Below are 114267 nucleotides of genomic sequence, written 5' to 3'. Positions count from 1 at the left end.
AATGAGTTTGAAGGCAGGTGGCTTATGGGTTTCATGGAGGAGTGTCTTGTAGAGGACAGTAGAATAGGGGTAGAACAGAGGATGATGATTTTTATAAATAATGATGTATTTTATAGCAATTTAATATTTAGCTCCTTAGACGATAAACTGAGTAATTAGAAAAATGACATAACAACCATTAAATCAGGAAGGAGAGAGAAATCACAGATGCAAAGATTCACTTTATTCATTTATCCCCCCAAAATTAGCATGATTAAGGCCAAAGCAGGGGTGGCATGAGGTGGAAAGAGGGGCCGGGGCACTGACATAGGGGTATCTCTTGTGAGAAAAGAGCTGAGGCCTGAGAAGGGAAGGCTGGGATTGAGGCGCAGGTGATGGGGCCTGGGAGGCCTCTCTAACAGTTTCCTCTATTGAAGCTCTTGACAAAGGCGGAAGTCAGGCTCTGGTGGGTGATCTCACAGGCATAGACATTATGACTTTTGTACTCTGAACTGGACAGTGTCAGGGTGCTGCTGAGGCTATAGGTGTTGTCCTTGCTGTCCTGCTCTGTGGCACTATTCTGGATGCCTTTGGTTTGGACGACACCATCTACTTTCCATTCGACATTGATTTCCCTGGGGTAGAAGCCATTCAGGAAGCACACAACCGAAGCGCTTCCAGTTTGTAACTGCTCTTGAGATGGTGGGAAGATGAAGGTGGATGGTTTAGCTACATCCCCTGAGGAAGGAAGCACAGAGAATGGTGTTTAAGTACCAAAGAAATCCTCCACCTGGATGCATTGTTTGTGGGAAATCCCAGAGCCCATAAGAAACAGACATACAGAGAGCAGCATGTTTATTTTGTTTAATTGTAGCAATTAGGGAGGCCAGGAAGCATATTTATAATCTCTAGGATTTTGAGTTTCTCCCCAGTTCCCCTCTACCCCTTAAGAAATTGCTTTTTTTGAACTCTTTGCAGCCATTCTTAAAGCCATTTTTTATGCTTTTCTGACCTCCTCTTTCTTTTCTTCAACTGTATTCCCAACCTCTTGAAGTAATTCAGTGCTTCAGACCAAGAAACAAAGGCCCCTTCATCTGACACCCCTCAGAATTTAGAAATGAGAATAGGTCTTGGCCCTTTTACACAGAAGGTCATTTCCTCTGTACCTCTCTTAGGACTGCATAGTGACATCTGGCTGCCTTTCCCTTCCTGGGCTTCCTTTGGGTGTGTTGGGGCCAGACTCACCCGGCAGAGTAGGTCCCAGGTTCTGTGTGCCTGGGCGAGGGTCGGCCCTTTCACCCTCTAGGCTCAGGCCAGCAACTCTCTAACCTCTAACAAAAGCCTCAAAAGGAGACCTGGACCCTGGACTGATGGCTGTCACCATATGGCGCAATGTTTAGCCAGATAAAGAGGGATCAACTGTAATTTTGGCCACCTGCCTAGGAGGAACTGGTTAGCTTTGCTTCTGACTGTGAGCAGCTGCCAGATGGCCACCTGGAAATTCCCCTTTGTGGGCATTCAAACTCTCAGGTAGTAGAGTAAGAATTAAAGTAACAAATCAAGAATCCTTTGCTGGGAGAACCCAGCAGATAAGTGAACAGGTTTTTATAAAGCTAACCTCCATGTTTACCAAGCAGTTCAACATAAGATACTGAACTTTTTGTTTCAATAATTTTTTCTCTTTTAACTTTTATTAATAATTTTTTTCAGAGAGTTTTATAAAATAGCCTTGGCAGCAAAATAATATGAAATCTAGAAAGGAAGGGAAATAGTCTACAAAGATACTCCTATCTAGATGAATCCTCAATAGCTTTAAATTTTTCATTCTCCATTAAAATATTAAATAATTAGCATATTTGATATGGAAATTCTTGTAAGACATCTTATTAGCTTTTAATGGCATTTAAAATTCATTAAAAGTTTTGCAAAGACCATCAAATAGTTTCAAAATAGCTTAAAATATTTAAGTAGCTTAGTTTTAAATAATTTTGAGTTTTAAAAGTTTTAAAACAGCCTTAAAATAGTCCTGTAAAATCCAGTTGATTGATCAAAACCTGAGAAGCCAGATGGATTAAATTTTTGCTGGTGGAAATTTTACCTTGTAAATTTTATGTATTTCTTTCCTTTGGATTAAACTTTCCAACTCCAAATAATACATCGTTTATCATTTAAATATCTTTGATGAGTAGATATTAGAATAATTACATGTCACTGAAAAAAAAAGTTTTAAATTCTTTATAGTTGTCTAATGAAACTTTTCATTGAGGATATAATAATGAACGTGAATTTTATTTCTCATATCTCTAATATATCAGTCTTCTCCCTGTTTTCCATTATCAGCTCAGTGACTGCCGCATTTCTATTCTCCTTTGTTAGTGGCATTATTCGTATCACTGTGCCAGGAAAGCAGACCATGGCGGAGTTTAACGGGTGAATGCAGCGTTGCCCGTAGCCTTTAGCGGCCAGGCTCACGGCCACAGAGCGCTGTGTCGTGGCCACGAAAGTCATTCAATCACGAAAAAAAGACCGCCACGAAGTTTAGGGACCACACTAGCTGTGCCACAGACTCCTTTGTGATATAAAAATATGACCAAGTAATAACTGAGGTAAATAAAAGAATATACTCGTGAAAATATTTACTATTTTTCTACAAGTCCACAGGCATTTCAAATGCAATTCTTTTATTTTTCTCCAATTAAACAAATTTCTTCAAAATTGAGTTTTGGGGGACAACCATCTTTCCATCATTATAACAGATTATTAGGTTAGTTTAATATTGCAATTTGATTTTTAAAAAAGAGGCATCTGTTAAGGTATAGACTCTGTAGAATTTCTGAATACTGACAGTTTATCATTCACTTTAGACTAAAAATGACATCGCTGCTGATTCTCAATTAAGCTACATCTTTTACATGGCAAACAGATATACTTTTCTAGTTTCTTATTGTTAATTAGTGCATCCTATTGATTTTTGTTGTTATAAAATAATTTATCAGAAGAGAGAAAATATACTAAGAAATAAATACATTTCACTACTTTTCTGTAATAAGTATAAGGAGCAAAAATTGATATAATATTTGTCAAAACTCAATGAAAATTAATTCGCTTTTGCTCTTTAGAGCTGTAAGGATTTCTTTTTCATCTGCACTAAAATTTTCCCCTTCAATTTAGATTAAATTAATTTGTTTTGTCTACAAATCCATTTTTGGAGTGGACTTTAACTGTTGAAACTGATGATAAATCTAAAATGCTCTCATTTACTGATCTCCACAAAACTCCTACCTAAGTCTCTAAAAGTCAGTACTGGCATTTAGACCCAATTTCAGAAGACAATAGAGAAAAATTACTTACGTTTAATCTCCAGATGTGTCCCTTGGCCAAATGTGATTCACAGTATAGCTTAATTACTTTTCCTTCAACAAAAACCTCCTTTTACTACTAACCTCATTAGACTGCCTGATGCAGATAAAATCTGGCAATTTAGATGCCATGTCAACTAACTGGCTCTTTCTTCTTTCTTGAGACAAACTTATTCTAAGCCCCTTATACATCCCATTTTTGGAAGAGTTCCATTCTTTTTGGAATTGACCTGAACTCATATTTCAAGCATGAAAACTTCCAAATTTTACCACTCTATAAGAAAAAGGATTAGAAAAATGCACTTGCATTTGCTCTCTGGGATGGTCCCCCGGCAAAGTAAGCCACAGTGAAGGCTCTAACACTACAAAAGCCATGCCTGAAGCATTCACATGAGAAAGGCTAATTCAGAGAAATATCCAGCAATTTCTTCCCTATTCTTACAAATCCTACTCTCCTCAAAAAATGGACAATTTATTTGCTCAGCTTAAAGGAGGCTATTTTCTGCTATTTACTTTTGGTCCACCAGAAATGGCTCATTTTACCAAAATGCCATGAACTTGCACAAATAATACAATGGACCAAAAGCCTCACAAATAATTAAGCAAAAATGTATTTACGTTTAATCTCCAGTTTAGTCCCTTGGCTGAAAGTGAACCTCAGTGATCCCTCCTAACTTCTGCCTCTACAAAAACTTGCCCTAAAAAGTCACTTAAGTTATTTTGATTTGGAAATCTTAAAAGTTAGTCATCAGCTAGTTTCCCCTGGAACAATTTTTCCTTCTCTGTACCTAATCTGGGAATAAAATGTGTTTTATTCTTGACAACTAACTGATATAAACACACAAAAAGGAACAAAAAGTAAGTTAATTACACAGAAAAATCAGTTGAAAAAAATACTTACGTTTGATCTCTAGTTTGGTCCCCTGGCCGAAAGTGTATACACAAAGGTTCCTCTTAACCTCCCTCCTATACAGAAACTGACACTTGAGCAAATCTCTGTTCTGAACATGTAATTTGCTCCCCAGTAAGTTTCTGAAACTGTCACTTAGACAAATTATTCTCACCCATCTTGTTCTTTGTAGAAAATGTGCAATCAACTCTCACGTTTGTTTACAGACTTTTTCTTTGCTCTGGAGGATATCAGAGTCTGGTTTTAAAGAATCAGCTTTACAGACACAGTTACCAGATACCAACAACCGAGGAAGGAAAGTTTGGCTTTTACTCACGTTTAATTTCCAGCTTGGTCCCTTGGCCGAACGTCCACCACAGTGATAGCTCTCCATTGTGTCACTGTACAAAAACCATTCTCATCGAAAGTTAACAGAGTCCTAAGTCAGCTGCTGATGCCTCACTCCCTGTTTGAGCAGGGCTGGAAGCACTGATAGAGAATGTTTGTGTTCTTAGGTGAGATCTAAAATCCTAGAAGATGATATATTTATGTGTATGGCCTGATGGTTCTTTTCTTTAGCAGTGTATCACATCTGGACTACTTATTCGTTCATTCATTCATTCATTCATTCATTTGTTCATTTATTTATGAGAGTAGGCTAAATGAAAATTACCCCCAAAAAAAGCTCATTTTTTAAGAATGCATTTCTTTATATCTGCTGGAGTGGGTGACTTTTGCAAATGATAAACCTCATTCAATGAAATTAGGGAACACTTTAGCTTCTCTCAGTTGATTATAATTAAAGAATGTCTTCATATTGGAACCTCTCCTTTGCCACAATGTCGTTTCAAAAAGGTAGATTAAACATATTAAATTAAGGCCCGTGTCTTACTTTGAAATATATTTTCGAATGAAGCTATAGATGACATGAAACAAAAACAAAGATCAGTAGAGTAGAAAAGTAGACTTTTCTTGGTTGTACTTGGTTGATCACCTATTGTCATAGGACAGGTAGAGAGCTCAAAAGGACACCTGCCACGTGGCATTGAGGTGAATCAGGTGTATGCTGTCTTCGGAGCTCCCAGGGAACCATGGCATGCTTTAGTGTTTCCATAGTAATCCCATCAAGGACACTGAAGACCTCATTTTGTTTTGAGTCCATTTTCACTTATTACAGTCTTGTTTCTCTCTTAACCTTCCATCTCCACTTCAGCAAACAGCTCTAACTATCTTAAACTCCTTATAGTTCTTCTATGGCCTCCAGCTTTTAAAATATACCCCCATTGCTTAGAAACACTTTTGCCTGCCTGCCGAGCTAGTGAACTAACTGTCTTTCAGAAATCAACTCAAGAGAAACCTTCTCTCAGATTATCCCACAGCAAGTGACCTAACTTTGCAGAGTACAAAGGCAGGTCATTGGGCCTGGAGCACCTAATTTCTCTTATCTGCTATAAGATTCTTTCTATCCTACTAGATCGTAAGCTGTTTGATGTTGTATTTGTCTTGTATTTGGAAGGCCCAGTCCAGTATCGTCACTTGGCAAAAGCTCAACAATCATTTGCAAAATCAACAGGAAAAAAAACCCAACAACGAAAAACTGAAAATCAATAATCCTGATCTATTTTTGATTTCGTTATTTGTTGTTGGGTTTTTTTTCCCATTAATTCTGCAAATGTTCATTGAGCATTGGCCAACTGAAGATACTGAACTGGGAAAGAAGTGAAGGGATTTAAAAGTACAAATTGATAGCTATAAAATAGTAATGGGAATGTAAAGTATAGCATAGGGAACGTAGTCAATAGTATAGTAATAATTATGCATAGTGCCAGGTGAGTACTAGAACAATTGGGGCGATCACTTCGTAAATTATATAAATGTCTAACCACTATACCATATACCTGAAACTATCATAAAATAATATAGAATGCCGACTATAATTGAAAAAAGGAAAAACTATATAAAACAGAACTGATAAATTATAATAGAGGACTAATACCACTGCAGTAGTAAATTTTAGAAGAAAAATTATAACTATAATTCTGAAGATTAGTGTTTCCTTAATTGTGCCACTGGGAACTTTGCTAGTTCCCTTGAATAGCAAAACCAATGGCAAATATCACCAGAGGGTGAGCAGTGGAATCCAGTTGGAGGTAAAGAGAAGAGAGAAATTGGCAAGTGGAAATTAACTGTGCAAAATAGTTGACTGAGGACATAGTCAACATGGATCCTAAAGAGGATGAAGAGTGATTTTTTTTTCTGCAGAGATACAAACAATACCAGTAATAGTTGGCATTTATCGAGCTTACAAAATGCCGGACATTATACATGGATCACCACATTTAATTATCCCCCTAAATCTAGAAACTAGAAGTTAATATTATCCCCTATTTTGTAGATGAAGAAACTTGAATGCAGAGAGGTTAAGGAACTTGCTTGTAGCAGTGACTGGCAGACCTTGAACTTGATTTAAACTTGAAGTTAATGCTTAATTGACCATGAGAGTAAAACCACCCAATGGAGGCAGCATGCATGGCAGGAAATGCTAGGGTAGTGGAAGGAAAAGGAAACTCCTCAGACTGTCCTAAGGTTAGAAATGAGTAGATGAGTGTGTTAGAATGTATATATAAGACTATTCAGTGACATTTAAAAGATAAAAAGTGTCTATGACCATGCCATCCTGAACAAACTTGATCCCATCTGATCTTGAAAACTAAGCAGAGTCAGGCCTGGTTAGTACTTGGATGAGAGACCACCTAGGAAGACCAGGTGCTGTAGGCATAATAAATAAAAAACTAAGGGATTGTAAACTGACAAGTTTCTTGCAATCTGTGAGGTCAACCAAGGGTTGCCTCACCAACAACAACAAAAAAAAGTGGAAAATAACAAATCTTTTTTGATGAGAATTTTATTAAACTAATTATGATAGAGTTTTGCAATGGAGCACCTAATAAGAGGACGAAGCAAGTTTCTATATAGTCACATGGAAAGTCTTCTAAAAATACAAGCCACTGAACAGTATGTATTGTATGACATTATGATTTCATTTTAATTGAATATGTATGGATATCAATGCAGGTTAATTCCTGAAGAAAATACAGCAAACTGTGCTCAGTAGTTATCTCCTTGGATTTCAGAGGTGTGTTGCTGTGGAAGGATTAGGAACAATGACACTTTCTCTTTCTGTATATTGTAGATTATTTGATTTTTAAAAATTCTGTGAATATATTAATTTTATGGTTTTCAGAAACAATAAAGTGATACCAATTTTGGTAAAAAGTAAATTTGAACATTTCTTTGTAGAATTTTCAATACTCATGTTCAATATATAATTTTTAAATGATATATACATGTGCATATGTTTTCTTTGCTGATTAAATACTTTTCTATAATTTTTAAATTGGGAGTGTAAAAAAGTGGTTCTGTATAGGAGGTACTCTTACAAATGCAAAAGATGTGGGGGTGATATGGAGCTGTATAGTGGGAATGAAAAGATGATATGGCTGTACAGGGATATAGGTTCCTAAGTGAATATATTTGAGATCTACTGTGAAAAGTCCAACAGAATGACTATTATAAAACAGCGTTGCTAGTAATAAAACATAATTAATATAAGAACCATTGTAGCAAAAACTATTTTATTGATTATACACAGTAGTGATTGATAAAAATTGTGATGTTAGTTGTGACATAAAAAGGATTACTAAGAAGTGGCTGTGATCCTTAATGTGTGTGTATTTTATTATCTCAAGGCAAAAGATGTCTCAGAAGCATCTGTGAGGCTCTGCCAAAAATTACCATTCTATAATGTCCATGATGGTCCTTGATAAGGTTCTTCAAACCTTGTAAAGAGCAAAATTTTGCCATTGACACAATTTTGTCCCTGATATACTGGGTAATTAACTCTATGTTACTAGTGAGGCAGACCTCTGCAAATAGGCCAATTATATCAAATAAAACATTGATAAGATAACTTATCAATAATTTCCAGGATGATTTATAGATGCATGTTCTCTGTCTCTCTGTCTCTCTGTCTCTCTGTCTCTCTCTTTCTCTCTCTCCACACCATAAGCAATTTAGAATTTCTTCTAAGAATCTAACTTTGCTGGGAGCCAAATGCAAGCAGCTTCAGTAGTGAGTTTGATGGGATGCTCCCACAAATTTTCTATTCCTATTACTCTTATACATTAAATTCAAGAACTTCTCAGACTATTTTATAGACACTGCCTTTCCTCAATAAATCAATCTTATCTTACCTGGATCTGGAATATATGTGTCTAATAATCCATCTTGAAGTCTGCGGTTCAATATTTTTCCAGCTCATCAATTATGGTAGAGTCCAAGGTGATTCTTTTTTACTTCATCTTGATTCCTCCTTAGGATTATAACATCTGTCATTTGTGCTTAAGGTGATATTCCACAAAGTGAGGAGAAAATTATTGAGCCCACATTGCTTAGAACCTTATCAATTTCTGGTCTTCTGGTACAAATGCCACAAATTGACATTTGTCCTGAATCTCCTTGCCCCATTAGCAGGGAAGGAGGAGGTCACTTGAGAAATCACTGCTTTCTTCCTGCTTTGGAACTGTGTTTCCATTCATCTATGAGGAAAGACATGTTGGGAGAAGCAAAGTCCTTTGCCCAATCATGTGCAAATGCATGTGCCATAAACACAATCCAAGATGTTAGTCTCACTCTGGAAAATGTAAACACTCAATTCGTTTTCAAGAGGAAATTAAGACTGCAAATATTTTTTGACTTCCTAGAGTGAATGAGAAAATGGCAGCAACTCTTTGAGGTAATTCATCATCTCTGGAGAGACTCAGCCCCCTGAAATGTACACATTGAGTATTGTGGTTTCTGGCTGGTTTTACACAAGTGATAAGCCCCTTCAGCTCTACCCTAGAGTTTCCTGCCCACCTTGTCTCTCTATTTAGCATCCAGCCCTGTGTCCTCTCTCATCCTACCATCATGGACAATTACTGTGATTGGGCTAGCTCTGAATCTATTTGGAAAACTGATACATTCAGGCTGGTTCTTCACAGTTTTCCCCTCTCTATTATCAAACTCCTCCGGGACACTCTAGTCTTCTCTGCTGGCCCAGCACGGAACACCTTGCCCATCACCCCTACCATCACCCTTTTCCCTTCCCTGGGCCTCGCAGTCTTACTTATCTTGAGAAAGGACTGGGCTCTAGACCTCTCCTGCCCACTGCCGATTACTGCTTCATGCGCTCAATGTGAATATCTGGATTCTATCTCAGAAGGATTTTGATCTCTCTCTGCTTTCTATTCCTACTAGCTTTTTTATTCAGCTTTATGAGTTGGTTAAGTTGGTTATCACTCAACCTAATATTTTACTGTTGTTAACTCCTGCTCTTGTGAGTTTATTTCTTTATTTTTTATTTTTTGCATTTTAAATATTTTTGTTTTTGCTTTTAAATGGGGGGTTTGTGATTGAATGGATGGATATGTTTACCCATTATCTTAACTTGGATCCTTCTTTAATTGGCTTATTTGTATTTTAAGTGGAGTTAAACGAGGCTGGTTACTGGCTCTCTCTCCCATTCTCATCTGTATACACATTAAGGAGAAAGAAGTACATATCATCCTTGTCCTTCTCAACTACCTCCCCCTACAAGTGTCCTGGCTGACATATAAAGTTCCAAATCTATGAGGGGAGAATAAGAAGAGGACAGGCCAATAGGAAAACAAGCAAACAAACAAAACTAAACAAAAACCCAATATATTGAAACAAAGAATAATTTGGACTTTTAAGCTGACTATAATAGATATATCTGCCACTTTCTTAAAATTCCCTTTGTAATGATAGAAGAAATCTAAAATGAGAATAAATTTATTTCATAGTTGGAAAATCATGAATGGTCTGATTAACAGAAAAAACTTTTTTGAGGAAAACCACCAAGGTTGGAATCGATAGAGCAACTGGAATTTGGAATCTTACCTTCCAATGCAAAAGTGGGACCTTGAAGCAGCCAGTAATGTTTTTTCCAAAATAGCCCTGGGAAAACCACACCTTAGAATTATCTGACACTGGGACCAGGAGTGAGCTGGGCAGGCAATGGAGAGTCAAATAACCCCGGGGCCACTCCACTGAGCTTGGTACTCACCCTTCAGGATATGTGAATAGTAACAGAAATAAAAAGGAATAAAGTTAACAGGCATTCACTCACCCTTCAGGATATGTGAATAGTAACAGAAATAAAAAGGGATAAAGTTAACAGGCATTCAATAAGAATGAAATAAAAATCTCCCAAGCCACTAGAAGAAATAAAAAAGGGGGGGAGAAAAATTCCACTAATCTAGCAAATTCAGGAAAAAGAAATAAAAAGTCAAGAGAAAAGTTCAATAATAGAAAGATAAAATAAGATGAAAAGACCAAGTCCAAATAGAATAGTCACAAACTATAATAAATGTTAAATTATTAAAAACTTGAAAATAGGGTGACTATTAACAAAAATAGATTCTCTCTTAGACCAAACTCTACTCAGGATCCTCTGAATTCTCTTCTTAACTAGGCCTTGACTTTTGAGCTTCTGCATTTATCTTCCATTGTCCAATTTTAGCAAGAATCTTGCTAAATTTATTTAACTGGAATTCCCCCTCCCAAATCACTGTTAATATCTAATTGGGTTTGTTATACTCCACAATCTTTCAGGTGACATCTGATCACCCTGGTCTGCCTTCAGCAAGAATCCTGTTAGGTCAGTTTAGCCAGAACCTCCCCTTAATTCTAATCTTTTGTTTTATCCATTCACTGACCACACCCTGCTCTTTGACTCTAAATCCCTTTTCCTTGTATTCAAAGTTGAGTCCAATCTCTCTTCCCCACTGAATAACCCCACTGCAGTTGTCCCCACACCTGTGGAAATGGTTCCGAATAAAGTCTGCCTTACCATTCTTTAACAAGTGTCATAAATAATCTATTCTTCAATAATATATGCCCTTTCAAGGTCGTTTGATCCACTAGAGAAATAAAGTTTGTTTGATATCTACTAAAAAATTTTTTTAAATTTATCTTACAGTTACAGTTGGCATGTAATATTGTTAGTTTTGAGTATATGATAAAGTGATTAGATATTTATATACCTTATGAAGTTGTCACTCCAATAAGTCTAGTACCCATCTGATACCATACATATTATTACAATATTATTGACTACATTCCCCATGCTATACTTTACATCTCCATACTTTTTTTTATAACTGGAAATTTGTACTTCTTAATTCCTTTCATCTTTTTTACCTATCCATTGTATCCAATTTCATTGTATATATGTACCACCACTTCTTCTTTATCAGTTTGTCTATAGATAGACACTTCGGCTGCTTTCATATTTTAGTTATTATAAATAATGCTACAATGAACACAGAGGTACATATATCTTTTTGAATTAGTGTTTTAAATTTCTTTTGATAAATACCTAGAAGTGCAATTGCTGGGTTATATGGTAATTTTGTTTTTAATTTTTTAAAAATTTATTTATGTAAATTAGTTTCAAGTATACAGTACATTGGTTAGACATCTATATAGTTCATAAAATGATTTCTCCAATTGCTCCCTCCCTCTCCTGGCCCTCTACCTAGTCATCATATTAATGCTAACTGCATTCTCTCTGCTGTACTTCCCATCCCCGTGACCAACTATCAACTATTAATTTATACTTCTTTAACCCTTCACCCCATTCTTCCAGCCCCACAAACCCCTCCTCTCTGTCCGTCACCAAATTGTCCACTATATTTGTGAGTCTGTTTTTGACTAGTTTGTTCTTTTTGTTCCTTAGATTTCTCATGTAAGTGAAATCATATGGTATTTATCTTTCTCTGACTTATTTCACTCAGCATAATAACCTCTAGGTCCATTCATGTTGTTGCAAATGGTTGGATTTCATTTTATTTTTTAATGGCTGAGTAATATTCCATTGTATATATGAACCATAATTTCTTTATCCAATCATCTGATGATGGGCATTTAGGTTGCTTCCATATCTTGGCTATTATAAATTGTACTGCCATAAATATTGGAGTGCATAGATCTTTATGAATTATTGTTTTGGTTTTCTTTGGATACATACCTAGAAGAGTAATTGCTGGGTCAAAAGGTATATCCATTTTTCATTTTTTGAGAAAACTCCATACTATTTTCCACAGTGGCTGTACCAGTTTGCAATCCCACCAACAATGTATGAGGGTTCCCTTTTCTCCGCATCTTCTCCAGCACTTGCTTTTTGATTTATCGATGATAGCCATACTAACAAGTGTGAGGTAACATCTCATTGTGGTTTTAATTTACATTTCTCTGATGATTAGCGACCTTTAGCACCTTTTCATATGTCTATTAGCCATCTGTATTCCCTCTTTAGAGAAATACCTGTTCAGGTCTTTTGCCCATTTTTTAATTGGATTGTCTGTTTTTTTGTTGTTGAGTTGTATAAGTTTTTTATATATTTTGGATATTAGCCCCTTATCAGATGTATCATTGGTGAATATCTTCTTCCAAACAGTTGGTTGTCTTTTTGTTTTGTTGTTTCCTTTGCTGTACAAAACATTTTTAGTTTGATGTAGTCCCATTTCTTTATTTTTTCTTTTGTTTCCCTTGCCTGAGGAATACATCTAAAGAGAAATTACTGTTAGTAATATTAGAGAGTTTACTACCTATGTTTTTCTTCTAGAAGTTTTATGGTTTCAGGTCTTACATTTAAGTCTTTAATCCATTTTGAGTCTATTCTTGTATACAGTGTAAGAAGGTGGTTCAGCTTCTTTTTTTTGCATACATCTGTCCAATTTTACTGACGCCATTTATTGAAGAGACTGTCTTTACCCCATTGTATATTCTTAGCCTTTGTCATATATCGAGTGTATAGATGTGGATTTATTTCTGGACTCTCTATTCTGTTTCATTGATCAATGTATCTGTTTTTATGCCAGTATCATGTTGTTTTGATTACCGTAGCCTTGTAGTATAGTTTGATATCAGGTAGTGTGATACCTCCAACTTTGTTCTTCTTTCTCAAGGTTGCTGTAGCTATTCAGGTTTTTTTATGGCTCCATATAAATTTTAGGATTATTTGTTCTAACTCTCTGAAAAATTCAATTGGTATTTTGATAGGGATTGCATTGAATCTATAGATTGCTTTGTGTAGTATGGCCATATTAATGATGTTGATTCTTCCTACCCATGAACACTGTATATGCTTCGATTTATTTATATCTTCTTCAATTCTTTTTTTCAATGACTTATAATCTTCTGAAATAGGTCTTTTATCTTCTTGATTAATTTGATTCTCAGATATTTTATAGTTTTTAATGCAATTGTAAATGAGATTGTTTTATTAATTTCTGTTTCTGAAAGTTCATCATTGGTTTATAAAAATGCCACTTTCTTCTGAATATTTATTTTGTAACCTGTTACTTTACTGAATTCATTGATCAGTTCTAACAGTTTTTTTTTTTTGGTGGAATCCTTAGGGTTATTTCTATATAGTACCGTGTCATTGGCAAATAACAAGAGTTTTACTTCTTCCTTTCCAATTCAGATGCCTTTTATTTCTCTTTCTTGTTTAATTGCTGTGGGTAAGACTTCCAATCCAATGTTAAAGAGGAGTGGTGAAATTGGCATCCTTGTCTTGTTCCTGACCTTAAGGAAAAATCTTTTAGCCTTTCCCCATTGAGTATGATGTTAGCTGTTGGTTTGTCATATATGGCCTTTGTTATGTTGAGATATGTTCCCCTTATTCCCACTTTGCTGAGAGTTTCGATCATAAATGGATGCTGGATTTTGTCAAATGCTTTTTCTGCATCTATTGATATGGTCATATGATTTTTATCTTTTGATTTGTTAATACGGTGTATCACAGTAATTGCTTTGCAGATATTGAACCAAGCTTGCATCCCAGCAATAAATCCAACTTGATCGTGGTGTATGATACTTTTAATGTATTACTGAACTCGATTTGCTAATATTTTGTTGAGGATTTTTGCATAGATGTTCATAGAGATATCAGCCTATTGTTTTCTTTTTTGTAATGTCTTTGATTGGTTTTAGAATCAAGGTAATGGTGGCCTCATAAAAGGAGTTAGAGATCTTTCCCTCTTCTTGAATTTTTTGGAATAGTTTGAGAAGAATAGGTGATAATTTTTCTTTGAATATTTGGTAAAATTTGCCTATGTACCCATCTAGTCCAGGATTTCTGGTTTTTTTGAGAGATTTTTGATTACTGATTCTGTTTCACTGGTGGTAATCAGTTGGTTCAGACTTTCTGTTTCTTTTTAACTCAGTCTTGGGAGATTGTATGTTTCTAGCAGTGTGCCCATTTCTTCCAGATTGTCCAATTTGTTGGCATATAAATGCTTGTAGTATTTTCTTATGATCCATTGTATTTCTGTGGAGTCCGTGGTTATTTCTCCTCTTTCGTTTCTGATTTTATTTATTTGAGTCTTCTCTCTTTTTTCCTTGATGAGTCTGGCTAAAGATCTGTCAGTTTTGTTTATCCTTTCAAAGAACCAGCTCTTGGTTTCATTAATTTTTTGTATCGTTTTTCTAGACTGTATTTCATTTATTTCCACTCTGACCTTTATTATTTTCTTCCTTCTATTCATTTTGTTTGGGCTTTGTTTGCTGTTCTTTTTCTAGTTCTTTTAATTGTAAGGTTATATTGTTTATTTGAGCTTTTTCTTGTTTTTTGAGGTAGGCCTGTATTGCTATAAATTTCCCTCTTAAGACCACTTTCACTTGTCTCATAAATTTTGAGTTGTTCTGTTTTCATTTTCATTTGTCTCTAGGAATCTTTTGATTTCTTCCTTTCACTAATAACCCATTTATTGTTTAGTAGCATGTTATTTTCCCTCCATGTGTTTGCATATTTTCCAGTTTTTTTCTTGTAGTTGATATCTAGTCTCATACCACTGTGATGAAAGAAGATGGTTGATGATTTCAATCTTCTTAAATTTATTGAGACTTGATTTATGGACTAACATGTGGTCTATCCTTGAAAATGTTCCATGTGCACTTGAGAAGACTGTATATTTTTCTGCTTTGGGGTAAAATGCTCTGACAATATCTATTAAATCCATCTGGTGTAGTGTGTCTTTTAGGCCCATTGTTTCTTTGATGATCTGTCCCTTGGTGTCAGTGGGATGTTACAGTATCCTGCTATGAGTATATTACTATTGATCTCTTCTTTAATGTCAGTCAATAATTGCTTTATGTATGTAGGGCTTCTATGTCAAGTGGATATATGTTTACTAGGTTTATGTCCTCTTGATATATTGATCCCTTTATCCTTATGTAATGCCCTTCTTTGTTTCTTATTATAGCCCTTGTTTTAAAGTCTATTTTATCTGATATAAGTACTGCTTTACTTTCAGTCTGTGAGTGTCATTTGATCTGAAGGGGACCTCTTGTAGACAGCATATGCATGGGTCTTGTTTTCTTATCCATTCGGTTACCCTGTGTATTTTGATTGGAGCATTTAATCTGTTTACATTTAAAGTGATTACTGATAGATACATTGTTACTGTCATTTTATTATTCATATTTGTTATTTAATTTCTTTTTTACTCCTTCTGTTTTTACAGAATCCCTTTAACATTTCTTGTAATGCTGGCTTGATGGTGATGAATTCCTTAAGCTTTTTCCTGTCTAGGAAGCTCTTTATCTCACCTTCCATTTTAGTCAAAACCCTTGCTGGGTAGAGTATTTGTGGTTGTAGATTCTTGTTTTTCATAACTTTGAATATTTCTTGCCATTTCTATTGAAAAGTTAGCAGCCATTCTTATGGAGGTATACTTATAAGTAACTTTCTCTTGCTGCTTTTAAGATTCTCTCTTTGTCTTTGACCTTTGGCATTTTGATTATGATGTGTCTTGGTGTAGGTCTGCTTGAATTCCTCTTGTTTGGGATTCTTTGTGCTTCCTGAACTCGTATGTCTAATTCCTTTGCCAAGTTAGGGATTTTTTCTATCATTATTTCTTCAAAATAGATTCTTAATCACTTGCTCTCTCTCTTCCTCTTCATGTACTCCTATGATCTAGATATTTTTTAAACTTCATGTTGTCCCAGAGGTCTCTTAAACTATCCTCATTTTTTAAATTCTTTTTTCTTTTTGTTGTTCTGATTGGGTGTATTTTGCTACTTTGTCTTCTGATTCACTGATTCGATCTTCTGCTTTGTCCAATATACTCTTGAATCCTTCTACTGTATTCTTCATTTCAGTTATTGTATTCCTCATTTCTGTCTGGTTCTCTTTTTTATGGTTTCTATGTCCTTTTTTTATGCTTACTGTCTCTCTGTTGAGGTTCTCATTGTACTCATCTATTGTCTCCATAAATTCATCGAGCATCCTTATAACCATTATTTTGAACTCTGTCTCTGGTAAGTTGCTTGCCCCCACTTCATTTAGCTTATTTTCTGGAGTTTCCCCTGTTGTTTCATTTGTGGCATATTTCTTTGTTTTCTCATTTTATTAGCCTCTCTGTGTTCATTTTTATGTGTCAAGAATATTTGTTGTGTACTTCAACCTTGGCCAGATGACCTAATGTGGAAGGTGTCCTATGTGGCCCAGTGAAACACTCTCCCTGATTCCTTATGCCAGGGGCTCCGGACATGATATTTATGTAGGTTCTGTGTGATCTTCTGTTGTTGACAAGATTTATTGTTTTTAGTAGATTAGTGGATGGGATTAATGCTCAGACTGACTAATTTTGAGAATTGGCTGCACCCATAGGGTAAGAGTTGTTGTGTGGGGGCTGATCCCACTGACTCGGATTTGCCCTAGCAGGCTTGTGTACTTGTTGCAATCACTCTTTGTGTGTATCACAAATGGTTCTAGTCGGGAGTTGCTCTGTTGTGGTCTGGTGCCAGCCTCCAGATGTATTGATTTTGTGGCCCCTTGGGAGGGACCAAGGTCAGCCACTGCCTTTGATTGCTCAGGGCTACCCAGTGTGAACTACAAAGTGATCTGCAGATGGTTGTTGCCTATGCTGGATTGGCTTCAATGTGGCTCCTTTACATTATCAGATGTAGGTGTTATGATCAGCTGGACTAAAGGTGATTCTCCATATTGATCATTTTGTAATTTGGTTGTAGTTTCAATGTGGGCTCGCGAGGAGACGAACCCTGCTTTTACCTAGTCTGCTATTTTTAATTTTTTGAGGAACCACCATACTGTTTTCTATAGTGGCTGCACCAATTTGCAGTCCCACTGATAGTGCATTTTCTCTTCTTCACGTTCTTGTCAACACTTGTTATTTATTGATTTATTGACGATAGCCATTCTGACAGGTGTGAGGTGATATCTCATTGTGGTTTTAAAATGTATTTCCATCATCCATAAGAAGAGATGAAATACTGCCATTTGCAACAACATGGATGGACCTCAAGATAATCATGCTAAGCGAAACAAGTCAGACAGAAAAAGTTGAAAATCACATGATATCACAGGACAAACAAACAGAGACTCATGGTCATAGACAATAGACTAGTGCTTACCAGAGGGTAGTGGGGAAAGGGAAGGAGGGTGGTAGATGGGGTAAAGGGGAGCAAATATGTAGCAACAGAAAGAAATCTAACAATCTAACTATAGGAGGTGAACACACAGCGTAACGGTATATATGCCTTATTATTAAAGTGTACAGCTGAAACTTATAGGATTTTGTTAACCAGTGTCACCATAAAAAATAATAAAAATAAAAAAAATAAAAATGAAATGTATTTCTGTGATGATCAGTGATGATGAGCATATTTTTACATGTCTATTGGCCACCTGTATGTTCTCTTTGAATAAATGTCTATTCGGGTGGTCTGTACATTTTTAAAGCAATTTTTTTTTTTTTTTGGTGTTTGCCGTGTCCAGCAAGTGGTAAACCCTGCCACATCCAGCACAGCCCTGGAAAATAATCCTGAGTGGGAATGGTGGGAGATTGAGAAAAGAAAGAAGACGGAAAGCTGGGATCAGGAGGCCCACTATCTACTGATGATGGTGTAGAGAGCGATTTTATTTTTGCAAGTTGTTTTTATACAAAAGCATACATTTGCTGGATAGAATAAGATTATTTCCACCCAGCCTACACATCCTGCTATAATCATTTGCATTCCCATAGATTATCCCCATTCTTAGGAGGGTTCTAGAGGTGAGTCAACCCTTGGTTGACCGCACAGATTGCAAGGACCTTGTCAGCTTGCAACCTGCTCTCCACAGGTGTTAAGTTACATGAGTTCCTAATATATTTTGAATAGTAACCTTTTATTGAATGTTCATTGAGAATATATTATCAACTGGATGTGGTAAGATTTATCACTTGCTGGACACGGCAAACGCCAAAAGAAAAAAAAAGTCTGATTTAAAAATGGACAGAGCGCCTGAATAGATATTTCTTCAAAGAGAACATACAGATGGCCAATAGACATGTAAAAATATGCTCTTTCAGTAGGATGTCTTTTTGTTTTGTTGATGGTTTCCTTTGCTGTGAAAAACTTTTTTGGTTTCATGTAATGTTATTTATTTTTTCTTTTGTTTCTCTTGCCCAAGGAGACATAACCCCCCAAAAATATTATTAAGAGCCATGCCAAAGACTTTACTGCCTATATTTTCTTCTCAGAGTTTTATGGTTTTTGGTCTTACATTTTAATCTTTAATTAATTTTGTTTATTCTCATATGTAGTGTAAGAAGGAGATTCAATTTCATTCTTTTGCATGCGTCTGTCCAGTTTTCCCAACACCATTTATTGAAGAGACTTCTTTAACGTATCGTATATTCTTTTCTCCTTCATCATAGATTAAATGACTATATAAGCATGGGTTTATTTCTGGGCCCTCTATTCTGTTCCATTGATCTATGTGTCTATTTTTTTATGCCAGTACTATGTGTTTTGATTACTATAGCCTTGTAGCGTAGTTTAATATCAGATAGTATGATACCTTCAACTTCGTTCTTCTTTCTCAAGATTGCCATGGCTATTTGGGGTCTTTTATGGTTTCATATAAATTTTAGTATTCAAGTGCTGTGGAAAATGCCATTGGTATTTTGGTAGGGATTGCATTGAATCTATAGATTGTCGTGGGTAGTATGGGCATTTTAATAATGCTAATTCTTCCTATCTGTGAGTACAGTATAGCCTTCCATTTATTTCTATCTTTTTCAGTTTCCTTCTTCAATGTCTTATAGTTTTCTGGATACAGGTCTTTTACTTCCTTGTTTAAATTATTCCTAGTTATTTTATTCTTTTGATTCAATTGCAAATGAATTGTTTTCTTAATTTCACTTTCTGATAGTTTGTTTGTTATTTGTATATAAAGATATTAAAAAATATTCAACTTATTTTAAATATTAATTTTGTACCCTGCTACTTTACTAAATTCATTTATTTGTTGCAATTGTTTTTTTGATTGAGTCTTTAGGGTTCTTTCTGTATGGTATTATGTCATCTTCAAATAATGACAGTTTTACTTCTTCTTTTCTAATTTGGATGTGTTTTATTTATTTTTCTTGTCTCATTGCTGTGGTTATGTTGTCTATTACTATGTTAAACAAAAGTGGTGAAAGTGGACATCTTTGTCTTGTTCCTGATCTTAAGGAAAAGTTTTCAGTTTTTCACCATTGAGAATGATTTTAGCTGTGGGTTTGTCATATATGGCCTTTATGATGTTGAGGAATGTTCTCTTTATACCCACTTTGCTGAGAGTTTTTATCAGAAATGGATGCTGATTTATCAAATACTTTTTTGTACATGTATATGATTATATGATTTTTATTCTTCATTTTGTTTATGTGGTGTATCACGTTAATTACTTTGCAGATAATGAACCAAGCTTGCATCAAAGGAATAAATCCCACTTGACTATGGTGTGTGATCTTTTTAATGTATTGCTGAATTCAGTTTGCTAATATTTTGTTAGGATTTTTGCATCTATATTCATCAGTGATATTGGTCTATAATTTTATTTTTTTGTAATATCTTTATCTGGCCTTGTAAAATGAGCTTGGGATCCTTCTCTTCTCTTCAGTTTTTTGCAATAGCTGGAGAAAAAGGTACTAATTTATTGAATGTTTGGTAAAACTCACCTGTGAAGCCATTTGGTCCAGAACTTTTCTTTTTGGGGAATTTTTTGATTACTAATTCAATTTTGTTAGTAGTTATTGTTTGTTCAAATTTACTGTTGCTTCCTGATTTAGTCTTGGAACATTGTATGTTTCTAGGAATTTACTCATCTTTTCTAGGTTGTCTAATTCATTGGCATATAATTGTTTCTAGTATTTTTTATATATATATATATTCCTTTGTCTTTCTGTGGTGCAGGTTGTCACTTCTCTTTCATTTCCGATTTTATTTATTTGAGCTCTCTTTTTTTCTTGATCAGTCTGGTTAAAGGTTTATTAATTTTGTATGTCTTTTATCAGTTTCATTGATCTTTTCTATTGTTTTTAGACTCAAGTTTGTTTCTTTTTGCTTATATTTTTCCTATTTATTTCCTTCTACTTAATTTGGACTTTGTTTCTTCTTATTTTTCTTATTATTTTTTAGTTCCTTTAAATGTAATGTTAGATTGCTCACATGAGATTTTTCTTGTTCCTTTAGGTAGACCTGTATTGCTATAAATTTCCCTCTTAGAACTGCCTTGGCTGTGTCCCATTGATTTTGGGTGGTTGTATTGTTCTTTTTATTTGTCTTACATCATGTTTCGATTTCTACCTGACCTCGTTATTAACCCATTCACTGTTTAGTATCATCTTATTTAGCCTCTATGTGTTTGCGAGATTTTCAATTTTCTTCTTATAATTGATTTACAGTTTTATAGCATTGTGGTTAGAGAAGATGCTTGATACGATTTAAATCTTAAGTTTATTGAGACTTGTTCTGTGGGCTCAAATATTGTCTATCCTGGAGAATGTCCCATGTTCACTTGAAAAAGTATATACTCTGCTGTTATGGAGTGAAATGACTTATAAATATAAATTAAGTCCATATGGTCTGATGTGTCATTTAAGGCCACTGTTTCCTGGTTGATTTTTTGTCTAGATGATCTATTCATTGATGTCAATAGGGTTTTTAAGTTCCCTACTGTTACTGTATTACTGTTGATCCCTCCCTTTATGTCTATTAATATTTGCTTTATATATTTGGGGCTCTTACATTGAGTGTGCAGATGTTTCCAAGAATTATACTTTCACTGAATTTGTCCCTTTATTGTTATGCTATGCCCTTCTTTGTCTCTTGTTACAGCCCTTTTTTTGAAGTCTACTTTGTTAGATTGCTACTTCAGCTTTTTTTTTTTTCTTATGGCTGAGTAATACTCCATTATTTTGGAACCTAAGCTGGATCCAACATTGTCCTTGGTTTTTCTTGGAGGTAGACATGATAGATGTGGCAAAAGACAGGGACATGATCAGGTGAATTTATTTCCACTTCAAAGTAAGGTCATTGGCAAAGCTGGTCAAAGTGATCGAAGGTTGTTATAGTCTTATCATAACAAGTATGTCAGACAGAAAATACAGAAACAGAAAAAGGAAGTGGGTATATATATGCATGGAGAAACTTTATAAATACCAGGGGTCATCCAGTTCCATATACTGAACATTTTCAGTAGCAGCTGAGATAGTTCCACTGAAGGCATTTGGGGGGTTTTGTAAAAAAGTATATCACTGTGAGTGGGAAGGCATCATCTTGTTGACAGAAATAATATGCAACATCCTCAGGTTCCATGTTATTGATTGTCAGGGTAAAATCTATTCCATACCCACTGCCACTGAACCGGGATGGAACCCCAGAATGACGAGTAGTGGCTTCTCTAATAAGGAGCTTGGGAGCTTCCGGTTTCTGTTGATACCAGTTCATGTCATCATCGATGTCTTGACTGGCTTTGCAGGTGATGGTGACTTTGTCTCCCAGAGCCACTGACAAAAGTGCTGGAGACTGTGTAACTATTATTTCTGTCCTGCTACCTGTTTGGGAAAGAAAATAGGAAAAATAAATCAAAAGCAGCAGGTTTGAAGAAAATGACAAAAAATCAATGTCTTATGAAGATCTAACATTTTTGTTGAGATTTAGAGGACTAAAATGCCTCAGAAAGTTGGAAATATTTCTCTTACCAGAAATCCAAAGAAGCAAGAAGCTGAAGAGTTGCACCTGGAAACCCATAGCCTCAAACTAACTTTCCGGTATAGTTAGTATCCTCATTAGCTGGATAACATACATTATATAGCCTCAGAGATTTTAAGGGGGTTGCATCTGGGAAAAATATGCAAATTATATGGTATGTGGCAGTGGGATGGAGAGGCAGTGTTTAAAAGGCACAGTGTGAAATTTCATGCATGAGCTGTACATGTGTTATTTTTATAGCGTTGCTTACTCTTAAAAGGATTCTAACTAAAACTTGAACACCTGGGCAACTGTCATCTTTCTCTTCCTTTGCTTTTCTGCACCCAAACTTTTTATTATTCTGTGGGATTCACATTACACCTTCCACTACTCTGTTGCTAAATAAGCTGCTCCTGTTAGATACCATGGCAATATTTCTGACATCAGCAACCATTGCCTCTTTCTGTGTTCCACATTCAGCACCCTATTCTAATTACTTCACTTGTGGTTGAATACAAGATTCAGAGAGGTGTCTCTTTAGAACTGTTTCCAACTGCACACTTGGCTTTATCAATCTTCAGCTTTATTTTCTAATATTTATACACAGTTATACTGAATTATAATTTCTTCACACTAGGACTTATTTTCACATTTGACATTTTTACTTTCCTTTATTTTGACTAAAGTGAATTCATGTTTTCTCAATGGTACAGGGTAGAATTTAAAATAATTTTCTTTGTATATCATAAATTTATATTTTTTAAAACATGCAGGATTCGAGAGTGGAAACTTGAGAATTGCAACTAATTAGTAGAGTAAAAGAGATAAAGGATGAGAAGTGGAATTGCTACAATAATTTTGAAAATAAATTAAGATAACACTCTTCCTTTTCCTTAGAAATAAAATTACGCTTACCTGATTTCATTCCCCTAGAAAGGGATGAGAATAATGGAGATGAAGTATTCCTTGTTGATGAAACAGAGCATTCACAAGTTTAGAAGATTCAATTTTATACATGTCTGGTACATATCGCTGAAAAACAGGGCAAGCTACATAATTTTGGGACCCCAGTGAAATAATTACATGACAGTAAAGAATGAAATATGGCAGAAGTAATAGAATGTCACATCAGGTATTAAGTTATCAAAGCCTATGGCTTCTGTCTTGGACATTTTCTTTCTCTGTCTTTTGGATCACTATCCCTAGGACAAGACAGCTTGCCATATGATGGGGTTGCTCTATAATAAGAGAATGAAGCTTTCCATCAACCATATAAGTGAAGATGAAGTGTGTCTTTCCCAACCAGTACAACTTGTTGATAAGACCACAGCTTTGGCCAGCAGTGATTGTAAACTCATGAAGGGGTTTGAGCCAGAGTCACTCAACTAATCTGTGCCCAGGTTCTTGCAGAATCTGTGACATATAAATGTTTGTTGCCTTAAGCGTTTAATTTTGGGTGCCTAGTTACATATCAATTGATACCTAATACAGATTTTGGTAACTGAAAATGGGCTGTTTGGATTGAGGGGGACAGAGTGATTACAGAATGAAGAGATAATTTGGAGCCTAGATTTTTACAGGTAGGGAGCAGCCTGAAAAGTACTACTCAGCTGCAAATCCTTGTTACTTTTTATAAAAAAACTAAGAGTAACCCAGAAGGCAGAACCAAAAGATGAGCCAAAATCTGCAGCAAATTATTCCTAGGACTTGAGACCTAAAATCAAGCAACTTCCAATATCTGCCCAGCTGGATTTCATTATTGCTTTGGGCCAGACAGTCCTTGGCACCACCCATTTCCCCACTTTCTGAACAGGAACAACCATAAAGTTATAATATGCCTATCTTAATTGTATGTTGAGTGTGTATAGGAAGGTATCTTTTGTCTTTTCTTTCATATGCCTATAAATTGAGAAGAAATGTACTTGGGGATCTGTGCTTCAGGAATTGCACCTGAGGAGACACATCTGCATCTAGATCTGATTTAGGTGAAGATATTCTGGACTTTGAGCTGATGCTATCATGAGATGAGACTTTTAGGGATCTTGGGAATGTGTAAGTGTGTTTTGTGTGAAAGGATGTGAATCACTAGGGGCCATAGGTCAGTTTTATATGAGTTGCAAGTGAATCACTAGCTTCATTGTATGTTCTTTAGGAAAGATTTCCCAATATTATTTTTATAGCATATTAATTTACTTTTTTATAACATTCGGGATGACAAAAGAGTATATCAATTTAGATACCACAAAGTATCTTCTTTTGATCATATAATAACTTATCTGGCTATAACAGGAAACTCTGAGTAACCCAGTACTCTGATTTGGAGTAAAGGGACCGACCTTTATACTCTTGCACTGCATAATTATTGGTTATTTCCTTTCCTGGAAAAGAAGTGTGACCTTGTGCTAGGTAGTTTTCTTCAGCCAGGGCCATCCCCTTGGAGGGCTGACAGCAAGTTCAAGACATGTTGTGCTATGCATAAAGTCACTTACTAGCAAGCAGAAACAAAAAGAACATCAAATCTGTTTCTCTCTCTCTCTCTCTCTCTCTCTCTCTCTCTCTCTCACACACACACACACACACACACACACACACACACTGATTAACTCGTCTTCAGTAAGTTGCTTGTGACACTATGCAGTGGTGAGGAGTCACTTACCCCCCAAAAAGGAGCCAATCAAGAGCCTCAAAATCTACATAGTAGTGAAGAAGAAACTCTGGTCATCCACCTACTGGGACTTCCCAGTGGTGCAGGAGATCGAGAAACATGAGAAGTGGTACCTGACCTGTGACCCAAGATGGATCTCTAAGAGTGGTATGCCACCTTTGTGCAGCACGAAACTCCGGGACCTCAGGAGTGTCCTGGGTGATACTTGAGGTCCGCCGCGGCATCATGTGATTGACCCCCCTGCCTGACAGTTAGAATGAGAGGCACTAGAAGGTGGTGCTTTTGCTGCAAAAGTCTGTTTGTCTTCTCTGCAATGTCTGAGCACAGGAACCAAGCCCTGGCTCTGGGACTCTGGTTCCTGGTATTAACCAGCAGGGGGCACATCCCGACTGCAGTATAGGTTCCCTGGCTGGGTGATGGAGGACAGTAGGATTGGCCTGGAGAAAAATCTCTCTCTACTCTATCCAGGTGCTCACTGCTCCTGTCCTCGTCTGCCCATTTCCAGGTGCACCCACACTGAACTTGTGGGGTTGAAAAGACAGGCATAAATCAGGAACTCTGGAGAACCACCATCCTTTCAAGGGCCAGAGGGCCTGGGGATCTAGCAATAAGGGAGCCCACCCACTATGCCCCATGACAAACTCCAGGACAGCAAGCAGTGGGAATACTCACCTGGGGTGGGGAGGGAGCTCTTGGGGACATTTATAAAGTAGAAATCTGAACTTGGGCATCTTCAATCCCTCTTCCTTCTGCTCTGACTGGAAGGGCCTAGGCTGCCCATGCCCCTTTCTCACTTTGGGGCTTCTTTATAATATAAATTTATTTACAGATTTTAAAAGTTTGAAATAGGAAAGATGAGAATAATATGTAAAATAAAGAATAATCATTGGAAGTTATAGGTTCTTGTTAGAAAACAAATGACTAAATTCTGCTTGGAACTATGAGCTATATGTTTTTTTTCTTTCTAAATAAATAATATGTTGCATATAAGGTCAATTAACTAAAAGGAAGGGGAATGATCAAGAGTCACGGTGTAGTCTTTTCAGATAAAACCGAGAAATTTCACAAGAATAAAGTGGAAAAAAAAAACTGTCATTAAGAGTTTGTCTCTTGTATTACAATTTTCATTGCTTTATAAAATGACCCCTATGAAATACATATATTTCAACAGACAACAACTATAAGCACTGTATCCCAGCTCAAATTTCTTCTTCTTCAATTTCTACACTGATGGTTGAGTTTTATGTCCTTCTTCTTACTCACACCCATCCCAAGACCACAGAAATAGATTGTCACAGAGTTCTAATAGCTACAATTATCCTACCTTTAAGGGTAAGGAAAGATTATTATGAGTATTAAGACACTTTCTTGTGTTGACACAAGAATATTAGGGACCAGCCTCAGTAGGCTGAAACTCTGTGTGTGATGTTGACAGAAGGAATGAGACCCTGCATTACTGACAGAGCAAAAATAGGTGAGATTCATACCTAGAGCTCAAAAATCTTTCTTTGAATCCAACTGTGGATTCAGGACAGCCAGCAGTTAAACTAGAAAAATTGGTAACTAGTGGATTTTTTTGCATACTCATGAGAAAATCTAGCTAATCGTGTAGTGATCTAAGATTCTTTATGAGAAATGCCTAGATAGAGTTCTCCTTATATCCAGGTTTTTCTAATATGCCAGAAGTTCGTGCAGTGGTATGGAACCGAGGCAGATTGCAAGAGTTCCAGACAACTAAGAGTGGTCAATAAATTACATCCACAGTTTCAAGATAACAACATGAATTTCCATTTATTAATGTCAAATATGTAAACCGACAGAGCTTGAAAATATTCAAATTTGTTTTCCTTATTGGAATTATATTTAAACAGTGAATTGATTCACATTTCTGATATAAGGCATAGATTATTTGTCGATAAAATGGAAAATGAGGAAATGAGAAACAGAAAATGAGGGAATGAGAAAAAGGAGAAAATGAGAGTTTTGAAATCAAAATTACTGGAATATATAGTTCAATGGAAAAATAATAACAAGAAAAATAATAACAAGGGTAATCTTTGATGGAGAAACTAGGACCACAAAATTGGCCTCTGTGACAAGCTTAGTGTGCCCCAGATAATATATAGCCTCTTTCCAAACTGCCTACATAGAATATGCCAAAAGAGAGGATGGACTATGTTTATATTCAAATAAGACTCAAACTCCTTCAATCACATCTTATGCTCTAATTTCTTTAAAATAGGGCACAAGAATGCTGCTCAAATCTTCTATTGTGACACATCTTTCAATATATTTTTTGTTTACTGTATTCTCATGTCACTACGATTTTCTCGGACTTGCCCTCTAAGATGGCCCTGGCTTTCAATGACCTCTTCCTTTAGAGTAGCTAGAATGGTGCAGAGGGGAGTCATCAGTTTCTCCAGTATGGTTGGCTTAGGTTGTCACTGTGCTCTAAGAAATCACTACCAGTCTTTTACAGCTGATAAGGAAGAATGAAAACCAAGAACATCTGCCTGATGACCACACAGTTTCTGCTCTAACTGAATCTGCTTTGCATTAGTCCTGCCTTAGAGAAACCTCATCTTCCAGAGTTGCTATGAATGGATCTCCAAAAGAGGAGACAGGTCGGCTGGAGTGGGTCAGATCTCAGAGAAAGATGGGATCTTTTTCTTAGCTCTTGTGCTTTCTGCTTCTCTACCTCCCTGGTGAGAAAAGTAAGGAAGGAGGGGAAATTATGCTTAGAGTATCCTTCCTGAGGAAGCTGGGGTTGGAGTCACAGAGGGTCTTGTCACATTAAATATGCATCTAAAGGGAATCTTTCTCCAAGGAAAACTGATACTTTACACAAAAATTCTTCTTTTGAAAATTCTGTATTTGTGTTGACTTTGGCATGTCTTATGAAATTGCAGGTTTGAATTTGGGCAGTGCTATGATCCAATCTCCAGCCTCTCTGATGTTCTTTCTAGGGGAGAAAACAATTATCACCTGCAAAATTAATCCCAATGCGAAAATCAAGTTTGCTTGATATCAGCAGAAACCAGGCCAGATTTATGAAGGGCTGGTCTATGATACATCCACCTGAACCTCAGGTGTACCAATGTAGTTCCATGGCAGTGGTTCAGGGACAGATTTTACTCTCATCATCAGCAATGTGGAGACAGTTGATGCTGCTGCTTACTGCTGACACACATGGTCAGGACACTGCAATGTTACAGCCTTAAACAAAAACGTTTACAGCTTCAGGATCCAGCCGTTCCCTAGATATGACTGTGATGCTTCTGAAAGCTTCGTTGTTCTTTCATCTGGGGAAACATCTCTCAGTGAGACTGATTTTCTTTTGATACATAAAGACCTCAGACTACAAGTTCAGAGAACAGATGGTAAAGCATAACAAACTTTCTAAATGATTCTAGCCATTTGATTAATCATGGAGTACAAGAATAAATATTGAGAGACCATTTACTATTTACTATTTATCATGAAAATAGGCTAATGAAATAAGCCATAGTCCACAAACAGATCTATATCTATTGGGACACTTGATTTGTGAAAAAAAAAAAAAAGTTCTTTCTAATTTAGTATGATGGATTAATTTGTTATTCATAGTTGGAAAAAATTAAATCTGGCCCTCTACTTCACATTATATCAAAAAATTCAATCCAGATAGATTAATAATCTAAAATACAGTGGTAGGCATAGGGAATGCAATTAACATGAATACTTTGGCTAGGTGGAGGATCAGGGCTAGGTGGAGGGAGCAATTGGGGGAATCATTTTAGAAACTATATAGAGATCTAACCCATGCACTGTATACTTGAAACTAAATAAAATGAAGAAATTGAAAATACATAAAATAAAATACAGTGATAAAACTTCAGGAAAATAGTAAGTAGTAATATATTTATCAACATGGAATATGAAATCACTTTTCAAAAAAGACAAGAGGACCACACATAAAAGATTGATCGTGTGGACTACATTGAAATTATCAAAAGTGTCAAAAGTATCACAAAGTTAAAGCATATAGAAGAAGATATTTGCAACACATATAATCACCAAAGGACCTCTAATAAAACTATAAAAATAATTAGTACAAATAAGTAAGAAAAAACATGACAAGCAGTCACTTCTGCAAAAATAGAAATAATCATATATAAAGGTGATAAGTCTCATTCATAATAAAGGAAATGCCAATTAAGATCTCAATGTTCTAATAAGACTGAGAGACTTAGGAACTTTGCTTAATACATAGAAACAGACACAGAAAGACAGCCAAAATGGGAAGACAAAGAAGCAGAAACCATACAGAGAATAAAACAGAGTTCCAAGAATAATGGAGTCGAGTAATCTAACAGATGAATAGTTCAAAGCACTGGTTATAAAGATGCTCAATGAACTTAGGGAAGTGCAGATGAACTCAGTGAGAACTTTGACAAAGAGATTTAAAAAAAAAACATAAAAATAGAAATGAAAATGATAAAGGAGACTAGTCAGAAATGAAGAGCGCATTATCTGAGATGAACAGTATATTAGAGGGAATCAACAGAGTAGATAAAAAAGAGGATCAAATCACCAATATAGAGGATGGGAAAGCCAAGGACACCCAATCAGAACAGCAAGAAAAAAGAAGCTAAGAGCATAATAATAATTTAAGGAGCCCATGCAACAAAATTAAATGGAAAAACATGTGGATCATAGGGGTACCTGAAGGGAAACAAGAAGTTGAAGAATTATTTGAAAAAATAGTGATAGAAAATTTCCCTAACCTGGTGAAGGAGATAGGCATACAATTGCAGGAAGCTCAGATAATCCCCCAAAAATGAACCCAAAGAAGTCCACACCAATACACATTATAATTAAAATACCAAAGGTTAAATACAAAGAGAGAATCTTAAAAGCAGCAAGAGGAAAGCAGTTAGGTACCAACAAGGGAGCCCTCATAAGACTGGCACCTGGTTTCTCAAACAAACAAACAAACAAGAAAACAAGAAAACAAAACTATGCAGGACAGAAGGGTTTGGCGCAAAATATTCGAAGTGATAAAAACCCAGAATCTTCAACCAAGAATACTTTATCCAGCAAAGCTATCTGTCGAAGGACAGATAAAGAGCTTTCCAGACAAAAATAAGCTAATGAAATTCATTAACATCAAGCCAATGTTACAGGAGATATTGGAGGGACTTCTTTAAGAAGAAAAAAAAACATGTATCAAAAATATGAATAAAGAATGGTAATAACTTCATTCCTGTCGACAAGTATCTCAAATGGAGAAGAATTAGTGCTCTGACCAAAAGATAGGGTGGCTGAATGGATAAGAAAATAAGACTCCTATCTATGCTGCCTACAAGAGACTCACTTCAGATTAAAAGACACACATAGACTAGAAGGAAGGGGACAGAAAAATATATTAACTTGATGGACCTAGAGGTATTGCACTGAATGAAGTTAGTCAGATGGAGGAAGACAAATAATCCATGATTTCACGTACCTGTGGAATCTAAAGAACAAAACAAACAATGACAATAACAAAAATGGAAACAAACCGATAGGTACAGAGAATATTTTGAAGGCTACTAAATGGAAGGAGTTTGGAGAAATGGTGAAAAATGGCAAAGGAATTAAGAAGTACAAATGGATAGATATAATATAGTCATAGAGATATAAAGCGTAGCATAAGGAAAATAGTCAACAACATTGTAATAAATATGTAAGGAAAAGAGGGGTACCAGATTTAGTAGGGTGATTTCTATGGGTTATATAGATCTCTAAGTACTACGCTGTACAACTGAAACTAATATATTATTGTATGGCAACTATAATTGAAAAAAAACTCATTGAATCTTACAATGCAAATATGAGCACATAATTATCTATTATACTTCAATAAAGCTGGGAGAAAATTTTAAAGTTAAAAAAAATGAAGAAAGTCGAAGGACTGATACAACCAAATATCAAAGTAACGGTAATAAAATAGTATGGTATTAGTAAAGAGTCAGACAAATAATTCAGTGCAGTGATTTAGGGAAACTAGAAACAGATCAACATATATACAGTCATCTGATTTACAATAATGATGCCACTATGATGTAATAGAAATCATTTTAAATGAATTAATTATACTGGATCAATTGAATATCCATATTACATCAAAACGAATCCTCATCTCTATTTACCATGTACAAATATTATTTTTAAGTGAATCATTAACCTAAATATGAAAGAAAAAATGTCTAGAAAACAGTATAAAAACATATTTTATGACCTTGGATATAGAAAAAACTTCTTAAAGAAGGTGAACAAAGTACTAAGCATAAAGGAAAATAAATTAAACCTTGCTACTTTGGTTTAAATTTTATAAAGTTTAAAACAAATCAATAAAAATGATTACTTGATGAATACATATAGAAGAAATAACTAAAATACAAAAATACAAGTTCAGAATAGTGATTAATTTGATGAGAGATGCTAGGTATTAGGGATTTTGGAGAATCTCAACCAGATATGTAATTGTCCTATCTTACATTTTCTGTGGAAGAGATACAGAAGTTATTTACATTGTTAAAATTAGCAAATAAATAAATTAGTGTGTTGAAAGGAAAGAAGGAAGGAAGGAAGGAAGGAAGGAAGGAAGGAAGGAAGGAAGGAAGGAAGGAAGGAAGGAAAGAGAGAAGGAAGGAGGGAAGGAAGGAAGGAAAGAAAGCCACACATGTACTAATAATGAAAGTGCACCATGGACACAAACTAAAAATTATAATTAAGTCATTATTGATTATTACTATTAATTGCAATCATTTAACAAACTCTCATTTAGAAAGATTAGGAAAAAGAAAGAATAAAAACAAAAAAAGAAAAATAGAGAGAAATAAAAACGAGAAAACAAAGGAATGAAACAACACAATCTTATGTAGATTACAGAAATTTTGTATAGTGTTTTGAATAATCAATAAAGAAAAAACAGATCTCAGGATGAAAATGAAAAAAAAGAAAAGAAATATAATGATCGAAATGTAAGCATAGATCCACAAATTTCACTGGCATATTAGAAAAATAATACTCTAAATGTACCATTAAAAGAAAAACCTGGTCAAGTTGGCAGAGTTGGTAAATATTGCGTTTGCCTCCTCCCACAACCACATCAAAATTACAGTTAAATTATAGAACAATCACCCTTGAGAACCACTTGAAGAATGGCTGAACAGAACTTCTATAACTAAAGATATAAAAGATAAGCTTTGTAGAGACTGGTTGGAGAGGCAGAGATATAAAATGAGCTGGTCCCACATCTACATGTGTCAGTTAAGAATTGGGAGAGATATCTCACTGAGGAGCGGGGAGTCCTAACCCCACATAGCTTGAAGCACCAGTGCCAGGAAGAGAAGTGCCCACAACATCTGGCTGTGATTATCAGTAGGAACTTAGTATGGGTGAGATGGAAGGCTGCTGTAGACCTAGTTGTCCTCTTAAGGGACCTGAGTTCAGACTTACAAGCACTTGTCCTAAGCTCCAGAGAAAGTACAGCACCTCAAAAAGTAACAGGGACATAAGAGCAAGAAGTAATTGTCTGGCTTCAGTTTGAGGGCTGGAAGGGCAGCTTTCTCTGGGACTAAGGTGCCAGCAAAAGCCATTATTCTTTTGTTGAGTACTTCCCCAAATTCGAGTCTTCATCAACCTGGCTAACACTGCTTTCACTCTACCCTGGTGATTCTCTGAGACCCTGCCCCACCCAATTATTGGGCCCTACCCAAAACTGTTTCAGAGGCTAATCTATCCAAGGGGCTACCCTGGGCCAATGCTGCTGAATTATCTAAAGTCTCTCAGCTGTCCACAAACCTCAAATAAGCAGCAACTGGCTCAGCATGCCCTGCACCTCTTGCTTAGCAACCCCAAGCACAGCACTTATGGTAGCCAACCTTGATTCACAGTGTAACCACTCACAGGTGCCTCCAAGCCCAGCACAGACAGCTACCAACTTCAGATCACTATGTAGTTTGCACCAGGTGACCCTGGGCTAGACACAGGTAGTGACTGACCTTGGCCTGCACTAGAGACCCTCCCAAGAGGCCCCAGAACCAACATACCCAGTGGCTAGCTTCAGACCACACCAGAGCACCACCCAATTAACTCCACAAATAATACACCCAAAGGTTGGACTCAACAGGCACCAGAGCCCTGTTAAAATGAATCCTGCTCTGTGGTGTCAGCCATCATATAACAGCTTGTCTACTGTAGTTACAGCCAGTCCTCAAGTCAGTCAGCTTTAGGGTTAATCCCACTTATTGATGTGCCAACATCAATCAAAGCTCAATGACAACAGGAGAGCACACACAAGACACACAAAGGACACCTATGGAGCTCTCAGCTTAGGTAAAGAGGAAGACTGTACCACTGGGCCCCACAAGACACCTACTACATAAAGCCATTTTGTCAGAACTGAGAGATGTAGCAGATTTACATAACACATAGAAAAAATATAAGGAGGCGGACAAAATAAAGTGACATATATGTTCCAAATGAAAGAACAGAACAAAACTCTGCAAAAAGAACTAAATAAAATGGAGGTAAATGATATACTAGATGCGGAGTTCAAAACAATGGTTATAAGGATGCTCAATTAATTTAGGGAAAGAATAGATCATCTCAGTGAGAATTTCAACGAAGAGACAGAAAACATAAAAAAAAAAAAAAACACCAGCCAGAAATGAAGAATACAATAACTGAAATGAAGAATACATTAGATAAAATCAATAGCAGATTATGTGAAACAGAGGACTGAATCGGAGATTTGGAAGACAAGGTAGTAGAAAACTCTCATCTGTAACAGCAAAATGAAAAAAGAATTTTTAAAATGAAGATAGTTTAAAGAACCTCTGGGACAACATCAAGCATAACAACATTCACATTATTCGAGTGCTAGAAAGTGAAGAAAGGAATTAAAAATCTATTTGAAGAAATAATTACTGAAAACTTTCCTAAACTGCCGAAGGAATTAGATATACAAATCCAGGAATAGCAGAAAGTCCCAAATGAGATAAACCCAAATAGACCCACAGCACGACACATCACAATTAAAATGCCAATGGTTAAAGACAAAGAGAAAATATTAGAAACAGCAAGAGAAAAGTAGTTAGTTATCTACAAGGGAGCTTCCATAAGATTGTCAGCTTATTTCTCAACAGAAACTTTGCTGGCCAGAAGAGATTGGTATAAAATATTCCAAGTTATGAAAAGCAAGGACCTATAATCAAGATTATTCTACCCTGCAAGGCTATTGTTTAGAACTGAAGGAAAGATTAAGAGCTTTCCAGATAAAAAAAAAGCTAAAGGAGTTCATCGCCACTAAACCCATAGTATGAGAAATGTTAAAGGGGCTCCTTTAAGAAGAAAAAGAAGAAAAGTAAAAATATGAATAAGAAAATATGGCAATTTTTTTTTATTGATAAAGGCAAACATATGATAAAAATGGTAGATCAACCAACAGTAAAGCTAGTAAAAAGATTCAAAGGCAAAAGTAAGAAAATCATGTGTAATTACAACAGTAAATTAAGTGATACACACAGACACACCGCCTTCAAAAAAGTAAAAAATAATGACAAAAACACAATTGTGGAGGGGTTGAGTTTAGAATGTGTTTGATCCTAAGCAACCATCAACTTAAAATAGACTGACATAGAAATAGTTTGGTATATAAGAAGAGCATGGTAACCACAAACCCCAAATCTACAAGAAATATACAAGAAATAAACAGAAATTCAAACACAATACTACAAAAAGTCACCAACACCCACGAGAAGAGAGTAAGAGAATAAAAAAGAAACAGAGAAGAACTACAAAAACCATAAGAAAACAATTAATAAAATTGCAATAACTACATAGCTATCAATAATTACTTTTAATGTAAATGAACTAAATTCTCCAAACAAAAGACAAATAGATAAAGAAGATGTGGTATATAAATAAAACAGAATTTTATTCATCCATGAGAAAGAATGAAATCTTACCATTTGCGACAACATGGATGGACCTAAGGGTATTATGCTGAGTAAAATAGGTTATACTGAGAAAGACAAATACCATATGATTTCACTTATATGTGGAATCTAAAAAACAAATAAACTCATAGATGCAGAGAATAAACTGATGATTGCCAGGTGAAAGGGTTTTGTAGGCCAGGTAAAAAAAGTGAAAGGATTAAGAAGTACAAATTGGCAGTTAAAAATCGTCATGGGGATATGAAGTACAGCATAGGGATTAGTCGATAATATTGCAATAACTATGTATATGGTACCAGGTGGGTACCAGACTTATCAGGGGGATCTTTTCGTAAATTGTATAAATGTCTAACCACTATGTTCTACGACTGAAACTAATATAACATTCAATGTCAACTCTAGTTGAAAAAAAATTTTTTTAACTTTTCAATTGAGAAAAAAATATAACTCTTTAAAAAAAACCAAAATATGGTTTGAACAAGAACTTTTCATGAAAGAAGTTATCTAAATAGCTAATGAAATATAAATATATGAGAAGTTACTCAACATCACTAATCATCAGGGAAATGTAAACTTGAACCACAATAACATTTCAGGATCTACCACTATGAATATAATAAAAAGTTTGACAATACTAACTATTGCAACTATAATTTTTATATGAACCCTGCAGACTCTTCCCAAATAGATCCTGCACAGATAAAAAGACCACAGGGGAAATTGCAGCTGCTGGAACACCTACCCTCACCACACAATCAGCCTGGGAGGATGATTTATGTTCAGGGCTGTAATACTGTGAGAGGAACTGTATAATCCTGCTGGCAGTAGTAACTGGCAGCATCATCAGGCTCTATCTTGCTGATTGTGAGAATAAATTTTGTCCCAGATTGAATTCCATGGAACCTATCTGGGACACCAGAATATTGGTTATCAGCATCATAGATGAGAATTTTAGGGGCCTGGCCTGGTTTCTGCTGATACCAAGTTAGGTAATCACTAATGCTCTGATTAGCCGTGCAAATGATGGAGGCACTCTCTCTTAGAGACACAAAGAGGAGATCTGGAGACTGGGTCAACATGGCGTTCCCATTGGAAGCTGAAAAGGAAGCAAAACACAAAAGTCACCATTGTTAACTAGATCCTGCTCCATTTTCCTCCCAGGGGATTCTAGCTGCCCTTGTTCCCTATCTTGAAAGCACTTGGGTCTCTGGGGAGAGATCCACAGAAACTCTGGAAGACCTTACATTTAGTAAGAAAGAATTTCCATCATCTCAGGGATATTCCTTGTGGGCCCCTCCTTACCTGGGAGCCAGAGCAACAGAAGGCAGAAGAGCTGAATCAAGACACCCATGTTCAATCCAGGTAGTGCCTGAGGCTTCCCCACACCTCCCCAGAATCACTGAGCAAGCTTTTTAATGAGAATTCTGAAGAGTAGAAATGTACTCTGGGGGAAAACATGCAAATAAGTGAAAGATTGGTCTGGTATGGGTTTGCAGCTGCAGAGTCAGTGTCTCTGTAGGTCTCAGTTCCTCCTGGGTGTTCACATCAGGGGTAACTTTGGATTCAGCCCCAGAGGAGCTTTTTCTCAATGTTTGTAAAGTAAAACCTCCTCTGTATTTTACGGTCCTTATTTGTCCTCAGGGCCTAAGAGCTTGTAATAAGAATAGGATTTTCTTTCTAAGAACAAGACAAGAAGTTAGATGACTCTCCAAGACTTAAAATTTAATATGAATACATAATTATTTCTGGAAATTATGTAAAATATCATGCTCTGGAGAAAAGTATAAAATAAAGGTTTTATCTTGATATGTCACTTAGAGTAGATGTTATGATCCATGGTGGGGGGGGTGTGTGGCAAAAGCCTTTGGAGTAAATGTATACAGTGCCTATTTGGGCACTGTGCAATAGAAAAGGCTCACAGCTTATTGAAGTATATTTTTATTTTGGAAATTTATTATTTTAAACGTTAAATTTTTCTCATTTTCTATGTTAGCTTTTTCTCATTTCTCTCTTTAATTTTCTCTGATGGTATTGCTATATCTGAGAGTTACTAGGTCTTTTTTGCCTGATACGGTTCCAGTGTTGTCATTATTGGTATCATTTAAAAATGATTCAGTTTGGGTGAAAAGTCATATAGTCACCCTGTATTCTGACTCTATTCCTAGTATACAATAAACAAATAATTTTCTTGATTTAAAAATAGTCATGTATATAAAATTTCATCATATAGCTTTATATCATCTGAGGAAATGAGTGAACAAATGAAATGGAGACACTATTGTAAAGCTGCTAAATTATTAAAATCAAGTAGACTGAGACACGAGGAAACAATTCTATTCTTCATTTAAATAGCCTAGGAACATAAACTTTTGAAATTTCAGTTGTGTAGCAGTGCCTGGATGTATCTAAATTTTATAGGTTAAACCTCTGAAGGACTGAAGAAATAATTTTTATGTGCTAGAAATGTATATATCTCTTATAGACAACCACTTGTCGTGCTTAAGAAACAATATTTCATTATCTAGACCACTTAGAATCCACTATTCAGACCACTGGAGATCTGGAAGATTACCATCCTGAGTCAATCTGTGAGCTAAAAATGCAGGATTCATTGTATTTCTCAAGACTGTAGTTTTTACTCTGAGAATACTTATCTTTACATTCTTCTCCAGAACACTCTGGGTATTGCTTAGTTGTGTTTCTAGTTTGTAAATCCCTAAGGCCCTTGAACAAATCTCTAGCCAAAGCAGACTCTGACTCTTGTGCTCCATTAACACATCTATCAATGTGATCAAAAATGTTTTATTCTGAATCTAGGTATCATCATCACCATGGTGAAATTTACAATGCTGCATAACTGATCTTCTTAGAAGACAGTCCATGCGGGAGGCATCTTGATTGTAAATCACCTTCAACTTCGAGTATTAGATCTTATAATTTTTTATTTGAGTTTTACATTGTAAAATCTGTGGGATTTTTTTTTTGTGGGGCGGAGGAGAAGAGGAAGGGTTTGTTTTTACCATTTTTTTTCTTATGTAAAATACCCATATAACCTCATATCTCCTCTGTCAGTGACAGTTTTTTGGGATGTTCATTTGCTCCTATGCAGTTGCTTAGAAGGTCGTGTCCATTTCCTTGATGTCCAGCTATAATGCTTTTTTCTCTCCCCTCCCCATTCCACCCACCCCTCTGGTAACCACTAGTCTATTGTCCATGTACATGAGTCTCTGTTTGTCCTGTTCATTCGTTGCTTGTAGGTTTAAATCCCACATATAAGTGATATTATGTGATTGTCAACCTTTTCTGTCTGGCTTATTTCGCTTAGCATGATTATCTCGAAGTTCATCCATGTTGTCACAAATGGCAGTATTTCATCTCTTCTTATGGCTGAGTAACAGTCCATTGCATATATGTACCACAGCTTCTTTATCCAGTCATTTATCATAGGACACTTCAGTTGCTTCCATGTCCTGGCCACTGCGAATAATGCTGCTATAAATATCGATGTGCAGATCTTTTTGGATATAAGTTTCAAGTCTTTGGGGTAAATACCCAGTAGAGGGATTGCTGAATCATATGGTAGATCAATTCTTAGTTTTTTGAGGACCCTCCATACTGTTTTCCATAGTGGCTGTACCAATTTGCAGTCCCACCAGCAGCGTATGAGGGTTCCTTTTTCTCCGCATCCTCTCCAGCATTTGTTATTACTTGTCCTGTTGACTATAGCTATTCTAACAGGTGTGAGATGGTATCTCATTGTGGTTTTGATTTGCATTTTCCTAATAGCTAGTGATGTTGAGCATCTTTTCAAATACTTGTTGGCCATTTATATGTCCTCTAGGGAGAAGAGTCTGTTCAGGTCCTCTCCTCATTTTTTGATTGGATCGTTTGTTTTTGTTGTTGTTATGAGTTTTTTGTATATTTTGGATATTTGGCTCTTATCGGAGGTGTTGCTTGCAAATATATTTTCCCATTTGGATGGTTCTCTCTTTACCTTGTTGAAGATTTCTTCTGCTGAACAGAAGCTTTTTAGTTTGATGTAGTTCCATTCATTTATTTTAGCTTTTACTTCCCTTGCCTTTGAGGTCAAATTCATAAAATTCTCTTTAAGTCCAAGGTACTTGAGTTTAGTTCCTATGTTTTCTTCTATACATTTTATTGTCTCAGGTTTTACATTCAGGTCTTTAATCCATTTTGAGTTAATGGTGTGTGGTGATAGACAACAGTCTAGTTTCATTCTTTTTCAGCAGCCACAACTTTTAAGATGAGTTTCAATTATACCACACCGCACTACCAATACTTGACTTCAGAAAATCAAAAAAACTTCTTGCTCTCAGTTCTTTTAGCAGAAAAGAACAACATTCTGAGGTATTCATGCAGGTGCATTTTGTCTATGTGACAAGGACTATCTTGCCCTCAACCCTTCCCAAGGATTTACTGCACAATTGCCAATGCTGTACTAACCACTTCAGTATGATACAGTATCAAGCAAATAGAAAGAAACTCCAGTTTATTTATATAGATTTTCTAAGTTCGAAGTATTTGTAGGGAAGCAAAATTTGCCACCCTAAAAATAAGTGTCTCTTTGGAATGAGTATTATTTTATTTTTAAGAAACAAGAGTCTTGGGAGGGTCTTTTGATCTTCCTCCAAACTGGCTGAAAGAATGTAAGACAGAAGGCCTTTTCTAGGAAAAATTATTGCCATGGATAACCATAATGTAATATAAACTAGGTGTGGCAGACAACAGGAACCTAGTAAGGCCTATTTGACTAAAGTTCTCTCTGTGACCCTTTGTCCCTAGATGGCCTAGCAAACATTTGATTACTAAACATTATTTTCTTACCACCTGTGAATTGCCTTATTTCCCTTTAAAGCTGCAGGCTCTTTCTATCTTCTCCTTAGTCCAGAATGACATATATACCTCATTCACCTTATTATCTTTGAAATTTCCATGCTTATGTGAATTCTCCATGCATACATATTAAAAGTTGATTTTCTACCATTGATCTGCCTGTGTCAATTTAATTCTTAGACCAGCCAGAAGAACCTAGATGGGTATAGAAAAATTTCTTCCTTCCCTAAATATTTTTCCATTCTTGCAAATTTCTAATATTCTTGCAATTTACTATATCTTGTCACATTGTTTTCATGAGTGGAAGAAAACTTTAATATTTTATTTATTGTTTATACATTGATATTTAGAAATGACATTGGTCTGTGTGTTCTTTTCATTGTCTTACCTTTTAATGTCAAAATTAAGTCACTTTTATTTAAAAATGTTCTCTGCATGATCTAGTCTAAAAGAAACAGTTCACGTGATGATTCAAACCATATTTGTAAAGCCAATATATACAACACGGAAATATTTTTATTCTGTACTACAACGCAGCTTGCATAAAAAAAACTGTATCAATGAATAGAAAAAATATTTTTACTCATTCTGGCTATTGTAGTTCTATAACTTTGTTCTTCTTAAATCTTGCCTTTACTTTTTTTTTGTCTACTAAATTTCCATATAACTTTTATAATCAACTTGCTCTTAATAGATAAAAAGAATTTTAATGAATGATCAAAATTGTGTCACCATCAAAGACAGTGTTTTCTTTGTCATTTTCTTAGCTATCATATTGAAGACCATGAATTGTACAAAGGTTTATAAACCAAGGGACTAAATTAAGACCCCCTTCCTTAGAGTTGTCACAGAATGGGAGAGTCATAAGTCTGACTGAGCCCTGGAAATGTTGCTTTATTGACCTGTTGACATCGAAAATTGAAAATTTTATTAGCTTCCAGACTATTGATTGAGAAGTTTGTCAAACTAAATGACAGAGACCTTAACCAACATAGGAATCAAGAAGGTCTGTAGTTGAAGCTCTTATAGCCTATATCCATCACAAAAACTCTACAAAAATAACTCCGTGATTACACAGCTCTTCCTTTTAACCTTTCTTCCCCTTTTTCTTTGTCTTTGTCTTGGGGACTTGCAGATAGCTTACCATGGCTGCATGTTTCACATCACAATCTTTTATTTTTCCTGAATATCCTTTTTGCTGATGGAATACCTAGTTGACTTTTTGTTTATGATTGACAAGGTAAAGCCTGTGGTACAGTTATTTTAACTGTCACTACCATGGGGGCACCACAGACAGGCATAAAATTGACCTATATAATGTAATACTAGGTGTGATACTTAGCCTGTTTTTTCTTGGCACCACTGTATGATGTTATAGCCTCTATTATTAATCACTGTCTGACAGGTTCTGTAGATAATGGTGACAGCTTTCCAAAGAGAAAAGCAGAAAGGGATGCTGAGTCAATAAGATGTATCCTTTCCAAACATGATGTCATATATTAAAAAAGAAAATCCTGACTCCTGGAATTTCCAATTTTATCATTAATTCTGAATTGATATTCTTATTAATGCAACAGAGTCACTATTGTTTTTGGAAAAGAATAAACACTGCAGAGCAGATACTTCTACCACCATTTATTAGGTAACACCTTACTAGTAGTAAATACATATAGCTGTATTTTTTCAATGAAATCATAACATTACCATTCTCATTGTTCTGTTTTTATTGATATATCACTTACCTACAGAGTCACCTAGAAAAATTGAATATAGAATATAATCTTTGTCATGATGAGGATAGCATATCTCTCCCTTCTTTTTGTTTAAAGCCGATTCCTCAATAGAGGTTATGATTAGTGCTCATATTTGACGTCTCTGAATAGTAGGGATAAAATCAAGAAATAATCGTTAAGAAGCAAAGTGTGGGAACTCAGAGGTGCTCTGTTATGCAGTTTTGTACTGCAAACATGTGCTCAGTTAAGGGGAATTAGTTGAGCTGAAAATTAGCTACCCTTCTCACTTGCTAAATCCTATGACAAGGAGTGGGGCTTTATGCGAATGTTCATCCATATGTATACCGTTCTTCTCTCAGTGAATCCGTAGAATAGAGCAAACATCATCCTCAAAGCATTAGTCTTCCTCTTGTTATAGAAAATATTCACTACAGCTCAGCACTATTCTCCCCACAGGCTTAGACAATTGAAATCTGGATTTGAGTGAGGGAAAATGGAAAAAGAGCAAGTCCTTTAGATATCTGTATCTTCAAGTTCTCTCTTTAATACGGAAAGAGGCACTTCATGGTGTTATTACAGAAGGAGAAAAATACGTTTGGAAGAAGGGCACCTGAATTCTAGCTGGAGAACTATGTATAGCCTATCAGATATAAGCCAGTACCAATATTGTGCCCATTCTCAATCTCAATACCCTCCTCTTTTAGACAAAGTCATAATTCCTGCCTAACCCATGGCTTAGAGAAAAAATGGTGTCAGCCCAGCCAGAAAAGCAATATTATAGATCAAGAATTGTCAAACTATGGCCCTTGGGCCTCATTAAGCTCACTGCCTGATTTGTGCTACTCCCAAATTAATACTGGCTTTTTCATTTTAATGTTCGAGAAAAATAAAAAACAGACTAATGTTATATAACACAAGAAAATCACGTGAAATTAAAATTTCAGTGTCTATAAATAAAATGTACTGATGTACAGTCATACTCATTCATTTAAGTACTGTCTATAGTTTCATTTGTAATTTAAAAGGCAGCAGCTTTTAAAATATGCAAGTATGACTCTTTATGAGAATGACTGGGAGCTGGCCATCTCTGCCTTACTGCTATTCACATTTGCTGTTAAAAGTCAAAGCAAGAAGCAAGATCTCATTCTCCCACAAATTTGCACAAAATATATTTTCTTTCAGAACTCAATGCAAGTGTGAAAGAACTTGCCATTTTCCTAAATCTTGTGCAATTTAGTAGCTTCTACCTAATCTTCAATTGGAAGAAATTACTTTTTCATAAGCTAACAATATGTAATAAAATGCTAAAGTCACACCTGTTAAAAATCAAAACCCAACTGAGTTCAAAGATTTAATTGGTTTTATTAAGCAATTCATGAATTGGGGAGCATTCCATCTAGTAACTAGAAGGTTGCTCCAAGGGGTTGCATGAAATGAAAGATTTTTATAGGAAGAAGGGTGGACAAGAGACCTTTAAAAAAATTTTTAAATTTTATTATTAGTTTCAAATATACAATACTTTGGTTAGACATTTACATAGTTTATGAAACAATCCCCTGATTACTTTATCTTCCCTCTGGCTCTACGCATAGCCATTACATTACTACTTACTGCATTCCCTATGCTATGCTCCCCATTCCCATGACCTATCAACTATTAGTTTGTACTTCTTTAAAATGCTTCACTACTTTCTCTCAATACCCCTATCCCCTCCCCTCTGGCTGTCACCAGATTGTTTGTTGCAAAAAAAAAAAAAAAAAAACCATGAGTCTGTTTTCAATCAGTTTGTTCTTTTTGTTCCTCAGATTCCACATGTAAGTGAAATCACATGGTGCTTATTTTTCTCTGTCTTATTTTACTCCGCGTAATAACATTCAGTTCTATACAGGACTTCGCAAATAATAGGATATTTTTTTTTATGGCTGAGTAATATTCCATTGTATATATGAACCATAGCTTCTTTATCCAATTGTCTGTTGTTGGGTATTTAGGTTGCTTCCATATCTTGGCTATTGTAAATTGCGCTGCCATGAACATAGGGGGTGCATAGATCTTTATGAATTACTGTTTCAGTTTTCTTTAGATAAGTACCTAGAAGTGCAATGCTGAGTCAAAAGGTTGATCCTTTTTTAATTTGGGGGGGAACCTCCAGACTGTTTTCCATAGTGGCTATACCAATTCACAATCCCACCAACAGTATGGAATGGTTCCCTTTTCTCCATATTTTCACCAATGCTTTTTGTTCTTTGATTTATTGATGATTGCCATTCTGACAGATATGAGACAATATCTCACCGTAGTTTTAATTTGCATTTCTCTGATGATTAGCGACCTTGAGCATCTTTTCATATGTCCATTAGCCATCTGTATTTCCTTTTTGGAGAAGTATTTGTTCAGGTCTTCTGCCCATTTTTTTTAATTGGATTTTGTTGTTGTTGTTGTTGTTGCTGAGTCATATGGGTTCTTTATGTATTTGGGATATTAACCTCTTATCAAATGTATCATAAGCGATTAGTCAGTTGCCTTTCTGTTTTGTTGATGGTTTCCTTTGCTGTACAAAAAATTTTACTTTGACATAGTCCATTTGTTTATTTTTTATTTTGTTTCCTTTGCCTGGGAAGGTATATCCGAAAAGAATATACCTCCTCAGGCAAAGGAAATAGTAATATTAGAGAATTTACTGTCTATGTTTTCTTCTAGAAGTTTTATGATTTCGAGTCTTACATTTAAGTCTTTAATCTATTTTGAATTTATTCTTGTATATGGTGTAATAAGGTGGTCCATTCTTTTTTCTTTTTGCATGTATCTGTTCAATTTTCTCAACATCATTTATTGAAGAGACTGTCTTTACCCCACTGTATATTCTTACCTCTTTTGTCATATATTAAGTGAGTGTACAGGTGTGGATTTATTTCTGGGCTCTCTATTCCGTTCCATTGGTCAATGTATCTGTTTTTATGCCAGTATCATGCTGTTTTGATTACTGTATGCTTGTAGTATAGTTTGATATCAAGTAGTGTGATACCTCCAACTTTTGCTATTCGGGGTCTTTTTATGTTCCCATATAAATTTTAGGATTATTTGTTCTAACTCTGAAAAATTCCACTGGTATTTTGATAGGGATTGCATTAAATCTATAGATTGCTTTGGGTAGTATGGCCATTTTAATGATGTCGATTCTTCCTACCCACGAACATGGTATATGCTTCAATTTATTTATATCTTCTTTAATTCCTGTTTTCAATGACTTCTAATTTTCTGAGAATAGGCCTTTTATTCATTGTTTAGTATCATGTTATTTTTGCCTTCATGTGTTTGTACATTTTCCAGTTTTTTTTTCTTGCAATTGATTTCTAGTTTCATACCATTGTGACTGGAGAAGGCAGTTGATATGATTTCAATCTTCTTAAATTTATTGAGACTTGATTTGCGGCCTAATATGCCACAAATGTTCCATGTGTTCTTGAGAAGAATGTATATTTTTCTGCTTTGGGGTAAAATGCTCTGACAATATCTATTAAATCCTTCTGGTCTAGTGTGTTTTTTAGGCCCATTGTTTCTTTGTTGATTCTTTGCCTGGAAGATCTGTCCCTTGGTGTCAGTGGGGGTGTTAAAGTATCGTACTATGAGTATATTACTGTTGATCTCTTCTTTAATGTCATTCAATAATTGCTTTATGTATGTAGGTGTTCTTATGTTGAGTGCTTCTATGTCGAGTGCATGTTTACTAGGTTTATGTCCTCTTGATATGCTGATCCCTTTATCATTACGTAATGTCTTTCTTTGTTTCTTATTATAGCCTTTGTTTTAAAGTCTATTTTATCTGGTATAAGTATTGCTATCCCAGCTTTTTTTTCCATTTCCATTTGTATGAAATATCTTTTTCTATCCTTTTACTTTTAGTTTGTGAGGGTCAATTGATTTGAAATGAGTCTCTTGTAGACAGCATATATATGGTTTTTGTCTCTTATTTATTTGGCTACCTTATGTCTTTTGATTGGAGCATTTAATTCATTTACATTTAAATGAGATTATTGATGGGCACATAGTTACTGTCATTTTATTTTTCATATTTATTTATTATTTTCCTCCTTTTTATTTTTTTTACAGAAGTTTCTTTAACATTTCTTGTAATACTAGCTTGTTGGTGATGAATTCCTTTAGCTTTTCCCTGTCTAGGAAGCTTTTTACCTTACCTTTAATTTTAATTAAAATCTTGCTGGGTAGAGTATTCATGATTGTAGATTCTTGTTTTTCATAGCTTTTAATATCTGTTGCTAGTTCCTTCTGACCTGAAAAGTTTCCGTTGAAAAATCAGGAGATATTCTTATGGGGGTACTCTTGTAAGTAACCAGCTGCCTTTCTCTTGCTGCTTGTAAGGTTCTCTCTTTGTCTTTGACCTTTGGCATTTTAATTATGATGTGTCTTGGTGTAGGTCTGTTTGAATTCCTCTTGTTTGGGACTCTTTGTGCTTCTTGGACTTGTATGTCTAATTCCTTTGCCAGGTTAGAGAAGTTTTCTGTCATTATTTCTTCAAATATTCCTTTACTCTCTTTCTGGTCCTCCTATGATGCGGGCATTGTTACACTTAATGTTGTCCCTGAGGTCTCTTAAACTATCCACATTTCTTAAATTAAAATTTTTTTTTCTGTTTTGATTGTGTGTTTTCTGCTACCTTGTCTTTCAGTTTGCTCATTCTGCTTTGTCCAACCTACTGTCGAATGCTTCTAGTATATTCGTCATTTCAGTTATTGTATTCCTCATTTCTGTCTGGTTCTTTTTTTTATGGGTTCTGTGTCCTTTTTTATGCTTACTGTCTCTCTGTTAAGGTTCTCATTGTGCTCATCCGTTTTCCACCTAAGTTCATTAAGTACCCTTATACCCATTATTTAGAACTCTGTCTCTGTTGTGTTGCTTGCTTCCATTTCATTTAGTTTATTTTCTGGCGTTTTCTCCTGTTGTTTCATTTCTGGTATGTTTCTTTGTTTTTTCATTTTATTAGCATCTCTGCATTTGTTTCTATGTGGTAAGAAGATTTGTTTTGTCGCTCGGCCTTGACCAAATAGCCTTATGTGGTAGATGTCTTGTGTGGCCCAGTTGCACATTCTCCCTGATCACCTGTGCCAGGGTTCTGGGTGTCATCTTTGTGTGGGTTCTGTGTGATTGTCTGTTGTAGCTAAGCCTTTATTGCTACATCAGTGGATGGGATTAACTCTCAGGCCGACTAACTGAGAATTGGCTATCCACGGGGTATGAGCTGCTATGTGGGGATTGACTCAGCTGAGTGAGATTTGCTCTAACAAGCTTGTGTACTTTTTGATACCAGCTTTTGTGTGTATTGCTTATGAGACCAGTTAGGAGTTGCTCTGTTGTGGTCTAGTGCCAGCCTCTGGGTCTGTTGGTCTTGTGGCCCCTTGGGAGGGGCTCCCCTGTAGGCCAAAGTCAGCTACTGTCTTTGATTATTTGGGGCTACCTGGTGAAGGCTACAAAGTGATCCACAGATGGTTTCTGCATAAGCTTGATCTGTAGGTAAGTGGAAGAAATAATTCTGTAGGCTGCAGTCCAGTTACCCTCAGTACTGGGCTTGGGGCCATTTCACAGAAGGACCACTGCTTCTCAAGGCCTGAGGCTGCCTGTCAGTTGCTCATAAGACTCCATAACTGGAAGAGCTTCTGGGTAATATACACGTTGAGTGGTGTGTGGACCTAGGGAGTCACCTGGATCTATTGAACAGATTTCCCCTGCCACTGCAGTGTCAGTTTACATGACAGCTCTACCACTATGGCTCTCTGTACAAGTTTCAGAGAGCAGCAAGGCCAGCCACTGCCCACCTCAGGCCTGCAAATACCCAAGATCTGTTCGAGAATTACTGAAGCTCATGAGCATGGATTTGTGACCAGCCACCTAAAGCTTTTCCCAGATGCATGGACTTTGTGTGGACCACATAAACTAAGTGTTATTGTTTGCTGTTGAATTTGTGACCCAGGGAAAGTACAGGATGAGACTGGATTTCTTGGGAGCAGGCTTGTCACAGGTAATTTGTGGGTTAAGTGAGGCGGCATCTCAGTGAGGCATGGCGCTGTCAGGCCTATACTGCATCAGATTTGCTGCCAGCTCTGGGACTAAGGGCTCCCACAAAGGTCACATATTACCGCAAGACCTACTGCCATCTGAGTTGGGCCCATGAACCCCTGCAATCTGCCCAAGCAATATTGTATCTCATGCTGGCAACAGTGATCTTCCTATCACTGTTTTCCCTGAAATTTGCTCACTTCCCTAGTCGAGGTCTGTTGCCTGTGCAGAATGTGCAACCCAAGATAGGAGGGCAGGGATGGCTGCCTGTCAACAGGCTGCAAGGACTTTGTGGATTGGATGGAGCAGGCTCTCAGGGAGTCAAGGGCCATCAGGCCAATATAGCTTCAGTTTTGCTGCAACTTCTGTGTCTACACGTTCCTGCAGTAGTCATGGATCACAGTGAGACCAGCTGCCATCTAGGGCAGTCCCACAGACCCCTCCAATCTCCCCAAGAGATATGGCAGCTCATGCAGAGAGCAGTGGTCTACTCACAACTGATTTCCCCAAAAAGTGCTCACTGCACTAGCCAAGGCCTGTTGCCTACACAGGATGCACAATCCTGAAAAAGATCAGTTGCAGGGATGGTTGCCTGTCAACCATCTGGGAACACTTAGTGGACTGAGTTAAGTGGGATCTAAGGGAGACAAGGCCCATCAGGCCAATATAGGCTTAATCTTGCTGTAACTTTTGTGTCTGTTTGCACGTTCCTACAAAAGTCACAGATCATTGCAAGACCAGCTGCCATGTGGGGCTGGCCCATGGATCCCATGATCCACCCATGTTCATCTTAACAGCACTGATCTGCCTGAAACTGTCCCCAAAATGCACTCACAGAGCTGGCTGGGGTCTGCTACTTGAGACAAATTTCGTCCTGGAAAAGGTCGGGGTGAGGCAGCTGCCCACAGACAAGCTGCTCCAGGCAATATGTGGGTTGGGTAGGGCAGGCCAATGTCCTCAGGCCAGTGCAGCTGCAGAATTGGCCATATGGGTGGAGAGATCTGCCCAGGCAAGCTAGTGCTGGTCTGTAGACTGCCCCATAGGGGTGCCCCAACTAAAGTGCAATGGCAGCTGATGGTCCAGCCCTCGTTTCAGCTCCAGGTAATGCAGACTTTCCCCATATAATTCTTGCCCGAGCCTCTGACTCAGAGCCAGTGCCCCTGTTGAGTGTCGCTGGGTGAGAGAGAGCCTGTGTGTGAACCATTTAAAGAGGTGTCTTAGATTTTAATCTCCTTCCATTTCATCTGGATGGTCAGAATCCCTCTGATTTTTACGGTCAGTTTTAGGGAACTCCTCTTTCCTGATCTGGGATGTCCCCAAATGAGGCTAGGACCCCTCTCTCCTTTGTGAGAACCTCTGCAACCTGACTCTCCATCCCAGTGCTCCACCACCACCCACGGGTGCAGGTCCAACCTGATTTACAGCTTTGCCCCTCTTATTGGCTTCGATGTGCCTCCTTCTTTATATTATCAGATGTACATGTTATGATTAGCTGGACTTCAGTTGATTCTCTACATTGATTTTTTTATAATTTGGTTGCAATTTTAATGAAGACCTGGGAGGAGGCAAACTCCACTTTTACCTAGCCTACCATCTCGACCCCTTCTCAAGAGAGCTTTTAATGAAATAAAAGAAATAGTTATTTTAGACCAACATATATTTTTGAGTGGGAAAGGAAATGACAAGGGTTTTTATTATGAGAATTGCCTCTTTTTTTCTATGGGGGTGTTAATAAAAAATAATAATAAGTTTAGACTGTAATAAAAAAATAAAAGCTTGTCTTTGAAGTCAGGATTACAATCCAGGAGATGCAAGCTTAAGTAGCAATCTAAAATGTGTTCCAGGGAAAGACAAGAGGCAGGAGTTTATAAAGGCAAACATGACATTCTAGTGAGATTACAAATGTTCCCTTTCAAGATTCGTGATTGGTGCTGACATAGGTCCAGTTACACTAATCTACCCATGACTGGTTGCTTGAGCTAATACTTGGCAGAAAGCGCGTGTGTGTTCATTCTGATATATAGCAAATATCCATCCAGGATGTTTGTTGCTCAGCCTTGAGCTAAATTCAGGAATAAGTTAGGAGCTTAATAGCAGCTCTGAGAAATGAGATATAAAACATGCACAGGCCCCACTTTCTCGGCGTCCTCCTGATTCCACTTTAAGTGAATCGCTTAATAATGCTTACTCCATTTTATTTTTTCTGTTCTTATTTCCCCCTTTCTTTATCGATATCTCTCAGTAGGGAAAGTATGAAAGATAAACCTTTTAGTTTTATCATCCTATTGCAATGTGAGAGTGGCAAATAGCCTCCTCCAAGTTCTTCATGCCCCTCAGAGGGGTGAGTCTCAATATCGGCCATGCTCAACAAGCATGCTCTGTGAGAATCTTAAGACCACATTCAAGTAACAAGGAGGTTTGAGGAATTAGGACCTACGCATAGATAAAGTTCATTTTTCATTATCAGAGGACAGGCCTGATGAATGATTTTGAGCCTTTAAGTGACCATTATTTTGACATTTTGAGAGTAGAACAGCATTGAGAGATACATAATGTGAGTTACTTGATTTATAATAATCGACAGTATAATTTGCAAACCTGAACACAAGAATGCTCTGGGTCCTGAAGGAAGCCAATTAAAAATACCAGCAAAATTTAAAGTTAAGCTATCCTGCAGTAAAGCTCAAATGTTCCCTTAAGTATTTCACTAGTTTAAGTAACTTAGAGGTTTCTAACTCCACTTGTTGTTTATCCAGGGACAACAGGAAATATAGCTATGGCATAAACTCCTCCTTGGGTTACAAGCAAATAATCTAAAACAATTATATTATTAAGAGCTATCAACCTAGGAAACTAAATGTCTTTCTTTGGCTGGCTATTGCTTTGTGGTAGGTTTCAGCAATTTTTTCTTGGGTTTTTGATAAGTTTCTAATTATATATTTATTCATTATAATGCCTGCCCAAAGAAAATGTATTTTTTTCCAAATCTGGCACATTCATTGGAGTTAATACAGCCAGGCATTGAATAAATACCCATAATTGTGTGTGCAAACACTTTCACATTTTGACCTGTGAAGTAGGTTTAAAAATAATGTCCAATACTGAGTTATTTTTTCAGGCAGAAATCAAAGGGGGAAATACAAGAAAGAAAGGGAAACAATAACCATTATAGTGAGAGTTTGGCCTCTCATTTAGGATATAAGAAAGAATTAAAGAAAAATAAAAGAAAAAATAGAGATGTAGATTATATACACATGGTTTGGAATCTTGAGTTAGCTGTCTACAATAGATGCCATCTGCTTTATTTCCTAGTAATTTTTAATTTCAAATCCTCTGTTGTCACATATGGATTAGTTAAGACATCCTGGAAAGGTCTTTGCCATCTGGGTAGGGAGAATTTTTCTGGATATGTTCCAGCATGTATAATTGCCTGGTTATAAATCGTGATATTTAATTTCTTTGTCTCCTTTAAGTCATAAAATGTCAAAAGCAGAGAAAGCTAAATACACAGGTCAATGAACCTGGCAAGGCTGCTGGGAACCCAGTAAGCAAGATGCCAGGATGGTTTTTCCAAGGTAGCTTCTGTAAGTAAATATTTGTTTTGTTCCTTCAAGTTGTCTGGTTATTTCTGAGACTATTCATGTCTTGGTCAAACATGACATTCCAGTAAAAAACCTTTGTAATATAATTAATATTTACAATTATATCTTGTTACAAACAGATTCTTATTGAATTTATGCAAATAACTTTATTACCATGAAAATAAGAATACTCAGTTACTAAGCATTTCCAAATTCTAGAAGCATCAGGTAGAAAGAAAAAGATAAATGTTTCAATTCACTTACAAAGGTGTAACTTACCAAATTTCTCTAAGTCATAGGCATTCTACAAGAAACAAGTTTCTTTATAATTCAAAAATGAAAGATTAAAAATCAGTATATTTAAAACAAAAGTCATAAAAATTGTAATTATCTTCATCAGTTTATTTAGTCCCACATGATTAAATTTTTTTAAATCTTGATCTTTTGTTAGCAGTCCTACGAAGGGATCACTTTTGCAAATTTTTACCCAGTTCAATGGTATGATCTGAAAGTTTATCAGAAACCTATACTTTAAAGTAAATGTCAGAGTCCTCTCCATGAATCTTTCTAAAGGTAAAATATATTTGCAAAAATATCAATGTAAGACAATAACTCTCTGTAAATTACAAAGAGTTAAAAATGCCCATGGTTAAAGATAATACTGTCAACAAAGAAATTTTCTTATGTCACAAAAGAATTTAAGAAGATAATTAGAATTGCAAATGAAAACATTATATCAGGACATTTTAGATCTTTAGAAATTTTATGCAACTTCTATAACATTTATTTTAATAACAATAATACGTGCATATAAATACAACATAACTATTATTACTTATTTGACATTGCTTCCCATGTATTTTTGTATATCAAAATGGTCTAATTAGTTTAATTTCCACCTTTTATAAAGAGAAAGAGATGTCCTTTGAAATGTTTCAGGAATTTTCCAAAAATCTTAGTTATTTTCGATTTTAAAATGTTTCTATTTAATTTTGGATTTGAGGAAGTTTGTCAAGCATATCAAAACATTTTAAAATACTTGGTCAAATAGAATCATAAGTCACTGTGAGATAATATTTAGTTATCCATTCTTGTTGTAGATCCTATATTTTCATCACTTAGAATATTTTGTGCCAAACCCTCCTGTCCTGCATAGTTTCTTTTGAGAAATCAGTTGTCAGTCTTCTGGGTGCTCCCTTGTAGGTAACTAACTGCTTTCCTCTTGCTGCTTTTAAGATTCTCTTTTTGCATTTAAACTTTGGCATTTTAACTATGATGTGTCTTGGTGTGGGCCTTTTTGGGTTCATTTCCTTTGGGATTCTCTGAGTTTCTTGGGCTTGTATGTCTATTTCCTTCACCAGGTTAGGGGAGTTCTCCACTATTTCTTTAAATAGGTTTTCAACTTCTTATTCTCCTTCTTTTCCTTCAGGTACCCTTATGACACAAATATTGTAACATTTAATTTTGTCCCATAGGCTCCTTAAATTATTATCGTAATTTTGGCTTCTTTTTTCTTACTGTTCTGATTGAGCGTCCTGGGGTTCCCCATTCTTTGTATCAACGGTTCAATCCTCTTCTCCATTCACTCTGTTGAGTCCCTCTAATGTACTCCTGAATTAGATAATGTTTTCTTCATTTCTGATTGGTTCCCTTTTATTATTTCCATTTCCATTTTTATGGTTTTTCTTTTTAGCTCTTCGTTAAAGTTCTCACTGAGTTCATCTACTCTTCTCTGAAGTACATTGAGCATCTTTATAACCAGTGTTTTGAACTGTGTATTTGTTAGATTGCTTGACTCCATTATTCTCAGATCTCTGTTCTGTTCTCTCATATGGTTTCTGCTTCTTTGTCTTCCTGCTTTGGCTGCCTTTCTGTATCTGTTTCTATGTACTAAGCAAAACTCCTAAGTCTCCCAGTCTTATTAGTGTAGATTTGTATAGTAAGTGTTCAGTGGCACAGTCCTGAGAGGGGTTCAGCTGCAGGCCAAGTGTACCTCCAGCCTGTGCCCCTCCAGTGCCACCGGTTAAGATTCATCAACCGATCCACAGACACTGTGCTAATAGTTGCTACAAGAGGCCACACCAAAAACCGAGGTCAACTACCACCGGTGTGGGTCTTTGAGGTGCTCAGCAAGGAGAAGCAGACTCTCTGATTTCACGACTAGATGTGGCTTGCGTGGGGCCATGAGTTGGGGCAGGTGGAGTTTCAGGAAATTCTCTGGGTGGAGCAACCTTTGTTATCCAGTTTGATGACATCTCAGCTAAGGAGGCTCTGTGTTCACACACTTGGAAGCGGGAGGGCTCAACAGAGGAACATTGTATACCACCAACACTTCTGCCAGGGAGAAAGCCTCACCTCTGGTCCTTGCCCCAATAACTCAATGTCACCTGTAACTCCCTGGTGCCCCCTGAGCAGTCAAACTGGTACCGGTGCTCAGAGTGAGTGAGTTCATCACTACAAGAGTCTGGTCATGGACATTGCCCCTTTAAGAGGAAGTTTCACACCTGCCAACTGTAGCTGCCATAGCCTCTGTCCCACTCAGCATCTCAGGACCAGGCAGCCTCACATCTTCATTCCCTCCTACCTCCTACTAATGCAAGGCGATTTCTTATTTCTCTCTAGTTGCAGGGCTTCTGTTCATCTAGACCCTAGGTGACTTAGCTTGCTGTTTTCTCCATGTTTTTTGTTACTACTAACAGAATTTAAAGGAGAAACTGAGAAAAACAGAATTATAGTGGGGAACCTAAATACCCCACTGTCAGTTCTAGGTAGATCATCCAAACAGAAAACCAATAAAGAAATATCAGCCTTAAATGGCACATTAGATCAATTGGACAAATAGACATTTACAGAGCCTTTCATCCCAAAACATCAGATTATATATTCTTCTCTAGTACACATGGAACATTCTCAAGAATAGACCATGTATTGGGACACAAAACTAGCCTCAACAAATTTAAGAAGATTGAAATCATACCAAGCATATTCTCCAACTACAATTCTTTGAAATTGGAGATCAATTGCAAAAAGAAAATCAGAAGAACCACAAATATGTGGAGATTAAATAACATATTATTAAAGAATGACTGGGTCAAAGAAGAATTGAAATGAAAGATCAAAAGATATATAGGAAGAATTGAGAATGAAAACATAACATCAAAAATCGTAGGATACAGTAAAAGTGATAATAAAAGAGGAAAATTTATATCATTATAGGCTTATCTCAAGAAACAAGAAAGATCCCAAATAAACAACATAACATTACATCTTAAAAAACTAGAAAAAGAAGAACAAATGAAACCCAAAGTCAGCAGAAGGCAGAAAATAATCAAAATTGGAGCAAAATTAAATGAAATTGAGAACAAAAAGGCAGTAAAAAAAAACCTAATGCAACAAAGAGCTGGTTCTTTGATAAGATTAATAAAATTGATAAGTTTCTGGCTAGAATCACTAAGGAAAAAAGAGAAAATACATAAATAAACAAAATCAGAAATGAAAGGGAGAAAGTTACAACAGATATTACTGAAATACAAAGGATCATGCAAGAATACTATGAAAAATCATTTATTTATGGTATATAAAACTTAATAACCTAAAAGAAATGGACAAGTTCTTAGAAATATACAATCTTTCCAGACTGAATCATGAAGAACTGGAAAATCTAAATAAAGCAATCAATAGCATAGAAATTGAAACAATCATTAGAAATCTCTCAAAAAATAAAAGCCCAGGACCAGATGGTTTCATTAGTGAATTTACCCAAACATTCAAAGATGAGTTAATACCATCCTTCTCAAACTCTTCTAAAAAATTGAAGAGCAGGTAACCCTTTCTAACTCATTTCATGGGACCAACATTTCCCCAATACCAAAACCTGGAAAGGATAACACACAAAAAAAGAAAACTATAGACCAATATCTCTGATAAATACAAATGCAAAAATCGTAAATAAAACACTAGCAAATCAAATATAACAATACATTAAAAAGGTTACATATCACAACCAAGTGGGATTCATCCCAGGGGCACAAGGATGTTTTGACAAATGCAAATTGATCAATGTGATACACCACATAAACAAAATAAAGAATAAAAATCATATGATTATATCAACAGATGCAGAAAAAGCATTTGACAAGATACAGCATCCATTTATGATTAAAACACTTAATAAAATGGGTATAAAAGAAAAATACCTCAACATAGTAAAGGCCATATATGAAAAACCCTCAGCTAACACTATACTTACTAGTGAAAAACTAAAAACCTACCTTATAAGATCAGGAACAGGACAAGTCTCTTCACTATCACAACTATTATTCAACATAGTGTTGGAAGTCTCACCTAGAGTAATTGGGCAAGAGAAAAAAATAAAAGGCACCCAAATAGGGAACGAAGAAGTCAAACTGTCACTTTTTGCAGATGACATGGTTCTCTATATAGAAAACCCTAAAGACTCCACTAAAAACTATTGCAAATAAACAAATATAGTAAAGTTTCAGGACATAAAAATCAATGTACAAAAATCCATAGCTACCTTGTCTTCCAATTCACTTGTTTGATTATCTGCTTTATTTAATCTACTGTTTGTTACTGTTAATTTCATTTATTGCGTTCTTTATTTCTGATTGGTTCTTTTTTTTTATGGCGTTTATCTCTTTATTGTACCATATATTCTTCTCCTAAGTTCATTGAGTATCCTTATAACTAGTGCTTGAAACTCTGCATCTGGTAGATAATTCCACTTTGTTTAGTTCTTTTTGGGGAGTTTTGCTCTGTTCTTTCATTTGGGACATGTTTCTTTGTCTCCTCATATCAGCTGCCTCTCGGTGTTTGTTTCTATGTATCAGGTAAATCTACATCTCTTAGCCTTGGCAGAATAGTCTAATGCAGTAGGGGCCCTGTTGGGCCCAGAGGTGCAGTTCCAAGTTCATGTGAGCTAGGTGCTCCAGGTGTGTCCCTTGTGTGTGTTGTGTGTACCCTCCTGTTGTTGTTCAGTCTTGATTGCTTTTGACACATCGGTGGTTTGGATTGACCTTTAGGCTGACTGGCTGTGGCTACAGCAGATATGCTGTTCTGTGAGGGACATCTCCACAGAGTAGGATACACTTTAGTAGGGATTTGGGGCCTGCCTAGTAAGCCCTTTGGTTGTGTCATTTGTGGAGCTAATTGGGTGGTGCAGTGGTGTGGTCTGAATCTGATCACTGGGTATATTGATTCTGGAGCCTCTTGAGAGGGGCTTCAGTGCAAGCCAAGTTCAGCTGCTTCCTGTGCTCAGCCCCACGGCGTCTGGTAGACGCTACAGAGTGATTACCAATTGGTAGCTGCCTATGCTGGGCTTGGAGGTGCCTGGGAGAAGGCATGCTGTGAATGGAGGCTGATTGCCAATAGTGCCAGGCTTGTGGCTGCTTAGAGTTATAGGCTACATCAAGACCAAATACTGTTTTGGGTTTGGAGACCTTTGAGAAATTTTGGGAAATTCTGCAGTGCAAGCTGAGGCTAGCTATTTGTGTGGAGCAGTTGCTGAAAGAGGTTGGAACCAGGTACAGGAGTTGGGTGGGGTGGAGTCTCACTGAATCACCAGATTGGAGCACACAGTGCTATCCAGGTTAATAAGGATTCAGATTTGGCACCACCTGCATTGGGCTAGCTGTGTAGCAGGAAGGTTCAACAAAGAAACAATGATGCCTGACAGCACTTCTGCCTACACCTGCTAGCCATGTAGAGGTGAAGGGCCCCACAAAGCAATAATGGTTCCTGCCAGTACTTCATTCCCAAAGAGAGCTGTCTGATTAGCCCTTGCCCTGATGTCAGAAAATTTTTTTCTTCTGCATACACTCTTGGCACTTACCATTCTTGGCTGCTGTACCTTCACTGGATCTTAGGGCAAGTATTTGTTGGTGACTCTGTGCTTGGGCCCTTTAAGAGTATGCCTGTGTTTACAGTAACCCTCCATCTCACCCAGAGGGAGTCCCCACTGATTTTCACAGACAGATATTGGGGAGTTTTCTTTTTCCCAGCACTGGTGCTCCAGGATGGGGAGACCTGTGTGGGGCTGGGACCCCTTGCTCCTCAAGGGGAATCTCTGCAGTTGAGGAATCTCTCCTGATTCTTAACCACTACATGTGGGTGTGGGATCAGCCCATTTTGCATCTCTGTCCCTCCTATAAGACTTCATGTGGCTTCTTTATATCCTTAGTTATAGGAGTTCTGTCTAGCTACTCTTCAGGTGGTTCTCAAAGGTAGTTTTTTGATAATTTAGTTTTCATTCTGATGTGGTTGTGGGAAAGGGTGAGCACAGAGTTTACCTACCTTGCCAACTTGACCGGAAGTTCTCATGAATGTTCTTAATAACATCTAAAATGGTAAGTCTTTTCTTTGAGGTTTCCGATTTATTTTTCTCAGATCTGTCAGAGGAATGACTTGCCCAGATTGGTCAAAGGAATCATAATGTATGGTAGCTACAGCCTTACAAAATGTATTTCTTAAATAAAAATACTCGAAAGTTGAAATTACTCCTTGATCCATAGGTTGCAGAATTGATGTCATGTTAGAAGGCATGAAAAAAGAAAATCTTATTGTATATCTCCATCTGAGCTGTTGGATGATCAGGTGCATTGTTTAGTGGAACAGTCAGCACACAATATTTATCAATTAAATTCACCAGTCTTATATGGGTATGGTTTACGGTGCCCTCCAGCAATTACAATAGTAACATCGAGGGTCACTGATCACAGATCACCAAAAAAAATACAATAAAAATAAAAAAGGTTGCAATATTATGAGAATTACCATAATGTGTTACAGAGGTGTGAACTAAGTAAATACTATTGATCTTCTGGTGATTCACTTTTATGTGTATTTTTTCTAAAATATATTTATCTTGCCTTTAGTTGTGAAAGATAATCCTATGGAATCCTAAACTGACAGGATTTTTTTTCTATACTTTGAAAATATACTTTATTATTTCCTGGTGTTTGCTGTTAATGTTAACAGTTATTAATATTTTTTATTGCTCTCTTAAAGATTTTCAAATAATTTGCTTTCTTTTCTAATAATTACTTTATTCTCTCTCTCTCTCCCTCTCTCTCTTTATTTTTCTCTTTCTCTCCTCTTCCCTCTCTCTTGTCATTTTGTTTGTTTATTTTTTCAACACTGGTACTAAGATGGGCCTAGGTGTAATTTTTTTGTGTGTATTTATCTTATTTGGGTTCATTTAATCACTTCAACTTGTCAGTTTTGAAAATTCCCCAATTATTATCTCTTAAAATATTGTCCCTGCCTATACTCCCTTCTCCTTGAATTTTAGTTATAAATACATCTGATTTTTTTGTTGTATTCCTTATGCCTTTTTATGTTTTTCATCGATTTATCACTTCAAATTTCTAATGTATCATCCCATTTACCATTTAATTTTTCAGCACTGTAAAATCTGTTAAATGTATCTATTGAATTCTTGATTTGGATTATTATTTTTGAATTTCTATTCGGCTACTTTTAATAGTTTAGTCTCTTTGTTATAATTCTAGATCTCGTCAGCTAATGCATTAAGCATATAACCTAATGGCTGCAATTTAGGGATGGTGGTCAATTTCTGTTGTTTAGTTTTTCTCCTTGAATTTTGTATGCCTGGTTATTGTTGATTGAAAGTCAGATTGTGGTTTATATACTTAATATTTATGTAGATTTATACACATATTTTCCATGTAAAAATTTTAGAGATGAATTTAGCTTTAGAATGATTTTTATCCTCTATAAAGAAAGTACATTTGATTCTTTCATGATGAAGTGCTAGGATTATAGTACCCTAACCCAATCAGAGACTGTGTTTTTTGAGCTTAGACTTCAGTGTTATGATTCCTTGATATTCCTGATTTATCCCTCTTCCTAAGTTTAGCTCTGCCAAGGATCCTGCTAAAATCCTTGATCTTCATCAGGATCCCTCCCCCTTTTAGTCATTGAAGATTAATTTGTAATTATAACCTGTGAGATTGCTGAAAACTTTGCTTAGGGCAGAGCCCTCTCAGCCTCTCCTTTATTTCAAATACTCAGGTTATGAGGGTCTACTCTTATTTCTGAGCCTGCCCATGTCTCAAGGGACATTGGAGAAAGGAAAGTAGGGCTCACCTCTATGGGCTTTCCCTTGTTTCTTGTCTCTTTGAAACTGGCTTTTATGGTATATGTTTTATGTTCCTCCCCTGAAGGTGGGATGGCCCCCTTTTCAATTAATAAGTAATAAAGGCTGTTGACACTCCACATACCAGAGAAATTGAGAGAGTGTTTATTATTTATACAAGGGACTTCTGGAGAGAGCAAAGTGTGCACAAGCAGTTCCAGGTTGGCTTGAGTGAGGCAGAAGTTTGAGCTTTCATAATGACTGGAGAGTGGTACTGGGAAGAAGTTTCCTTGCTTGGCCTGGAGATTTGTGAATTTTGAATTTTCCAGCACTTGCACAGATGTAGGGCAAAAGGGAAAGTTACAGGTGGGGCTAAAAAACTGTCAGAGATCAAGCACTAAAAATAGAGTCAGGCCCTTTATACATGGTACTTCTCTGATTTCTTCCAATATGTTTTTATATTCATCTAGCTTTATAGGTTGTTCTTAGCAGGTTAGTTCAAAATAAGCTATTCTGCTGTTTAACAAAGTAGAAGTTTCAAATAATTTTTTTAAGTTATGGAATAATTTGAAATAAAAGATATTGTGAAAAATATTGTATCTACATATGGACAAGTTAAAGGAAAAAAATGGCAACTAATACTTTTTGAGTAATTAGTAAGTTTGCCACTCAATATAAAATAAAAACTTTACAAGCGCTCATTTATTTAATTTTCATATCAGCCCTTTGGTATTGTTTCTTCTTTATTCCTTTATTGCAGATGAGAAACTAAGAAAAAAAATCTAGTAACTTGCCAAAAATCACACAGCTATTAAATAAGAGAGCCAAAATTCCAACCAAGGGTGCGTGGTTCCAGTTCCTATCTCTTATGTTGTTTACAGTAATAATTCCCTGCATCTCTAGTCACCAGTCTGCTGATTGTGTGGATGAAATTAGTCTCAGATCTGCTGTCACTAAACCATGCAGGGACACCAGCATACAGAAGTAATGCAAATCAAAAAAACTTGGAAACTTATTCTGTTTTTTTTTGGTACCAATTCAAAAAGTTACTAATGTCTTGACTCGCCTCGCAGCTGATGCTGACTCCCTTTCCTGAGGAATTGTCTGGAAATTGCAAATTTAGATCAGCATAATTTCCCTACTAGCATCTGAAATGAAAAAAAGAAATCACATGAGCTATAATATCACAATGAGGTTTAACACATCACATTCATGGTTTTCTTAGATTATTCTGTGAGAAACCCCATTACAGACTTTAAAGTATACTCTAGATTCATCTTACAAGGAGAAGAAAGAAATTTTCATTATTACTTGTCAGCTTCTCTTAATTGTTTTCCTCACTCGGTATCCAGATGCAGAAGAGTTGAGCTCCTCATACCCATTCTGCAAAAGGCTGAGATAGATACCTATCCTTAGATAGTGAGCAGCCCATGGATAAGGACTTTGGTCTGTAGGCAAATGCTTTTGGTAAAGCATGCAAAGTCATCTTGTGTAGAACTATTTGGGGAACTTCAGGTCCAAAGCAGAATACTTTAGAGCTATCATGCCAGGATACTTCCTCCCATAGTGTCTTCAGTTAGTAAGAGAATTATGTTAAGCCTCTCTTATAATTGGGCAAATTACTGGAGTATTTCCTTAGTCCTCAGTATAAAATATCTTCCTCTGGTAGTGACTACTATGAGTGACAATAAGCATAGTATATGAAACATCAGGCAGCACTGACCAAGAATAGTAATTGCTTACACAACTATTAATTAGATATAAGCTCAAGAAGCTTAGACAGAATTTTTTTCCTGGTATAAGCTCAAGCCTGGGAATGTTCTCTCAATCAGAGATCAGATTCTAAGGCCAATTCCCCTAACAGTAGAATTTGGAATTTAGAGTTGAGGAAAACGACACAAAACTAGAATTTATTTGAGGATAACAATGTTATTTAAATTGGTAAAGGAAAATCAAAATAAATTGAAAATAGCAAAGAATTCATGAAAGAAATTTAAACTGTTTTAAAGGATAATGAGAATTTAGGTCAACAGCAAAGATGCTGTTTAAGATTCATTATTTGGGATTTGATCTGATGAAACAGCTTAAATGGGTAAGGAGTACAGCTTGGGGGAGGAAAAAAAGACTGGAATTGGGAAATCCCAATAGGAAGCTGTTGCTATATGGTACATACAATATTCAGTGCTGTGTCCTTCCTTTTGAATATGAGTGTCTATAGCAGTCATCCTATTCTTTTCTATTCATTGTTTACATGTCTTCCAGTTTAGAGAAACAGGTAGGAAGGAACAGTACTCAAGAAACTATGGGCGAGAGGATTCATCCTCACAGGGCATGATTTGACTTTGAAGGCATTCCCCGCCGCTCCCCCCCCCCCCCCGCCTCCCCCAATTTTCTGTTCTTCCTACAGGAAATTTTTATATCACCTTCTTCAACTCCTCATCTTTTTTTTTGATTTCTTTTCCCTAGTTTGTATCTTGAGACAGTTTTTATCTTACTCAATTTCTTGATTTGTTTACCCTGCCTGTTCCTTCTTCTTCGATACAATGGAAATTAGAAAGTATCCAAGAGGCAGAAATAACATGGGCTCAGGTTTTTTTTTTTTTTTTAATTGGAAAAATTAACAGGATATTTAATGGGTAACTTTGAGCTACCTTAAAATTATTTTTCTTATATCTTGATATAGCAGGTCCTCGAAGGACTAACACTAACCAATATCAATGCTTAATGTAAGAAACAGTAATTAAAATAGCATATTATTGGTAAAGGGATACACAGATCAGCTAATACAATGGAGCAGAAAATCTAGAAAATGATCCTTACGTATGAAGTAAACCAATTTACAATAAATTTTCACTGAGATGTCATTTCCTTCAATGATGTTTTGTTATAACATTGATGAGCTGACATAAAAATTTAACTCTTGTTTATATCAATTAGCCTACGGTAAAATTGGTTTTATTATACATCATTTCACTGAAAGTGGCAGAACCTATCAACGGTGTTAACTGAGGACTTACTGTATATTGTAGCCCTCTGAAAACTCATTCTCCAAGCCATCTTTTCTTATCATTGCATAGTTTGGCAATGATATATATTTTTCGCACTGCTGGTAGGAATGTAGAATGGTGCAGATGCTTTGGAAAACAGTCTGGCGTTCCTCAAATACAATCCTACAATCCTACAATTCAACTTACAGACACATATCCAAGAAAAATAAAAAACATGTCCCTGTAAAAACTTTTAAGTGAATATCCACATCAGGGTTATTCACTAGTCAAAAAGTGGATTCATATGTCCATCAACTGATGAATGGAAAAAAATGATGTAGTATATTCAAACAATGGAATACTGTTCAACCATAAAAAGGAATGAAGTATTGATATATGCTACAATATAAACAAACCCTGAAAACATTATGCTAAGTGAAAGAAGCAAGTCAAAAAAGCCCAGATATAGTATAATTATATGAAATGTCCACACTAGGCAATCTACAGAGACTGAAAGTAGATTAAGGATTGCCTAGAGCTTGAGGATGTGTGATGCCAGGGGAAATTGGAAGTGACTGCTAATAGGTACAAGGTTACTTTTGGGGTGATCAAAAGTCTCAAAATATATTGTGGTGATGATCATACAATTCTGTGAATATACTAAAAACCAATGAACTGTGCATTTTAAACTGGTGAATTTTATGGTATGATTAATACATCTCAATGAAGCCATTAGTAAAATGTCTGGAGTTTCAAGAGCAAAGAAACCTTGGGAAAACGTGAGTAAATGAGTATTAGAAACCAAAGAGGATATCTAGGAACTAGTTCTTGGGGTTCTCTCTTCTGAGATATATTTTGTACATTTAAGATGATCCATTGTTAGAATTATTGAGGAATAGCTTTGTCCTAAAATAGGCTCACTAGAACTCTATGTGTTGGTCTTCAACTAGGGGAAGACCTCAGTTTCTGTCCCTGATCTATCTGCATCTTGTTTGTCTCTCAGAATAGTGTGGCAAGTATAATAATGTGCATGCTTTTGTTTACTTTTCTACTGATTGGCTTCAATGCATATCGATAGAAAAAATTTGAAGCAAATTGTGTTTATTCTTTGAAGTCACTTATAAATTAGGGTAAATAGGAGTCATTGTTATTATACAATAGATTTTGCATATCTTAAAATTTAGATGCTTCCTAGGACAAGAAGATGGAATGATGACTGTTGTGATCTTGAGGTCAATAAAACTGTGTGTACTGTAATCCTTGAAACCTTTTACATTTGGTGAGATTCAGTCATGTGTAACATGTAAAAATGAATTCATGTTATTATTAAACATAATTTGATGAGACTAAAATAAGTTAGCTGCATTAAATGTTGGAATAATATGCTTTATAGATTTTTTCCTTAATAAGCTTCTTGGTAGACTAAATCTCAAATACACATATACATTCACAAATCATATGCACACAGGTTAATAAATTTTTCAGAGTGAACACACTTCTGTAACTACCAACCATACTCAGAAAAATACCTTTGTTATCTCCCTTTGCCCCCTCCTAGTCACTAACCCTGCTTTTTCTCAATACAGCTTCTGACTGAAAAGTTAATGTTTTTTCAGCTTGACTAAATTTCAAGCTGATTATAGTCTTCTGACTTCCTTTTTCTTAGAGCATTTACTTTAGAAAACTTGTAATTATAAATTCTTTCTCTGACTTTTTGATATATAAATATTCTACAACCTAGGGATGCTTTTCTCAAGGACCTGAGAACCATTCCTTTGAAATGTAATCAAGAACGATGGGACCTAGTCTCAGTCTCTGTGGGAGGGTAGGCACCTACTTTATATAAGCAACAATTAGCAAACACAGATGGTCTAATCATAGGGCCTCTATTAGAAATTAAGTGACCGTATATGTGCGGATTTTTTTTACCAACATTCTCTAGTACTTTTTCATTAGTTCATCCAGCATTAAAAATTATCTTGCCTTTCGTTTCAAATAAGTTGCATAGTATCTCCCCCATTTTAATATTTTCTCTCCCTTATTGAGATCGGCTTTGTTACTGGAGAGTAGGGATCCTCTCTTAGCATGTTGTCCAGGTTCTTGATGTCTCAAACAAAGAATTGAGCAAGACACCGAAATACAGTAGAAAAGAAAGGTTTTATTAGAAAGTGTTAAGGGTGGAAAATTTTCAAAGCGAGCCAACTAGCTAAGTCAGCTACAGGGAAGAAATATCTTAAGATACCAGAAGTTGTCCTACTTGCTTGGGTGTGGGTTTAGGAAATGTATTGTATAGGATATGAAGATGGCCAGTGTCTGCTTCTGTAATCTGCTCACTTATTAACTAGAGTGTAGTACGAGGTCATGTATTTGTATTGCGTTAATGGTCGACTTCTGCTTCTGTAAACTGCTTACTTGTTTAATATAATTTTGGGTTTTGTGAGCTGCCTCTTTTGAAACTGTAAGAGTGAAGACTTCCCAGTAAATCAGTAACAAGGGGGTGATTCCTCAAGGCACCAAAGTCCCAGGAAGAGGCACAACATTCCAAGATACAGATAACAAGACTATCTGCCAGGCTATGTTTGATCTAGCAATTCCCTAGATACATTTATCTTTGTAAAGAACATTAATGGTTAACTTCTGCTTTCTGTAATTTCCTTTCTCTTTGTCCTAAGATGTAGTCCAAGGCTTTATAAAACTGCCTCAAAGACCCGGGGCTGATCTTCTCTAACCCTGCGTGGTAGAGAGTCAGTCGCCGGCCGGCTAATAAAGGCTCATAATTAATCTCAATTGGCTCCATGGGTCTTAGATTTGAACACACCACAAAAGTACACTTCCAAATGTAGAAGGGAGCATGAGCAAAAGTAGCATGGCTAAAAAAGCCTGGTAACAAAGCTTTCAGGTTTTTTATCCCTTTTTGCTGTGGGTGGTTACTTTTCTTAGAGGGTGGGCGTCCTTGGTTGACAACTAAGATTTACAGGACTCAGTGATTCATTGTTTTGCTTTCTGTGCATGTTTGTTCCCAGAATTCAGTCTGTTATAATGATAGTAATGAACTTCTGTGCATATGTATCATATTATAATAATGGTATAATGAGGTTCAGGTGAGTTAAAGGTTGTTGAATTCTTCATTGTGCAGGTGCGAGTGACTGGCTTAAATTGGCACCTAAATCTCTGCCTACTGGTTTCTTTGTGTGAGTTAAAAAATGCCTTTTGGCTTGCTTAATTGTGGGTGGATTAGGGCGGACCCTTTCTAGGATCGGATGACCTCAGTGTCTTTGCAGGCAGACTCGAAACCGCCTAACTTTCCTACTGTAAAAGTGGAAAATTCTCCAGTAAGCTAGTCACAAAGACAAGACAGGGAGTGATATCTTCAAGCGCCAGCTCCCAAGAAAACAAACAAACAAACAAACAACATCACCGCCAGGATGCAGATAACAGAACTGTCTACCAGGCTCTGTTTGCTATAAGATTTAAGAGTCCCCCAGAAACAATATATCTTTGTACCAGACGATAATAGCCAATTTCTGCTTCTATAATTGTTGTGGTTCACTCAAATCCAAGACCCATGGAGCCAATTGAGATTAATTATGAGCCTTTATTAGCCAGTGACTGACTCTCCCCACTAGAGAATCGGCTCCGAGCTTCCATAGGAGGCAGCTTATAAAGCCTAAAACTACATCAAACAAGCAAGCAGGTTTACAGAAGCAGAAGTTAGCCATTAGTATATCTTTGCACAGGACATCTCCTACAACTACACCCTGGTTAGACATTAAACAAACAAGCAGATTATAGAAGCAGTGGTTGACTGTTATGTCTGGTACTGTTATGGGTGGACAATTTTCCAGTAAGCCAGCATTAAGCATTTACTTCTGATACCGTTAACCAGGGTGTGGTAATCTGATCAAGGATTCTGTTAACCAGGGTGCGGTAATCTGATCAAGGAAATGCTGTTAACCAGGGTAATCTGATCAAGGATATGCTAACAGCCAACTGTTAACCAGGGTGTGGTGATCTGCTCAGGGATGTGCTGGTGGCTATATAAACTACCTCTTCTGGGAGCTCAGAGCTGATCTCTTCTAACCCTGCGTGGTAGAGAGTCAGTCGCCTGCCGACTAATGGAAGCTCGGGGCTGATCTCTTCTAACCCTGTGTGGTAGAGTCAGTCGCTGCCCGGCTAATAAAGGCTCACAATTCATTTCAATTGGCTCCGTGGGTCTTGGATTTGATCGCACCACAACAGTACAAAGATATATTATTTCTGAGGGACTCTTAAATCTTATAGCAAACAGGGTCTGGTAGACAGTTCTGTTTTCTGAATCCTGGTGGTGCTGTTGTTTTTTTTTCTTGGGAGCTGGCGCTGGAAGATATCACTCCCTGTCTTGTCTTTGTGACTAACTTACTTGAGAATTTTTCACTTTTACATAATCTGCTTGCTTGTCTAACCAGGGTGTAGTTCTAGGAGATGTCCTGTGCAAAGATATACTAATGGCTAACTTCTGCTTCTGCAAACCTGCTTGCCTGATGTGGTTTTAGGCTTTATAAGCTGCCTCCTCTGGAAGCTTAGGGCTGATTCTCTGATCCTGCATGGTTGCTTCGTGGGTCTTAGATTCGAACGTGCCACAACACTACCTAACTCTTTTCTAAGAGTCATAAACCCCCCTTGTTATTAGTATAGATGTTGAGGGATGGGAGGTCCTTTGTTCGGTATCTGCTTCCTGATGAGAATGGCTGTAGCCTTTGCCTACAGGGGTTTCATGGAACTCTTTTCCTTTCTGCTTCACTCAGGGTGGGTCCTTGGGTTTCCTGCTGAAGCACCACCTCAGTCCCTAGGCAAGGCGAAGAAGATACAAACACATTATTTAAATCGTATATCTATTAATTTCTATTATTGATTTGCCTATTAAGAGAGTAAAGGGAAATGGGCTTGGTTAATACATTTCTTAAAGAGTAAAAAATCCTTTGGCCTAAAGTCTCCTCCCCTCTCAGACTCTAAGGGCCCAGTTTGATTTAACACCATTTCTGCTAACAATGGGCTGATGACCCTTATCAATAGCCAAAGGATCTGAGTAATCAGGGCAATTATCAGGATTTGAGGGAGAGGGCCTTTTTTCCAAAGACAGGAGCAAGAAAACTTAACTAGGTTTACTAAAAAGATTAACTCTTCAAAAGATATCCTATTTCATTTCTTGCTAAAAGATTAAGAATTTTACAAGTGATGTCCCCTCTCAACTTGAATAAAGTTTTTCTTGGCCTTTTTAACTGGTCTGGTGCAACTTTTCTTTTTTCGTTTGTTTTAACATAACATGCCTTTTAACATTGTAAATTTAAAATATAGAATCATAGACAACAATCTTTTTGTTTATAATTTTTCTACTTTATTATACTTGTGAGATTCTCTCATGTTCTTAGATGTAGCAGCAGGTCTGTTTATCTGCATCCATATATACAATTTCGCTGTATGCAGGTGACTAATTTTATTTATTCTGATGTTGGTTGACAGGCTGTTCCCAGTTTGGGGTCATCACAAATAATGCTATGAACAATATTGTGTATTTGCTTCAATGTACATCTATACATGCTTCTTAGTGAAAGGGCTGGATTACAGGGTATGTGTATTTTCCTGTTAGTTCTCCAACTTGTTCCACTTTGTATTTCCAAAGACAATACATAAACATTTTAATTGCTCCTTTCCTGTCATACTATTTGGTATCATTGATCTTTTCAGTTTTTTTTTAAAGCATCCTATTGAATATTTAGTGAGTTCGTTGTAATTTTTATTTAAAGTTCATCCGCTGATGTCGAACACCTTTTATATACCCTGTTGTCCATTTGTATTTTCTATAATGCTCTGCAGTATCATCTTTACCATTAAAAGTATCAATATATACATGGTCTGTCTCTGAATATTCTCATCTATTCTATTGGACAACTTGGTTGAGCTCATCTTAGTACCACAGTCTTGGCATCCAACAGTGTAAGTCCTCATTCTGGCGCTTCCTCAGGTTTGTTGTGGTTTTTCTAATCCTCAACATTGCCACATAAAATATTTATAATTAGCTTATAAATGTTTGTTAAAAATTAGTTGGGGTTTTAATTTTGTTTATATTGTGAAGAACTGACATCTTTATGATACTGAGACTTTCAATCTTTGAACATAATATGACCTTCCATTTATGTAGCGATTTTTATTTTCTCTGAATAATATTCTAGAGCTTCAGTGTGTTTTGTTAGTTTTTTCTAAATATTTGATGTTTTTGAGGCACTTGTAAAAGATGTATTTTATAATTTTAATTTTTCAGCATTATTTCAGTTACATAGAAATCAAATTGACTCTTAAATGCTGGCTTTGAATCCAATCATTACCCATTTCTCTTTATTTCTAATAGTATATTATTTTGAATTTTCTCTGCATACAGTCTTTTCATCCGTGAATTATAATAATTTTAATTCTCCCTTTACAATCCTTGTTTATTGTTGATGATAGTGTCTTATTAAACTGGCCAGGACCTTTCCAAATAGAACAGAGATGCTAAAACTATGTAACTACTATAATAGCTACTTATAAAGGAAGCAGCTGGTATAATGAAATAAACATTAAAGGACTTATGGGGGTTTTTGTTTTATGATGAATCACTGTGGAGACCAAAACTTTGATATTGCTGACAGTAGTAAGTTGCAAAATCTTCAGGCTCTACGTTGCTGATGGTGAGAGTAAATTCTGTCCCAGACCCACTGCCACTGAATCTGGCTGGGATGTCAGTGGCCCTGGTGGATGCACCATAAATGAGGAGCCTGGGAGTCTTCCCAGGTTTCTGCTGGTACCAGTTTACGTAGCTACTAACACTCTGACTGGCCCTGCAGTTGAAGGTGGCTCTTTCTCCTGAAGACAAAGACAAGGAGGCTGGAGACTGGGTCATCACGATGTCTCCAGTGGTATCTGAGATTGGAAATAAAACACAAAAGTCACCTGTGTAATCTGGATCATACCCAATTGTCTTCCCAGCAGAACCAGGATTGTAGGTCCATGTTGAGCTTTAGTTATTATACTTGCTGAGCAAAGGTGTCAGGTCACAGAACCCAACATGGACAAATTTTTCACTGACATATGGAACCACCCCAAGTTTCTCTCACCTGGAATCCAGAGTAACAGGAGGCAGAGAAGCTGAGTAGGGGCTTCCATGGTTCACTCTGTGTCCTAACTGAGGCAGCTCTTCCCCAGGCACTGACCCCAGGCACTGATATGGGCCCTGGTCAGCAGAGTGGGCTGGGAGTAACATGCAAAGCAGTGGCAAACTGGGCTTCCAGCTGCAGAGATCATTTGCCTCTTCTCTACACTTGAGCAAACAGCCCCCAGGTGGCCATGTCAGAAAAGCTTGTTAGCTCAGCCTGAGGGATGAATTTTTCTCAAGTCACAAAATTTACTTCCTGTATCCTTCACAAAATTTACTTCCTGTATCCTTCACCTCATTGCTGGCCTGGATTCAGATAGATGGTGTTTGGCACAAGCCTGTTGGGAGTAAAATAAATGCTCATAATTTCTATTTCTCTCTTTGCCCCAGACTTTTTTGTTGGTGTATTTTTGGGTCAGATTGGATTGAAGAGCTGATCAGAAATTTATCTTCCAGATACACCTTTCTTGCTTAGCGATCTCAGTAGTAGCTGTAAAATAATTTGAAAAAAATAGTCAACATCTTCTTATGATAAAAATTCTCAGCAAGCCAGGAATAATGGAAAAATACCTTATCTGATAACCTTCTATCAACATCCTACAAACAAACATTATACTCAATGATAAAATATGGAACATTTTACTCTTCATGTTGTAAAAAAGACTAAAATGTCCATTATCACCACTTCTATCAGAATTATACTATAGGTAAAACCAAGGGTCTTTATGATTTTGATAAAATTTAGTTTTTAATCTTAGTTCTAGAAATTATATCCCTCTCTCTGTATGTATATACCTCTCAGAGATCTAGCCTTTCCCCCACATAATCAGCAGCTCTTGAAGCAGCAGAAGACAGTAGCCTGAACCTGACTAATGGTCACACAGTTCAGACCTTCGGCAGGTTAAAGATAACATCTTGACCTATGTTTCAGTTCCTGAGTACTAAGGTGGAACAACCCTTTGGCTACTTTCCCATGAGATCAGACAGGGATGCCTGAAGAAACCTCAAAGCTATCCTCAGACCTGAAGAAATTATTATTCTTACCTCGCCCCTGACCAATCAGCTCCTATCACAACCCCAAACCTCTAAGCCACAGTGTCTTGTGATTTTGCTCTATTTGATTTGTAACTTATATACCATCAGAGCTGAGATTTTAGAAGCATAAGCACCCCAACTCCAAATTGGCCGATTTGATATTAAACTTTTTTTTTTCATTCTATACTACAAACTCCTGCTTGTGCATTTCTTTGGACCAATACCCACAGGCAGGAGGATTCTAGGAAAAAACACTGGGGTTTCAGTAACACAAGTCCTAGCCAATGCAGTAAGGCCAAGAAAAAAAAAGAAAGTTACAAGATATAGAAAGGAATAAAAAAATCTTTAATTGCTGATAAAATTGTGTATAAAAATTCTTAAAGAATCAAATCTATTAAGAAACCACTAGAAATAATAATTTAGTAAGGTCTCTGCATACAATGTCAATACATAAATCTGTATTGTGAATTAAAGGGCTTAGTAAATAGAGTCTTTCATGTTCATAGAATACAAAACTCAATATTTTTAGAATTTCAATTTTCCCAAATTTGACATATAGGCTCAATGAAATTAAATTAAAATCCCCTAAGAATATTCTGAAGTTGAAAAAGTGATTCCAGAATTTGCATGGAAATCTAGAAATATCATATTTCTAGACTTATTATACAGCTACAGCGATTAAGGCAGTTTGCGTACTGTAGGTACAAAGATAGACAAAAAGACAAATGGAAAAGAACAAACTGTCAAGAAAAGACCCACACACAGTCACTTGATTTCTAATAGAGGCACTAGAGGGGAATATAGTTTTGGGTGGTGTTTTTTGTTTGTCTGTTTGTTTGCTGTTGTTCTTTTGCAATAAATTGTAAAGAGCTATTTGATATAGAATGAAAATAACATGAGCAATCAAAACCTTGACTCACCAAACACAAGGCAAAATTTTGAATTATATGTAGACCACTTACATGTGAGAAGTAAAATAATGATGCTTCTAGAAGAAAGCATTGAAGAATTTCTTTAGGGCCTAAAGATAGAAAAATTTTTATTAAATAGGACATACACAAAAAACACAAAAAACAAACAGGAGATAAAAATATAAATTACACTATAATAAAATTTTCAATTGTATATATAGACATGTATATACAGACATATAAAAAGTTACTCAATACCACTGGTCATAAGAGAATTTTAAGTTTTAAACATGGCACCACTTCAGATATATCAATACAATTTTTTTTTAAAGTTTGACAACACTGTCTATGGCCATGCCACCCTGGACATGTCCAATCTTGTCTGATTTCAGAAACTAAGCAGGGTCAGGCCTGGTTAATACTTGGATGGGAGACCACCTAGGAAGACCAGGTGCTGTAGGCGTTAAAAAAAAAAAAAGAAAGAAAGAAAGAAAAGAAAAGTTTGACAACACCAAGTATTGGAAAGGATTTACAGCTACTGAAATTTTTATTAAATGGTTGATGTAGTGTACATAAGTTCACCATTTCAAACTGTTTGGCAGTTATTTGCCAATGCCAAATCTATAACAACCCTATGACCCAGCACTTCCATTTCTAAAAATATATCCAAAGAAGTGAGTGCATAACTCCACAAAAGACATTTACAAGAATGTTCCAAACAAATCTTTATTAATAAAAGCTGCAAAGTACTCCTTAATTAAATAATACATAAATTAATTGTGGTATATTCATATAAAGGATAATTATTCTGTAGTAAAAGAAACAAATTGCTGTCATGTTAACATAGTTGAAGCTCAAAAATGTGTTTATTGAAAGAAGCAAGACACTAAAGAGTACATTCTGCATGATTGCATTATGAAATATAAGAACAGGAAGAATCCATCAATATTGATACTGCCCTGTAATTACTATCCAGATCAAGATATACACCATCCCAACATCTCAAAGGCTTTTATACTTCTTCTCTGTCGAAGCCATGTTTCTTCCATTACTACCAGAGGCCTTCATTGTTCTATTTTCTATCAATATTGTTCTATAGTTTGTGTGTGTGTGTGTGTGTGTGTGCGCGCGCGCGCACATGCATGTTATCCTTACCAGGTTTTGGTATCAGCATAATGTTGGCCTCTTGAAATGGGTTGGAAAGTGTTACCTGCTCTTTGGTTTTTTGGAAGAGTTTGAGAAGGACGATATTAATTCATCTTTGCATGTTTAGGTAAATTCACTAGTGAAACCATCTGGTCCTGGAATTTTACTTTTGGAGATGTTTTTGATGATTGTTTCAATTTCCTTACTGTTGATCAGTCTATTTAGATTTTTCAGTTCTTCACATTCAGTCTAGGAAGGTTACATATTTCTACAAACTTGTCCATTTCTTTCAGGTTATTAAGTTTGATGGGATATAGTATTTCATAGTATTCTTGTATGATCCTTTGTATTTCTGTGATATTTTTCATAACTTCTCTTTCATTTTTGATTTTGTTAGAATCTTTTTCCTTTTTTCCTTAACAAGTCTAGCTAGAGGTTTGTCAATTTTATTGATCTTTTTAAAGAACTAGCTTTTTATTACATTAATTTTTCTATCGTTTATTTGTTTTCGATTTCATTTAATTCTGCTCTAATTTTGATTCTTTCTTTCTTCTGACTTTGGGCTTCATTTTTTTCTCTAGTTTTTTATGATGTAATATTAGAGTTTTTATCTTGGATCTTTCTTACTTCTTGAGATAGGCCTGTAATGAATAAACTTTCCTCTTATTATCATTTTTGCTATATCTTAAAATTTTTATATACTGTAATTTTATTCTCAATTGTTTCTATATATCTTTTAATATCTCATTTTAATTCTTCTTTGACCCAGTCATTATTTAATAACATGTTATTTAATCTCCATGTATCTGTGGTTCTTCCCACTTTCTTTTTGCAATTGATCTCCAATTTCAAAGCATTGTGGTTGGAGAATATGGTTGGTACGATTTCAATCATCTTAAATTTGTTGAGGCTAGTTTTGTCTCCCAACACACGGTCTATCCTTGAGAATGTTTCATGTGCACTAGAGAAGAATGTATAATCTGGTGTTTTGGGGTGAAAGACTGTAAATGTTGGTTATGTCCAATTGGTCCAACGTGTTGGTTAAGGCTGATATTTCTTTATTGATTATCTGTTTTGATTATCTATCCATAGCTGACAGTAGGATATTTAGGTTCCCTACTATAATTGTGTTTTTGTCAGTTTCTCCCTTTAATTCTGTTGCTTCATGTATTTTGGTCCTGCTTAATTGGGAACATACATATATATTGATAAGTGGTATGTCTTCTTGATGTATGGTCCCCTTTATCTTATGAGGTGTCCATCATTGTCTCTTGTTACCTTTTTATCTTGAAGTCTATTTCATTAGATATTAGTATGGCTATATCTGCTTTTCTCTGGAAGCCATTTGCTTGGCATATCATTTTCTACTCTTATACTTTGAGTCTGTATTTGCCCTTGTTGCTGAGATGTGTCTCTTGAAGGCAGCATATGTATGATTAAATTTTGTTTTTTGATCAAATCTGATACTTTGCATGCTTTTATTGATGAGTTCAGGCCATTTACATCATATTGATATACGAAGATTTCCTATAGTCATTTTATCTTTTGTTTTCTGGTAGCTCGATGTATCCATTGTTTCTTTCCCCATGTGTTTCTGTCTGTTATTTCAGTTTGGTGGTATTGTATGATGTTTTTCTGTTTCTACTTTTTAATGTTATGTGTCTTATTTCTGAATTTCTGTGTGTGTAGTTTATATAAAAGAAAGTTTTATATATACAGTAGTCCTTTTTCTTGCATGCATTTTATCTTTCTTTTCCTTTCCAAGTTCAGATTTTGACTCCCTTTCCCTTTTATGTTTTTTGTTGGCACAAATTATCCTTATTTGTGCGGTGAGGTCATTTCCAAGTTATAGTAGCTATTGTCTTCTTCTCTCTCTCTTTTTTTAAGTATTTTTACCTCCTTTACCTTTCATGTTATATTTAAGTATATAGTGCCCTGTTGTAAATAAGGGTTGTAATTTCCTGCTTCTGTCTGTTAGTCATCTTAGTCATAGATTTGTATCCCTTTACCTTTTTGTTTCAGATTGAATAACCTCCTTCATTATTTCCCGTAACGCAGGCCTTATGGTGGAAAATTTTGTCAGCTTCTGTATTTCTGGAAAAGTCTTTATTTCTCCTTCATATCTAAAGGATAACTTTGCTGGGTATATATTATTATTGGCGGGTAACTTCTCCCTTTCATTTGTTGGAATATTTAATTCCAATCTCTCCTGGGTTGTAGAGTTTCTGCTTAAAATCCGATAATAATCTAATTGGATTTCCTTTGTAGGTTACCATCTTCTTTTCCCTGGCTACCTTGATAATTCTTTCTTTACAATTAATTTTTGACAGTTTTAATATAATATAACTTGAAAAAGGCCTTTTGGATTGAGCTAATTAGGTGTTCTTTTTGCTTCTTGGACTCGTGGATCCAGTTCTTCCACAGATTTGGGAAGTTCTCACTTGGTATTTGTCTGAATAGGCTGTCTGTTCCCTTCTCCTCTCTTCTCCTTCTAGTATACTCATTATTCTTATATCACTCTTTCTGATAGAGTCAGATAGTTCTTGTAGAGTTCTTTCTCTTCTTCCATCTGTGTCATTTCCAGATTTTTATCTTCAATATCACTAATTCTTTCCTTCATCTGGTTAGCTCTGCTTCCTATTTCATTCTTCGTCTCTTTTATTGAGCTCCAAATTTCTACTTTTTAACAAAAGTTTCAATCTCTTTAGTAAAGTATTCTTATTGTTCATTGATTTCGTTTCTGAATTCATTAAACTGCCTGAGTTTTCTTGCATTTCACTGCATTTTTTTCAGAACTGCAATCTTGAATTCTCTGTCATTTAAACCACGTTTCCATATCCTTAAGTATATTTTCTAGAGATTTTTTGTTTTCTTTCTGAACTATCTTATGACCTTGGTAGTTCATGGTATTTGATGGATTATTTTTCTGCCTAGGCATTTATGGGAATGAACTCTGATTTATTATTATTATTATTAAGAGTGTTACCTCTTTAGCAAGCTAAGATGTTTTTCTTTTATTTCATGACGTGTAGCTAAAGCCCAAGTATTTTATTTTCTCCTGCACTGCTCTAGTTTCTTAGATCTCTGCTAGGTGGTAAAAGATGCCTTGTATTCCCTGCAAAGGTGGCCACTCCTCTGTGAACAGGTTTCCCTGGTCTCAGGGCACCATCCCTATGGGAGAATTTGGTGGACAAGTCCTTTAAATTTCAGCACTGACCCAGCAGCCAGGTGCAGTGTTATGCTGCCTGAGGTGTCCCAGGTACCCCTGCTGGGATCAGCCTCAATGGGTAGGGGCCGGGTTGGCTAGAAGAGGCCATTGGTATGTTTGCAGCTTTGTTTTCCTCCAGGAATGGTGACTGCCAGACCTCAGCTGCCTTGCCTCTGTACCTCCAACCTTTGTTTGTGGGATTTGCGGCTGTGTGCATATATCACTCGGGAGCTGTTTTTCTAGTTCTCAGAGCTATAGATATTCTGTTTTGTAACCCAGCACTCACTGCTACAGTTTCTTCTGGGACCTGCGGACAGTTCTGGAAGGGTGCACAGAGGTGAGCTCTGAAAGAATGTTAGCCAGGCTCTGTGGTTTTGTTTTCTGCCTGGCAGTGGTGGCTGCTCGAACATCTGCTGTTTTTCTCCCTGACTGCACAGGGCCCTGCAGCTATCTCAATCTCACCCGCTGGTTCTCAACAAACTCATCATCTCAGAAACTACCCAAAAAACTTATTAAATCAAAGTTTTATGGTTTTTAATTACTGCTAAGGAGAGACAGGCAAACATGAATCTTCTCAAGCACCTAATTCTTACATGATTTTCATAGAGTTAAAGAAAGAGAGCCCAAGAAGTCAGGGGAGAAAGAAAAAAAAAAGAGTCCATTACAAGTTTATTTACATAGTATGTGATTGACAACAGTTACCATTAGTGAACTACCACATAGCCATGTTTTCTGAATTATTTAGTTTTTAAATACATGGTTCAAAAACTTGAAATCAATACAATCATAAGGACTAGTATTTATATTTAAAGTAGGCCGACCCACCATTCTAGTTTTTCCAGGACTAGAGGTTGACAAGACACAAAATTTTCCATTTTAAAGTACACATCCAGGAAAATTGCAACAACTGGTCACCCAATTTAAATGAGAAAAGGCAGACGTTATGCACATCTGAGCAAACCCTTCCCTTTGGGAGCTTGGGTAATGGGGCATTTAAGGAAAATAGCCCCCACCTTATATAAAACACGATATCTTCTCCATTTCAAACTTCTGGCTAGCCTGTCTGACCCCCCTTTATATCTCACAAGCTATTGGTAAAAAGAGTTGAAGATCAGGGGCAATTTATAGCAGTGAACAAACAGGAAGTCTAAAAATCTAGAAAATCAGAGGTCTTACTCATTTAATCTAAGCTTGTCTTATCTTACAGAGGAAATTCATATTTCTGGTTTAAAATGTTTTATTTTCAAAGAGAGGGTTTACAACATTTTGGTTCTACAATTGAAATGCTACGTTTTCAAATCTCAGTACCCTACTTTCCTCAAGAAAAACCACAGTTTTAGAGAGCTGTAATTAGAGATTGAATTGAGAGTAGGTGGCAAGTGAAAACTAAATCATAAGAGAGTGAAAGCCATCATCTGTTTTACAGAAGTAACTGTGAGGTGAATTTGATTAGGACCTTTGTATCCGGTTCTTGCTTCCTGATTCTCATTTAACCAGCAATATTTTACTGTTTTAAGCCTTTGGGTCTGTTTGCTTTTGAACATTGCTAAGTAAGTAGGCAGCAGACTTGAAATGGTGACTGCAGTGGACTCTTTTACAGTATACAGAAAATGTCCTTACAGAACTGAATAGGGGCATTAGTTACAAATGGCATGAGGCAGTCATATTGTGGATGGGATGGCAGCCCTGGTCATGTGACGAGCAACAAATAATAAGAAACTTTTGAAAATCCCTCCTCATTGAAGATATGCTTAAGCAATGTTCATGCCTAGCTAATCCTAAGTGTGACGACTTCGCCAAGTAAGGGTAGGTGGTTGAGGGGGATAGAAGAGAAGTTGACACCATATTCTGATAGAGAGAAATGACAATCACCCACCTAGTCAATAGGTTCAGAGGAAAATTTGTATTATATTTGCATCTCTGCCATTCCAAAAAAAAAAAAAATTCTTTCCAAGTTTTCTAGGTAAGTACATGCTGTGCATTATTGCTTTCCAGAATTCTGAGAGGTCTGAGATTTGACACTGTCTTCCTGCCACACTCCCATGAATGTAGATATACTCCAGCAAACTGCTGGGTCAGAAATAATGGAGAATTTATTACTTACAGCATAGCAGCAGAGAATCACTTGTGTGCCAGTTCTCTGAACTCCAGTCCCCAGAGGGTGATGTGAGGAAGGCCAGATGACAACTGCATACACACTGGGTGGCATCACAGAAAAGGAACAATGGGCTGAGGAAACCCACATCTTCAATAATGAGCAGTCAGAATGTCTACCCTTTGCTCCAAGGGAGACACCATCTCTTTATTCCTGGCTGTAAGCAAACCTGCCCTTTGCTGGAGAGGCAGACACCCTTTGTCTTCCAAGAATGTTTCACACACACAAAGGAACAAGGATAGACAGTGCCCCTTTGCAAGACAAGCAGAACCATGAGGGACCCATTGAGAACTGTCTCCCAACATGGCAACATATAACTTTCATTTTCATAAAATTTCATTATAAAGTAGCAATCCTCTCCAATATCAAAATTTCTTCTATACAAGTCAAAAATGATGTAGAACCTGATTTCATAAGGTGGCATATTAGACATTCTTGCTGTGTAGCGATATTATCACAAACCCAGTGGCAATACACTTTTACAACTATCTCTCATCTTCTACAGTCAGAAATCGGGGCATGGAGTACGGACATGGGTCCTCCAATGCAGATCTTGCAGAACTGTGACCAGGGTCTTAGCTGAGACTGTGGTCTCATCTGTAGTTCTATGAGGGGAGAAGATGCATCCAGTCTCACTCTGGTTGTGCGCAGAAGTCAGTTCCTTGCAATTGTAGGATTCAGTTTCTTGCTGGCTGTGGGCTAGAGGCTGCCCTCAGCATCAAGAGGCCACAGTGGGGGCTCCCCAGCAGCTTCACAGTCTGCAAAGGAGAGGGCAAGCAACTCCAACAAAAGGGCACGCAGGCTGTGAGGGAATTGCGTACCTCCCATTGTGCTGGACATGTGCTACCCTGGTGTCTTCACATGTATTTATGGAGGGGTCCAAAGGTGCGGGATAACTGGGGTGAGTGCTGAGCTGTCTTACCAGGAGCAAGAGAGAGAGAGAGAGAGAGAGAGAGAGAGAGAGAGAGAGAGAGAGAGAACTGTGCGGGACAAGGTGCCTGCGGACTTTGAAGCTTGGGAAAGTGACCATTAGGTTTTTGTGTGGACAATCTGACTGGGTCTGTCTCTGTCCTCCAGCTCGACCATTGCCTGATTGAATCTACCAAAAGGCAGCAAATGGAGCAGGATACTAGGCCAAGACAGGAGGGAACTCACTGAGCTTTCCTCCAAAGGCCTCTGGTTGAAATGCCAGGGTCACACTCCATTGAACCATCAAAGAGAAGGGTGTTTCCTGAGACCTGGGACTGTATCTTTGTTTCATGGGAACAGGAATCCTGCAGCTGGTTGGTGCTGGGTGTGGGCTTTCTCTAGGTAGCATGTCTAACACCCAGGGAATTGTGCATGACCACGGCATTCGTAGACTTCCACCCTCTGCCCTGTCCACAGAAGCAGACCTAATTACACGCAGCCAAACCCATGTTGTGATTTACTGCTGCTCTGCAGCCACCCAAAGGAAGTTCCCATGTTTTCGGAGGGTAATGAATGAGTCTTTGCTGCCCACACTCCAGGCCCCAAGGGATGTCCAGGACATGTCTTTCCTTCCAGATGGGTGTCAGGGTGACTGTAACTTCTGAACAGCCACAGGTAATTCTTTTTAATTAACAAAACTTGTGGTAGAACACATGTCACATAAAACTGACCATCTTAATCGTTTTTAGTCAATGGCTCACCAGTATGAAATACATTCATGTTGCCAGGCAGCCATTCCCACCACCCACCTCCAGAACCCTTTTCATTTTGCAAAACTGAAACATTTAACTCCCATTTTCCTCTCCTCCCACCCTAAGGCAGCCATCATTCTACTTCCATGAACGGGATGATGCCAGGGATGTCATGGAAGTAGGATCATCCATGTTTGCCCAATTGTGACCAGTTCATTTCCCTTAGCATAGTGTCCTCAAGGTTCAGGCACATGGGCATGGCATGTGCCAGCATTTCTCTTCTTCTTAAGGTTGAATAATATCCTGGCAGCAAGTAGTCTGAAGTTGGAAAGGGTGACGTCGCCATCAGCTCCCTCCCATCTCCCCCATCTGAGGCTTTCCTAGAAGCTGAGGTTCTTCCTAATGGCAATAGATGCCCAGCATACAAATCATCATCCTGGTCCTGGGACCAGGAACAGATCTGCAGCTGTGCCTGAGAGATGAGGTCCTCATGGTGGCCCCAGAGATAGCCCTGCAGCTCCTATTCAGCAAGGAAGTTCACTATTTTACATGATTTTCATTTGAGTAATTTCTAAATAAAAGTTTAATTTCTAGAGTCAAAAAAAATCATCTAAATATCTCAGCACAGGGCCTTCAATACAGCATGAGCAGCTGGTGAAATGGACCCCAGGATTCTCCTCCTGGCCCCTGACTGTTCCATCTGAGCCTCCTAAGCAGTGTCTGCTCCTTTTCTTGGCTTCCAGGCCCTGGGCTGGAACTGATTCTGTCCACTGTTCAATGCTCCTGCCTTCCCCCAAAGAAGGCTGGGATGACCCTGATAACCATCTTCACCCCACCCAGGGAGTCCTATCTCTCTCCAAAAGTCCCCAGGACCCCGAGAAATTCTGTCCTCAAGCCATGAAAAGGCCCCCACATGGGCGATGTGAGGCCAGTGCAGGATAGGACATTTGCAAGGCCATCAACAGTGCACTCATTCATTTATTTATCGTATGTTATGGAGTGCTTCCTACACTGGGCCGGGCACTACTCCCCACCCTCAGGAACTTACAGAGAGTGTAAGTAGAAATTTTAAACTTCTTTATAGCATATAGACACAGCCTTTGTGATAAGCCAGATGTTCTCAACATTTTTCAAATTCTTTTAGCCTCTCCATAAGCTCAGAAAGCGTATGTTTATCATTATTGCCAAGAGTCAGATGGAGAAAATGAGGCACTAACAACCTTGCACCAAAAAATTGCACCTCTAAAGTACAAATATTAACATCTCACAATTTCTGTAGAACAGGCATCACAGCAAAATGCAGCTGGGCATCTCTGCCACAAGGTCTCTATGAATGAGGGACTGCGTTTCGACTGAGGCATATTCGCTCTCGAGGTCATGCGCCCAGTTACTGTAGGAGGCAGTTTGGACTGAGAGCCCGAGGTCCTGTCTGTTGACCTGGGCCCTTCCTCAGTTCTCTCCCATGGAGCCACTAGATAGTGCAGCTACGAGCTCAAAACTCTATACCTTGCTCTTCTTGTTCCAGAGATATGACAGACAGACAGATAGACAGACAGACACAGTGAGATAGATATTCACAGAAACAAACTGAAACAGATGTAGAGAGAAAGGGAGGGAACTCAAGAATTCCTGAGAATAAGACAAGTAACAGAGGTTTTGTAAAAAAAATTTGGACCTGATGCTGCATCACTTTGGCTGTATTCTGTTGTTCAGAAGCCACTTACTAACCCCTTAGTGGATACACAGGGACAGTCACACCAGGAGGGGCAAATCACTGGGAGCCATAGTGGAGGCTACACCCATATGGACCCACATGAGGTACTTGGTTTGATTCTAAGTCCAACAAGACACTGTTGGAAGGTTTTAAGCCAGTGGATGATATCTGAATTTTCTCTAATTTCAACTCCTTGAAGTTGCAAACCCATAAATGAGGCCATGAATGTAAGTAACTTTCTCAAAAGCACACGGCTGGAGCCCAGGCCTGTTCCGAGGGGTATTCCATGCTACATCCCACTCATTCTTATAAACCTTCTACCTCAAAGTCTGTACATCAGACTCATGTGACACCAACCCACAGGTGTTTGGGGTATTACTTCATCTATACCTGACAATATTCCTGGGAAGTGGTGTCTAGCGTCATCCCTACTGTGCGGGGGTTGGGGAATGGGGTGGGTAAACTGTGGAGGCCCTGAGAGGCACCAAGTTTTCTCCAGGACAGAGAACTTTTTTCTCCAGAAAAAAAGAGGTCTGAACACAGCTCTTTCTTCAAGCTGGGACATTCCCATGGAAATATGAGAAGGCTGTGTCAGATATTGGTATGCAGGTAAGGATATGACATGGACAAGGAGGGGGAGCAGTCAACAGTCCAGAAGGGGCTTTGAGTGGCTCTGACTGAGGGAAGGGGCCAGAACAATGGAACCTTGAAGAAATGACCTCACTTCCTTTGTGACACATCCCAATTGATGCTAGAACTCTGGTAACCAGGCACCCACATTCTAGAGACAGCCCCTTATCCAGCTCACTTGACTGGAGATGGTCAAGAGAGCAGGATGTTTTGCTGTTGTTTCCCGACTTTCCGAGGCTCTGGGAAGAAAAAAGCCCAGAACCAATGTCTTTTCCAATGCCGCAGATATTGGCACCACCTCCGACGGCTCTGGCCATTTGGCAAGAGGCACCATCAGGTACCCCAGGGCAGCTCAGGACAGGTCAGTCAAGTCCAGGCCTCAACTGTGAACCCACCTGAACAACCCCACACACCTTACCCCTCATCCTGTGTGTGTATGTGTGCACATTGGGGGCGGCAAGGGAAAGCTTGAGATGAGGGCGGCACACTATATGCTGGTGCAGGCTGTTGTCATAAGCCTAGCAGAACCATCAAGTTCAAATCCTAGTCATGGCTGGAAGGATGGGAAGTGGGGTGCTGGGGACCATGATCTTTCATCCACTTGTTAATCCTGAACCCTCGATGCGTTATCTTGTTCCTTCCCTGGCTGGAGGTCTTTGCAGATGCCCTTCTGGGCTTGATCTGCGCAGTACAATTTGTGGTGAGCTTCTCCCCCAGTGACAATGCCCAGTAGGCCCCCGATGCCTCCTAGCCCAGTATCAGGCGCTCTCTCTATAGAACTTCATCCCTACCCTGGAGATCATGGAGGAGCTGGATGATGGGTTCACCTATGCTATCTCCCGGTACAAGGCACAGGTGTGCCAGGATACCCACACTGTTCAGTGTTGCACTGAGGTAAGAGGTGGCCCAGAGGCATCCCCATGTCCTGGACCTCAAAATGGCTATGTGGGGCCAAAACCCGCCGGACTCAATTTGGTGACTCCCCTGGAACGCTTCCATGGTTTTCTCACATGAATGTTTTCTGTGCCCCATCACTGCAAAACTGGACCTCCAATCTTACCCCACAGCTTCTTAGCAGTGTAAAAATACACTCTTCACATATTTGTTGGACTAGTAGAGACAATCATGTATGCTGTCTTTCCAGTTTACTACTGTTTTGTTTAATTACCTGCCTCAGGCATCCTGTAAGGTAGTCAGCTCAACTGTCCTTGTAGACTGTCTCCAAGCCTAACACATCATCACACTTAATTGGGTAGCCTTATTTATGTCAATAATATTGCATGAGAGTGGTAACTTTCCTTGGTGAATCAGCCTTTCAATGCTGTTGGACCTTGACAAGATTCAACTCCATTGTCATTTTAGTAATGCCTCAGAAAACATCTTTAGTGTGTCCTAAGGGACCATGTTCAGTGTGATAGGTCTGCCATAACACAGGAGCACAGATTGGGGGTGGAAGGCATATGATACCCACTGGCCCTGGATGGGGCTCTGTCTTTGTAGAGCTCCAGCGCAGAGGTCCTGGAGAAGCCTGCCGAGTGGTCCAACAACTCTGTCTCACGGGACATGGTGCAGGAACAGAAGGCCACCAACAATGGCCGGGACTTCACTGATGTGAGAGCTGGCCTAGAGGGCTATTTATATCCAGGACCTCAAGACTACTGGGGTGGGCCCCAAATTCAGATTCAAATCTACAGACAGTTTTGGGGCCCTCTCAGGGCTTTTGCACATGAGAATTTGTTTCACAGGGCCACTCCCAAACATATCTTGGCCTCTACTCCTCCCTACAAGCACTGTGGTTAGATACAAATACGCTCTTTGTGTAGTTGTAGAAACCTAGTAGAAAATTCAGGTCACCTTTGCATTCTGGTAGCTTATTTAACTACCTCTCCCAGTTATTCTGTGAGCAGTCAGCTTGACTGTCCTTGCAGAGCTTCTCTGAGTCTTACACATTACCACACTCAGTGGTGTGGTTTAAACAAAAAATAGGGTGAAAATCCAGTATTATGTACATTTACCCATAACATGTCATTTCACAGAGCACAGCCAACCTTTGTAGGCCAGCCTGTTTAAGAGCAGTGGCCTTATTCATCTTGATGATATTGCATGAAGGCAGTGACTTTCTTCAGTGAATCAGCCTTTCGATGCTGTTTGACTTTGACATAATTTAACTCTGTCGTCATTTCAGCAGTGCTGCAGTGAACATCTTCAGTGTGTCCTGATGTACTGGCTTAGTTTTCTAGGTCTTCCATAACATAGGATCAGAGGTGGTGGTGGACCCCTGATGCCTACTGTCCTGGTGTCCTGCTCTGTCTTTACAGAGATCTTCTCAGGAAATTCAGGAGAAACCTGAGGAGGGGTTCAACGATGCCATCCCCCAAGGCATGCCGCATGTCCATAAGACCATCAACAATGGCCAGAGCTGGTCTGAGGTGAGAAGTGGCCAGAGGGTTTTTACATCCAGGATTCCAAGATAACTGGGGCTGGCCTAATATTTGACTCCCTGTAAGCCCTCCCAGGGCTTTCCCGCATGAATGTTTCACAAGCTCACTCCTATATGTATCTTGACCTCCACTCCTCACCACCAGCTTCATGTGCTATCCATTGCAGACCATCCATGTCAGCAGTAGTGGCCTTATTCATCTCCATACTATCCCATAAAGGAGGAATTTTTCCTCAGCAATGTCACCATTCAGTATTGCTGTATCTTGACATAATTCAACTTCGTTACCATATTCTCAGTGCTGCAGGGAACTCTTCAGTGTGGCCTGCCATAACACAGGACCACAAATTGGTAAAAAGTCCCTGATACCTACAGGCCTGTACAGGGCTCTGTCTCTGTACAGCTCCACCCTGGAGATCATGCAGGAGCCTGCTGAGGCTTTCAACTACTTCATCTTGAGGGATAAGGTGTAGGTTCATCAGGCCACAACAATAGCCAAGGCTGTAATGAATTGGTAACTGGTCCACAGGAGTCTTTACACTCATTATTCCAAGATGACTAGGACTGGCCTAGAACCACAACTGAAATATGGGGACTTCCCTGGGTTGGGAATCTGTAGCCTTATACATCTCCATAATGTCCCATAAAGAAGGTAAATTTCCTCAGCTATTCAGCCTATTCAGCCTTTCAACACTGTAGACCTTGACATGATTTAATTCTGTTGCCATTTCCATAGTGCTATGGGGAAATTCTTCAGTGTGTCCTAACAGACCGGAATAGTTTGCTTGGGCTGCAGTTTGGACCAGGTTTGGGCAGAATGCCCCTGATGCCTATGGGTCAGACACGGGCCTCTGTCTTTGTATAGCTCCATCCCGGAGATCATGGAGGAGGCTGGGGAGGGTTTCCACTACTCCAGATTCACAAGGCCACAGCAACAGCCAGTTCTTCTCTAAGGTGATAAATTTAGGGACTGTGCTGGGGCCGCTCCTCCCCAACAGCTTTGAGGTAAGGTAGAAATATACTCTTTGCCAATTGTTTGGAGTGTTACGGGAAAAATTCTGTTTGAATGAATTTTGCTAGTCTCAATTATTTAATACAAGGCCCAGATTATCTTGTGGAGCAGTCTTACAGACCTTCTGTAAGTGTGCACATCATTATACTTGATAGAATGGCTTCTTCAAAAACTGGTTTGGGATCAAGCCATTGTATATATTTGTTTGCAATGTGTTGCCTCAAGAACACAGGAAACCTTTCTGGGCTTGGCAGGTCAGGAACTGTGGCCTTATACATTGCCACAGTGTCTCATAGAAGAGGTAATTTTCCTCAGCCATGCAGGCTTTCAATGCTGTGCACCTTGACATGAATGAATTCTGTTGCCATTTCCACTTTGTGGCAGAGGACATCTTCAGTGTGTCCTAACAGAATGTACAACTTTGCCAGGGCTGCCATAACATAGATCCACAGATCGGTGCAAGGCCCCCAGGTTTGATACAGAGCTCTGTCGTTGTACAGCTCCGCTCCGGGGATCACGTAGAAGCCTGGCGAAGGTTTCCGCTACTCCATATCAAAGGATATGGAACAGGTTCACAAGGCCACAGCAACGGCCATTGCTGGTCTGAGGTGAGAACTGGATCCCAGGTGCACTTACACTCAGCATTCCAAGGTGATTGGTGTGGGCCCAGAACCAAGACTGAAATCTAGCAACTCCGCTTGGGCCCTAGGACTTTCCACTTGAACATTTAACAGGCCCACTCCCAAACGAATCTTAACCTCCACTCCTCCCCAGCAGCCATGGGTTAGGGTAGAAATATACTCCATGCATATTGGTTTGGGTGGTACTGGAGAAATTCATGTTTGATTGCCTTTTGCTAATTCCATAGCTATAAGGGCCAGATAGCCGATAGAGCAGTCAGCTTGACTGTTCTTTGCAGATCTCCAAACCTCACTCATCATCACACTTGATAGAATGGTTTCTTTAAAAAAGTTGGTTTAGAGTTAAGCTTGTGCTTACATTTCTCGGCAATGTGTCACCTCACGGAGCACAGCAAACCTTTTGAGTCTGGCCAGGTCAGAAGCTTTGGCCTTATTCATCACCATAACACATCTTAAAGAAAGTAATTTTCTTCAGCCATGCAGACTTTCAGTGACATAGACATACCGTAATTGAATTCTACTGCCATTTCCACAGTGCTGTGGGGAACATCTTCAGTGTGTCCTAATAGCCTGTTTTTGTTTGCTAGGGCTGCCATAACATAGGAGCACAGATTAGTGCAAGGCCCCCAAGGCCTACAAGCCTGATAGAGGGCTCTTTCTTTGTACAGCTCTACCCTGGAGATCCGGCAGGAGACTGGCGACGGTTTCCACTACTCCATCTGAAGGGATATGGTATAGGTTCACCAGGACATAGCTATGGCCAGTGTGGCTCTGAGGTAAGACCTCACCCTTAGTTTACACTCAAAACTAAGGATAATTAGGGTAGGCCCAGAACCAATACTCAAATCTGGGGAATCCAATGGGGCCTTCCCAGGGCCTTCCTCAAGAATGTCTCACAGGCGCACACTCAATCGATCTGGAATTCCACTCTTCCCCACCAGTTTCGCAGTAGTATAAAAATATACTCTTGACATATTTGTCTGAATATTGCAGGTAAACATTCTGTTGTCTTTGCATTCTACTAATTTTGACAATTGAACAACTTGCTCTGTGTCATCCCGTGAAATAGTCAGCTCGACTGTCCCTGTAGACCTTTTCCAAGCCTTACACATCATCACACTGAGTGGCCTCTTCAAAAACTGGTTTGAGATCAAGCCATTGTATATATTTGTTTGCAATGTGTTGCCTCAAGAGCACAGGAAACCTTTCTAGGCTTGGCAGGTCAGGAACTGTGGCCTTATACATTGCCACAGTGTCTCATAGAAGAGGTAATTTTCCTCAGCCATGCAGGCTTTCAATGCTGTGCACCTTGACATGAATGAATTCTGTTGCCATTTCCACTTTGTGGCAGAGGACATCTTTAGTGTGTCCTAACAGAATGTACAACTTTGCCAGGGCTGCCATAACATAGGTCCACAGTTCGGTGCAAGGCCCCCAGGTTTGATACAGAGCTCTGTCGTTGTACAGCTCCGCTCCGGGGATCACGTAGAAGCCTGGCGAAGGTTTCCGCTACTCCATATCAAAGGATATGGAACAGGTTCACAAGGCCACAGCAACGGCCATTGCTGGTCTGAGGTGAGAACTGGATCCCAGGTGCATTTACACTCAGCATTCCAAGGTGATTGGTGTGGGCCCAGAACCAAGACTGAAATCTAGCAACTCCGCTTGGGCCCTAGGACTTTCCACTTGAACATTTAACAGGCCCACTCCCAAACGAATCTTAACCTCCACTCCTCCCCAGCAGCCATGGGTTAGGGTAGAAATATACTCCATGCATATTGGTTTGGGTGGTACTGGAGAAATTCATGTTTGATTGCCTTTTGCTAATTCCATAGCTATAAGGGCCAGATAGCCGATAGAGCAGTCAGCTTGACTGTTCTTTGCAGATCTCCAAACCTCACTCATCATCACACTTGATAGAATGGTTTCTTTAAAAAAGTTGGTTTAGAGTTAAACTTGTGCATACATTTCTCGGCAATGTGTCACCCCACAGCAAACCTTTTGAGTCTGGCCAGGTCAGAAGCTTTGGCCAGATTAGTGCAAGGCTTCCAAGGCCCACAGGCCTGATATAGGGCTCTTTCTTTGTACAGCTCCACCCCGGAGACCCTGCAGGAGACTGGCGACGGTTTCCACTACTCCATCTGAAGGGATATGGTATAGGTTCACCAGGACACAGCTACGGCCAGTGTGGCTCTGAGGTAAGACCTCACCCATAAGAGCGTTTACACCCAAAACTAAGGATAATTAAGGTAGGCCCAGAACCAATACTCAAATCTGGGGAATCCAATGGGGCCTTCCCAGGGCCTTCCTCATGAATGTCTCACAGACACACTCTCAATCGATCTGGAATTCCACTCTTCCCCACCAGTTTCGCAGTAGTATAAAAATATACTCTTGACATATTTGTCTGAATATTGCAGGTAAACATTCTGTTGTCTTTGCATTCTACTAGTTTTGACAATTGAACTACTTGCCTTGTGTAATACTGTGAAATAGTCAGCTCGACTGTCCCTGCAGACCTTTCCCAAGCCTTACACGTCATCACACTTGATAGGGTGGTTTGTACAAAAAAAAAAAAAGGATTGGATTAAGGTTTTCTCTAAATTTCTCTGCAATGCATTATATCACAGGACACAGGTAAACATGGTGGGCTTCTCTGGTCAGGAGCTGTGGCCTCTTACATCTCCATAATATGCAAAAAGAAGGAAATTTTACTCAGCCGTTCAACCTTTCAATGCTGTTGGACCTTGACATGATTTAACTCTGTTGCCATATCCTTAGTGCTTCAGGGGACATCTTCAGTGTGTCCAAATAATTGGACTAGTTTGTTAGGGCTGCCATAACATAAGCCCACAGATTGGTCCCCATAACATAAGCCCACTGAGGCCTATAGGCCTAACACAAGGCTCTGGCTCTGTATAGCTACACCTCAGAGATCCTGCAGGGGCCTGGAGAGGGTTTCCACTACTCCGTCTTGAGAGGCATGTTGCCGGTTCATTAGGCCACAGCCATGGCCAGTGCAGATCTGAGGTGAGACCTGGCTAGCAGGAGTGTTTATACCAGAATCCCAAGATGATTGGTGTGGGTTCAGAACCAATACTCAAATCTGAGGACCCTCCTGGCACCCTCCTAGGGCTTTTACCATGAATGGTTCACAGGCACCCTCCCATTAATTTTGAACACCACTTCTCCCCAACAGCTTTTCTGTTGTTGCATTTTGCTAGTTCTGATGGTTTAATTACAAGCCCCAGGTCTCCAGTGGAGCAACTGTCCTTGCAACTTTCCCCAAGTCTTACACATTGTCACATTTGGTGGTTGGTTTCTTCAAGAAATGGAGTGGAATTAAGCCATTGTATACATTTCTCTGCAAGGTGTAACCAAACAGAGCACACCAATTCATTGTAGACTGGCCAGAATAGTGGATATGTCCTTATGCATGTCCATAATATCCCATAAAAGAAGTCATTTTCCTCAGTCATTCGGCCTTTTAATACTGTTGAACCTTTCCATGACTCCATTCTGTTGCTCCAGGGAACATCTTCGTTGTGTCCAAACGGACTGTATCAGTTTGCTAGGGCTGCCATAATGTAGGACCACAGACTGGGCAGAAGGCCCCTGATGCCTCCTGGCCCGGTACCAACCTATGTCTTTGTACTTTTCCACCCTGGATATTATGAAGGAGGCTGCCGAAGGGTTCAACTACTCTGTCTCCAAGGATATGGTGCACAGTGAACAGACAACGATAGCCAGTGCAGATCTGAGGTGAGAACTGCCCTCCAGGAGTCTTTTCACCCAGGACCCCAAATGATTAGAATGAGTCCAGAACCAAGACTGAAATCCAGGGACTCCCCCAAGGCCCTCTTAAGGATTATCCACTAGAGTCTTTTTCATCCCCACCTCCCTCCCCAAAATGATTCTGGAACTCCAGTCATCCCCATCAGCTGGTGGTAGTGTAGAAATGCACACTTCATAAATTTGTTGAAATCTTAGAGGGAAAAATTTAATGCTCTCTGCCAAATTTGCTATTCACTATTTTTTAACTGCCTTCCCCAGGTAAATGTGAAACACACAGCTTAACTGTCTATGCAGACCTCCAAAACTTATACATCCTCACACTTGGTAGGGCATTTATTCTAAATATGGGATGGGATTTAGCTACTGTACACATTTCTTCACAACATGTCATTTCACAGAACACAGCAAAGCCTTTAAGGTAAGGAATTGTGACCTGGTTATTATCATATATCCCATATAGGATATAATTATCCTCATAGATTCCCTTTTTTAATGCTGTTAGACCTTAACTAATAAAATTCTGTTGACATTTCTGAAGTGCTGCAGAAAACATGCTTGGTGTTTCTTAAGAGACTGTATTGGTTTGCTAGGACTGCCATAACCCAGGACCATAGTCTGGCTAAGAGATTCATGACACCCACTGGCTCAGTACTGGGCTCTGTCTTTGTAGGGCTCAAAAGAGACCCGGGAGGAAGCTAAGGAGGAGTTCGCTTTCTGCATCTCACAGAACACGGTATAGGTCCATGAGGCCATCAACAATGTCCAGGGCTTGTCAGAGGTGAGAGTTTGCCCCCAGCGGTCTTTACAACCAGGACCCCAAGATGACAGGGGTGGGAGCAGAACCAAAACTCTTATCCGGGGACTCCCCTGGAGCCCTCCCAGGGCTTTCTCAAATGAGTGGAGGTACCGTTTCATAGTACCACTCCCAAATAAATCTTCACCTCCACTCCCTCCAATCATCATTGTGACTGGGTATGAACACACTCTTTATGCAGTAGGAATCTTAGATGAGAAAATTCATGTTGCCTTTGCATTTTAGTAGTTTAATTGTTCAACTACTTCCCTCGGATTTCTTGTAGAGTCCTCGGCCTGACTGACCTTGCAGACCTCCTCCGAGCCTTACATATCATTACACTCGATAGGGTGGTTTGCTCAAAATATAGGGTGGGATTAAGGTATTTTATACATTTCTCTGCAATGTGTCAATTCATAGATCACAGAAAACTATTGTAGGCTGGCTAGGTCAGGAACTGTGGCCATATTCATCTCCATAATATCACATTAGTAAGTAATTTTCTTCAGTGAGTCAACCTCTCAATGCTGTTGGACCCTGACATAATTCAGTTCTGTGTCCATTTTCAAAGTGCTGCAGAGAACACATTTAGTGTGTCCTAGAGACTGTTTTAGTTTGCTAGCGCTGCCATAACATAAGACCACATACTGGGTGAAAGGCCCCTGATGCCCACTAGCTATGTACTGGTCTTTGCCTTTGTAGAGCACAGAAGCGTGAATCTTGGAGGATTCTTAGGAGGGCTTTGCCAACTCCATCTCACAGGACACGATGCAGGTCCACGACACTACCAACAACGGCCAGGGCTGGACTAAGGTAAGAGTTTGCCCCCAGAGGTCTTTCTAATCAAGACTCCCAGATGACTGGGGTAGGCACAGAACCAAAACTCTTATCTGGGAACTCCCCTGGAGCCCTCCCAGGGCTTTCTCAAATGAGTGGAGGTACCGTTTCATAGTACCACTCCCAAATAAATCTTCACCTCCACTCCCTCCAATCATCATTGTGACTGGGTATGAACACACTCTTTATGCAGTAGGAATCTTAGATGAGAAAATTCATGTTGCCTTTGCATTTTAGTAGTTTAATTGTTCAACTACTTCCCCCGGATTTCTTGTAGAGTCCTCGGCCTGACTGACCTTGCAGACCTTCTCTGAGCCTTACACATGATTACACTTGATAGGGTGGTATGTTTAAAATATGGAGTGAGATTAATGTATTTTATACATTTCTCTGCAATGTGTCAATTCATAGAACACAGAAAACTATTGTAGGCTGGCCAGGTCAGGAACTGTGGCCATATTCATCTCCATAATATCACATTAGTAAGTAATTTTCTTCAGTGAGTCAATCTCTCAATGCTGTTGGACCCTGACATAATTCAGTTCTGTGTCCATTTTCAAAGTGCTGCAGAGAACACATTTAGTGTGTCCTAGAGACTGTTTTAGTTTGCTAGCGCTGCCATAACATAAGACCACATACTGGGTGGAAGGCCATCAACAATGTCCAGGGCTGGTTTAAGGTAAGAGTTTGCCCCCAGAGGTCTTTACAACCAGGACCCCAAGATGACTAGGGTGGGCCCAGAACCAAAACTGTTATCCGGGGATGCCCACTAGCTATGTACTGGTCTTTGCCTTTGTAGAGCACAAAAGCATGAATCTTGGAGGAGTCTGAGGAGGACTTTGCCAACTCCAACTCACAGGACACAATGCAGGTCCACAACACTACCAACAATGGCTAGGGCTGGTCTGAGGTAAGGGTTTGCTCCCAGAAGTCTTTAAAATCAAGACTCCAAGATGACTGGGGTGGGCGCAGAACCAAAATTCATATCTGGGGACTCCCTTGGGGCTTGCCCAGGGCTTTCACACATGAGTGGTTTACAGGCTCATTCAAACACACTGCCACCTCCACTCCCCCTGATCAGCTTTGAGATTGGGTACAAATATGCTGTTCATGGAGTTGAAGTAACCTTAGAGAAAAAAAATTCATAATGCCTTTGCATTTCGGTAGTTTGATCGCTCAACTACCTCCCCCCAGTATCCTGTGGAGCAGTCTGTTCAATTGTCCTTACAGACCTTTTACAAGCCTTATATGACATCTCATGTAATGGGCCGATTTGTTCAAAATATGGGGTGGGATTGAAGTATTGCATACACTTCTATGCACCAAACACAGCTAACCATTCTAGGTTGGCCAGGTCAGGAACTGTGACCTTATTCAACTCCCTAATATCCTATTACTAAGTAATTTTCCTCAGTGATTCAATCTTTCAATGCTGTTGGATCCTGACATGATTCGATTCTGTTGCCATTTTCAAAGTGCTGCAGAGAACATCTTCAGTGTGTCCTAAGAGATTGTATTAGGTTGCTAGAGCTGCCATAACACAGTACCACAGTCTAGGTGGAAGGCTCCTGATGCCCATTGCCTCAATGCTGGGCTCTGTCTTTGTAGAGTTCAAAACCGAAGATCCTGGCGGCGTCTGAAAAACAGTTTGCTTACTTCATCTCTCAGGGCATGGTGCAAGTCTGCGAGGCCACCAACAATGGCCATGGTTGGTGTGAGGTGAGAGTTTGCCCCCAGGGGTCTTTACAGCCAGGACTCCATGATGATTTTGGCAGGCCCTGCACCAAAACTCATATCTGGGGAGTCCCCTGAGCACCTCCTAGGGCTTTTTTCATGAACGTATCTCATTAGAACATCCAAATGAATCTGGAACTCCACTCCTGCACATCAGCTTCTTGGGAGGATACAAGTACACTGTTCACCTTTTTGTTGGACTATTACAGGAAAATATTGTCTTTGCATTTGGCTATTTTCAATTATTTAACTACATGCCCCAGGTATGCTGTGGAGCAGTCAGTTCGACTGTCCTTGCAGACCTCCTCCAAGCCTTGCATATCATCACACTTGATAGGGTGGTTTGTACAAAAAAACCCTATAGAGTAGGATTAAGTATTGCACACATTTCTCTGCAACATGCCATCTCATAACTGTAAACCATTACATGCTGTCGTGGTCAGAAGCTGTGGTCTTACACATCTCAATAATATTGCATAAAGGAGGTTATCGTCCTTAGCAATTCAGCCTTTCAGTGCTGTTGGACCTTGACAGGGTCCAATTCCACTGCCATTTCAGCTGTGTGGCAGGTACTTCTTCAGTGTTTCCTGATGGATTGCATTTGTTTGCTAGGGCTGCCATAACACAGGACCATGGTACCAGGCTCTGTTTTTATAGAGCTCCGCTCAGGACATCATTGAGAAGCATACCATCCATACCTTCTGTTAGCAGCTGATGGCTGAGCAGCTGATGGTGATGAATGCAGTGAGCAGTGCGGCTGTCAGCATTGGGTGGGGCAGGCACTTCATCCACCATCGGCCACCTCGACCTGCCTTTTCCTGACCCAGACTCATATGGTCTGCTCCAAATTACAGCTCCACTCACCACCTGTGTAACCCGGGCAACATTCTGAGCCCCAATTGTTTGTTCCTCCACTTGCGGACAGTATAAGTGGACATTCACGGACTTGCAGCATACAGTAGCTGTGCAGATTAAATGAGGTAGAACAGACAGAAAGCTAGGCAGGTCCTGGTTGTTTGGTTGGGGAAGAAAGCTCACTGTATATAGCCAGACCACATCTGCCCATAACACTCAGCAGCCTCAGCACTAGGAGACAAAGAAAGAAAGCCCATATTTGTAGCTGCCAGAGGGAAAGGCACTGAACGTGGACTTGGACCAGAGGGATGATCAGGATGCTGGAAGAGCTGACTCGAGCTGCATGCTGGAGCTTGGAGTTAACAAGAATGGATTAGGGAAAGATACTTCTCTCCCTTCCCCACCAGGGTTGGGTCTGCAGTCTTTCTGTGCTGAGTGGCCTCAGTGGACAGAGGACAAAATTGAGGCATTCCTAGAAGGTTAAAGCCATATCCACAGCTTCCTGAGCTTCATCTCTGAGAAGTGACCCCTTCCTGAGACTGTGGACACACTGAGCTGGAGTGTGTCAGGGCTGGGTGACACTGCTGCTACTCTCTAGGAGCTGTTCAAGGTGGTGGCCCACCAGTGCCCAGGCTCAGTTTGTTCCGGGGGCAAGAGCCTGGCCATGAGCACCTGGAACCAGCTTACATGCCATCATCACTCAGTCCAACACCGTGGCCTACTGTGTCCTCACCACCCACCTCAACGACCCAAGCATGACAGCCTGGAGTGGAGCGCATGTGGTAAAGCACTAGGTTAAGGGTATGTTATGGGAGGCCCATTAAAAACCTTCTCTTCCATAATCAGCTCTCAGGACTTAAGTCTGAGGTCTAAGCCCCCGTACAGTGTCTAGGCTCTTCTTGCCAGTGGCACACTCACCTTGACTCTCTGGTCCCAGTGGTGGGAGGCTCACTTCCTACTCGGCTCCTTCCTTGGGTTGAGCTCAAACCCTCCTGTCTGTGAGTGCTGGCCTTTGGGTCCTAACCGTGCCCTCCACGAGCATCTGTCCCACCCAGGAGGGCTTGTGTCAGTTGAGAGAGAATGAAGCCAGAGCTCCAGCTCCCCACCTCACAGTGCATCTCTCCTCTTCGCCAGCAGTGCCGAACCCACAAGAATTATCCTTGGTGCACACTACACTCTCAGTTCTGCAGAGTGTGTCAATATGTCATCTCAAGAAAACATGAGGGCAAGTTTCCAGGTGCGTGGCCCTCTCCCCATGGGAGGACCAGGGCAATGAGGGATCTCACATATGTCTGCCATGGAGCCCCTCAGCATCAGCAGCTGGCACCACCTGGGAGGCAGCCAACCCTGGGAACAGGCACTGGATGATGGGCAGGGTCTCTAAGCCTCCCTTTGGAGCAAAGGTGACCAGTTGTGCTTCAGAAAACCAGTTTCCTTAAAGGTCAGATCCTGTGTGGAGCCAAATTGAAGATTTTCAAGTGTTTATAGCAACAGAACCCTATGCCCACTTAAAAGCAAACCTAGTCAAACAGAGCTGCTCAGTGGACGTGGAAATGGAGGCCCAGCCAACATGAGAGTTCCCACCCCAGCCCCAGTCACCTTCCTGCTCAGAGGAGCCAGTGAAAACTCTCACAAGAGCACTTTGAAACATTAGATTTTCAAAAGGAATTTGCACTTACCCTTCCACCTCTCCATTATTCTGAAACATGTCTTTCCCTTTTTTTCTCCCTTCGGGAAGAGCTGGGAACATTTAAAAATAAACTGTGTAACAAAAACAACTTCCTGAGCTGGAATGAGCTCATCAAGGTAGAGTGGAGGCTGGAGGTCTGGAAAGAGAGGAGGGTGAGAGGGAAGGGGGGACTGGACAGGATGTGGCTTTGATAGTTTGTCACTTGAAGTTTCTCTGGCTGTTTTCAATCTGTGTATCCTCATTAACAGGAAGAGGGATCTGTTTGGTCCATAGACAGTTGGGGGACAGTTTGAAGGGGATGGAGGCCCTGGCCATAGCACAAATTGGTGGTGGCTGGGCCATTCCAGGAGAGAATGCTGACCTGGCAGAGTTAGTGGGTCTCTGGCTTCCATGCTGGCCAATCCTGCTGGCACTTAGTTTCTTCCAGGTTGTGGGGTGAATGGGATGGGTAGGGTACCCTTCTTCCCTAAACCAGCCCAGCATGTCCTCAAGAAGTGGGGTCCCTGCTGCCCCTTTGGTTTTCTGCACATCTCCAGGAGAAGGGCAGTCTGCCTGCTCCAGGGGTGGGCACTGCAGGGGATTCCCACATGCTGGGTGAACAAAAGGGCTGCTCAGCCTCTGGTCCCTTTGCTGGACCAGAGACAGACAGGTATGCATTCTGGGACTTCCCACTGTGCCCACACAGCACTCCTAACTGTCAGTCACAGTCAGGATTCTCGATCAGTCGGCAATAATGTTGTAGAAATTTTGCAAAAATCAGACCAAAAAACCAAGCAACACTCGGAGAGTTGGAGAACTCAGGTTTATTATGCCAGTGGTCTCAGAGGAGCTAGTGCTCTGAAGATCTGGGTCTTGCGTTCAGATGCAACTTTGCTTTTATAGGGCTTATCCATGCAGTTACATTTGGCCAGTTGGCATGGGTTGATTGGTTACTTTATCCTCAGGCAGTTACAAAGAGTTACAAAGTGTGAGATTTTCAGACATGAACTCAGGCAATACATCTGTTATCTAGACAGAACAAGCAAAAGGGAGGATAAGTCTTTAGTTAATTTCGAGGTCACCCTGGCCTATGGCCTATGTGGCAAGTATATCTACAGAAGCAGAACAAACAGCTGATTATAAGGTTAGCCTTTTGAGTGAAAATTTCTCTTCAGTAACACAGTCCCCAGGTGGCTTATGACAAGTGTCTGGGAAACTGATGGATTCTGAGTGGATCCTTCCTGAACAGACTTCAGAAGCTTCATGTAAATGAGGAAGCAAAGTGTCCTGTCACCTCCTACCCTGCCAGTCAGATGGGATACCTCAGGGGTCCCGTTCCTGAGTGGATGAAGACACACTGCTGTGCACGGAAATAACCCAAGTTGTTCTTTGGGTTGCCGAAGGCTTGGCATGGCCTCAGGTCCAGCCTGGTAGGCAGGGACTCCAGTGGTGTGGCACAGGTAGGAACTGTTCAATCAGACTCCCGTTACACCCTGTCCCTCTCCATCCAGGTCTCAGCAAAGATGGAAGCCTGGCCACAACTTGAGAAGCCAGAGGACAGGAGATGAGGTGAGGACAGCTGGGATCAAGCCTCTGTCTGGGAAGGGCAAGCGACCTCTTCTCTGTAGGCCTCTGGCCAGTCGCCGCACCTCTGTAGGCCTCTGTCTCCTCCTGTAGGACAAGGACTGTTCTGTGCTGCAGGTCTCACAGGGTGCCCATGAGGTTTAAGGAGAAAAAGACTGTGCAGAGCTTTCTGAGACTGTGTCCTCAAGAAAACTTGGAGTTGTCACACTTTCCAGAAGAGGAAATGGGGCTCAAGAAGGCCAGGCCCCAGGTTACATACATGGTGAGTGCTGGAGCTGGGGCTGATCTCGAATCAGAGCACGCTGGAGTCCAAGTAGTACTGGTACCAGCTAACTTGAGTCAGATGTCTGAGGTCTGAGGTCAGGAGTGGTGGTGGGAAATAGGGGAGGAGAGTATGGCCTCAATGACCCTGTTCTTGACCCTGGCAGGAGTGGCCCTCCAAGTATGCCCCTGATGATGGACCTCCAGGAAGCTCAGAAGAACGTGCAGAAAAAGAGAGTGAGCCTGTCTGGTAGGTGCTCCAGGTTCAGAGGAGAGGGGGCTCTGACCTCTCAGCTGGAGGCCCCCTCCAGCCCTGCCTCCTGTTGTCATAAGCTGGAAAGCCTCCAGTAGGAGTGACCAGGAGGAAGAAAAGGACTGTGAAGAGCTTTCTGACACTGTGTTCTCATACTTTCCAGGAGGAAACAGGGCTCAGGAAGTCTAGGCCCCAGGTCACATACACAGTGACTGTTGGAGCTGAGGCTGATCTAGAATCAGAGCATGCTGGAGTCTAAGTAGTACTGGTACCAGCTGGGTACCAGTACTGGAAGAGCTGGGTGTGGGATGGGTATAGGGTTAGGGCTGGGCATGGGACCACTGGCCCTGTGGTTTGCCAAAAGCAGCCTCCGAGAGGTGATCAGGAGGTATCTGGTGTTTTTGGAAAGAGAGGGGAGGGGGCGTTTAGGTGAGGCTCTAAGGGTCCTGGGCTACTCCACCTGCGATCCCTGGGATGGGCCAGAGGGTTGAGGGTGAGACACTTTCAATGAGGGATCTGTGTGGGCACCTGAGAGTAGGGTCCCATCCCACCCTCTCCCTGATGGCACAATGTGCTCTGTTCCTTATAGACTGGAGATGATGGAAACTTCGTGGGAGGATGTGAAGGTGGAGCCCAGGTAGATGTGGCCAGGGTTGACATTTTGGGGGAAAAGAGCTGCAGGACTGAGCCCCGAGCCCTCAGCACTTGACAATCTTCTGGTCCTGAGAGTCTCATGTTGTCCCTGGGTGCTGAGGCATCATGCATGCTCATGTGTTGGATGAGTACACGGAGGCTCCACCTGAGACACCCATTCCGGCTACAGGCTGCTGAAGTAGCAGAGATGTTTGAATGCAAAGCTGTATGAGGGCCTGACTGAGCTGGAGTTAGCCTCTACCTCGTGCTGTGCCCATGGAGGTTGAGGGAGAAAGAAGTCAGGCCCCTCCCACATAGGAAGCATGTAAGTAGCTGGGCAGGTCCTTCCTGTCTGAGGCCTCAGCCTCCCAGTCTGTCAGCAGACAGGGCTGGGCTACAAGGTCCCTGAGCCTCAGCCCCATGCTCCACCCCTACTCTGAAACCCACTTTCTGTCCTTGGTATGAGTCCTGACTTCTATGTGTATCGGGCTCCTTTCCTGGGACATGAGAAGGGTGGGCACAGGTGGCTAGTCATGACCAAGGTGCTCTTTCTGATGGGCTTTGGCTGTCTGCCTTCCAAGGGAGTGAGAGCAAACCTAGAGAAAAAGAATGAGTTGAGCAGCCATGGCACTTCTGTGGGACAGGGGAACGGACTGGAAATCAAGAGATGCCCTGGACAGAATGCTCCTGGGCTCCATTCCCTGCATCTTACATTTATTGAGTTTGATAACAGAAAATTGGGAGACCTCTCCAGTTGGTGGCTGAGGGATAGGTGGGTTCTAGGATAATTTCCTGCAGTAGGGGGTGTTGATGCCCATCTCTGAGCACAGGTAGGACCCGGGTAGAATTAGGGGGAAGGAGGGTTCCCATGTGTATAAAAACACAGGACAGGTCCCCTGCCCCATTCCTCATCCACCACAAGGCCCATACAGCATGCCCCACCCAGGCCATGTCTGTACCTTCCTTTTACCTCTGTCCCCAGGAACACAAAGTATTGGCAGAGATCATGCTGTTGCAGGAGACTGCCCACAGCTACACTAGAGCCTGAGCCTGAGTAGCATTGTGGGGCCTGGTTCCAGGACATGGAGCAGCTCAGTGAGAATGAGAGATGAGCCTGCAGAGGAGTTGTGAGGGCAGGGGTAGACTCTCTCTATTGGCCAGTTGGCAGAACCTCCATCCGTGGCACCTGGTCAGCCCCAGACCTGTTGCCTAGTGACTGCTGGGGTACCCAGACTCCAGCTGCTGGGCAGAAACTGAGAGGGTCACCCGAGCTGTTTCCTGGGAGCTCACAGGTGCCATTCTGTCCTTAGTTACATCCTGTCCTGTCAGCTGATGTCCCAGTCCTAGCTGGCCAGAAGTATACTCAAGGCCAAGAAGAACCAGCTACTATCGACCTCAAGAAGAGTGTCCAGGCTGGCAGTGCAATCTTTTAGTCAGCAGTGGGGATGCAGCTGTGCACTCGGTGTGCACTGGGCCAGCTCCTGCTGCTCTAGTTGGAGAACACTGGAAGCTTTTCCTGGTGTCCCCTGAAATCCAGGAGTGAGGGGCGACTTCCCTTACTCCCTCACTGCCATTTCCCGAGGCCTGCTGGGAGGGGCACTGTTTACTTGTTATAAATAGTGAATACTGGACTTGAGTATTATGTTAAAGTCCTGTTTTTATGACAGACTGAGAGTTGTGGTTTGTTTGTTTTTTTTCACTTCACATGGTCATTTCAGTGACATATAGGACTCTCACATTCCTCCCTGAACTGAGAAACTTTGCAGTGTCATCAGTTTACTGTGTGAAGGAGAAAGGAGAAGGGCCAGCCCCACAACTCTCTGGCTATTGAAGGACAACCCCAAGTCCACATTCCTTAGAGGACAGGTTCCTTCTAGTGTTGTAAAATTGGGCCAGGAGCAGACATAGCCCCTCAGAACTCCTGGGACTTTGAGGCTGAAGGGACTCTGACAGGCATAGCATCCACCACTGAAATTAGGTGTCTTTAAGAGTGGCACTTGTCAGGGCCACTTCCTGCCCCAGGACAGTGGCTGCCTTTGTACATTTTGAAGAAAGAGGAAATACTTTCTGCTCCTCTTGTCAAGGTTTCTTTTGACAAAATAATTGAAACTTGTACATCTCTTGTTGAGTCTCGGGAACTGCATCAGCACTAAGTAGGGAAAAGCAAGTAAAGGGACCAATATTGGATAAGCAAAGGACAAAACCACGAGAAGATCATTTGAAAATGGAATTGGGGCAGGCAGGACTGTCCATCCTTGGGCTCCTTCTTGGGGCTCCGTCCTGACCCTTTACTGAGATTCGAATCCTTCTGAGATCCTGGCCCATGATCTCCCAATTCCTGGTCCTGCAGGTTTTCCTCTCCAGGGGGAAGATTTGTGATGCAGCTTTTAGAACTACAGCTGGGCCTCATTCCATAAACATTTATGCTCCTTGTGAACTAGGATGTCCAGCATCCCTGCCCTTCCTCATACAATTCTAAGGCAGAAATTCCCTAGAGGCCCCAGCCTTTGTCAGCTCCATCATGGCCACTCCTCCCTGGCTGGGACCTGACAGATCAGGGATGGGTTCTTATTTTTCAGGATAAGAGTTTATATGCTTGACCAGAGCGGGAGTAGGGAGGGGGGTCCCATGCTCTTCCCTGCTGGCCAAGGTGACTCCTGGGCCACGTGGTTCTGAGGTCCACAATCTTGGACAATCACCAGTTCACACACTAAGCCATGTTGTTACTGACTTACTCTAAAGGGATAGCTGGGCCTGAGCCCAAAGAGCTTGTGGCACCTGGGGCAGCTGTGTTCTTTTCCAACGTCTGGTGCTGTGGTTGTATGAACACAGCAGGGTGTGAACCTTCCCTGGTGGGAGCTGTGAAAGAAGAAGCATGAAAGAGCAGAATGAAGGGGAGGGCCATTAGAGGAATGCTACAAAACCGATGACCCATGAGCATGCATGGACAGTGTGAGATGTGGATTTGTATTCATGTCCAGGGATACATATCTACCTGTAGATGATTAGCCCAAAATTCATCATCAAAGTCCTGAGCATGACTGGCTTTACCCAGGGAGAGATGGAAGAAGAAGACTGAGATTGAGGCAACCACCATAATTATAGAGTGTGGTGTGTGAAAAAGAGTAATAGTCTCTTCAGAACAGAAGAGCCCTAGAGAGGTCAAGTAACCCTCTCTTTTGACAGTCGATCAGACAGGATAAAAACTTACCCAAGGGCAGAGAGGAAGGGGAAAAGCAGGAAGGGAAAGCCAGATAGTGCTCTAGGAGGCTGGTAGCCCTTAAGGAATTCTGATTAATCGTCAGACGTTGCCTCTAAGTAAATAATTAAAAATGAAGTCAATATTCACAACTGTTCCATTACCTTAACGTCCTCAGTTCCTCCATCGACAGGTTTTGATTTGAGTTCCTCAATTCCTTTCTGGAATTCTAAACATTAAAAAAAAAAAGATTCCAGTTCAAAAATGGAAAAAAAAAAAAAAAGCTAGACTAATAAGTACATTCCTTTAAAAAATCACTATAAATTAGAATACATTTCAGAAGCAGCAGATATGTTGAGAAAATATCAACTTCACTTGTCATATTGATTTAGCAATTATTCAATGGCCAATTATGTTTCATCTTGACCTGTATTCACTTTCTTCTTTCCCTCTTTTCTTACCCATCTGGATAAATTTTGAAGCCAATCTCAGATAGTATATTATTTCAGCTGTAAACAACTTTTTACTGTAGAATCTTTTAAAGCAACAACTGACCTCATATTAAATATACATGTTAAGCTATTTCATCAACTCATGTCTAGGTCTGGAGCCTGGAACACTTTTCCAAATTAATTACTCCCTCTATCACAAACTGATCCAACCTCCCCGAACACAATTTGACCTTTTCGGGTAGAAAATAAATCTTGGCTTTTATAGTGGTCAGTTAACATTTGTGAAGTCACTGGACATTCATTAACCCGCACATACTAAAAAGGATACTAATACTTTCATCCTTTTGAAATATAAAGAAAGGGAAACTGAAGAGAAAACAACCAACTTCAGCAAATAAATTCAAAATTCCAGAAATGGAAACTTTTATTTACTTAGGCCTCTTTTTTTTTCCTTGGGGCTCACAACCTTGTGTCTCTAACATTTTAACTGACTACACTCGAAGAAATGCTTTACTTGGGAGAATACGCAATCCAAACAAAGGAAAAATGTGCTCAACTTTACCAGATTGTTTTTAAAAACCCTCCTCTCTGACTTTAATAACTCAAAGGTAACTGCGATTTAGAATGTGAGATAATAAAACAAAATATTAGAGGCAAGTGGTTGGAATGTTAAATCATAATAGATTCCACTAGGACGGTAAGATTTTACAGGATTCACTGGTCAACGAAAAAAGCCAACGTAGTATCAAAAGCTAATTTTTAACCATGATTAAATGATATCATAGTCAAGATGAATATTTTCAACCCAGTACCTGTACATCTGGATTTAGCTTCCTGTATCAGCATCGTCTGCTTCTTGGCAAATTTGATGAGATTTTCCTGGAGCAAGGTTTCTATTTGAAAGATGTAGTGATGTTATCAATTTGTTATAATTAGTGTTTCTACTATACCACACAAAGAAACATCAGGACTGCCAAAAAATAAAACATCCTATTGAATAAATCTTTGTCAACCAAACACCACAGTTTTCGAAATGAGCAAACCCAACTTCAATGTTTAGTTCAGTGACTACAAGGAAATGTCAAAAAATAGCACATATCCTCTCACATATAGATATTGTCCGAGGTTAAGACACAGTGTAGGTTTTGATTCCTTTAATTGTAAAATTAGGGGACTGCAACTAATTCTACTTCAAGTTCCTTTGAGCTGTACAATTTCATTCTCTTCGAGGCCAAAAGAATGTTTGGCTACATGAACATATGGAAGCATACTTCCTACAGCAAGAAGATGAATCAGGCTGCATTTAGGCTTTCACTAAAATATCAGGGAAAACTACTTTATTCATGGGCTTAGTTTTCCCATCTGTAAAACTAAGATCATAGTTATCGCACTGTCATGAAGTTGAAATGAAGTTACTGTTTAGACAAGGGCCTGAAACTTAGTATGCAAATAAACCACTACCTTTGAGAATCACTGAATGGTAAATGTGTACAAGGCCATAAAAATTACCAGTTTAACCTTTTTTCACCTAGTAGGAGAGAAACCTACATAAGAGAATTCTTGACTCCTACCTATGTCTACTGTTTCCACTACACTATATTAAACCCTTATAAACTGGACATTTATAAACTACACAGCTCTGCTTAATGTTTGAAAAATTGCAGAACCTCCCAGCACTGTTAGCCAAGAGCAGGAAGTAAACAAAAAGTAAACTCTTTTTATACCAGGAAGCTTCAAAAAGAAAAACATATATTAAAAGAAAATAGATTGGTGACTGTGTAAATTAAAATTGAGATCTCTTGGAGAAAGGCCATTTCTTCTAAACAGGCAACACCCCTTCTCATGCCCAAATTTTCCAATTCATCGCCCTTCCACTCTTCACGGAGCCTGCTAGCCAAGTATTTTTTTCACCTTAGACTTCCTGGTTCCAGGGGTGGCTGGTGAAGCCACTCCATCTTGACAAGGATCCTGCAAAACAAAATCAAACACAAGCGGTCATAACTCTTTTCTTAATCCCAGACAGAACGCATGGAACCGTGAATGGTAAAAAAACAAACAAACAAAAAACTTTCGGTGGACTCAAGTGGGGGAAAGTGTTAACGTGAGAAAGAGAACTGGGGAAGGAGGGCGTCTGTTGCAGCAAACAGGATATGTGTGGTTCTAAGGGGCTGGGTAATCAGGAAGAACACAGTTTGGGGAAAGTGGGAGAGATGGGGCAGGCAGCAAGGGGCTGCAGGGTGCGAAGGGGAGGCAGCTGAGCCCTCACATAGGGCCCATCCCGGTGTCCCACCACTGCTCAGCAAGGCTCCTGGGGCATATCGTGGGCCCCAATCCCTGCCCGCCATCCTGGTCTCTGACCTCCATGGCCGCCCGCCTATGTCTGCCCCGCGGCCCCGGAGACTCAGTGGCTGTGCAGCCCCGCTGCCCCGTAGTTCCGCAGCCTGGCCGGCCGTTGTCGCCTCTGCACTTCGCTCTGTGGCTGCCTCTGATAAAGCCTTGACTGCAGGTCAAGGGTCCCACTTCTTAGGGCTGAGCCTCATCTAGTGAGATTCCAGGGCTTTGGCCCAGTGGCACTTCTGCTTCGGTTCCTGCACCTGGGGTCCCCCCGTGGGCCCTGCCCCTCCAGATGCCAGCTCTCCCTCCACCTCCGTCCGCCCCCGCCCCCCGCCCCACCCCGTGCCCCCGGACTCCTACTCCCTGGGAGGCTGTCACCAAGAGAGATCCACGTGTTCACTGGCGTCAAACCTGGCTCTGGGTGTCAAAAAGCTTGGTGGGTTTGAATGCTGCCACTGCCATCCATTTATAAGCTGTGAGAACTTGGGCGAATTACTATCAAGACCTCGTTTTCCATATCTGTAAAATCACGTAAGGGTGATGGGAATATTGTGTTAGAGGACAGGTACCCCAAAAGATGTCTGTCAGTTACCTTGGTCTTTAGGAAAAGCCCTCGAATGCCTGCCAGACAGCTGCTTTGAGGGGTTTCTTAGGCAGATGTTGTCAAGTACGATGCCCTGTGAGATCGCTGGGGAACCACAAGAACTAGGCTGAGGGCCTTCCCAGGAGCAGGCATTTCTTGGCTCTCTGGAGGATGGGAGCAGCTCTGCCCAGGGCGTTCTGTACTGTTGCTGTGGTGGGAGGAAGCAAAAGAGCCGATTTCTTTCCTGGAGTTGGGTAGACATGGGAAGAGAGACCCATCAAATAAAAGAGCGGGAGAGGGAGGGAGAGAGAGAGAGAATGAGGGAGGGAGGAAAAAGGGGAGGAGAAGGAAGAGGAGGGGAGACAGGCAAGTGAAGGATGCTCACTTCTGAGGGCACAGCCATTAGATTTTGCTGTCCAGTCACCAAAGCTACTGTTATGTTCTGATTGGTGCTCCAGAAGCCTTCATGTTTGCTTAAATACTTTGCTTAAATGGTTTGCTCCAGAAGCCTCAGCTTGAATATATCACCCAGTTCTGTGTGCTTTGAAATGGCCAAAAGGATGTGAAAAGGCAGCATACACTATGTATCCGATAATGCTAGGCAATTATTAGTAAATAAAGAGTGAGTTATATAACCAATAGAGAAAGAAATATTACCATGGACCTTATGGTGGCTTCCCAAACGATGGCGGCCCTTCCTGTTTGATAATGTGTAGCACTTAGTTTTTGGCTGGGATTGGTTTATAACCTAAGGTGAGGTTTGGGGCTTCTATTTACTATTTTTGTTTAGTGATAATGTTTTCTGTTTCTTCAAATATGACTAAAGAAATACAGCCCTGATTGCAGTTGGCAGACATTTGCCACTATGATGGAAGGCAGCCTGAGGCCAAAATTGATAACACGAAAAAGGCAGAGCCTAGGCAGTCACAGAGGAGTGAAGCTGATGTCCTGATCAATCTATGATGAGTGAGTCAGTAAACTCCCTTTATTAAGCGATCCACTGAGCATTGGGATTTGCTGTTACTTGTATGCCGTTACTCGCCATTAGTCAATTATATACGGGATTTGAATAAGCTTAGAACTGAAACTACAGAGACATTTGTTCTATCTATTAATATAAAGGTCTTTAGAAGATTTTTTCCCTTCCAGTACAGGATCCAGTCTAGGATCAGGAATTGCATTGAATTTTCCTATCTTTTTAGGCTTTTTAAATCTAGAACATTTCCACAGCCTTTCTTGGCCTTTTATAAGATCAACATTTTTTATATTTTTTAAAAGAAAAAAAACAACAAAGAAAAAACAGACAATCAAGCTCATAGATTCAAGGAGCAGATTGGTGGTTTCCAGAGGCGGAGAGTTGGGGATGTGCAAAATGGGCATAGGTGGTCAAAAGGTACAAATTTTCAGTTATAAAATGAATAAGTCATGGGGATGTAATGTAAAGCTTGGTGACTATAGTTAATACTGTATTGCATATTTGAAAGTTGCTAAGAGAGTAGATCTTAAAGTTCTCATCACAAGAAAAAAAATTTTTGTACCTGTGGTGATGGATGTTAACTAGATTTATCGTGGTTGTCATTTCCCAATATGTACAAATATTTAATCATTATGCTGTACAGCTGAAACTAATATAATGTTATATGTTGATTATATATCACTTTTTCAAAAAAAATGTAAAAGTTGATAGTTTTAAAATTGATGTAATATACTGTTCACAATACAATGTTTGCAAACAGCCTTTGTTCAGATACCTAAAAATATTAAACACTCATGAATGGCCTAGTGAAATCACGAATTCTTAATATAGAGCATGTCATCATTCATGACAATAGGCCTAGATTTCTGTTTTAGGAAATAACTGCAGCAGCAGCTCCATTTAACAGGCCCACTGCTTATTTTCATAGAAAAAGTTTTACTAGAAGCCAGCTGTGCCAGTTGTCTGAGTACTTCCTATGGCTGCTTTTGTATTACGATAGCCAAGTGGAGTAATTACAACATAGACCATATGGCCAGCAAAGTCTAAATGTTTACTATCTGGCCTTTTACCAAAAAAGTTCTTCCACCCTGGCCTAGAAGCTTCTTCCTAAGTAGAATTATAGTCATAGAGGCAAAGGTGGGCAGTATTTGTCTGAACACTTTGAAGGAGACTTAGAACTTGCTGACTCTCTTACAATGGGATTCTACAAGCAGTCATGGACACACCTGCCAAGGGGAAAAAAAAAGGCAAACAGCAGGACCAGGAAACAATGCAAGTCACATGGAGGCAAGGTAACAGTTTAAAGTGTAGGCTACATTTGAAAATCTAGACTACCCAGTGAGCTTACCTGAAGGTGTAGGAGAAAGAGCAGAGACACTCGAGGTATATCTCATGCTGTTGGAGAGAGGAGAGAGCAACATGTTACCCAGGTGCAGAAATGGGGTAAGTTCCTCAGGGCTTGAAGAAGGAGATGGAAAGACATACACCAATGCCCCTGGTGGGGGAGGGGAGCCTTAAAAACGTGTGGCATCTTCAAGAATGGAACGTGAGTCCATAAATGTGGGCCTTTACACTCATGTTGGTCAGTCATTGAATGTGGCTGCCCCAGAAGGAGGTGTAACCTTGGACAAAGCTGTTGCAATCAATGTCTACAATTATATCTTCAACTGATATAATCCCCAAAGAAAGCTGTGGACAGAAGGCCTTCCAGCAGTTTCCAGCAGCTGAGAAAGTTCTTTCTCCCTAAAAGAGAATATAGGCAGAGCATTTCAGATTCCACCACTTAAAAAATGATTTTAGAAGAGTGGGTGTCTCATGCTCTTGGAGACACTCACTCATTTTTATTCCATAAATTATATATAGTTATAATATAATGTATAATTAAATACATTTCATATATATGGTGCACCTAAAAAGTACCATGTATTGGGCCAGGCACTAAACACAAAACAAGGTCTCTGCCCTACAGGATCCCACAGTCTGGGAAGCAGAGGGAGAGGGACAGACAGGAAGACATGCATAGCCTAATTGAGAAGTGTTCTAAAGGAAACAAGCACAGGTCTGGCTAAGTACGGAGAGTTGGGACTGGGGAGACAAAGCCGTGGCTTCGCAAAGGAGGTGGCCCCTGGTACAGCCTAGCTGCCTAAGGTTTGCAGCAATAGATGGAACAGAAAAGAGTTTCTTTTTACCCACTCACACAGGCAGAAAATGGGCAAATACAGAGATTTTCGCTTTGTTCTCTCTTACATGGTACCGCTATCCTGAGTTCCAATTCTGTGGTTCCTGGTTCTGGCATAAACCAATGTGTTTACATTTATTGCCACTAGATGGCAGTACTCATTCAAAAGTGTGGGCTACAGCTGCTTTATTGCAAAGTTAGCCCTAGTTCTGGTTGGGCGAGGGCAGTGCAGAGTGTGGTTCTGGGAGTGACAATAGGACATTAAATTTTTAATTTTTACTTTAATTCATCAATTTGCATATGGCATATATTTTCATGTTCCCAAAAAGATTTAAAAATCAAGCAAATACTAAGGTATTGCTCTTCATGGTAGATGGGAAATTGCTGCTGAATGTTTCCTAGAAAATTGGTGTAACTGGAATTTTGCCATGGAAATTATTTTTTCCTCTTGGCAAGGGACTAGATGTGCACATCGATGATGTTATACTTTTTTTTATGATCTCCATTGGGCATCATCTTCTATCACTTTTGCCTGTTCCCCATCACCTCTGTTAAGTAGATGAAGATTGGAAAGCAGCAATTGTCTAAAATGTTTATAATGTTAGAATCAGAAGATAGGTTAGACCTTCCCCCATAATTTATAGAGGGTAAAAAACAGAATTGGAAGTCTTATCTCCAAGATTACCTGGCTCCTTCCCAATAATCTTTCGATGGGATTAAAATTCTCATTTTTTATTAACCAAGCTAGTACTAGCTCTGTTTTTCATAACTTTAGGACACACTGTACTTTAAAGAGTATCATCCTTTGTAAGGCAAAATCACACACACACGTGCGCGCACACACACACACACACACACACACACACACCACATTTTCTTTATCCAATTATCTATCGTAGGACATTTCAGTTGCTTCCACATCCTGGCCACTGTGAATAATGCTGCTATGAATATCAAAGTGCATATATCTGTGGATAAATGTTTTCAGGTTTTTTGGGTATATACCCAGAACAGGGGTTGCTGGATCAGATAGTAATTCAATTCTTAGTTTTTTTGAGAAACTTTCATAATGTTTTCCATAGTAGCTGTACCAATTCACATTCCCACCAGCAATGTATGAGGGTTTCTTTTCCCCACAACCTCTCCAACACTTGTTATTACTTGTCCTGTTGATGATAGGCATTCTAACAGGTGTGAGGTGGTATCTCATTGTGATTTTGATTTGCATTTTCCCAATAGCTAGTGAAATTGAGCACTTTTTCATATGTATATTGGCCGTTTTTATGTCTTCTTAGGAGAAGTGTCTGTTCAGATCCTCTGCCCATTTTTTAATTGGATTTGTTATTGTTGTTGTTGTTGTTGAGTTGTATGAATTCTTTGCATATTTTGGATATTAAGCCCTTATCATAGGCGTTGTCTGCAAATATATTCTCCCATTCAGATGGTTGCTTCTTTGCCTTGTTGACAGTTTCTTTGGCTGTGCAGAAGCCTTTTAGTTTGATATAGTCCCATTAAATTTATTTTTGCTTTTACTTCCATTGACTTTGAGATCAAATTTATAAAATCTTCTCTAATTCCAAGGTTCATGAGTTTAGTACCTATGTTTTCTTCTATGCAATTTATTGTTTTAGGCTTTAGATTCAGGTCCTTGATCCATTTTGAGTTAATTTTGGTGTGTGGTAATAGACAGCAATCTAGTTTCTTTTTTTTTTTTTAATTAAGTTTATTGGGGTAACATTGGTTAATTAGATTATGTAATTTTCAGGTGTACATTATCATTTGACATCTGTATGTTCTATTGTGTGTTTACTGCCCAAGGTCTAGTTTCCTTCAGCTACCATATATTTCATCCTCTCTATCCACTTCACTCTCCCCCATACCTCTATTTTTAACTCCCTTTACCCCATCTACTTCCTGCCTCCTCCCTCACCCCACTAGTAACCACTAGTCTATAGTCCATGTCAATGAGTCTCTGTTTGTTTGTCCTGCTCATTTGCTGTTTTTAGGTTTATATCCCACATATATAAGTTTTTCATCTGTCTTATTTCACTTAGTATGATTACCTCGAGGACCATCCATGTTGTCACAAATGGCAGTATTTCAGCTCTTCTTATGTCTGAGTAATATTCTATTGTATATATATATACCACAGCTTCTTTATTCAATCATCTATTGTAGGACACTTCAGTTGCTTCCATGTCCTGGCCACTGTGAATAATGCTGCTATGAACATCAGTGTGCAAATATCTTTTTGGATATGAGTTTTCAAGTCTTTGGGGTAAATACCCAGTAGAAGGATGGCTGGATCATACGGTAGATCAATTCTTAGTTTTTTGAGGAAACTCCATACTGTTTTCCATAATGGCTATACCAATTTGCAGTCCCACCAGCAGTGTATGAGGGTTCGTTTTTCTCTACAACCTCTCTAACATTTGTTATTACTTGTCCTGTTGATTATAGCTATTCTAACAGGTGGGAGATGGTATCTCATTGTGGTTTTCATTTGCATTTCCCCAATAGCTAGCAATGTTGAGCATCTTTTCATATATTTGTTGGCCATTTGTATGTCCTCTAGGGAGAAGTGTCTGTTCAGACCCACTGCCCATTTTTTGATTGGGTTGTTTGTTTTATCATCGTCATCGTTGTTGTTGTTGTTGTCGTTGTTGAGTTGTATGGGTTCTTTGTATATTTTGGATATTAGACCCTTATCAGAGGTGTTGCTTGCAAATACATTTTCCCATTCGGATGGTTCTCTCTCTACCTTGTTGACAAATTCTTTTGCTGAGCAGAAGCTTTTTAGTTGGATGTAGCCCCTTTCATTTATTTTAGCTTTTACTTCCCTTGATTTTGAGGTCAAATCCATAAAATACTCTTTAAGTCCAAGGTCCTTGAGTTCGGTTCCTATGTTTTCTTCTATGCATTTTATTGTCTCAGGTTTTATATTTAGGTCCTTAACCCATTTTGAGTTAATTCCAGTGAGTGGTGATAGACATCAGTCTAGTTTCATTCTTTTGCTGGTAGCTTTCCAGTTTTCCCAGCATGGTTTATTGAAGAGGATTTCCTTTTTCCACTGTATGTTTTTAGGCTCTTTTAAAAAAAATTATTTGCCTATATAAATATGGGTTCACTTCTGGACTCTTGATCTTGTTCCACTGGTCCATGTGTCTTTTTTTATGCCGATACCACGCCGTTTTGATTACTGTCGCTTGTATTATAATTTGAAGTTGGGCAGAGTGATGCCTCCAGACTTGTTTTTTTCACCCCCCCTCCCCCAGGATAGCTTTGACAATTCAGGATCTTTTGTGCTTCCATACAAATCTCATGATTTTTCGTTTTATTTCTTTAAAAAAATGCCAATGAGATTTTGATAGGGATTACATTAATTCTGTATAATGCTTTAGGTAATATGGTCATTTTAACTATGTTGATTCTTCCACTCCAAGAACATGGAACATCTTTTCATTTCTTTGTATCTTCTTCTTCGATTTCTTTTAATAGGGTCTTACAGTTTTCATTGTATAGGTCCTTCGCTTGTTTTGTTAAATTTATTCCTAGGTATTTTATTTCTTTTATTGCAATTGCAAAAGGAATTATTTTTTTCCACTTCTTTTTTTCCACTTCTTTATTAGAGTATAGGAAAGCAATGAATTTTTGAACGTTGATTTTGTAAGGTTTGCACTGAGAAGTCTGAGGATAATCTAATGGGTTTACCTTTATAAGTTATGTTTTTTTCTCCCAGACTGTCTTAAGAATTCTTTGTCATTGATTTTTGATAATTTTAATATATGTGTCTTGGTGAAGGCCTTTTTGGGTAGAAATAATTGGATGTTCTATCGACTTCTTGAATTCCAAGCTCCAGCTCATTCCTTAGCTTTGGGAAATTCTCATCAACTATTTGTCTGAAAATGCTTTCTAATCCCTGCTCCTTTTCCTCATCTTCAATAATGCCCATTATTCTTATGTTTCCTCTCCTGATGGTATCAGCTAGTTCTTGAATTTTTCTTTCATTATTTTTCATTCTTCAGTTTCTCTCTTCTTCTTTCTGATTTATTTCTAGATTTCTGTCTTCAATATCACTGATCCTTTCCCCCATTTGGTCGACTCTATTTCTCAAGCTCACTATTTCATTTTTCATCTCTTGCAGTGTGTTCTTCATATCCAGAAGTTCTATTTGGTTCTTTTTGAGGGTTTCAGTTTCATTACTCTGCTCAATTAGTTGTTTTTTCAATTCCTGAAATTGTTGATTTGAGTTGTTTTGGATCTCATTGAGTTTTTTTCAGAAGTACTATCCTGAATTCTCTGCCATTTAAGTTGTATATTTCTATAAGCTTATTTTCTGGATATTTTTCTCTTTCTTTCTGAGATGCAGCATCACCTTGGTTGTTCATGGTGTTTAATGGACTATTTCTCTGTCTGAGCATTAACAGAAGTATATTCTGCTATTTTTCCAGGAAGAAGATTTATTATATAAAGGTCTCTCTTTAACCTGTTGCAAAGAAGGCACTTTTCTTTTGATTTCCAGTAGTGGGATCTAGGCTTTTTGGATCCCTGTTTTATATAAAGCTTTAAAAATGCCTTTTTATTTTCCAATAGATATTTAATCATGCTTGTTACCCTCAGTTTCAGTCCTTGTCAGTGACAGTGACAGTCTCGGCAGTGTTTGCCCAGATTACCCTGGAGCTCCAAGGTGTTCCATCTTGGAGGGTATGGGGGGGAGGGGCCCTGTGGGTTGGGGGTTGGAGGCTGTGGCTCAGCCTCAGTTTTGCAACCGTGGTTGGTAAAAATCAACTGTTGTTTCTCTGTGGTCTCATCCTGCTTCCCTACTTTCCGCCTTATTACTGCGCCAGCAGCCAGCCAGCCACGAAGAGCTCACAACTTTTCTAGGCAGGGGTGTTCAGGGAACTTGCCACTCAAACTGGCTGCTCCTTCTCCCTTCCCCCTCCTCCCACAGGGAGCTCGGGTGGCTGTGAGAAGCAGCTTCTTTATTTCTCCCAGTCCTCCGCCTGACACCCGGGATTCTGACCTATGGTAGCTCTTATGCACAGATCCCACACTCAGACATGCTGGTGTGCAGTTTGGGTGTTTTTTTGTTGAGTTTTAGATGCTCAGCTTATTGTTGTTTCAAGGGGAGAGATCTGGGGACGTCTCTCCCTCTGCCATGTTTCCAAAGATCTCTAGTTTCAGCCTCGTGCATGTGGCTTTCCAGTTTTCCCAGCACCATTACTGAAAAGGCTTTCCTTTCTTTATAGTATGTTTTTGGCCCCTCTGTCAAAAATCACTTGCCTATATAAATGGAGGTTTATGTCTGGACTCTTGATTCTTTTCCATGAGTCTGTGTGTCTTTCTGCCAATAACATGCTGGTTTGATTATTGCCACTTTGTAGTATAATTTAAAGTTGGGCAGAATGATACCTGCAGCCTTCCCCCGCCCCCCACCCCCTAGAATGCTTTGGCTATTCAGGGTTTTTTGTACTTCCATACAAATCTGATGATTTTTTTTGTCTATTTCTTCAAAAAATGCTGTTGGGATTTTGATGGTGATTGCATTAAATCCATATAATGCTTTAGGTAATAATGTCATTTTAACTATATTGATTCTTCCAATCCAAGAATTGTCTTCTTCAATTTCTTTTAATAGTGTCTTACAGTATTCAGTGTATAGGTCCTTCACACGTTTTGTTAGGTATATTGCTAGGTATTTTATTCTTTTGTTGCACTTGCAAAAGGAATGGTTGAGAAACTACCTTTTTAAAAATTGAACACAAATGAAAGAACAAATAGAATTCTGTTCTATCATTTTCTCATGAGTTGGGGAGATGATATAGAATGAAAAGGCAAAGGAATGAAGCAGACACTGGGTTATTGGAGAGGGGAAGCAGAGAGGCAGCAGGTTAGCATTGCAAATCAGGAAAATGCAAAGATTTCTCTTACCCACTCATTTCTATAGAGAATGTATAAGAGGGATTCTTAGGTGTCTTGAAGGCTCAGAGCAGCTGTGGAAGGCACGTGGGGACAGGTAGCATAGACCATGGACCAACTCTCCAGTGCACTCCAGGTGAGGAAAGGTTGAATTTGCTGTGGCGAGTAAAACA

At 39.1% G+C, this 114267-nt stretch overlaps 1 protein-coding gene, 1 long non-coding RNA gene, 2 pseudogenes and 1 gene segment (V, D, J or C); 2 read left to right on the top strand and 3 right to left on the bottom strand.

Annotated features, from left to right (window-relative positions):
- Positions 1 to 203: 203 nt before the first annotated feature.
- Positions 204 to 69580, bottom strand: LOC107512345 (immunoglobulin kappa light chain-like). Of its 7 annotated transcripts, none has more exons than XM_036224272.1 (4): positions 69448 to 69580; positions 68956 to 69253; positions 4565 to 4599; positions 204 to 717 (listed from the first exon to the last, which is right to left on the bottom strand). In XM_036224272.1, exons 1-4 carry the CDS (start codon positions 69494 to 69496, stop codon positions 395 to 397), a joined length of 705 nt encoding a protein of 234 aa, XP_036080165.1. In that variant the 5' UTR covers positions 69497 to 69580; the 3' UTR covers positions 204 to 394. The 7 variants fall into 7 exon arrangements, with proteins under 7 accessions (XP_036080165.1, XP_036080166.1, XP_036080164.1 ...); XM_036224273.1 differs by lacking the exon at positions 4565 to 4599 and adding an exon at positions 4240 to 4274; XM_036224271.1 differs by lacking the exon at positions 4565 to 4599 and adding an exon at positions 4240 to 4278 and having other exon boundaries at positions 68957 to 69253.
- Positions 6887 to 7005, top strand: LOC118606210 (annotated as a pseudogene).
- LOC118605114 lies at positions 35452 to 36365 on the bottom strand. The segment is given in 2 exon segments: positions 35452 to 36070; positions 36277 to 36365. Coding segments are annotated over 2 exon segments (366 nt in total).
- Positions 69581 to 71775: 2195 nt separating the features above from the next.
- On the top strand, positions 71776 to 71894 carry LOC118605635 (annotated as a pseudogene).
- Positions 71895 to 101232: 29338 nt separating this feature from the next.
- Positions 101233 to 102983, bottom strand: LOC107506442. Its single transcript, XR_001595926.2, has 3 exons — positions 102916 to 102983; positions 101816 to 101880; positions 101233 to 101311 (listed from the first exon to the last, which is right to left on the bottom strand). It is a non-coding gene; the product is annotated as an uncharacterized LOC107506442 (long non-coding RNA).
- Positions 102984 to 114267: the final 11284 nt, after the last annotated feature.

This window comes from Rousettus aegyptiacus, unplaced genomic scaffold (genome assembly GCF_014176215.1).
Source record: "Rousettus aegyptiacus isolate mRouAeg1 unplaced genomic scaffold, mRouAeg1.p scaffold_m13_p_7, whole genome shotgun sequence".
In the NCBI taxonomy this organism is placed as follows: domain Eukaryota; kingdom Metazoa; phylum Chordata; class Mammalia; order Chiroptera; family Pteropodidae; genus Rousettus; species Rousettus aegyptiacus.
This window is presented reverse-complemented; position numbering and strand designations above follow the sequence as displayed.

Excerpts from the sequence above, each read along its gene's own strand:
- LOC107512345 (XM_036224271.1), bottom strand. The coding sequence starts at position 69,496 with ATGGAAGCCCCTACTCAGCTTCTCTGCCTCCTGTTACTCTGGATTCCA. Across the intron at positions 69,254-69,447 it reads CCTGTTACTCTGGATTCCAG|ATACCACTGGAGACATCGTG; the intron begins GTGAGAGAAACT and ends TTCCAATCTCAG. Across the intron at positions 718-4,239 it reads GACCAAACTAGAGATCAAAC|GGGATGTAGCTAAACCATCC; the intron begins GTAAGTATTTTT and ends TTCCTTCCTCAG.